Source organism: Podarcis pityusensis (assembly GCF_964106645.2).
Source record: "Podarcis pityusensis genome assembly, chromosome: 9".
Lineage (NCBI taxonomy): Eukaryota > Metazoa > Chordata > Lepidosauria > Squamata > Lacertidae > Podarcis > Podarcis pityusensis.
In genome coordinates, this window is record NC_138034.1 from 7,117,593 (window position 1) to 7,261,771 (window position 144,179).

Below are 144,179 nucleotides of genomic sequence, written 5' to 3' on the forward strand. Positions count from 1 at the left end.
TTTCCCAATTGTTGGTGTTTATACTACATTTTTAAAGATTTGCCTTGAGACGGTCTTTAAACCTCTTTTGTTGACCACCAGCATTACGCTTTCCATTTTAAAGTTCGGAATAGAGTAGTTGCTTTGGAAGACGATAATCGGGCATCCGCACAACATTAAGCTACCATGGACTATTAGCTATGAATCTACCGTGGACATGTGAATGAACAGGCAGAGTATGGATTTATTAAAAGTTGGTTCATGCTTGCAGAGGTTCATAAAGCATCAAGATGGTAGAGTGAACAGGGGAACAGTAACTTTTATTGGGTTCCAACATTCACCACGAAGTTGAGTCTCATGCCTCTCATTCCTACCCAGCCTGGCTTTGGAACTCATGAAGAATCATCAAATCCACAACATTATACCCGAAAGTGTCATCTAGATATTTCACATCAATTTAACTATGATCAGTTCTGTAGTAAATTCATGTCAGCTCCAGCAGCAAGCCCTCAAGTGAGGAACATGAAAACACATTTTTCCAAAGGGAGACAGGTTGTTAACCAACCTTTAGCAAAAAAGGTAGCATTTAGTTAATTGAAAGGTATTGACCAGGATCCAAATGACCACATACAGCAGCATCACAGAGAGGTTTTCTTTGTTTATTTAGGTCTTCCTTCCACAGGCAGATTCCTGTCCTCCAAAAGCATTGTGGAATGCCATGAGATGCTGCTGCTGGAAGGAAATATCACCCCTCATTTGCGTGTACACAGTAGCACTTTGTACTTACACAGAAGGTATTCTGGATCCTAATGTTAAGTATTATGTTCCATATAACCATATTCAACACTCAGTTTCATTCCAGCAAGAGAAGCAGAGCCTTGATTTTTTTTAAACAAAGGATACAAAATTGATTTTTTATTGTCACACAAGATGCACTTATAAAATTCATACAGAATATCATTTAAGAGGGAAAAAAATCATTCCAAGCTTCCCTTGAGCAACAATTAAATAAAAATTAAATTACAACAAATTCACAAATATTCTGAATTAAATTTTAATGATCAAAATTTGTCAAAATGAACACATCTGAAACAATCATTTCTGTATATTTCTAGCTTAGTTTTAAAATTCCTATTCCCACTGGATTCTTAACTTTGGCCACTTCTTCAAGCTGAAGTGAGAAAAGAGGCTTGATAAAAGGGGTGTGGGCTGGTGAATGGCTACTTCAGAACAGCCTATATATTTCCACCTTTTTAGCATTGAAGCCTCTTTATCTGGATTTAATTTCTGTACACTGATTTTATTTTAGCAACAGTATCTGCAGCTTTGGAGGAATAAACATGTATTTTGAATTTTAAAATTTAGTATAACTTATCATTCTTTTCTGGGCCACTTTGCAATAGCTAATAAATGAACCAACAAAGATCTAATCAGCACAAAAAAAAATCTCATATTTAAAAAGTTTTAAATATTGCATTGTGTTTTGTAGACATTGCCCATCAGGTAGCAAGAAAGCACTTTGAGTGCAGCAGGCTTTCTCACTATGCTGACCTGAAATGTCTGTTATTCCAGATTCAACCCTTCTTGAATTGCTCTTTGCCTGTTTCCCAAGCCCTATGCACCCCAAGTAAAACAGCTTCATACTTCAAAGCCCAAGTACTTCTAAAGCAACATTCCTTCTACTTAAAAGTCTAAAACTAAAACCACCTATTTGAGGCTGTCTCCATTTTTGGCCATGTGCAGCTTTTCCAGCAAAGTCAAAGAAATGCTCTTAGCTGATTGACACATTACCATGTGCAAGTAACTTATTTTGTCTATTTCAATGCAAGGGCTCACAGTTGCAAGTGAAACATCTTTAAGTGCCAAGTGCAATCCCACAGGTTGATTTTGCCCTTCCTCCCCCAAGCTTGTACACTTTTAACATTTACAGACTCAAGCTTTTCATGTTTAAAACACAGTGCAAATTAAACAGAAAGGAAGAAAAAGCTGTTCTTGCCCAGTTATCGCACATTCCACTATTCCCTGTTGTTGGTCAATTTCTGGCTACAGTCTTAACATTTAGACAAAAATAGTATGCAGTAAATATTTCCTTTAAGGGCGATTTATTTGGATTAGATGAAATACATTTTGAACAATCCTCTCGTAGCAAGAATATCTTGATTATGTATTCTACTAAAAGTTTGAAAAAGTCTTTTGGCAGGTGAAGAGTTTTGAAATGTTTTGTAGTGGCTTATGAAAGCAGAAAGGGACGCTTGTTGTTAAAGACGCAAACACGTTCCCAATGTTATCCTTCTAATTAAGGGGCTTTATGAATAGTGATGCGTTCTGGAAGCACTGTTTCGTAAAAATGGATTTAAATATATTTCACACGTTATTTTTCAGGAAAGCGATGCCGTAGCTTTGCCAAGCGGAAGATCTCTCAAAACTCACATTTTCCAAAACAACCAAGTTAACCATGTGAAGCTTGATTGGTTATCAAGCCAAGTTATTCACTGTAATAGGTCTGCCATTAATAATTTAAGTTTTTAAATAAATATTTTTAAGTGCCTTGTTTGGCACCCATCCATCGTGGCAGCGCCTGCTGTCCCAACAGCTCAGTATACTAAGCACATTTTATTTACAAAAGTTTAGTCAATTCTGTTTCCACAAATTGTAAACCTGTCTATCTCCAACAAATCTTTCTTTGCAGATCTGTGTTTTGACTCGGAACTGTCCTGGCTTATATCTTTCTCATCTCCATCAGGAGTTGTCAGGAACTGATCCGAGTTGCTTGTCACAAGCTGCGGCACTGCATTTTCCTTCTGGTGTACAGGCTGACTGGTCACGGAAGCAGACAGGTTTTCATCTGTGGAAATTCATGCATGGAAAATAGAAATTAGGACTTCGCACAGTGGGAGAAGACACTGATTATAGATCTGTATGTTTATTGGCTTGTCACTGCACTGCAGGGTTAGCAAGTTAAAGATCTGTTCAACAGATATGCAAGGCAACTTGGGGTATCAGGTGCATAAAATCCTGCCACAGAATTTCTCTCTTTTGTTGACAGTAGTGTTACATACTCCTGTTTAAGCCATGTCAGTAACCTTCTAACTTTTGCATTTCTAATGTAAAATAACCTTTTTGATACCTTCAGGTTGTTAAAGATAAAACCATACCAGCCCTCTCTGACAACTCCAGTAAGTAAGGGAGCTCAGTTATGGCAGAAGTTGCTAGTGATTACAAAGAAATGCTAAACAAAAGCAGGGAAGGATGAATGGCTCGCTGACACATGATTTACACCAACTCTACACTTTACTGTCCTTCAAAAGCACAAATGGAGATAGTGATTTACCAGAGATCAGTTTTTATTTCACTTTAATTTGCTACACTGGGTGGAATGTTCTTTATTTTCTTTTGCCCAATTCTCTTTCACCTTTGAGCTTGCCCAACCCTTGGAAGGTTGGTTGTTGGGCCAAAAGAGGTTTCCCAGCCCTGCTCTGCTGAAATCAGATGTATAATAATAATGTTATTATTTATACCCTAGCCACTGGGTTGGGTGGCCTCAACCATGCCACATCAGATACTGAAATTTAAAACTTTATGGAATTAATCAGGCTACATAGTAAATAAGTAATAACTCAAAAACCATTCTATCGCATTTTCTTAAAAGCTTAGTTTATTGGAAGCCAAGTCTGTTGTAAAGGAAGGTAAAGGTAAAGGACCCCTGACAGTTAAGTCCAGTCGCAGATGACTCTGGGGTTGCAGCGCCCATCTTGCTTTACTGGTCGAGGGAGCCGGCGTTTGTCCGCTGACAGTTTTTCCAGGTCATGTGGCCAGCATGACTAAGCCGCTTCTGGTGAAACCAGAGCAGTGCACAGAAACGCCGTTTACCTTCTTGCCGGAGCGGTACCTATTTATCTACTTGCACTTTTTGGCGTGCTTTCGAACTGCTAGGTTGGCAGGAGCTGGGACCGAGCAACGGGAGCTCACTCCGTCACGGGGATTTGAACCGCCAACCTTCTGATCGGCAAGTCCAAGAGGCTCAGTGGTTTAGACCACAACGCCACCCAAATCCCTAAGCCTGTTGTTAGGAGCAATGAAAACAAAGGTGAATCTTTTAAGAAATAAAATGATCAAATTCAATATAATTTTTGGAATTGCCCTGTTCAAAGTGCTTATAAATAACCCAGATAAGATGAAGTAGTCTGTTAGAAGTTAGTAACTGACTGGACTAATATACTTTAATCCCAATACTGTGACTTGAGTTCCTCTGTTCTCAAATGTGGTGCTATTACTGTTCGTAGGGCATGAAGAATGGACCAGGAGTGCATGATGTTTTAACATTACTGAAACTAATGGAGTGTAGGCTTAGTAAGCTGCTTAACTGAAAAAATGCTGGGAGCGCCTTGTAAGACTAGGATAAAACAAAAACCAAATGCTGTGCTTTGAAAAAAAATATAGAAATGGAAAAGACCTTAACTTCCTGTGGGCTCACATACTCCGCTTTCCCCTCTCATCTCTGCAAGCATGGCTGCAAGAAGTTCAGAGGTTTTGCTTTAGATTTCAATTCAGCCTTAATTGTGAACCCCAAGCTGTGGTTAATTTTAACAATGGATGGTTGAAACCAGCCAGCTTCATTAACTTTGCCCTGATCCCACAATAAGGCCTCTTATTCTTCCTGGAGAAATTAAAAATTCAGGTCTGTTCTAATTCAGAACAGTGAATATTTGGCATTTTCCCCAAAGTGCCAGATATTTTTAAGTGATCAAAAACACGAAGATGTCTTTTGTTGGGTCAATACTGGAGGTAATACTTTGAGTTATATGGACCCCTGCGGTTTCCTAACACTTTAGTTGGTGCTTCCAAGGACAAAGCGACGCTGCACAGTAGACGAGAGATATGACAGAAGTCCAGAAGTAATAGGTTCCGCTCACCTTGAGTGGGCTTGTACTTGCTTTGTGATTTGCCTAGTGGTTTGCCTGGGGTGCTAGCAGGAGGAGGGTTGAACAACTTCTCTTCCATGTTTGCTTCTTTGACGTACTGGCATGACTTTCCCAAGAGCACAATGCTATTAAGTACTTTGAGTGATATCAACCTGCAAGCAACAAGTATGTATGAAGTGATTCCAAAAACAGGAAGTGGATATGTCAGAATCGCCACTTCTTCCCTCTCTGTCTCTTCCATCCCTGCCTGATTCAAATTTCTGCCATTCTTCTAAGCCACCACTTTCCCCCTCTGAGTGTTTCCACCTTCTCACTCCCATGCCATGGCCATGCTATTGTGCAACCTGCTTTCGTTTTGCTCCCCTACCCCATCCTGACTTCATGCAAATACAGGATACTGATGTAGCACTACAAATCCTGCAATGGGGGCTGCACATTATTATATATAAAGAAAAGCATTTTATGCTTGTGAAGTATGGCAAAGCCATCCAGTTGCTTGCATTTGTCATGACCCCCCACAACTGCCAAAAAGATGCCAAGGAAGAAAACCAAAATGAGTCAAGAGCAGAAGCATTTTGACAATTTGGGTCCCTGGACCACATAAATTGTCATTCAGATCCATAGGTGTGTGTAGTATGGGTTGCTATAAAGAAGGTGCAAGTACATAATCAAGTGCTTTACATTATTACCTAATACATAAAGAACACTTTCCCATGGCTCACTTCTGTCTGTCAAAAGTGACTTTATCCAACTACAGTGCTACCTCCGGTTGCGGACAGGATCCGTTCCGGAGCTCTGAGGTTTCTGCAACCAGAGGAACTGCTTCTGCGCATGCGCACGATGAGGTAGTGCGCTTCTGCGCATGCAGCAAAACACTTCCGGGTTTGCCGCTTTCTCAACCCGAAGTTTATGTTACCTGAGGGTAACGTAAGCCAGGGTACTACTGTATACTGCTTACATCAATTCTTCCAATTAAAGTCTCCTAAATGAAACATTTTTACAAATTGTTTGATCTGTACTTACCCACAGTAGAAGAGAACAACACAAGCATAAGCCAAGACTCCTTGAACTTTTACTGAACTTGTAACAACTCTGATGAGCTAGAGGAAGAAATGAGTTAACACAGTTAAGCATTTTTAAAATAAAAGAACGATAACAAATCTGGGCATTGAAAAATGAAAATAGTTCTAATAATTATGTAACAGAATTTCAGATATTTTCTATCTTTCTACACATCATCCTTTTTAAGAAACCTTGCGTCTTTTGAAACACATAGAGTAATAATTTCAGTAGCGTGACTTTATCTTAACTACTCTTCAAAGCTGGCTGTGGGATCTCTCCTCCCCTTTCATATTGTCTTTTCATTCAGCTGTCCAAGGTAGTGGTGGAAGTACTGCTTTGTAGTGGTTCTAGTTCTACTTAGCCAATTCCAACAGGTGAAAGGTGAGTGCTGCTCAGACCCCTAAGGTTGTCAAGGTGGGGCTCTGCAGGAAGGTATTGTCATCAATATGTTGACCACACAGCTCTATTTATTCCTTTCATCACAAGCAGTTGTGGTGGCTGATGTGGTGAACCAGTACTGACAAAGGTAATGGACTCGACGAGGGTCAGTAATTTGAAGCTCAGTCCAGACAAGACAAATATATTGTTGGTGAGTGGTTCCTCTGACAATGTAAGTATGTACCGTATTTTTTGCTCTATAAGACTCACTTTTTCCCTCCTAAAAAGTAAGGGGAAATGTGTGTGCGTCTTATGGAGCGAATGCAGGCTGCGCAGCTATCCCAGAAGCCAGAACAGCAAGAGGGATTGCTGCTTTCACTGCGTAGTGATCCCTCTTGCTGTTCTGGCTTCTGAGATTCAGAATACCTTTTTTCTTGTTTTCCTCCTCCAAAAACTAGGTGCGTCTTGTGGTCTGGTGCATCTTATAGAGCGAAAAATACGGTAAGTGATAATGATAAACCAATCTGGAATGGGATTATGCTTCCCTTGAAGGACCAGGTTTGTAGCTTGAGGGATACTTCTGGAACCAATACTGTCCAAGCAGCTCAGAGTGCCTTCTACCAGCTTTGGCTGGTGGTCCAGCAATGTAGGTGTGGATAATCTAGCATCTAGTCAAGGCATAGGCAAACCCGGCCCTCCAGATGTTTTGAGACTACAACTCCCATCATCCCTGACCACTGGTCCTGTTAGCTAGGGATGATGGGAGTTGTAGGCCAAAACATCTGGAGGGCCGAGTTTGCCTATGCCTGATCTAGTCTCTGCTCTGGTAACGTCAAGGTTAGATTGCTGCAATGTGTGGCACCTGAGGCTGCCTTTGAAGATTGGCTGGAAACTACAGGTGGTGCATAACTTAGTTATTGAACATATGTACTGGCTTCCAATAAATTTCTGGAGCAAATTTTAAGTGCTGGTTTAGACCTATGAAGCCTTACATGGCTTGGGACTCCAATACCTTATAGAACACTTTTCCAGCAGTAGACTCCTTGTTATTAAAGGCCTTCCTCTGAGTGTCCCCTTCAGCAAAGATGTGGAGGCTGGTAACAAGTGGACCTCCATTTGTGGAGTATTCTCCTCAAGAAAGTTTACCTGCCACCAACATCATCTTCTTTCCAGTGCAAGGCTACAAGCCGTTTCTTCTCCCAGGCATTTGTTAATTTTGCTCTCTCTCTGCTGCTGGGGCTTTCTGCTAGTTGCTTTTTATAGAGAATATTTTTTCCCCTTTCGGACATTTTTGCAGGATCATTTTAGGTTTCGTTTACTACGTTTTTAACTTGGAAGTCTGTATCACCAAAACCCAAGCTCTCACAGTAAAGTCTAAAGAGACATTTTAATTTTAAAAGCTAGCTACATAAGAATATATATCATTTTCAGCCAAGCTTTAACCTCACAGTACTTGAGGAAACTATGTTCTGGGGCTACATCACATAATACCCCTCTTCAAAAATAGCAATTCAAGGGTTTTGGAATATATTTCATCCCTTGGTAAAATTTTCACCACTTACCAAGGGAGTTTGCAAAATGACAACGAAGACATGACTTACTAGAACAGCCAATGGGAGAGGAATAAAGCCCATTCTCCTGGAAACGGAGTCACTGTAATCTGTGTATGCCTAGGAGAAAAGAATTGAACCTGAGTTTTTAAATTAAGGGTAGAAAACAAAAATAACAGAGCTAGTTCCACTGGGACTGGCTACACATTTTCGATGGCATCAACCTTCCCTGAAGCATCCATTTGAAAAAGAACAAAATCACATTTTAAACTGTTGAAACTTGCCTCATAAAATGGCAAATATATTTGTGTGTGTGAATCCAATTAAAATTAATGCAATTTAAATTCACTGACCTATAAAGAAGGATCAAGCCATCACACATTGTATCAGCAGATTACAAAGACATTTAATGGCATACTACGGCTGCGTTATCTAAAGGAAGGACTTGAATGTCATAAACATTAAGGAAAATATGAAATGTGACAGCCATCACCATGCAGTTACAGATACTGCCTTTAAAATTAGGGTAGCTACCTCATCTATTTATCTCTTCCCCAGTCCCCATCTCAGCTCTACCATCTACATACCAACACTGAAACCCACCTTCAACACTCGAACAATGCGACTGTTGCTGCTCTTTCCCTCACAGGTATCTCATTCTCCCACAAATCGTGTCCAGAAGGTTGTGGGGGCCAGATGACTACCCTCCTTCCAGATTTGTCAGTCCCACCCATTGCCCACTTCCCTACTCCACTTTTTCTCTACCTTTGAAATTAATTGTGTTGAATTCTGCTCCCTTTGCATCTCTGCATTACACTTCTTTAGCACCCTATTCCATGACTCAATCTTCATTACAGGCTGAGGCCGGGCTTGCCTTTCTTCCTCTCTGACAAAACTCCGAACTTGGTCCTTAGCAATTTCAACTTTTATGCTGACTTGCCCTCTGTCCTCTCTTCCTTACCTCCTCTTGATCCCGTCTTCACCAACAACTGCTTTGTTTCTGCTCTCTCTTCTGTGAAATTCTTACTGTTTGATCATTACATTCAACAGTGCACACAACTCAACCTCCCCACATCCAGTTTCTGCTGCTTCTTCAGCCTCCAGACCATTCAGTCATTTGCCAGGCTTTTTCTGCTTGCTTCTTCGACACTGCACTTTCTGTTTTCAATTATCACTGACTTCACCTCTCACATGCGGGACATGGGTGGCGCTGTGGGTTAAACCACAGAGCCTAGGGCTTGCCGATAAGAAGGTCGGCGGTTCTAATCCTTGCAACAGGGTGAGCTCCCGTTGCTCGGTCCCAGCTCCTGCCAACCTAGCAGTTCGAAAGCACATCAAAGTGCAAGTAGATAAATAGGTACCACTCCAGCGGGAAGGTAAACGGGGTTTCTGTGCGCTGCTCTGGTTCGCCAGAAACAGCTTAGTCATGCTGGCCACATGACCCGGAAGCTGTACATACGCTCCCTCGGCCAATAAAGCGAGATGAGCGCCGCAACCCCAGAGTCGGCCACGACTAGACCTAATGGTCAGGGGTCCCTCTACCTTTACCTCAACTCTCACATATTTGCTCCATTCTTCAGTGAACTATACACATCCCTTTGATCGCCAGCCCTGACTCACATTTATGTTCTCATCCAGCCTCTCCCGCGTCTCACTTGCCATTGAGCTGAACAAACGACACTGCTACATCTGAACATGAGAACATGCTCTGCTGATGTGTTTGTGAAGTTTGCTCAGCTTCACATAGAGACAGGAACACAGCATAGTTAGGTACTAGCATCCTATTTAGTTTGAATGCTGAAGATTGTGAATAACAATATTTTAAAATAGAATGGCAAAAAAGAAAACAGACTAATATAAAACTAAATGTCAAGTGAATCACATTAAACTTGTACACATCATTTTAATTCCCTGTGCAAAGAGTGAAGTAAGCTTTTTCTAACACTTGGGAGACCAACACAATTTCTGATTAACTGATGGATTCCATTTTCTGGAATAAAACCAGGCACGTCCTTTAGTGTAAGGAACAGGCATTTTTCATTCTGCTACTTACATTTTTCTGTCGACTGCTAACAAGGTCAAATGCAAGACTGGCTCTGTATTCACTGTAGACCTGAAAACAGAGCAACACAAGTCCTTTCATTCTGATCAAAGTAAATACCAGCAATAAAATGAGTACTGTAATTATTAAAAATAAATTTAGGATTAGCACACTTAGCATTGCCGTACTGTTTCTCAGATACGCATTTATCATTGAAGAGTAAGCTTAACAATAGGATTCCTATGATATAGGATAGGAAAAAGCAGATTCTGTTGGATCAGTCCAGTGCTGTGTGGATATTCTTATGTACACAGGGTTCTGCTCAACCCATATGCAGTATCAAGCAGAGAAAACGATGCAGGTACTAAGATGAAACATCTATTAAAGTTTATCCATGCAAGAGCTCCATAAGCATTTAAGAGCCCATATCCAACAGTGTGCTGTAGATATGGCTGATAGTTAAGTGCTTTGTTCCAGAAAAGCTCAGTATGAATAGAGAAAACATTGAGTCTATAAACCATTATACATCACTGACCTCCTTTGCTGCAATCACTTAAGCATGTTTCTCTCATAAAAACTAGTATTTATAGGCTTGCTTGTTTATAAGTTAATCTTACATCCAAGCATATAGCTGGAGTAAGGTGCAACTCTTGTTTTCTGATATTATTCCAAAGAACATTAAAACTCGACAAGTGGGTGGAAAGCTGAACATCCACTTGGACACTAGCTGAATAAGCTTTTTTTAAAAAAGGTATGTGTCTACTTTCAGGCTACTAAGCCTAATTCTGATTCAGCATTTGCAATGGCCATTCCCTTCAAATGGGGTGTGTGTGAAATCGGGTACTTCGTAGTATCAGTATTATTTATTAATAAAATCTATGTGTTAATAAGAAACCTCACAGGTCTGGGTACCATAATAAATCTAGTAGGCTAGAGCTATCATTTCCATTTTTCACTGCATTATTTCTGCACTCATTATACAAAAGTAGGCCATGTATAACTGCCTTTGGCACAATATAACTTATTAAGTGCATTTATTAAATGTGCTTCCACACTATACTGCTGCTACTTTGCAAATCCAGCCACACTGTCTATATCTGACCTCGCTTCCTAAATGAACATATGTGCACACGAATGCAATGAAGGGAAAATATTTGCCTCTATTCTTATTCTTTATAATGTCCTTGAAACTAAAACACAATTTTAATGGCTAATATGAGATGGACAAGGCTTGTGGCGTTAGCAGACAACACATTTTCATCTTGTAATTTTGGGTTTGTTCCTTTTTTACTAAAACCCCAAGATCAACCAAGCAGAGCTAGGAGCAGAAGATATACACTTTGAATTAAAGAATTCTAAAGCCCAGGAACTTGTTTTGTGTATCAGATCTGTACTGAGCTCACATTCCTTCCGCACTAAAAAGCTCCAGACATTGGAACCCTTTTTCATAGGGAAGTCACTCCAATCTCATTATCATTTCCCCCCCTTTTACTCTTTTCAGCACCTTTTACAGGCCTTCAACACCCATTTTGAGGTGAAGCAACGCAGCACTCCAAGTAATTGAGCGTAATGACATTATTATACTGGTAGCATATCTATGAAATTTGCATCATTTTACAGTTGCTTACAAGTGAAGCATATTTGCCATTTCAATGCCTACTTAACCAATATGGAGGGCTCCTTTGCACCTCCTCACAATTCTTGATTTACCACCCTGAATAGAAAAGAGGTGTTTAATGAGCCCTACACGAGCCTTCTTCATATAGATACTGCATCCATGCTAAGACCGCATCATACCCAATTTCAAATTGAAATGTACAGTGGTTCAACAATATACTTACATCAGCTGTGATGTCATTGAATTTTGTTATAAAAGCATGTTTTACAATATCTACTGCAATTTCTGATGCAATCACCATACAAACATCTGGAAACAATACCCAGAGATGATCTGAAAAGACAGGGTGAATGTCAGATGTACAAATGTGTCACAAAAAACCAATGGCAGAAAAAGGTAAGTACATACTGTTTGGCCCAACAGTCAGAACCTGAAGCTGCAAATGTCTACGTGTTAGAAACCTCAGGAAATGCCAAGGTAATAATTGCAGAAGTTTCTGCACCACACAAGCTACAATATCACACACTTGGCCATAATCCACACCAATGTAACTCTTCTGAAGTGTTGTACATACAAATTAAGAAATTCTCATGTGATTAATTTCTGTTCTTCTCATAGATAAGAGTCTCATTCATGACTGGGGGTAGGTTCCACTTCCTAGTAACAGAAGGCCTAAATTATGATCTGGATAGCTAGAATCTATGGGAATAACAGGTGTTCACCAAGTAAGATGTTTCTTCTTCTTCTCTCAACAGGGTCCTGCAGAATTTAATGAACATGGGGATAGCCAAAAGCAGTGTATCTTAGTGAAAGCATGAATACTCCTGTGCCAAAATAACAGGGCCTAAACATCCAGTGCTCTTTGGGAGGGCTTTGTGATCAAAGGCAGCCACAGGAAGAGAAAGGAATCAATGATGCATTGTGAATTAAGACATGTGCTTTGGCTCTGCAAATCTTTTCAGTGAGGCTCTCTTAAAAAAATACTTGCAGACATCCTTCTAACAGAATGTGCCAGATATCATCCAGGAGAAGCTGGTGGAGGAATGAGTTAGGCCTATATTAACAGCCATCCAGAGAGTAGCAGTAGAAACATTTTTCTTTCTTTCTGAAAGACCTGGTGAGTATCAACCGCTTTCAATTTTAACCTGAGGATTGTCATCTGTCCAGTTTTAACTTTAATTTTAATTTATTTGAATTAATTTCGGGATGCATTTTAATCGATCGATCCTTTGTTTTTATGCATGTTGTATTATTTATATGATGTTAGCCGCTCTGAGCCCGGCTCCGGCCAGGGAGGGCGGGGTACAAATAAAAATTTATTATTAATTATTATTATTATTTATAGAATATAAGGTCCCTGCAGACGTCCAGCAAATGCCACTCCTTCTTAGGCATGACAGGGTATATACAAAAGAATGAGCTCTGGAGTGCTAACTTTTGGTGTGAATGAGGCAGGAAGATAACACTATTTTGTTGAAAAATTAGAAAACTTCAGCCCACAGAAAACCCTCTATAGTCTCATTAGCACGTAACACTATAGTGTTCATGGCTCACTGTGAAAGAACCAGTGTGCTCATGCACAGAGAGGAAATTGCAACACTTTGTTCCTCTCCTGCTCTGTTACCAAGAGCATTATGCATTATGTTTTAACCTGAATTAAAGCACTTGGATAAATCATTAATACAGCGTACACACATGATAATAAGATCCAGTGACAATACACAGATAACATACTGAAGAATTAATCAAGTCAACCACTTTTGCATTAAAATAGGTACAGCCAAATTATGTTTATGCTGCTGGCAGTCAATACAACTAAAATGTCTCCAAATTTTTATTCTATATTTCTTGTCTGGAAATATACTTTACCTGGATTCCATGAAAACTGTTCCATGTTTCTTAGACAAACTATCAGTAACAGCACATAGTTGGTGAATCTCTCCTTTATATCTAAAAAGAATAATAAACTTTTAAGGCTACAAAAATAGCAATTTGCATCACCATTCTGCAGAAGAGTTCTTATACAGAGGCTAAATTTAGCAGTGGATTAATATTACTTATAAAAAGCTGCACTCTATGCAAGAGCATGGAACAAGTTCGCAACTGATGTATGGATTCATCAAATCCAACCTAACAATCCGAATGTGGAAAATAAGTTGCCTTTATTGTTCATTTGTTCTATGCACATCTGGAATAATATACAACTGTATTCTTCCTCAGGGAACGGCAAAAGTGATGCTCTACAATACTGGATCATAAGTTGGCTTGATTTAATAATTACTGCTATATGTAACATCTGAAAAAAAATGAAAAATCATTGCTAATCACACGGTGCAATCCTATGCATATTTACTCAGAAAGTGAGTCCCACAGCATTCAGTGGGTCTTCCGCACAGGCCTCTAGTTTAAGGAGGCAGGAATGAACTTAAGTTTAAGTGTTTGAAACATGTAAAAGGTAAAGGGACCCCTGATCATTAGGTCCAGTCGTGAAGGACTCTGGGGTTGCGGCGCTCATCTCACTTTATTGGCCGAGGGAGCCGGCGTACAGCTTCCGGGTCATGTGGCCAGAATGACTAAGCCAGTTCTGGCGAACCAGAGCAGCTCACAGAAACGCCGTTTACCTTCCTGCTGGAGCGGTACCTATTTATCTACTTGCTTTGATGTGCTTTCAAACTGCTAGGTTGGCAGGAGCAGGGACCGAGCAACGGGAGCTCACCCCGTCGTGGGGATTCGAACCGCTGACCTTCTGATCTGCAAGTCCTGGGCTCTGTGGTTTAACCCACAGCACCACCCACATCCCTTGAAACATGTAGAGAGTGACAAAAGATTTTTGGTATTTTTAACAGTGTTATGAATTTAACACATAATAAAATCTGAATATAGTATAGCTGCACCACACCTGGGGGTTCCGCTCCAGAGGCAAAGCATATAAGCAACACTGAATATAGTCAAAATTTACCTGGCTGCTAGCAAAGGGGGGTGTCTCTTAACTGCCTTCCCTTCCTTTCTCTCTCCCCAATGCAAAGGAAGGCGGCTGCCAGAGCCAAGTGAGTTTAATTGAATTCATGCAAGTGATGCGCCTACACTGCACAGAATTAGAAGACAGCAGTGGGGTACATGGACTGAAGACTGGATTTCATCTCAAAACCAAGTAAGGTGGACAAACCTTGGTCACAATGTATAACTTGTCTGCACAGAGTTAAAGCACGAGTCTGGTTGGGATGACATGCTAAACCAAACCATGGCTTAGGTCAGCGCAGGAGCAGACACAGCTTCTTCACCAGGAGCTCATACATTTGCATTAGGCTACAGTTTGGCTTAATTTTATATGTGAACCAGACCAAAATACATACATATCTATAAAAGAACTGCTACTTCATTAGGGTGGGAGCCAAAGAACGTTACTCATGAGTGGGTTTCATGAAAGTCAGTATGAAACAATAGTCAACACGACTAACTTCATTATTCTGCTCTGTGGGACTTGATTACAACTTAGTCTGGTTCCAACTTATCTTTATTAGCCTGATTAAAAATAGGGAAACCTCAAAACAGGATTAAAATTGTACACCACTTCATAACTCACCCATGGTTTTATTTTCAGTACTGCTGTTCAAGAGTAAAACATATCCCAACCCGGATCGGGGTGGTGAACAAGCCCCTTGCCATACTTGAAGAGGAACACCACAAATTATGATCACGCAGGATTTTATGAAATACCACCACCACTGATTTCACACATGCTACATCATATATAATGTATTAGAAGCACACACTCCTGAATTAGCAGCTCACATATATGTACATACCACTGTTTGACATCTGAAACAGATTATTCTTTTCAAACTTCTTGAAAACGCTTCCTTTAATTTCAACAAACTGCGATTTAAAGAAAGTAACACTCTTATACTTCTATTTTTTTTTTAAAAAAAACATTTTCTACAAAATATGTTGACTGAGAACATATAAATCATTTAACAGAAGTACTGTCACACATCATAGTTGCCAAAGCCAGTGAGGCAAATGTATCTATAAAACACTTACATTGTTAGACATCATGATAGTAAGAAGTGACTTGTTGTGCGAGTTGAAGGCTACATTGAGTGTCGTTGCTTGGACCATTATAAGGATAGCATGCAAGACTGTAGTCATATATGTTAAGGTAAATGCTTTTTAGAAGAAAATATTAAATTGCAATATATACAGTCATACCTCGGGTTGAAGTAGCTTCAGGGTAAGTATTTTCGGGCTGTGCACTGCGGCGACCCGAAAGTAACGGAGCACGTTACTTCCGGGTTTTGCTGCTCGCGCATGAGCAGACGGTCAAAATGATGTCACGCGCATGCGTGGAAGCGGCGAATCGCGACACACGCGGATGCGGGTTGCGTTCGCTTCTGGATGCGAATGGGGCTCCGGAACGGATCGCGTTCACATCCAGAGGTACCACTGTATTACACTAAGTTTTAAGATACCAAAGCAGACTTTTAAGTATCATTGTGCTATACCAGGCATAGTTAAACTTGGCCCTCCAGATGTTTTGGGACTACAACTCCCATCATCCCTGACCACTGGTCCTGTTAGCTAGGGATGATGGGAGTTGTAGTTCCAAAACAGCTGGAGGGCCGAGTTTGCCTATGCCTGTGCTATACTATGGAGTAGCTTGCTGATAAACATGCAGTTATATTAACCATGTCCATTGCATGATTTTAAGCATTCCAAGAGAAGGTTCCACAATTACTTGTACTGCTTTGCTACCACTATCCCTGAGAGACGTGGGTGTGCATGCCCTACAAATATTTGTTATCCATTTGGTAATGTAGTGAACCACTTTGGTTTTTCTTCTCCAGACAAAATACAACTCTGGGTTTAGGTTTAACAATAAACACAACCATGGCTCAGCTCTAGGTAGCATAGCAGCGGCAGGGCCAGGGAAGGAAATAAGTAGCTGCCATTTTCCCTCCCAGCACCTGCACGCTGGCTCCTTGGTTTAGCCATGGTTTAGCGAAGAGTTAATGCAAGCCAGGCCAGGGGCAAGCATTAAAAGCAAGGTTAGCAGGAAAAACATGAAATGTGGACAAGGCAGGATATCAACAAGGTTTGTTCTTGGCTATAGTTTGTGTTAAATGGACAGCTTAAGTACAAGTCCTGCATGGCTGGACTGAGGAGTTCTCCTTAGTTAATTCTTGCCCAATAGAAGGTTTTTAATTTACTTTTTTTAAAAAAAAAATCCAGTTTTAGTTCTTACATTAATTAAGATGAAGATTCTGACACAGAACTTTGAATAGGTTTGTAGATAAAACATAATGGTCCTCAAATCCATGCATTTTAAATACTATTTTAGCATTCATAGAGATGAAAATGAACTGCAATTCTGACACAAAAGGATACAGACATACAGCACCGCCATGAAAAAATGGGGAATCACACCTATGTGTGCCCTTTTTCTCTCTTTTGGTTCTGTAGCTGTCCAGTAAAGAGCATCCAAAATATCTTGACCAAAAGATGAAAACAAACGATCAGCTACCTAGAAAGAGAGAGAGAGAGAGAGAAAATACACCAAGGAAGTATAAATCAAGATAGTTTAATTTTGTCAGCTATGTTCCTCTTAAACAAAGGCAACAGAGTTTATTTTTCCATTAATTACTGCATACTCTTAACATGTCAGTGTCCAACACGAAATACAAATAGGATATTCAAAACCAAGTTAGTTTTTTGTTTTCAAAGTTTCTACTTCCAAGTAGCTTTCCCTTCAACATCTGCAAAGTATCCTTGCTGCTGACTGGCCATGGAATGCCTGTGTGTTATAGAAGTTTTACAATTCTGCTTCAAGCACAAAGGCCCCTTATGTGGAGCATTGGCCAGACCTATCAGATTCCACCATTAACCTGTGTGAACAAAACAGTGCAACCCAGAACCTTTGGGGTTCTACAGTGCAGGGAACAATTGGTAATGGTCAATAAATGTCATTCAGAGATTATTTTTTCCCCTGAGAAGTCCCTGATAGTCTTCTAAGAAACTAGAGTCCCATGGAATGCTGTTTGAAGCCACATCATTAAAAGGATGCAGAAGTATTTGTGTGCCCTGCAATTAATGTTTTTAAATTCAACTTGAAGAGCTAAATTGTGGAGCAGAAAATGCCATATACAGTGGTACCTCGGGTTACATACGCTTCAGGTTACAGGCGCTTCAGGTTACAGACTCCGCTAACCCAGAAATAGTGCTTCAGGTTAAGAACTTTGCTTCAGGATGAGAACAGAAATTGTGCTCCGGCGGCGCAGCAGCAGCAGCAGGAGGCCCCATTAGCTAAAATGGTGCTTCAGGTTAAGAACAGTTTCAGGTTAAGTACGGACCTCTGGAACGAATTAAGTACTTAACCCGAGGTACCACTGTATTGATAATATAAACTGACTGCACATGTTAGTTCCCCCAATAGGGCAAGAGCAAAACTGCTGGAATGTCACGTCACTGCAGCTGTGGAAATAGAACTATGAATGTCTGGTCAGAGGGCTGATACAGTGCAGTTGCTGAAAATACAGTGCAGAAAATACTCTCAAGAAAAAAGAAGATGCCAAAGAACCCCAAGAGCAGTCATGGGGAGAAAAGGAGGCACCCTAAGAAAGAAATCTGGAGTGAGCCCTGAAATGCAAAATGGGGCCTGGGGGAAGATGAACAAGAGGCAGCAGATGGATGGGAAGGAAAGACGTGTAGGACTCTGCACTGCCCACACCCATCCCAAGCAGGAGGAGGAGAATAAGTTTGGATCATCTTCCCAGATAGGAAGCGAAGACACTGTGCCATGTGCCTGGCCTGTCAGAATTCAGCCTGGCGCTGTACGATTTGTCTGCTTGTTTGTACCTGCAGTGCTTTTGCAAGAGAGTCTCTACCGAGACGGACCAGCCAGGCCTGACTCAGCAGTTTCCAGCCATCAGACACTCGTCACCCGATTTCAACAGCTTTCTGGTGGCGGGAGCTTAACAGGACCACTGGGGCGCAGTTTTAAGAGCTCTTTCGGGAAGAAAATGGGCAAGAGCACCACTACCACTACCATGCTTTTCAACATCTATATGCAGCCGCTGGGAGAGATCATCAGGGAGTTTGGGCTGGGTGTCCATCAATATGCAGATGATACCCAGCTCTACCTCTCTTTTAAATCGCCCTGACCTAGCCACTGTGATCCATGCGACGGTCACCTCCAGACTGGATTATTGTAACTCGCTCTACGTGGGGCTGCCCTTGAGACTGACCCAGAAACTCCAGCGGGTGCAGAATGCTGCGGCGAGACTCCTTATGGGGTCTTCGCTGCGAGATCACATTCATCCGGTACTATACCAGCTGCACTGGCTCCCGGTGGAGTACAGGATCAGGTTTAAGGTGCTGGTTTTAACCTTTAAAGCCCTATACGGCCTAGGACCCTCGTACCTACGGGACCGCCTCTCCTGGTATGCCCCACAGAGAAACCTACGGTCTGCAAATAATAACATCCTCAAGGTCCCAGGCCTCAGAGAGGTTAGGCTGGCCTCAACTAGAGCCAGGGCCTTCTCGGCTGCGGCTCCAATCTGGTGGAATGCTCTGTCACAAGAGACTAGGGCCCTGCGGGATTTGACATCTTTCCGCAGGGCCTGCAAGACAGAGTTGTTCCGCCAGGCCTTTGATCAGGGCGCAGCCTGACTCCCTCCTCTGGCAACCTGCACAGAACTTTGCTTAATTGGTTGCCATCAATTTGATTTAATTAATTTTTATAATGAAATATTTTTAGATTGTGTGATTATTTGATTTTTTGATTATTTGATTGTTGTTAGCCGCCCTGAGCCCGGCTTCGGCTGGGGAGGGCGGGATATAAATAAAATTTATTATTATTATTATTATTATTATTAAATCAGAACCGGTGAAGGCGGTGAAGGTCCTGTGTGAGTGTCTGGAGGCGGTTGGAGGATGGATGGTGGCTAACAGATTGAGGTTGAATCCTGACAAGACAGAACTACTGTTTTTGGGGGACAGTAGGTGGGCGGATGTGGAGGACTCCCTGGTTCTGAATGGGGTAACTGTGCCCCTGAAGGACCAGGTGCACAGCCTGGGAGTCATTTTGCACTCATAGCTGTCCATGGAGGTACAGGTCAATTCTGTGTCCAAGGCAGCTGTTTACCAGCTTCATCTGGTACGCAAGCTGAGACCCTATCTGCCCGCAGACTGCCTCGCCAGAATAGTGCATGCTCTGGTTATTTCCCGCTTGGACTACTGCAATGCGCTCTACGTGGGGCTACCTTTGAAGGTGACCCGGAAACTACATCTAACCCAGAATGGAGCAGCTAGACTGGTGACTGGGAGTGGCCGCCGAGACCACATAACACTAGTCTTGAAAGACCTACATTGGCTCCCAGTACGTTTCTGAGCACAATACAAAGTGTTGGTGCTGACCTTTAAAGCCCTAAATGGTCTTGGTCCAGTATATCTGAAGGAGCATCTCCACCCCCATCGTTCTACCCGGACACTGAGGTCCAGCTCCGAGGGCCTTCTGGCGGTTCCCTCCCTGCGAGAAGCCAAATTACAGGGAACCAGGCAGAGAGCCTTCTCGGTAGTGGCACCCGCCCTGTGGAACGCCCTCCCACCAGATGTCAAAGAGATAAACAACTACCAAACTTTTAGAAGACATCTGAAGGCAGCCCGGTTTAGGGAAGCTTTTAATGTTTGATGTATGACTGTATTTTAATATTTGGTTGGAAGCCGCCCAGAGTGGCTGGGGAAGCCCAGCCAGATGGGCGGGGTATAATTATTATTATTATTATTATTATTATCCTTTCAATTTTGCTTGATGTGTGTGTGTGTGTGTGTGTGCGCGCGCGCACATGAGTTTGTTTGGCTCCTTGCTGATCTTCTACACCCTCACTGATGTGAGAAATATTCATTAAGTATGAACATTTCCTAAATGATCAAAATCTAGAAGGCAAATATAATGGGTGATATCCACCTACATCATACTCAGAGTAGACTCACTAAAATCTATTAGTTCATATTTCACATTAACCTTTAATTATTTTAAGGTCCAATTCTGATTTTTTAACATTTCTAATTAGCAATTCTAGGGCTCTTTGTCACTTCAGCTAGCTGGAAGCCCCACCTGATGAAGGGGCTCCCATGGTTTCCAGTATGCACAAGGTGCAGAGTTAAGGCATACATCATCAAATGCGAACAAAGAGCTTCCCTACTGCAAAAAGTGTGAACCATCCTCTCTAGATCCAGGTACAAAAATTCACAGGGTTGCAGGTAGGCTTTGAACCATGCAGGGATCAAATGGAGACCCTGGTTATATGAACTGGCACCTCAAACTGAAGGGCGGATCCACTGTGCTTTATACAACTGTGAGTTCTCCCACCAATGTTCAAGCACTATTTGGGCTTGACAGAATATTATCCTGGCTTAAAGTTACGAAAAATAGTGAAAAAACCAACTTTTGCTTTTGCACTGTGATATAAGAATTAGTGAACCCAGGTGTATATTTTTATTATTTTAATAATGTTTCAATGTTTCACTTTAATTGCATTTAACCTTTTAGAATGTATCCGGCTTGATTTTTTTGTGTTCTGCATTTGTGAGTTTCTCCTTCCTACACTGCATTCCATCTCTCCTTATCTACTCATGAAAGTGGTAAAAACGGCAAGATATTTTAACAGCAGAGTGTTAATCAGCTATCCATGAAGCTATCTGAGAACCCAGGATTTTATGATGCTCCTCCCTCCCACTGATGGTTAGGTTGCTAGGGTAATGCCAGACATCCAAGACCGAAAATGGTCAAATGGCCTCACCACTGCAAGGTGATTGTGGGGGTGAACGTACCAGTATGGAGCCATGCATGCTTTGCTTTTCATGACCTGTAACCTTTCCTGATGTACATGAAGATGTTTTATGACTTGTTTGATTTTTGAACAACTATATAAGCCTTTGTTCTGAAGTGCCTCGGGACAGACCTTCTCATGTCAACTGGCATGTTGAATTGAGTGAGCTCTGTCCCGTTGCAATAGCTATAATGAACGTTGGGGGCTTCCTGGTTGCTGGACTCAAATTAGTCTCCTTGGTTCTGTGGTTTATTCAAAAGATGGTTGTTCCTCACCTTGGTAACGAACAAGGTTGTATAGATGTGAATTCTTACCACAACTGGAAAATACAGAAGTGACAAAATGAAAGAACAGCTTGGTCCAGTGAGAAACGTCCTCCGTGTACAAATTATGTACGTTATGTACAAACAGTAAATTATTCAATGCCTTCCAGTTTCATATATTTGTAAGTGTGCCTTTCTGCATACAAAAGCATATTTTAAGTGTTATCCTCCCCTCTATACTCTATTGGTATTGCCTATGATTTAGGTTGGCTCAATGAAACTCTCAACAAAAGTAATTTCCCCCCCTAAACAACAAAGTAAGTTCAATCTCTTCCAGCTCGTTCTTTCTCTTTTTTTGGGAAAAACCAAATTTAGTATAATAGCCCTAAAGTATATTGTGTGGTTTTTTAAAAATAGTCTCTAAAAAAATTAATTTTAATAGGACTCTAAATGCTTAGATGCCACACAATACCGCCCCTCTCTTTAAACTGGACTTACCTAAACCCTACATTCCGGCTCCAGACTCCAGAAGAATTCCATGATGGGGCTATGTCACTAGCATTATGTACATTGGGAGTTCATAAAGGAGCAGGAGCCGGGAGACATGAATCTAAAAACAAAAACAAAATGTCATTTGTGGGCATTCAGCAAATGCCTACATTACTGGAAAGATCTGGAAAGAGCTCACTCAAAAAATCTGTTTTTTTTTTTTAAAGAAGTGGTTTTTTTGAGGGGGGAATCTTTGGGTGTTCAGTTTGCGTGGATGGAAGAATGAAGCCGCACTTTTCTATTTATGGGGCAAATATAACAAATACATAATCGGCCCAGTGTGCACCTCTTGGTAAAGGTAAAGGGACCCCTGACCATTAGGTCCAGTCGTGACCAACTCTGGGGTTGCGGTGCTCATCTCGCTTTATTGGCCGAGGGAGCCAGCGTACAGCTTCCGGGCCATGTGGCCAGCATACTAAGCCGCTTCTGGCAGACCAGAGCAGCACACGGAAACACCGTTTACCTTCCCGCTGGAGCGGTACCCATTTATCTCCTTGCACTCTGAAGTGCTTTTGAACTGCTAAGTGGGCAGGAGTTGGGACCAAGCAACAGGAGCTCACTCCATCGCGGGGATTCGAACTGCCGACCTTCTGATCAGCAAGTCCTAGGCTCTGTGATTTAACCCACAGCACCACCCGCGTCCCAGCACCTCTTGGTAAGTGACAGTTAATGATTTACCATGAATGTGGAGATTGCTCCCACTTTGCTCCTTCCCTCGTCAGTGGAAGCAACAAACCATGATCTACAGAATAGTGTCACATCTATCCCAATTACTGTATTTTCACCCAAAGAAACCATGATTGGTAAGCGATGAACAAACCATTGCTTAACATGACAGTTTCAGAGCCTCCAAGTGTCCCTACCTTGCAGGGACAGTCCCGAATTTACAAAAGCCATCCCGGTTTCTGATTTGATCCCAGAATGTCCCACTTTTCCTTAGAATGTCCCTATTTTCATTGGAGAAATGCAGGAGGGGACATTTCTATTTTCATTGGAGGAATGTTGGAGGGTATGCAGTTTGAAGAAAAATAAATCACAAGCTCCAGTTCAGATATAAACCTAAGCCAGGCAACCATCATCTGTTGCTCTTGCTGGTTAGAGAAGTGGAGTGAAATGGGAGCCAAGTGACTGGCAGGAACTCTCCAGGATTTCAGAGAGGAGTCTTTCCCAGCACTACCTGGAGATGTCAAATTGTATCTGGGACCTTCCGCATGCAAAGCAAATGCTGGCATGGCTTCGGCAAAGGCTAAGTCCTGTCTGACAAACCTTTCAGAGTGTCAACATACATATAGTGTTGATCCCGTTAACATTGCCAAAAGCTTTTTGACAATCAAAGTGCCCAAAGTACCTCACCAAAAATTCCTGAGTACGCTTAGCAGTCATAGAAGAGAGGTTCTCCTGTGGATTATTAGTAACTGGTAAAGAAACAGAAGGCAAAGGGTAGGGGGAAAATGGAGTTTTCCCAATGGCGGGATGTAGAAACTGGAGTTCCCCCAAGAATTGGAACTTGGACCTGTGCTTTTTTAAATAGCCCATTAATGATTTAGTGTTGGAATGAGCAGTGAGTTAGCCATGTTTGCTGATGATACCAAATTGTTTTGGGTGGTGAGAACAACAGGGATTGAGGTGAGCTTCAAAAATATCTCTTCTAACTGGCTGAAAGGGATCATTATTTGGGATCATGAAGAAAGGGATTAAAAATGGAAATGCCAGTATCATAATGCTGTCGCAAGAATCTATGGCAAGACTACACTTGGAATACTGTGTTGCCACATCTCAAGAAGGTAACCGAAGAATCAAGGGGTTGGAGCAACTCCCCTACAAGGGACTTTTTAGTTTAGAAATAAGCCAAGTAAATGGAGACGTGATAGAGATGCATAATATCATGCATGACGTAGAGAAAGTAGACAGGAAGAAGTTTTTGTCCCTCTCTCGTACTAAAAATGTTGGAAAACTGGGCCGATATGAATTTCAATAGGGACAAATGTAAGGTTCTACACTTAGGAAGGAATAATCCGTTGCACAAATATAAGATGGGGACACCTGGCTTGACAGTAGTATATGTGAAAACGATCTAGGGGTCTTAGCAGACCATAAGCTTAAATGAATCAACAGTGTGATGCAGCAGCAAAAAGGCTAATGCTACTCTAGGCTGCATCAAAAGAAGTATAGTGTCCAGATCAAGGAAAGTAATAGTACCACTCTATTCTGCTTTGGTCAGACCACACCTGAAGTACTGTGTCCAGTTCTGGGTGCCACAATTTAAGGAGGATATTGACAAGCCGGAACATGTGGAGAGGAGCGCGAGCAAGATGATCCAGGGTCTTAATGTTTAGCCTGGAGAAGAGAACACTGAGAGAAGATACGATAGCCATCTTCAAACAGAAAGCTGCAAAGTCGAGGGACTTTGAAAAGCAGCTTGCTTTTTCACATGTAGGTCTACTATTCATAGAAAACAAAGTCTAAGTTTCTTCAAACATGTCCAACTTCTGAGACACATGTGAAGTAATTCTTGAGATACCTACCATTTTTTTTATAAAACTCCTAAAATTGGTTGGGACTGTATCTATTACTATGCTTATTACTGTGTTAAATATACACCATACTTTTGTGAGAGTTGCTCTTTTAAAACCCATTACAAACTTAGCTGCTTACAAATACTAAAAAAAACTATAGAATCCACAATACGACTTATTGCTTATCATTGTTGAAGAAAAATGGATCTTTGTCCCATAACAGGGCAGAAAATATATTACAGAATTACCATAATTCTTTTACCAACTTTGAAATTGTTGCATCTGGAATATTCAGGAAGGAAGCATGTTTTGACATTTCTAATGGCAATTTGCTTACCTCAAGCATATTATAGATGATGTAGAGTTTAATGACAGACTGTCCTCTGATCAGGTGGTACATCATGGAATAGTCAACATAGTGCATCATGAAGTAGCAGATTAGCAATATCACTCCTTTGAAAATATCACACACCTGAGCGGGCTGCAGCAAGCGTCTATCACTGAAATATAGAAAGTACACAAAACAAATAGCACAATTGTAAACAATAGCCACATATTAAATATGTTTTTCAAAAGTACATAATAAAAGCACCAGAGCCATTCAACACAAAGCATTTGTACTGAATGGTATGTTTTCTATTGTAACAACAAATGCTTAAATTGTAGCTGGTTTCCCCCCGCCCCCAGTCAATCTAGAACTAATGATTCACACCTAACTCCTTGGGTGAGGGTCACTCAGGACTTAAAAACGATACTGAAAGTAATTTGCAAGAGGAGAGCAGGCAACCTGTTTTGCTGGAAGCAGAATACCTCCTTTCTGAGTTCAAAAAGATCATCATTCCAAGAAGTAACCCATAATAGTCTATTACTATTAATTAAATTAATTAATTGGCAAACCAGTGAAGCTAGGCCAGGCTTGGTGTAATCTGCCCAAACCGTCTTGCCCCCATGAGCAACCTGGCCGCTAAATTCTGTACTGGATGAACTGTCCGAACTGTCTTCAGAGGCAGTCCCACCTTGCAACCTTTAATCTAACCTTACAGGTTAGATAACTTAGATACAGGTGGCACAGAATCCCACCAATCACTGCCCACTTCCCCCTGGATCCTCTTCCCCACCTGCCTGCTCTGCTCACTCAGACTCCTGTCTGTTCCTAACAGTAATTTATTCTGGATTTTAAAACAAAAATGTAGGTTTATTTCGTGAGATGGAAATGTGAACAGCAAACAGAAATTTGTTTATGGCATTTTTATGGCTTTGTGTTTGGAACGCTCAAAGAAATGTAGGGACATTTGTAGGCAAAAAGCTTTGGAAATTAATTGTTTTAAGGAGAAACATGAAGTAATGCAGAGATTTTTTTAAAATCTGCACATGTTGCTGTTTGTCTCCTACAAATTAAACCAAATTAAATTAATGTGATTTGGTTTGTGGTTTCCTAATTTTTAAAACTTCTTGCTCCATTTATTTTGGGAAACTGTAAAAGTTGAACTCTTGAGGAAAACCATGTGGCTTCAACAGAGGGACTGTGGTTACCGATTAAGTAACAAGCCAGAATTTTAAACCAGCTACAAAACCATGAGTCAAGATCCAAGATTGCTTTGAAGGTGGAACAAGGTTTGGTTGAAATGGGAAATGAAGTTCATTTGGTTTAACAGCCAAACAACATATGATTGCTTCATTACTTGAGAGCATCTTACATTGCAATCAGGCATGCTGCAAACGGTGTAGAAAGGGGGATATATGCACAGGCAAAATGACAATTCATATCTCGCTTTATCGAACTTGAGGTACAATTGTCTGAATGTGGCCATCATGTGCTTTAAATTGCCTGAACTATAGAAGAAAATGGATCATACTGATAACAGGGCAGCTACACAATCTATCAAAAGTATATTGTACTGTCAGCATTAACTCAGAAGATGTGTGAATACATTTTGATGAAGAATAATTAAACCCTGAAATCTGACTCTGGTTACATATTGGTAAAAAAATGTTTTGTAAAGCCAAGATTTACTGAAATAGTAATTTTACAAAATATTCAGAGGCATAAACATGTGATTAATTATTTTTTCTCTAAATGCTCAAGATTACTCCAATGCAAGATTAGCCTGTAGCACACAAGAATTGCTATAATCTCAGATCCTCATACAGAATAATTCTTGTTTCAGTCCAAACTCAAATAAATTACAGAAAATGTTTTCAAGCTTCAGGACCTTTTCTTGACAATTTAGAAGTTTTTGTTAGTGTTCTGAATGACAGTGGGTAACTATACCAGTGCTCCCAGGTTCACCCTGGCTTCCTATTTTCTCCAGAGCATTTTCAGGTTACAAGCATATCAAAAAGTCAAGCTCTTCTAAGAGTTAAACTAGACACAACGTAGTACAGCCCCAATCACCTAGACAAGGGTGAGTGGTCAGTCTGATTTTAACTGTACTAAACTCTTCCTTCCTTCAACCAAAAGGGGAGCAAAATTCTTTCTCCATCTTACTTTGCCACAATTACTCTCCCCAAGTGCACTTATTCTCAGCTGAGCTCCAATATTGGAAGTTAACGCAGCTAAGGCAAAATTACTTGCAGAGAAGGAGTCTGCCACACCCTTCCTGATGTCTTTTTCATTTTAAGCCCTCCAGTCTTCTCTGTGTGATTAGGGTAGATTGTGTTCTCTCACACACAAAGTTGCTACTATGACATTTAGGTGGTCTCCAACCTCTACCACAAATCTCCCAAAATTACCAAAAGTGCCACCAACTGGTTACCGATTAAGAGCAACTAGAGCATGCAAAGGAGAGTGACCAATGGATATTCAGCTCAAATTGTCCCTAGACAAAGGTGAGCCATTTCCATAAAATCTGCAAGGTCTTTTCTACCTGAGCACAACACTTTAAAAAACTGCCTGATGTTTGTCAGATTGGTACATTTCAAAGAAGCTTTGTAATGTATATCAGAATTTCCAAAGAGTAAAGATAGCATTCCAGACAGATTGCACTTAAAAGCTACCTTTATTATGCACTGTAAATTCTGAATCTGTTTCACATAATCAAAGTACTGACTCCATCTGCTGGTTAAGAAAAATACCTACATAGGCAACGATGACCAAAAACAAGATTAACACCAGCATACCTTATGCCTGTACAGTAGCACCTTGGTTTACAACCATAATCCATTCCGGAGGTCCAGTTGTAAACCAAAACAGATTGTAACCCAAGGTGCACTTTTGCCAATGCCCCCCCCCCAATGGGTTGTAATCCAAAAAAAGGGACACACACTTCCGGGTTTGACGTGGTTGTAATCCAAAATGGTTGTAATCCAAAGCGGTTGCAAACCAAGGTACCACTGTACTGAAAAAGCTTCAGGATCATACTTCACGGGATAAGCCCAGTGGTTCTCAAACTTTTCTCAGGGCCACACTTTCAGAATAAAAATTTGACTGCGCCACACTGAATTTTTTATTGATAAAAATACACTGAAAAACAGTAAGAATCAACTCCTAGCAGTACTCGATTTTATAATACTGCTTCTTATGCAGTTTATGTTCTTATGCAGCTACATAAGAACAGGAATAATTTCCAAAATATAAATGAGCCTCTTAAATATGTATGCAAACTCAATGAGAGGTGTGAGCTTGTTTTTGCCGAGTAATCTCATTTATATTATGTCTAATTTATGACAAACGCTCATCTCCCTCATGAACACAAAGAAGCCTTTCTCTTTTCTGAACTTTCATATTTGTCAGAAGAAAATCCTTGTTCACAAGAATATGTCGTAGAACAGCCAATGCTCTTGAAGAGAGGAGTGGATACTGCTTCTGTTGTTTATCCATACTACACAGAAATGTTTGATTGTCCTTGAATCTTCCTGCCACACTTGCCATCCTCTCCTGCCATACCCTTTTTGAACCACTGAATTATCCTATGTCAAACAATTATCCCATGAAGAGTTATCAAAATTCTGCAATACTGCACATCCTAAATCTACTTCTGAAACATGCCTTCCGCTGAACGTATTTAGGGTCAACAGAAGTGTTTCCTGCTTTGATTGTATGTGTCAGTAAATACTGTACACACAAAGGCTGCCTCACTTGGCAGTGCTCAAAGTATAATAGCTGGATCAGGAGTAGCCCTTCAGATGTTACTGCACTACAATTCCCATCATCCCTGATCAAGCAACATGCTGCCATGAGGCAATGGGAGTTGTAAAGGTAAAGGGACCCCTGACCATTAGGTCCAGTCGTGGCCGACTCTGGGGTTGCGGAGCTCATCTCGCTTTATTGGCCGAGGGAGCCGGCATACAGCTTCTGGGACATGTGGCCAGCATGACTAAGCCGCTTCTGGCGAACCAGAGCAGCGCACGGAAACGCCGTTTACCTTCCTGCCGGAGCCTATTTATCTACTTGCACTTTGGCGTGCTTTCGAACTGCTAGGTTGGCAGGAGCAGGGACCAAGCAATGGGAGCTCACCCTGTCGCGGGGATTCAAACCGCCGACCTTCTGATCAGCAAGTCCTAGGCTCCGTGGTTTAACCCACAGCGCCACCCGCGTCCCAATGGGAGTTGTAGTCCAATAATGTTTGTAGGGCACCACATTGGCTTCCCCTTACCCAGATGATTCACAAATTGGGTGGAATTTCACGTTACACTCTTCCAATTGTTCCTTCATTTATGCTAAAAAAAAAACCTCCTTCCCCTCATCTCTTCTCAGGGTTCTCCTGACTCTCCAGGAGCACATTTGGCGAAGTGCAAGAGGGAAGGAGAGAAGCCCTACTGCACCAGCAGGAACCCTTGCGCTGGCTTAATGGAATCCAGGCCACTGTTTTCAGTTATAACCGAAGTTTTTAAGAGCACTCCAAAAAATGTAATATGTGAATGAGACCCATTTGGAAACGCAGGCATCACTCAGATGCACTTAGAGAGCCAAGCTACTTCAAAGCATGCATTTTGTGTAAGAAGCATTATTTAAAAGAAGCTAAACTTCTGTAATGTGTTTGCTTGTAGCTTGATCAACAGCAAAAACTACATGCGCACAGATAGCACAACAGCATGCTAAGAAGAAGAAAAAATCAACACCAACCTCATCCTTAGGCCTCGGTGAGAGCTGTCTCAAAACAAACAAGGTGAAATGAGAAATGGCACGACGATTAATAAGATTTCAAAACACTTTCCCTAAAGAAATTTATCTTAAAATTGAATGGGTGAGGTACTTTTCATGAGATATTTTAGTATCTATTGTTTTCATTCATCCCTGTATCTTAGCATGCACATTACTGACTTTATGTTTGTGTACGTGAGAGAGAGGGGGAGAAAGTAAAAGTCACATCTGGGCAGGGTACTCTGCACTATTGAAGATAAGCTTTCTTTCATAAAATCCAGAAATGAATGCTCCAACCCACAAACCCTTCTTTTCATACCAGTTTTGGCATTTGATCCCTGTTTTAGATTAAGCCAGACTTCCCTCCTTTGTCCAAACCAGGGAACTCTGCCTTAATTCCTGTTTACACACCCAGATACTCCTGATCCCACCTTATTATCCTGGCTGTTAACAGCCATTAAACCAAGCTGAGACTTTATTATGCAGTAAAGCAAGGACTGCAGTATGAAGAACACTTGATATGCCCTGCACATCATTTTTTAAAATTAAAACTGCTTTAGATATGGCTTATATCTGAACTATGTCTTGAATACAGAGGTGCTCTTGTGCAAATTGCAGGCAAGATGGTCCTTCAATTACTGAGGGCTTCCTCCTTCTACAGCAGCCCCCTTTGTCATGTCCAGTACTGGTCTTAGGGGGGCAAAACCCTCATGAGTGGCTTTTCATGGACAAAGGGGACTATAGCGGGGAGAAGAGGGTAAAAAAGCCCTATTAAGTGAGCAGAGTTCCACTTGCACAATGATATTTATCTTTCATAAGTAGCTAATACGGAATATTTTGAAACAAACCCATAGCATTCACAAAGTTTACTACTCACACACAAAAATGCTATTAGTCCTCCTTCCTACAATTGTTTGTGGCTCATGTGAAAGAAAAAAAGAATCCAAAATTTTCCTGCCTGGTCTCTGGAGTTGATTTTTCACTTGCCACAGTTAACTTGACTAGTGGTCATTTACAAGCCTAGGATAACAATTCATTTGACAGCTCCTATTCATGGAAATTCAACTATTAAGATTTTCAGTGAAATAGGAAAAATTGCATGGTGTCTCTTAAAATTGACTGGACAATCTCATTTTAGATTTAATGTAAGAATGTACTCCAACTTAACAATTTATTTCATTATCCCTGGGTCTACTCTGGTCAGGAAATAGTTGAATACCACCCAGCAAAATTTATGAACAGAAGTGTGATGTTAATAATGTGATGTTGGCTTTTTAACAACATGACATACAAGTTTACAATTTATGGGAAGAAATCATTTTAGCTGATAATTTAGAAGAAAAATCAGGATATATACTCACCATGAAGGAGTCCCAAGTGACATCATATTCCATCCTATAAAGGAAGTGAAAGTGCTCTTCCCTTCAGTCTGATTTACAAGAAATAAAAGAGAAAGAGAGAGAAAGAAGGTTGTAATGTTGCTACACTAGGTACGTTGACCATCATGGAAAAGAGGGAAAGTGATTGAAAACTTTATTTTCCCTCATGTAGCACATACAGACTGAAGCAGGAAAAGAGTGTTATTCTCTTTGAGATGAATGGAATGAATCATATCTGCCTAATTAAGAATTTTGGGATAATCAAGAATTTAACTCAGCAAAAAGGAATTAGATCAAATCTGCTATTGTCAAACTTCCAATATGAGACAAAAGAAAAAGGAAACAGAGAAGAAAGCCTGTATTTCTAAAAAGCTGATATTACTATTTCGTGGAATTAAATCCATTGATGGTGTACATATTACCTACCAAAAGACTGAAAGCCCTATGGTCTCATATAAGGGGAATACAGCAGTGCATATATTTATTTGTTAGTGAACACAAATTGATCCACAAAATGAGTTACATGAATTTATGCCTTTGGGATCACACTGCAAACTTGGCAGAACATGTAGTCACAAATTACTTAAAATGTGGTAAGTTTGAAACAACAGGGAGGGAAATCTTAATGGAGGAGAAAGTATGTATTTCTCCAAAAGAAATAAAAGATATGGCAGTGGAAATCCACTATTTTCTGGTTACCAACGAAGGCTCAATTTGTGGCAAAAGCTATTGGTGTATTTAGCAGAATGTGCCCTGGACAGCGATAAATTTACCTTTGACAAAACTGCCGTAATCTGTGCTGAGCCCATCACATAGGGCACAACATAAATATTTAAGTTACGAACAAAGCTTTGCTTAAAAGATCACCTTCTAGGAGGAAGGCTACCCCAAGTTTGATTTAATGCTGCAGACCTACATCAGCTGTGGGAGTGATGCAATAACACCTAACTTGGCTTTTCTTCCATGACTGCTGTTCTTTTGGGCAATGTTCCAAGTGCTACCTCGGGCCCCAGGCTTTGCTAGACCCAGATCTGCTATCTGGACCAGCAATGAGTGACATAGTCTCATTTGGCTTGCAGAAGTTGGGTGTACTGAGGCAGCACGACTGACATTCTGAAACTGTTCACCTGGAAATACTCCGGCATCAGAAGATACCAGTAAGTGTCCATTGCATGATTACAGAAGTACAAATTTTAATACAATTATTATTATTTTTTAAGTAATTAACCCTGTTAGCTAAACATCTTGCTCAAACAATCCAAAATTAACCTGGCAGTCTTGAAAGAACCCGCCCCCCTAAGATGCACAAGTACAAAAGAACAGGAAATAATCTTAGCTATGAAGAAATCGCCTTATTCTGTTTTTATCTAGTCCAAGAGTCTGGATGCAGAAACACAGCTATATGCAATATTTGCACTTTACATGAATCATGAGAACATGGATGAGGATTAACCTCACAAAAGAAAAGGACTGCTATACTTTCAGAGCAATAAAGAATGGGAGAATAGAATCCCGTTTAAATAATTTCGAAGAGACTAGAATAAATGGAGTGTAAACAAAGGCTGGAGATATAGGATATTTAGTCTTTCTGCTGAGATCTTGAAAAAAAAAAACCAGAATGAAGGGAGGAGCACTTTTTGTTTTTACATAGAATGGAATATGATGTTGTCTATAGTCCTTAAAAACAGCTCAAACACACCAATGCCCACATAATACTGGAATATGATCTTAAATCTAATTATTTCAGTACTTTATTCCTCAGAATGTCATTTGTTAACAGGCCTACATATATTTTTCTACAGCAATATTTTCACTGTTAAAAACATGCAATAATCAAGAAACTTGAAAACAGCCATTTTTTAACCATGGAAGACAAAATTTATAGTGCATTGTGGAATTAGGTGCTGAAGAAAATGACCCAATTAAAGGATTTATTAAACAAGTTGCAAATTATACAGCATCAAAAATGTATTTGCAGCACAGTTCAAAAGGGACATTTCATTCTAAAAAAAGGAGCACATAACCTGATTCTTTGCACTGACAAGCTCAATGGGGAACTGATACCAATTTTGATGTTTCTGGATTGTACTCAAGCCTTTCAAAGAAGCTGGATATGCTGAAGTCTTAGCTTCTGACTTCAGTACCAGGTTTTTTCCAGTCCCCTACAACTGGTCTTAACAACAACAGCAACAATAAAACTAACAACTGAGTACAAGCACGCCAGACATGGGATACATGGTACATTCCCAATTGTATCATGAAGAATGTGAATGTTTATCGGCAAGACGATTAATTTATTAAGTGGGCAATACATGGTATGGTCTTTCTACAGACAGGACAGTTAATAAGATGGCCAGCACATCTCACAATGTTTTCAAGTTGGCTTGTTTCGAAGAAACTATAGTTAAAATTAACTACCATTTGATCATGTCTGGATGAGTTGACAAAGTTGTTGTTAAGCAGAAACTATTACTACTTACCTTGTCAGAGGTGGTGTGATTATATGAGCCTGAGGCTTATAACAACTAACTCACATCACTCTACATTATGATTTAACCTGATGCTAAATAAAGATTGCTACCAGTATTTAGAGGTATTTGAATGGGTTTATTTTATAATCCTATTATTCTACATTATCAGAGATGCTAAATGATCCTTGGAACTAAGAGGACTATCCTGTAGCCTTCTCCTGAATGGTTTTTGACAAAATTACCCTGCAGGAATTTAAATAATGGAGTAAAATTCAAAAGCTTTAACACTTGCATTTAAATAAAGGGTATATTCCAGAGTAACATCCTGAGGTCCAGCACCGAGGGCCTTCTGACGGTTCCCTCACTGCGAGAAGCCAAGTTGCAGGGAACCAGGCAGAGGGCCTTCTTGGTAGTGACGCCCGCCCTGTGGAACGCCCTGCCACCAGATGTCAAAGAGAAAAACAACTACCAGACTTTTAGAAGACATCTGAAGGGAGCCCTGTTTAGAGAAGCTTTTAATGTTTGACGGACTATTGTATTTTAGTATTTTGTTGAAAGCCGCCCAGAGCGGCTAGAGAAGCCCAGCCAGATGGGTGGGGTATAAATAAATTGTTGTTGTTGTTGTTGTTGTTGTTGTTGTTGTTGTTGTTATCCACCTGCAAGCTACAAATTCGGTAGCTAAAAAAAAGACATGGTCAGTATTCAACAAAGTACCGTATTTTTCGCTCTATAAGACGCACCAGACCACAAGACGCACCTAGTTTTTGGAGGAGGAAAACAAGAAAAAAAATATTCTGAATCTTAGAAGCCAGAACAGCAAGAGGGACCCCTGCACAGTTCTGTTCTTGCTGTTCTGGCTTCTGGGATAGCTGCGCAGCCTGCATTCGCGCCATAAGACGCACACACATTTCCCCTTACTTTTTAGGAGGGAAAAAGTGAGCCTTATAGAGCAAAAAATACGGTAGTTCAATTAGCACAAGGATTTCTGTTAGTGCACTGAAACTTCCCCTTCCTCTCTGATCTCCATGTGCCCCTGTGCCCTCCGCAGATCTGCTTCAGAGGGTTGGGAGAACCCACAGAACAGATTTGGAGGGTGTGCAGTGAGCATGAGGAGAGAGAGGGAGGGAGAGAGTTGTGTTGTGCAGCAAAGAGTTCTTGCACTAACAGAACTACTTTTTTATGTATTTTGGTCCTTTTAGGAAAATCATTATAACTTAGTAAAACAAAACCTAGAAAATAAGGTTCCTGGCACGCCCTTAACAACAAATTCTGGGAGAGGACGTAGAATTTTTGAGCTAACTGCTATTCAAAACCACAACTGGGTGAGGCTCAAAAATGAATATCAAGTGTTAGGATTATTTTTTGTTTGCTTTTCAGCATGAAACTGTTTGCAATTTCAAACCAGCTCAAGCCTTAAGACTGACAAAGTTAAATAGGCCAATTAAAGTATATTTAGATCAACTAAGTAAGAGAAATAAAGGAACTTACCGCAAGCCATAACAAGGTAATGTGATGAACCTGAACACTGCCAGAAAAACTCTCAATGGGAGGAGTGTGAACACATAGAGAAAAGCATCCAGGCACAAAAAAATCCCAAAAATCATCAACTAGAGAGTAAAAGGAAAGAGAAATCAGAGTAAAAACAGTTACTTTAAAGATTTCCATGCTGATCAGCATCACAATTCTAAGTCTATAAAATCACCCTTACTTTTACACAAAAGTAATACACAGAAAGCACTTACACACCAAAGACCTTATTAGAACTGCCACAAATACAGAATGCAGAAATCCTCACAAAACCAACATCAGCCAACAAAAGAATAACCTAAATCTTTCTAAAGGTTTGGAAGAACAACTATTTTTTCACAATTTCCCTAAACCTAAATGTGTGACACCATGCCAGTAAAGTAGTGGCCATGATGTTATGAGATTGAAGCACTATTTGTTTAGTCTGGGAAACTTTATGGAACAATACACTGTGCACTTGGAAAGTGTTCAAGAAAATGTCTGCACTGTAAGAATCAGTCAAAGTTTGCAAACGTTCATGGCTCAATGAGTCCAATCTTTCCTCAATAGATGACCTATTCCTGGACGCAATTTTAGATAATCAGCCCTGACCTTCCTTTCACATCATGGTGACTACAGTCTATCTGAAGTAGAGACAGGCAGCTTTTGCAGAAGTTATTTTAATTTTGAAAGTTGCCCCTCACATGGAACACTCTATGAAAAAATGTTCAGCTCTGCATACACCAGTATTTTTCAGTTTGTGAATTAGGGAATCCTGGGATTTCTCAATGAGAAATATAAGAAATCAAATACAGCTTTTCCGCTGTTGACATCCCATACAAGCCATCCATATAGTAGGCACCTTCCTAGGTTGATACACCTTCTTAGTTGATGCAGAGTAACTATGAGGTCTAATGGGCCTGGCCAATGTCCCATGTGAACTGAAGGTGTTTTTCAGCCTGGAACATATGGCAAAACCATTTGTATTAAATAGATGTGGAAAACATTTCCTGAAGATAAGGAGGGTGAAAATAATTAGTTTATGGTTCACGTGTTATATGTTAATTATATAGTATGGAATTGTGTACAGTACTGTTAAATCATCTTTAAAATGACTTCTGAGTCATCACTTTAAAAGGTTTTTTAGAAACCCAGTAAAGGTAAAGGGACCCCTGACCATTAGGTCCAGGAGTGGCCGACTCTGGGGTTGCAGAGCTCATCTCGCTTTATTGGCCGAGGGAGCTGGCGTACAGCTTCCAGGTCATGTGGCCAGCATGACTAAGCCGCTTCTGGTGAACCAGAGCAGCGCACGGAAACACCGTTTACCTTCCCGCCGGAGCAGTACCTATTTATCTACTTGCACTTTGATGTGCTTTCAAACTGCTAGGTTGGGAGGAGCAGGGACCGAGCAACGGGAGCTCACCCCATCGCGGGGATTTGAACCGCCGACCATCTGATCGGCAAGTACTAGGCTCTGTGGTTTGACCCACAGCGCCACCCGCGTCCCTCTAGAAACCCAGTAAGATTGATTAAATTAGATAAACATACTAATATCTAATTCCAATGTGTAAAAGTTATATTTAAAAAAAGAATCCCACCAACATATTCCTATTTTATTCCCACCAGCCAATATTAAGTTCAAGTCCCACTGTTTCAGTGAGAGAACTAAGTAGATTCTTATGGGGCATTTCGTAGTCTGCTTTGGGAGTCTTCAAAGAAGCTCACCACACTGAAAAGATATAATAGTTCAGGGAGCTCAGCTTGTCAGATAAAACTATCTGCCCCCCAATGTACTTTCTGGGGAGTCTCTCAAGTGTTTGGGGGAGATGCAGGGGGAAGGGGGGGGAGCCCTGTTGGGCGAATGGAACTCCTTATTCAGGCTTATGCTAGTGGGACTCCTTACCTGAATCCTGCCAACCGTTAACAACTTTACAGTTTAATAATAATAATAATAATAATAATAATAAATTTATACCCCACCCTTCCCAGCCAAGACCGGGCTCAGGGTGGCTAACACCAGATATAAAACAATTGATTGAAATACAACTTAAAAAACAAGATTAAAATACAACATTAAAATGCAGCCTCATTTCAGCAGAAACTCAAAATAAAGCACACACGAAAAACCCCCACAAACTTCTTGAAGCAGGAAAATAGGAAGGTGCCTTAAACAGAGTCAGACTGTTGGTCCATCTTGCTCAGCATCTAACTCTAGCATTTCAGAAAGGATGATGCAGGATGTAAGTGCTGTCATTTTACTCGGCATCTTTTAGAATAGAAATGATGTTTATAGCACCTACATAAGGTTTACCCATGGAAATAAGTAGACATAAACCATTTACGAATGGGTTCCCATTAGTGTGTCTCGTAGCCTGAAACACGATCCACTCATAATGACTGGCATCTGTGGCTTTTTTTGCCAGGGGCAAGCCACTTTTAAAATTGAGCTACTGCTTTTCTCTTTGGCAGTGGAACTGCTGCAGAGAAAACAACAAGTGAAGCTCTGGCTGCACATGCTGTTCTCTTCAGTCCACACACCCTTTGGACACAAGCCTACACATTCAATTATGGTATCACCATACAAAAGACAAAGTGATGCTTTTGGACTCCATACATAAGACACAGCCCTCAGACAGTGTACAGGGAAAAAGTAATTTTTAAAATTATTTTTTGTAATTTAAAACCTATTCAGTTATGTTTTTAATAAAACCAGAATTTGAATTTATCAGCCCAAGTAGAACGCTGAGAAAGTAGTTTACCTTTTCCAGCTCTCTTGGTATTCGCATGCACGTGTACACTCGTTCCCTCCTTTCTGTGTACTTCGCTTCATTATGTTCCAGGAAGTAACCCCTTGTAAGCTCTGCATTGATGAACCTCAATAGCGAAAGATCTGCAACAGAAGAAAATTTGTTTTAAAGCAAGTTGTACTTAAAAAAAAAAAAACACTTTATTTTTTTCTAGGCTAAAATATTTGTTTTCCATCTTCAAAACATGTATTCCAAGAGTGGATGGGTTTAAATTAAGGTGGTTTAAATCAACATATTACCTATGACCACATAGTATCTTTTCAATGTTGTTGCTTTCCACTTCACACCTGCTCCTTTTTCTCTCATGCTTGAGCCCAAAATCCTGCTCAAAGCCCAGACGCAGAGTAAGCCAGCAATCAAAATGTTTGCTCATTGCAGCCCATGCGGTTAGAGAAAACTAGGGACGGAGATTTTACAGAACTGATCAGCTGTCAGCTATGGTTTGGTGGTCAACTGCAAATGCCTCAGATGTAACGACAGACTATGGTTTGCCCAAATCAGGAAGTCAGAGAGGAAATTTGGACATGTGAAGAGATGCAAGAGGGAAAGGAGAGAACACCAGCATGATGATGGCCGAACCTTGGTTCAGAATTACAGTACAGTCCATACATAATACCAAACCATGGTTGTTCTCAATTTGTTATTCAATTTTAAGACATGATTAAATGTAGCTTTAACATTCTTGCATTTAGATTTAACTTTAATTACTTTCCATCCACCCACTTCAAACATCTACCCATATGAGCAACTTTTAAAGTGATTTTAGCTTTATTTTTTCATACAGATAGAATCAGAGAATAAAAAAAAATTGTAGAAATGGAAGGGACCCCAAGGTCCAAAACTCTGCAATGCAAGACTAGACGATGCATCCTGCAATCTCTTTTGGAAATGGGAGTTCTAGTGTTTACACAGAACTCTTTAAACAAGAACGGCATCCACATTTAATTCAGTGGATAAAAATTACCCATTTATGTTTTTCTTGACATGTTCATGAAGAAAATACTCCAAAGCCTCACATGAACTCCAGAACAAATTTAGAGTTCCAAATCCAGCTACTCATTCCGCATAAAACAATGGCCTAATGCCAAGTTAATGTGTAGCTGAAATGCAGACTTTGCAATTCATATTACACTCACTACACCTTACCACCCTATAGAGAGGAGTGGCAGTTTTAGCATTCTGCAAAACGCTACTCCCAGTTTGAAAGTTTATATATATATAAACGTGTGTGTATGTGCGTATATACACACACACACACCTGATAGATCAGCTCAGATTTGTTTATTTCTATCTAGTCATCAGACTAATAATAATAATAATAATTTATACCCCGCCCATCTGGCTGGGTTTCCCCAGCCACTCTGGGCGCCTTCCAATAGAATATTAAAAACAATAGAGTCAGATATTAAAAACTTCATCAAAAACGAAACTTTTAACAGTACAAAAGGAGCCAATTAAAAGCTATAAAAATCTGTTCTCGCTTAGATACCAGAATTTGTCTTCTGGTCCACTTATGTTATTTTGAGGAATGGGTTTACTGTACCCCTAAGATACTATTAGAAAAACTACAGTGTATCATGTCATTATCTCTACAGAAAGAGGCCTCGTGAATAGAAAGTGGTAAGGATGACATAGGCCAACTGAGGCAGGGCTTATGTCACCCTCCCAAACACTGGAGATGACAATGCGATCATTCCATACCTCCTTCCATCGACTTTGCACCATTTCCTTGTGCATGCACCCCAGTCTTACATGTCCCTGCTATGTCAGCTTGCCCTTACTATTGCTTGTTGTCTGCTCCAAAGGCACCCCTGAGATCACCTGGACAGTACCTCTGCCTTTCTGTCACATGTCTTTTGGCTCCTGTACCTTATCCACTTCATGCCAATGACTTGGGCTTCCCTCCTGTGACCACTCACATCTGAAATGATGGGCAAGAGCTGCCTATCACCTAACAGTCAATGTTAGCATCGAAAGCAGCTCAGCTATTTCAAAGTTTGCACTGTTTTACTAGAATTTGTAAGGCTTCAGAGACCACCTCTCTGGCATTGTCACTATGCCAATTTTGATAAACTCACACAGAAATTCAGGGCAATCGCCACACAAAGTGAAAACTGCTGCAGCTACATTCATGTTTATTGCCCCAATAAAGGCATTCATGTTTATTGCCCCAAGGCTGCAGAATGATATCTCCTCTAAGGTGCATTATTTGCCCACTCTGTTTCCCAGAAGAAGGCAAAGCACATCTATTTCAGCTTGTCTTTTGCTTGACTGGTTATTCTTTTGGGGGTTTTAGACTGTTTGTTGTTTTTAATCCACTGCAGGTTTTGTATTCTGCTGAACCCTGGAAAAGTGGCTAGTAATTGTGCTTAATAAATATAATAGAACCACCAGAATCTTGAACTCTTTGTTTCAGAAGATACAGGGAAAAGTTGCACCAGTGCACCCGTTTTTATGTTTATTAAAAATATAAACTACCAACTAGTAATTGCACTAATGCTTTATCCTCTTTGGTGGAAAAATATATGAAAAGTTCTCAAGATGACAGGCTCAAATCTCATTAAACTGTATTTACCTGATCCCAGAGAGCTCAGCAACTGTTGGCTCAATCCATTATAGACTATTTATTACTCCCTAGCTCAATTTCTGCTGCATGAGCCAAGAGCCATGCTCAGGAAACACAGATCATGCCATGTCATCTGCCTAGTAAACAAAATCGCTGCTGTTCTGAACCTAATTTTTAAAAAAAAGATTTAAAGAACAGAACTAACCTTTACAACCAAAAGCCACTGAAGTTCATCTGTGAAATCATTAGGTCAAGCACAAGTCAGGTAACCACAAACATACAAAAAATATTGGAGTGGGAAATCACTTTCTCTACTGTTAACTCTACAATGGGAACGAAACTGTTATTTGCAGAGAATGAACCTACTATCTGACAAGTAAGGAACTTAAATGCATATCCAAAATCTCTGAATACAGTATAAAGGTTCCAATTTTGGTTAAGTAACTTGTGTATTCTGGAACGTTTACAAAGTACAGCCAGCTTCAAATATTTGCACATGTATATGAACTGCAGCTTTTCCAAACAAAAGAAACAGGTATGATGCAATAAAAAAGGTTGGCTGCACAGGGGCATTTGTAACAGTCGTTGCATAAAGACAATAATCTGAACCATAACTTGGTGGGTTGTAAGCCACAAATGAGATCTCATTTCCTTGAATGAAGCTCTTTATGCAGGATGAGAAGGAAATGAGATCTCATTATTTCTTGTTTTGATCAAACCTTAGTTTCTTATTACATCTGAACACACTTATTACATCTGAACACACAAACTCTGGTTCGAGCTATCCCTTCAAGTCACAATCAAACCATGCTTTGCAATGCAGACTTGAAGCTCCAGAAGAGAGGAGGCAGTGTTTGAGATGACTGCTTATTTGGGATATTCCAGAGACAGAGGGAAGACGTTCATCTGAATGAAGCCTCTACTTGACTGTGACCAAATAATAGGCAACCAACTGACCAGGTCAGCATTACAAGCCCACCAAGAATTTACCCTGAAACCAGACAAGATGGGAAATGATGTTGGCAATCAAGCTGGGCTCTCTCTAAGGCTTTGCTTGTTATTGAAGTTTCTCTTGTTCTATTGGACCAAACACAATGTGGGAGTGGGGGGGGGGTAGGCCTGGGTGATATACAGTGGTACCTTGGGTTAAGTACTTAATTCGTTCTGGAGGTCCATTCTTAACCTGAAACTGTTCTTAACCTGAAGCACCACTTTAGCTAATGGGGCCTCCCGCTGCCGCCAGAGCATGACTTCTGTTCTCATCCTGAAGCAAAGTTCTTAACCCAAGGCACTATTTCTGGGTTAGCGGAATCTGTAACCTGAAGCGTCTGTAACCTGAAGCGTATGTAACCCGAGGTACCACTGTATTGATATATCGCCCAGGAGTTGTATGCGGGGCAAATCGCAATGACAGCTTCACTCGGGGGTATATTGCAGGTGAAACCACCGTCTTCTGAGTCCATCTGCTACCAGCACCCGGCATGCCAATGGAGAAACAAGCTGCAGCTGGGTGCTGGAGGCAGAGGGACTCAAGAGCGGTGACAGCTTCATCAATATACCACTGAGTGAAACCACCATAGCAGTCTGCCCTCATACTGGCAGAGGGAGAAACAAGATGCACCGGCAAGGCACGATACAGCTTATTCCTCCCTCTGCTTCTTTAAACTGCTCAGCTGAGGAGCTCATGGATGCCCTTGTCTCAGCCAAGCAGTTTTACAGAGCCCCCAGCCCACCACTGGCTCACACTCCCCAGCTGAGAGAGCCCTGATCTGGCTCCTGTTTGCACGGGAGCAGTATCAGGATCACGGCTCCTCAGCTGGGGAGGTGTGGGCTCTGTCACACTTCTCCCTTGCACCCCCACAAAAGAGAAGGCTAAAGGAGACCCCACCTCGCCTCCAGGTCGTGCGAGGCAGGCTCATGCACTTGCCTCATCCGCAACAGCCTTGGCATGGGGTCTGGCAGGCTCAGCCAGGTGGTGCGAGGGCTCTCTGATGCTGCTGCATCGGCAGCCCCGCCTTGTGGACTTTGCCCGGGAGGGTGGGCTGCATCTTTCCTCCAGGGGTGAGCAACCACCCCAGGAGTAAAGAGGCAGCCACAGGTGAAGGTGGGGGCCAAGTGAGCAAGGTAGCTTGCCCACCGCCCACACTGGCGAAGCGAGCCTCAGGAAGGAACCCCAAGGTCCTTTCTGTCCCCCAGCTGAGCAGCAGGCTGGGGCCAGCTGCATTGGCCCCAGCCCATGAGGCCCTGGTGTGAAAGTGCCTCAGCTCCCATGGTGAGAGTTGAGGCAGTTTCCCCCTGTGCCTCACTGGCTGGGGCCAATGCAGCTTGCTTCAATATCGCGGTTTATCCTGGATAAAGTGTCAACCATTAAAGTGAGTGTTTTACCAAGAATGCTTTTTATTTCAATCAGCTCCGGTGATTGGCAAGGTGGAATGCTTCTTGAAATGGTAAAAGGATATTTCGATATACCGTATTTTTCGCTCTATAAGACACACCAGACCACAAGACGCACCTAGTTTTTGGAGGAGGAAAACAAGAAAAAAAAATATTCTGAATCCCAGAAGCCAGAACTGCAAGAGGGATCGCTGCGCAACCTGCAATCGCTCCATAAGACGGACACACATTTCCCCTTACTTTTTAGGAGGGAAAAAAGTGAGTCTTATAGAGAAAAAATATGGTATACCTTGGCAAGGGAAAAAACCAAGAATAAAATATAAGATACTGATAGATGCTAAAGAAAGAGGAGCTTCCCCCCTGCCAGATCTGAGAATTTATTATGAGGCATCCTGCCTATGTTGGTTAAAGGAGTGGTTGTCATTAAAGAATTCACATATTTTAGACTTAGAAGGGCATAACATTAAGTTTGGTTGGCATGCATATCTGTGGTATGAAAAGTTGAAAATACATAGAGGTTTCACAAATCACATTATTGGAGGGGGGAAATGAGTATAAGTATAAAAATTTATTGGAATGGAAAACACCACTATGGCTCTTGCCTTTAGAACCCATAGAGGTGTATAGGAAGGAAAACTGGGCAACTTATAGAAGCTTAATAACAGAGGAAGGTGGCAAGTTTAAGTTAAAAAAAGTTTGAAGAATTACCAGGAATATTAACAACTTGGTTACAATATCACCATTCAAATAAAGTGTTTAAAATGGATTAAAAGCTGGGTTTTGTGACTCAAAACCTCTCAGTTAGAGAGACACCTGCTAAATTAGTAGTATTAAAATAAAAATTGTTCATCCTTTGTTTTCCATTCTAATAGCATCTTCTACAAGTGAAATCTTCATTGATACATAGGGAAATCGACATAGGACATAATATAGAAATGTCGGCGTGGAAGCGATTGTGGAATGTAGATTTAAAATTTACTTCATGTTATGGGCTAAAGGAAATTTATTTGAAAATGATTTATAGATGGTTTAACTTGGAAATGTAGTAAAAGTATTATAAATATAAGCAACCGCAGAAAGAGGCAGAGGGAGATTGAAATAAGATATTGGAATTTGATGTTGAAAATGTTTTCTTTTCTTTCGTTTGTTTGCTGCAAAATGGAAAATTATAAATAAACTTTTAAAAAAAACATCGCGGTTTATTGCCAAACCACGATGTTTGGCTGGTGATAAATCACAATGTTGAAAATCCAACATCGCCCACCCTACTGTGGGGGAGGTCTCTACTAAAAAAAAGGAAAAAGGTGGTTGCTCTTTTCTATTAATTAGAGATTTCCCTTTAAATCTATTTGGAAGCTGCGGCTCATGCAGAACATCATGGCACTGTTGACAGCTAACAAGGAGAAGCATGCACATGTTTAACTAGTCTTCAGCCACTGCCCTGGTCCCCAGTCAGTTTCTGGGTCAAATTCAACATGTTGCTTTAAACTTTAAAGACCTGGGTGGTGTGAAGGTGTCAGATAGCACCTCTATGTTAGCCTGTCAAGATGAAGGTCCTGCTCAAGTTATCATCATTAAGGGAACTTAAGACATCAACAGGGTCAAGGCTACTCCCTTCTTAGGAGTAGCCTTAAAAATTCAAAACAAGCAAACATGAGAAGTTGTCATTTGATACTGGTCATTCACAAAGCTGTGCAAGGCCCACCTACCTAAATACAACTCTGGCAAATGAAAGCTGGTCTATTTTTTTTGCCTGTTGCACATCTAGAAGTCAAATGACATAACTACCGTATATTTTCAAATAACTCTGCAACTAAGATGACTGTTGCACTATTGTATCCAGGTTGTCCATGATTTTTGTCTTTTGCTACTGTTGAAGAAATTAATAAATAATACATTTTTTTAAAAAGAGATGTGGTTAAATATATTCTTAAAAATATTCAGGAATCTAAGAAAAGATCTGTAGGATCAGACCAAAGCCTTACCTAGCCAAACATCTTGTTCCCCACAGTAGCAAGCCAGATGCTCCTGGGAAGCAGGACAAAATGCTGTTTCCCCCCTGAAATTTATATTCAGAGACCTCCAGTCCTTGAAGTAGTATATAGCCATCATAACTAGTAGCCTCAACCTCCATGAATTTCTCTATTTCCCCTGGCTATCTCTACATCTTCTGGTAGCAAACTCCACAGTTTAACTCTGCACCATGTGAAGACGTATTTCCTTTTGTCTGTCTGAATCTCAAAAAAAAAATCAGTTTCACTGGATGGCACTAGGTTCTAGTATTAAGACAGGAAGAAAAACATATCTAGTCACTTTTTTCATACCACTCATAATTTTATAAAGCTCTATCTTTAACTAGGATTTAGTGCAGGGTCACCTCACCACTGGCCAGTTCCATGATAAATTGTTCTAGGCTTGGGCACTGTCATTTATGTTATCTAGAAATTTATTTATCTTGACTGGAACATGCACTTACTAAGTATATATGAAGGAGACTAAAGCCACAGATTACTACCATGCTTCCGCTTTTGAATGCCAATATCGACTGGAACATTTTGGTAAAGGTAAAAGGACCCCTGACCATTAGGTCCAGTCGTGACCGACTCTGGGGTTGTGGCGCTCATCTTGCTTTATTGGCTGAGGGAGCCGCTGTACAGCTTCCGGGTCATGTGGCCAGCATGACTAAGCCACTTCTGGCGAACCAGAGCCGCACACGGAAACACCGTTTACCTTCCCGCTGGAGCGGTACCTATTTATCTACTTGCACTTTGACGTGTTTTTGGAGCTCACCCCACTGCGGGGATTCGAACCGCCAACCTTCTGATCGGCAAGCCCTAGGCTCTGTGGGGGCAATAATTTGTTTCCAGTACAGTGGTACCTGTGGTTACGTACTTAATTCGTTCTGGAAGTCTGTTCTTAACCTGAAGCACCATTTTAGCTAATGGGCCCCCCCGCGTGATTTCTGTTCTCATCCTGAAGCAAAGTTCTTAACCCAAGGTACTATTTCTGGGTTAGCAGAGTCTGTAACCTGAAGGGTATGTAACCTGAAGCGTCTGTAACCCGAGGTACCACTGTACTAAATTACCGTATTTTTCGCTCTATAAGACGCACCAGACCACAAGACGCACCTACTTTTTGGAGGAGGAAAACAAGAAAAAAAATATTCTGAATCTCAGAAGCCAGAACAGCAAGAGGGATCGCTGCACAGTGAAAGCAGCAATCCCTCTTGCTGTTCTGGCTTCTGGGATAGCTGCGCAGCCTGCGTTCGCTCCATAAGACGCACACACATTTCCCCTTACTTTTTAGGAGGGAAAAAGTGAGTCTTATAAAGCAAAAAATACGGTACTTTTTGGACCCCATATTGTCACTCACAGCAATTCTGTAGAGGAGTCTGTCCTGAAATATCGCCTCCAGTATGCTTTTTCTATACAGTTTATATGCAAAGACCACCGTTATGCTCACTACAGGCAACCCCCTATTTACGTGGGGGTTACGTTCCAAGGCATTGTGCATGGCAGTGAAATCATGTATATTTGAAACACCACTGGAAAAACCTGCAAACACCCCATTCCGCCCCTTCCCTGTCACTTCTGGGTTTGGCGTGATGCACATATGCACAGTTGCACACATACTGAACACACATAAATGGGAGGTTGGTTCCTTCACAGGCAGAGACATAGGGGAAGTGTTCTAATGGCAAGTTCACTCTCTAGCTCCCTGTCATTTTTTCCCTATCATGTGCACATTAGTTGTTCCAATACTTCTGGTACTCTAATGATTGTGAGCCCATTTTCCTGAGACTGTTTTCCAACTGGACAAGGGCAACAACAGCTGTGATGGGGATAAATGGCCAGTTTATGCCATATGTATTTTTAGTTGCCAGCATCATCTTTTTAGGCACCCAGGAAAACAGGTGTCTGGGGGTTTTCCAGCCCTGTTCACTGCCATTTTAATGGGAAGTGCATTAAAGTGGCAACGCCTTTGGACTTACTGCTTTTGTGACCACAGGCAGTCAGAATATGTGTATTAAGGTATGTTAAAATGCATTAATAAAGTTACTTTTCCTATCAGAACTCAGCATCAAATTTCTACAGCTTAAGCGCATCACAGGGCCTATCCAAATGTTGTCATTTTAAGAATACACCCAAGATTTAGTGAGTACTTAAAAATGTTACAGGTTAACATTGTAAACAGATGTTTCGTAGAATTATAGAATTGTAGACCACAAGCTGTAGACCACAAGGGTCATGTACTCCAACCCCCTGCAATTCAGGAATCTTTTGCTCAATGTGGGGCTTGCTCAAACCCATAATTCTGAGATTAAGAATCTCATGCTCTACCGACTGAGCTATCCCAGCAGTTTGAAAATATACATAGTATATAAGTACCCTTATGCTGTGTAATGTGTAAAGCAAGCAATCTCTTCTTCCAAAGCCTAGAACTGAACTTCCCTTATTTTATTAATTTGAATTAAACATTCTCCTTACTGAAAGTCTGTTATCATTTCCAAATTAAGTAAACATCCCTCAGCACTACCAGTGTATAAGATGAGCCACAATTTCAAACCTAATTTTTTGGTAAAAAACCGTAGCCTTATACACAGAAAAATACGGTACTTCCAAAGAAATAAACTTATGATTTTACAGTGCATCACTAGCCTGCAAGGTTTATATGAGAATTATCTGAGATATTAACGTGTTTAAAAACTCAAAAGTAGAATTCGCAGAATTGCAAAATGGTTTCGTATTTTATTCAAAGCTGTGCAAAGTGTTTAGCATATCCTGAAAAGCAGTCTTATTATATTTGTATCCCAACCTTCATATAAGAACTCAGGGTAACATGGACACTAAGCAACATTAAATCTTGAATATGAGAATCTACAATATAGATCAAGCTATAATTATTTGCTTCCCCATCGTGCCATAACTACACTCACAACCATGTTACAACCATGATCCTCCTATTTTCTGTCTTTGACTAGAAGTGGCACACCTCTCAATACAGGCTTCAGTGAGCCAATGTGTTAGCCAGCAGGTTGGTATTTTGAGAGCCTATCCAGGGACGGCTGTGGGCAGTATTGGAGCAGGTTGGACTAGATGACCCTTGGGATCCCTTCCAACTGTACAATTCTGTGATTCTATGTTCATGTGCTACTTTCACCACTCCCGTCTCCCCCTCAATTTAATAGAACACTTTCCAATTTTATCAAATCACAGTTTGTCAGTTCAGACAGCAAACTGGTATGATCAAACCAGTAAGCATCCTACTTTTATTAAGTGAAGTGCTCAAGGGGAGGAAGTGGCAAACTAAGCGTGCCACTAAGCAAACTAGTAAAAGACAGAAGGATGTAAAGCACGTTTGTTAATTATTTCAGTTACAATTTGCTTTGCTGACCACTAAGTTCTTATTAACAGGCTTCCAAGATTATCTTCAACAAAGCTAATAAAAACCATTTTGCCATCAGATACACCTTGTATATTTATTTTAATGATGTTTGATACCATTAATCATTCGCCTGAACCAGTTTTGTGCAATGGGCACGGGGGACACTGTTTTGCAGTGGTTCCAGTCCTATCCCTGGGGTCAGTTTCAAATGACAGCATTGGATTATTATCTCAACCCCGTGTAAGCAGTGTTAGAAACTGGGATCGAAAAGCTATTCGCCACATGGTTCCTGGTTCCTTGGCACAAAAACAGAATGGCTAGTCAGCTCCCCACCCCAAATGCAGCAGCACTTTCTATTTATTTTTTTCAAAATTCATGAATACACAATTCACATCAGTGACACATTGTTAATAGCAATTATTGGACACCACAAATATAAATGGGGCTCAGCCCCTGAAGTTTTGGCCAAAACAATAGTCATTTGAAAAATTTATATTTATGAATACCAGCATGTATATAAATTTTTTATGTGTATGTGTTATGTAAAGTATTGTGATAGATTCGTGAAGGGGCTGGGAGATTCGTGAAGGGGCTCTCTCAATGTTCAGAGAGCCCCCCGTGCAATGTCAGGACATCACACGGCATTGCGTGTGGGTGCCCTCAATCTTCTGACTGCGTGTGGGTGCCTCTGATGTAAAGCCATTGGAGCTGTCATTAGGAGATTTGGGGAGAAGCGTAATCAGTACATTAATGCAGTCAACTCTATTTCTCTGTAATATTTGACTCAGAAGAGGCCACATTAGCCCTGAACCAGTGCCTGGACTCTGTGATGGGCTGGAAGAATGCCAACAAACTGACACTAAATTTCAACAAGACAGAAGCACTGTGGTTGGGTAGGTCACAAGTCCAGAAAATTGGTCATTTGTCTGCTGCGGTTGCACTCCCCATGAAGGAGCACATTCCTAGTCTGGGGGTTGGATCCATCTCTGATGACTTCGTGATCTATGGGTTTCTTTACCAGCTCTGGCCATTTCTAGGCCAGGATAGCCTGAGAACTGCCACCCATGTACTGGTCCTCCAGAACCATCAAATTGTAGAGTTGGAAGGGATCTTGAGGATCATGTAGTCCAACCTTGTGCAATGCAGTATTATATAGCTGTCCCATATGGGGATCAAACCTGTGACCTTGGTTTTATCAGCATCATGTTCTAACCAACTGAACTAGCCAATGGTCACCAATGGATTACTATCATGCGTTGCTACCCTTGAGGTTGACCTAGAAAAGCTGCAGCTAGTGTAGAATGAGGCAGCTCAACTGCTCTGAGGGGCAGAATTCTGCTGTTGAAAGAAGGAGAAGAAGAGGAGGAGGAGTTTGGATTTGATATCCCACTTTATCACTACCTGAAGGAGTCTCAAAGTGGCTAACATTCTCCTTTCCCTTCCTCCCCCACAACAAACACTCTGTAAGGTGAGTGAGGCTGAGAGACTTCAGAGAAGTGTGACTAGCCCAAGGTCACCCAGCAGCTGCATGTGGAGGAGCAAAGACGCAACCCGGTTCACCAGATTACGAGTTTTCCGCTCTTAACCACTACACCATACTGCACCAATTGCAGTGGCTGCTAATTAGCTACTGGGCCAAGTTCAAGATGCACAAAGCCCTATAAAGATTGGGGCCAGGGTTCCGAAAAGATAATCAAATCCTTTACATGCCCAACCAATCATTGCACACTGCAGGAGAAGGCATCCTGTTCACAACATCTTACCAGGAGAGCTATTCCACAGCATGTTGAAATTGAGCCTTTATTATGACAGCAGCTACCTCCTTCCTGTTATGCATAAGACAGGTGACATCTCTGTGATCTCTCTGATGTCTGTTGAAGACTTTCCTCTTTCAGTAAGCCCTTTAAGTGGAGATTCCACCTCCCCACTCCACCCCGTCCCAGTTACTACCTGTACTGAATGGAAATGGTCTTTACATATGTAAATGTTTTTATATATGTAAATGTTTTATACATTTATTGCATTGTGAAATTCCTTTGAGATGCTTTATAGTGATTCACAGATGAAATAAATAATGTAAGAGCTCCCTGTTATTATAAATCTTAAATCAATGTTCATCGTAATGATAGACCTTAAAAGGTGACACGTCATGCTAGACTACAGTTGAGTAACATTAACAAGCCAGGACAAACATTGAGTTCACACTCTCCACCCTTCTCTCCTTCTCCTGTATAGCCAGGAATAAGAGTCCATATGTTTAAATCATGGTATGCAGTTTCATTCGTACCCAGTGTTTGAAACTCCCATTATTCCAGGCGCATTTTGCGACAGAGAATTTCATTAGTACAAGCAGTTTCTGAGCTCCGGCAGCTTAACACCCCTACCCACCCTGCTTATACAACAGGTAGTTATCAGTGTCCCTGTATTTAACCTGTGCAAAGAAGACATTGCAGCTGTTGCTGCATATTGATTGGTGCTTTCGGCTAATGTGGGGAAATTCTTATTATATAACATAATGATGGGTTATGTGGTACTATTGACAGGGACACTGTAAGAATAGGCACTGGTCTTGCTACTTTAATTTTTGTTTCTGCAGCTACTTTTGTGCTGCTGACATAGGTGCAATCCTTCAGAAACATTTCCAGTAGTAATATGGCCATCTTTTACAGACCACAGGATATCCCACTGAGCACTTTTTTCTATTTTATAATAATAATAATTTTATTATTTGTACCCCACCCCTCCAACCAGGCCATTCCAAGTCAAGTCAATTTGCCAGTGAGATTACACATTAGTACAGTTTCATCCACCTGAAGAGCCGCAGACTTCTGTGACATAATGCCCTAGTCCAGAATGTTATAGAATCTGCGAGTGTCATGAAGAGGAAAAACCATTGCAGCTTTGAGCAAAAAACTTAATTTTTACATAATCTAATCAGCTCCAATTCCAATAAAGAAATGTCTGAGGTATGCATGTGTTACAAAATAAGTTTCCTATCTGTCCATATTTCATGGGCACCAGCAGTGCTATTATCTATATAGAACAGATGTCTGCAATTTTAACACTATTTGTTTCCTCACGTAGCAAAGTATTTCTAGCACCTCATTTTTTCCTTTTTTGAACACGGTTTTTTTGGGAAGGATATGATAAAATTATGCCTGTTTCCATTTGAACAATACTTATAATTCTGGAATAAAGCACACTATCTATATGACATCTAGCAGCTTTGTTGTATAATTGTTCTATCACCTACTGCCGATAGTAATTATTCAGACAGCCCAAATAGTTCTTCTGCTCTTGAGTTCATTTTCCTGACAATTAACCCTAATTTAAATCTGAAATATAGACTTTTAAAATCTCTAAATCGTGTCTCCTGAACCAGAAATGGAGAATGGCAGTGTACCCAACGACTTCTAAGGTGTACTCTAGTAGTAAATATGACTTCTGACACAATTTAAAATTAAACAGGACAAACCTCAGTTTTAAACTCTGCACTCAAGTCTCTGTGTGTGCATTGACACTTTCCATCCTATAAGTCAAGGCACTAGAATTGTGAGTTGACGAAACCCACCTATACTGTCACATCCAATGCTATTTTCTCCACTCCGGACCGGAAAAAAACAATTTTACACAGATGAGTAGTTATATATGTTCAAGCAATAACCTCTTTCCACACCTAGATACACACTCAATACACTTTGATGAGCTGCAGAATCTCTAAGCATTTTTTTCCAAACCTCAGTGCCTAAAATTAGATTCCCAAAAATAACTTACTGCCTTTGCCGACATGCCTAATAAACTTCAGCGACTAACTATGTATCAGAACTGGTGCGCGCCAAAAGCCTGACCTAGCAAGACAAATGTGTAGTAGTACACAAGCTTCAGCTTAGGTGCTTGTAAAACTAAATTCCTCCAAACTTTTGACAGCACCGAATCTCAAACTTGGAAAAGGCAAGAACAGCAGAACCAATGAGAGAGCAGTTGGCAAGGCTGTCACGAGAGAGAGAGAGAGAGAGAGAGAGAAATCCTCTTAAGTACTTGACTTCAGAGGAACTCTTGTACTGTCTCAAGAGTAGAACTGCCGGATTCACTTCTTGGTGCACAAAACACGCACGCCGCAGGAATGCTATTTCTACTTCTACAGCCTCCTTGCCACCTTTAGATTTAAAAGAGCAGCAACACTTGGCTGAGAGAGGACAACTCTCCGCTTTGATTTCTGCTCGCTCACGCACTTCCTCCTGCCCCACAGCTCCAAACGCTGTCTGCCAAGTCACTCGCCACCCAAATCTCTCCATGCTCCTGAATCCACTCAGCCCTTCATTTCTAGGGAGGAAAAAAAATTACACCACTGGGGCTTATGCTTTAATAATAATAATAATAATTTTTTATTTATACCCCGCCACTCTGGGCGGCTTCCAACAAAACTAAAATACAATAATCTATTAAACATGAAAAGCTTCCCTAAACAGGGTTGCCTTCAGATGTCTTCTAAAAGTTTGGTAGTTGTTTTTCTCTTTGACATCTGGTGGGAAGGCCGCCTGGGAGGTCTTGCCCTGGCACCCTGCGCAAGACCCACCTCGCCACCTATGAACAACCACGAAACACCCCCGACTAGTGCAAGGTGCATTGATTTTCCTGGGCGCCGCCAAGACATTCCTGGAGAGAAACAGGCGTCGTAACCACAGCAGCCCCTTTCGCTCCCACCTCTTGGGAAAATCTAAGCACCTAAATTTGACTCCTGCCGCCCCCAATGCATGGGCTCGAGTGCGCGTGAGAAGAAGAAACACTCTGCACGTGCCCAGAGGCACTCCGCTTTTCTTTTCGAGCCCGCCGCGATGCACTCTGTACATGCTCGCGGGCACGCCTGCCTGTCCTTCCAGCCCCGCCCCCGCTCGCCCCCGCCTCACCTGAGGCCCCGCCGCGCTTCTGCTGCCGGCGGTGGTCGCTCTCGTAGAAGCCGAGCGTCTCGGCGGCGCGCTGCTGCTGCTGCTGCTGCTGCTGCCCGGGGCCGGGCGACGGCGGGCTGGAGGCGGGCGGCGCGGACCGAGCCGGGGACGCCTGAGGGGAGCGGCACTCGCCGCCCGTGAAGCTGCTCCGCCGCTGCTGCCCGGAGCCCGGCTGCAGCAGGGAGAGCTCCGGGGGGCCGCCGCCGCCGCCGCCGCCCCCCCGCCGCCCGCCTTCCCCGCTCCCGGCGGAGGCGGCATCGGCGACGCCCGCCATCTTCACGCGAGCGGCAGCCACAAACTCCGCTCCGCGCGGCGGAGGCGGCGGCTGCTGCTGCTGCTGAGGGAAGCCTCCGCTGGCCCGCCGGAGCACGTCATCGCCGCGCGACAAGGAGCGCACCAGACGGGCCCACCTCTCCAGCGCGCGCGAGCGGCGAGCGGTCCTGGCGGCCATCTTGACGGAGGCAGGAGGGGCGTTGCCATAGCAACCGCCCCCGCGCGCGGCCTGCTGCTTCTCCTCCTCCTAACTCTCGCTCACAGCGACGACACGGAGGGCGGGCGGGAGCGAAAGGAAGCGGGCCCAGCCTCCTCTGGCAGAGTTTCAGCCCGAATAACAACACATACACACACAGTGGAAATAAAAATAAAATAAAACAATCGCCCGACGTGCTCGTATTATATCGTTCGCCAGCCTCTGCGGAACGAAATAAAGCACCTTTAAACTCGTGCAATTGGAGGCACCGTTAGCTGAGAGCCCCAAAGCCACGAGGACTTTATTCCCTAAACGGAAAATAAGCTGGGAAAGTTTCTTCTCCTTCCTCACCCGCTACTCCTGCGCTTCTCCGGTGGGGCTGCTGCCTGGGCGCTTCCCTCTTTGAACCGCGCTTAGGATGGGGCTGCGCGCAAACGAAGCTCAGGTTTCCCATCTGGGATGCGCAGCTCGGGGCGCCCCCTGCGAATCCCACCTGAGCAGCTGCAAAGGACAAAGCTCTGAAAGTTTGCTTCGTTTTGTTTAAGAGAGCATTGAAGGAAGCAGGAATGTAGGGACTTGCATTTGAAGTTTTATTTTTTATTTTTTCCACCCTCGCGTTTCTGATAGCGCACAACTGCCTGCTCCAAGAATAAACACTCCTTGCTCTCAGCTAGTAAAGCTTAAAACTACAATCCTATAAAGGGCCCTATTAATACACTGGGATTTGTTTCCAAGTAAACAAGCAGAGGCTAGGAATGTAATTTTCTTCTAGATTTCTGGAAACGAGAGGTGAAAAACCATTAGCCATGAGTGTAGCCAGGAACCTTAGTTTGCTATATATTTTTATTGATTTTTATTGATTTGGCTATACCTATGTCTTTAGATCAGTGCTTTTGTTTAAACTTATTCTCGATTAAGCCTCTCTCCTTTTTCTTTCTCTACTCATAGAGGCCTCCTCTTTTTCATCTCTGCACCACCATGGACCAACATTAACTCCTCATCTCTATTTCTCTCTGCACTTCCATTTCTTAAGCTATGCCCTCTTTTTGAGACAGGTTTCCCTGCACTCCTCCTGAGCAGAAGCTCTGCAGGATCAGACCAAAGGTGGCAGACACACCATTTCTTCCAAAGCATTGTGAGACCTGTTGTTTCCCACTCAGAGATCTACAATTCCCACCACTCCATAACAAGCTACATTTCCTGGGAATCTCCAGGGGCGGGAATAATTTGCTTTAAAAGTAGGGTGGTTGGTAGCCAAATGTCTCTGCAATAATTCTCTCTCTGGTGATGGCCCCAGTATGCAGTGGCATAATACTGGCTTGGAATACAATACTTTTTTATATAGAACTGACAGTTAACCTGGTAGGTTCTGCTAAGCTGCTTAATAGATCCATCCTTCATGGATTTGTCCACCCCGCTCTGTAAACTAACTAGAGATGGGCAACAAGTTCAATTTAGTTCGCATTTAAAGGTGAATCTAATAAATTCGCACTTTCCATAACAGTATGCAAACTGAAACACAGCCAAACTTGGAAAGTTGCACTTATTTGAATTTTGCGGTGCAGGTTTCTAACCAATGCTTGCAAAAATACATACATTAGGGGAATGTGTGCCTAAAAAGAAATAAATTTGTGAAAGTAACAGATAAAGTGCATTATATTAGGGATATCTGCTTGCATGGATGTGTGCATTGTTCAAAACCACGTTAAGCTGTGTTTCATGAGGATCGTTTTTTAAAGGGCACATGGCTGCAGAAATGTGGAAAACTGAATTTAAGACTGGGAATATAAAAAACGGAGAGAACCAAAAGTGACAGTTCCTTCCATTTCTAGCAGTGACCATCCCTGCATCATGTGACAGTAAAGTCCTTTCATTAATTATGTGTTGTGTGCAAAGTAGTACTTTCTTTTGTCTGTCCTAAATCCTGATTATACTGCCAATCAGGTGTAGCGTGGGACTGTGATTTCTAGTATTCTCTCTATCCACTTTTCCCACACCCATGGATCGTTTTATAAACTTCTGTACGTCATCTTCATTATCATCATAACCCTCACAACCCCAGTCACCTTTTCCCCCTAAATAAAATGCTTTTGCCTTTTGTTATCTACCAAGGGTGCTCCCAAACCCTTCTTATTCTGCCTGCAGCTTTTCAGCAGCTTTTCTAATGCTGCCATGTCCTTTTTGAGATTTAACAGCTAAAACCTACACCATCTGGCTGCATCACAATATTTGCAGTTTTAGCTGCAGTCCTTTCCCTAATAATTTCCAACATGAAATTTGCCTTATTCACTGCTCCAGCATGGTAAGCCAATGCTTTCAGTAAATTATGCAATATCTACTTTAATTTCCATAGCCCAATCAGGCCCGATCTGTGAATGTGGAAACACTTTTCCATGAATCTCATTATGTCATCTTGTTATCCATTCACACAGTTTGGGGAGTTCCTTTTGGAGCTCTTCAGCCTGATTGGAGTCTTCTGCACACTTTGTTCACCTTGATTCCAGAGAAGGAATGAATAAGTCCTTTGCCATCTCTCTCTCTCTGCATTTTCTCTTTTCTCTACACAACAGGTCACAGTTACCCACTATTTTTCTTTCTGCCATTCTCTTTACAGTGCTCTATTTGCTCCATCACCACACCTCACTTTTTTTATCCTCCTATAGCAACTCACACTAAGGGAGTCAGATTTGTGGGAGGGGAGCTTGTGCAATACAGCTGGCTGCAACAAGCTGGATAAATTGGCATCAACTGGTTGCAACAAGCTGGATAAATTGGCACCAACTTTATAGCATGCCTCTGACTACAGAGAGGAGGAGCAATAGAGAACATACTGTTTGTTGTTGTTGTTTTATTATTATTATTAATTATTACTACTTCTATCACTATTACTATTTGCTTTTTAAAAGCATTCTTACCCCAGTTTTCAGTCAAAAAGGATTCCCACAGTGCCTTACAGAATGATGAAAAACAAGACAGTCTTTTCTCCCAGGTTTACAATCTATAAGAGGGAAAAGGCACACGTTTTAAAATTCAAAGTTATTTATAAAGCATCAGAAGTGTGCAAGGTGTTTTGTACAAGATGACAGGTTTGTGTACAGAAAAGTTTCCAAGTTGCAACTTAACTCCCTTCCCTATATTCCCCAGTTATCTTGATAGTGCTTCTTTACAACACTGATAGTATATATAACAATTAATTTCTTATTTAGACCATTCTTACTATAGGCTTTTTTGGGACGCGGGTGGCACTGTGGGTTAAACCACAGAGCCTAGGACTTGCCGATCAGAAGGTCGGCGGTTTGAATCCCCGCGACGGGGTGAGCTCCCATTGCTTGGTCCCTGCTCCTGCCAACCTAGCAGTTCGAAAGCATGTCAAAGTGCAAGTAGATAAATAGGTACCGCTCTGGCGGGAAGGTAAGCGGCATTTTCGTGCGCTGCTCTGGTTCGCCAGAACTCTGGTTCGCTTAGTCATGCTGGCCACATGACCCGGAAGCTGTATGCTGGCTCCCTCAGCCAATAAGGCAAGATGAGCGCCGCAACCCCAGAGCTGGCCACGACTGGATCTAATGGTCAGGGGTCCCTTTATCTTTTTTGCTATAGGCTTTGGTAACTAGAAACGTTCCAGTGCAGCCACCATCTTTTCCTTCAGGGCTTTGTTACATTGCCTCCATATTAGGTTGCGTCAAGGATAGCCAACATGGTGCCCTTCAGAAGTGTTTGGCATCCAACTTAAGAGCACTGTCTCCGATTTAGTAGCAACTCCCACCATTTATTTCTATAGAAGAATATTGCTGAAACATTGCAGCAAGTGGAACACGGAGAATGCGCGTGCAGAGCAGAGAGATTTAGGGGAGATTTTGCAATGTGTTTGGGGACATGCGACATTCTTGTGAAACTGAAGAGATGGCTATCTCTCTAGGCTTTTGCACAGGTTGATGAAGAAAAGAGATTGCTTAATGGGCGCTGTTGGTCAAGTAACATTCCTGGAACAACATGGCACGCAAGTCACATGCCTCCTGTTACGGTGACAGTTGAGACCTGCTTGCAAGTTGGGAAAAGTCAAAGCTCAGATTGCAGAGAGAGCTTCCTGACCGTCTAAGGCAGCGCAGTTCAAAATGCAGCTCTCAGGGCCTTTTTTTTTGGCAACCCTCAGCAGTATTTGACGCCCTCACACTGCCTTCCCAAAGCCAGGAAACCAAGGAGCTGGGCTTCAGGAAGGAGGTGGGACAGGGTCCTGGAATCCTCCAACCTCTTCCCAAAGCCTAGTTAGCACTTCCCCAGCTTTGGGGAGAAGGACCCTGCCAGAGCCCTGTGCCTCCATCCCAAAGCCCAGCTCCTCACTTATCTTGTAGCCTTATGAGGCTTTGCCCTCGGGTGGGAAAAGTATTGCGCCCGGGAAAGGGAGATGGGAGTCAACAGACACTCAAGGAATAGTTTTGGAGAAAAAGCTTTATTTCTACCATCCATGAATTGGTAGAAGGAGCAAGTGTGATAACTCACAAAAAGCATGCACGGGTTCACAGTCATATGCACAGAGTATATATTCCCCTTCTAGTTCCCTCCCCTTTCTCCTCCCTCAGGAGTCCTGCCCCATGAGTTCCTCTGAGCATGAACAGAAAGCTGTCTTGGGACTATTAGACTCTTGGCACCCTTCCCAGGAAAGGGGAGTGAGAGCCAAGGGGTCGAGGAGACCTGGTGCTTCAGCATGTCCAAGATGTTGCAACCGAAGGAGATAAGATTCAGTTCTCAGGCCTGCTCTGACAGAGTCTATTCATTAGCTTTTTGAAGCCTTCTCGAGCTGATAAAAGTAACGGTTTTGCCTTGCAACAGCAGAGCAAATGAGCAGATGCTTAGCTGCTGAGAAAATGATTTTGAGAAGCTTTGAGCCTGCTTTGGGGGGGGGGGGTGACTTTGGGCCTAGGTGGGGTCACCTGTCCTCACCTTCCTTCAATCTGGCTTTGGGAAGGCAGCATGGGGGGGTGGGGTGGGTGTGTCAGATTTTGGCCTGCTTCCGTCTTCACCCCCACCCAACAAGGCAATGTGAAGCCTGTGGCTTCTGTGTCGAAGTACTCTTGCAGCCCACTTGGTATGAAAAGTTGGGCCTCCCTGGTCTAGAGCAATATGGGGAAACCACAAGGCTGTGGTGCTACTGTGTGGGAGCACACAGTAAAAAGCTACCAACCCCAACCTCATTTGTTCTACACCCCCATTTTAAATAAATCGAGATCTTTCTACAGAAGCGGAGAGCATTTTTCAGCATCAGCACTGCATTACTCCATGGGCAACTTGCTGAGGACCATAAGCCACCAGTGTGCAGGTCTGGAGTAAAAAATGGGCAGAGCAATTGATAAGGGTTTTACCTTTGCACAGAAGGCTAAACTCTAACCACACAAATGTCAAGAGGTTTCTATATGGATATACATATATACATGCATCTCTCCATCCCCCATCCAAACAAGCAAGACAGTGTATAGCTAGGTGTTCCAGAACGCATTCCAGAAATACAAAAGCACTTGAGGAAAACATGGAGCACAGACAGTGAGACCAGACGGAGAGGCCATGAGGGCTTAATGTGCATCGCCTTCGTAGGTAAACATCCTTCGGAGGAGTGGAGAACATGAAACACTGATGTCCATGGTGGAATCTTGTTTCCTTGGACACAACTGTTAGTTTGCTTGAGCTAAGGTGAAGAAATTAGCAGCGCTCCTAGTAGAAATTCGACCCTTACCCCCAGCCCCTAAAAGATGAAAGAAAGCCTGCACAACATTGGACCATCATCCACAAATACACAACTGCAAGCGATCCATTTAGCATCCCATTTAGCATATGGGACCTCCTCTCCTGGTATATCCCATGGAGGACCTTATGGTCTTCAAACAAAAACATCCTGAAGGTCCCGGGCCACAGAGAGGTTAGGCTGGCCTCAACCAGAGCCAGGGCTTTTTCGGCCATGGCCCCGATCTGGTGGAATGCTATGTCACAAGAAACTAGGGCCCTGTGGGACTTGACATCTTTCTGCAGGGTCTGCAAGACAGAGCTGTTCCACCAGGCCTTTGGCCAAGGGACAGTCTGACCCCCTCCTTTGGAGATCCTCGTAGAACTCTGGCCCAGTGGTTGCTATTAATTTGATTTTGAATTGATTTTAGAATATTGATTTTAGAATGCTGTGTTACTTTTATTGTTCTTAGCCGCTCTGAGCCTGGCTTCGGCTGAGGAGGGCGGGATATAAAATTATTATTATTAATTATTATTATTATGTAGCTTGGTGTTAAGTGGAAGAGCATCCTGGAAAATAGTGGTTGGGTTCAATTTAGAATGCAGAAGTAGGTTGAATATTGTAAAAAGACTTTGGAACTTGGTATGTGGCAACTCTACAAACTCATCCGTACACCCATATTCAAGAGTTTCATTTCCTCGGGTTTAAAGAACTCAATTTCAATTGATTCAGCATTTTATCCAGAAACAGCCATTGTGGCTGATTCTCCTGAATGGGAAATCAACTCTGTGGAGATCACATCTGGAATGCGCTCTTTGCCTCAGAATAAAATGAAAGCAATGACGCATAAAATGTTTCCATGTGGGTGTATAAATTTGTAGGGAAAACACTGTCACCAATACAATGGATGGTATTTAGTAGTACCTATCTTAATTGCAGTTTGCCATGATCCCTTCTAGACCCCAGGTTTTATGTCTATATATTCCATTTACACTTATGCTCTGGGATAGCTCAGTCAGTAGAGCATCATTTCAGAATCATGGGTTCAAGCCCCACACTGGGGAAAAGATTCATGCCTCGCAGGGGGTTGAGCTAGATGACCCTCATGCTCCCTTTTAATTCTATGATTCTATTCTGTGAAAAGCAGCCGCAGCTTTTACAATCAACAAATACCAGAGCTATTTCTAACACTTTTGAAAGTAACTTAGAGGAAAGCATTTGCTTCGCAGCAATGAATAAGCAGATGTTTTGAAAGGATTACAGTGGTGATGTAAGCAGGCTAACGTTGAGTAAGAAGTGTGCATAATTATATATGAATGGCATTTTTCACGTCGGGTCTCTAGCCAGAAGAAGGAAGTGGAGAGGCCTGTTTTGAAAGTCTGTTGACTTTTAAAAAATCGGCAAAGGGCAACCCCAGTGTATGGCTAAGAAGGGTGAAAACAAAACACAGAATGAGTCACTTTGGGAACTGCTTCCCAAAAAAGATGCACACTCAAAAAAAGATGGGGGTCCAATGCCAGGGAAGTCATCTGATCTCATCATTTTCAGGCCCAAATTCAAGGTGCACACGTTGCCACCTTCCCTATAGACCATCACAGGTGCTAAGGTCAGCAGAGGCCCTCTGGGTAGCTTCAGCACCCTCAGAGGACTTTTATTGTGATTGTTATTTGTTTTGGACTAATAACAAAACCCTAAGGTGTTATCTGAACCTCCTCATCCCCCTTTCTGCCTTGACATTATCTCCTTCCTCTTCATCCTATTGCTTTCTTATTTGTGTTGGTGCAAAGAGAGACAGAAAGGGGAGAATTCTTGGATGCCAAGAGCCAAGTTTGGGGCTTTTTAACTCAAACGTATTTTGACCTGCATGAGAGAACCCCAGCAAAGATTTAAAATCACAAAACATGCAGCAAAGCATGGTAATATAGGCTAGTAGACCTTTAAAACGTGTCCCTCCAAGTGAATTCCAAAATGTCCCCTTAAAAGTTTCTTTCCAAAGTTTCCCTCTTTCCCCCGGCATAGGAAAAGACCACACGTTTGGTAAGTTTAAAACTGTTTTACTTACAAATTCTCCAAAGATCAGATTCATGAGCTTTTCCATACATCAGCCAGAAAAATTGCACAGGCAGTAAAACTCAGCTGAATTACAAAGTTGTGCAAGTTCATGAATTATTGGTGAAGGAACTCAAGAATGGCTACTGAGAGCCATGTAGCTGAGTTCAAACCCTTTTCATGCTGAGCTTCATAGGTAGACTGGGGCGGGGATAATAATAGGCTTGATTACCTATTTCCTCCCAAGGTAAAGGAAATGACATAGCTAAGCCTGGCAGGACAGCTTACTCTATAGTATTAACCCCTTCATGCATTAGACTTAAGCATGTTGGTTATATGAGGCTGGTTATCCCATACCTTGCACATTCATTATAACTGCAAATTAGATATGATGTGGAAAATTCATTGCCATAGTTCCTGATATTATTAATACTGAATAAGACTTTGGGGTTTTTTTCACCCATTCCCCATGCTTTTTTCTTCAGTTTAAATCCTGCTCTGAAGCAAATAGCCCTCCTTCGCTCCAAATCATCCCTTCTTTTGCTTTACTTTGTTTTTAAGAAAAAAAGGGCGAGAGATCTCCCTCCCTCCTCCCCTTCATGTCTTGTTTGTCCCTTTTCTCTAACAGGGATCTCAGAACAAATACTACATGCTGTTCCTTTCTTATTTAAAGTGAAACAAGATGGATGGAGTTATCTGGAAACACACCAAGCCCAGTATTTCCTAATAAAAGAGCAGAGAGAAACATTTGGTTAATTTAATAAAAGAGCTCCAATTAGTATTCACTGAAAAAGTTTGTAAATGGATGAACTACTTATTGCACTTTGTAATCCATAGAGTTCTATGCCAGGGCACAGCAGGGGTTCATGAGAAATAAATTAATTGAATTAAAGTCTCCCGCGAGCCCAAAGTACTCACTTAACACAGGAAACATCTGTTGAAGTGGACTGTACTCTACAGGAGCTTATGCCGTAATAAAAGAGTGAGTCTTTGAGGTGCCACAAGACGCTTAGAGGTTTTGTTGCAGGAGAGTAACACAGCTGCCCCTCTGGAAAATGGAAACAAATTGCTTTGGCCTTGCCCTTTGCAACAAGCCTCTAAAAAGAATGGATCCTTTGTCCCCGACTCAGAGATGTATCAGAATTACTCGTGTTCAGCGAAGACTGCATATTACATCTCCGCAGAAGTTATTGTTTTGCCAATTCCATTCACATATATGTATATTGTACAGTGGTACCTCAGGTTACATACGCTTCAGGTTACATACACTTCAGGTTACAGACTCCACTAACCCAGAAATAGTGCTTCAGGTTAAGAACTTTGCTTCAGGATGAGGACAGAAATTGTGCTCTGGCGGCGCAGTGGCAGCGGGAGGCCCCATTAGCTAAAGTGGTGCTTCAGGTTAAGAACAGTTTCAGGTTAAGTATGGACCTCCAGAACGAATTAAGTACATAACCCGAGGTACCACTGTACTGGGTTTGAGGGGGCAAGGATCCCCTAAAATCCCCTGGTGCCAGGTTCCCCCCAGTTTCTGAAATTAGTAAATGTGGGGTTTGGACTGTATAAGGGAGTCATTGGAGCACCCCACAATTGCCTAATCGTGTCTCCCATAGTTTCAGGTCGGGGGTCACAAGCAAGAGACTGCAGCTAGGAGATAGAAGCTAAACAGCGGCTTGTGGGTCTGATCTTTATTGTTGCAACAAGACTTCCCACTTCCACAAAGAACGAAGCAGCCAGAAGCCCTGAACAATGGTTACAACATTATTTTAAAGTTTCCCAAAGTTTAATACATTTTCAGAGGCATCATCAAGACATCATAGAGATGTCACAGAAAAGGTGTGGTCTCAGGTAGAACCCGAGATCCAGGCATGCCACTGTCACTCAAATACAGTCATACCTCGGGTTGAAGTAGCTTCGGGATAAGTATTTTCGGGTTGCGCTCCGTGGTGACCCGAAAGTAACGGAGCGCGTTACTTCCGGGTTTCGCCGCTCGCGCATGCACAGACAGTCAAAATGACGTCATGTGCAGAAGCGGTGAATTGCGACCTGCACACACGCAGATCTGCGGTTGCACTCACTTCAGGATGCGAACGGGGCTCTGGAACGGATCCCGTTCGCATCCAGAGGTACCACTGTGTAGTCTTTCACACATACTCCATCACAGTACAAAGGAAAGCATTTGCAGTTCCCTGGTCCCTGAGTCAAGCCAAATACAGTCACACCTTGGATCCCAAACACCCTGGAACTCGGTCGTTTTGGCTTCCGAGTGCCGCAACCCCAGAAGTGATTGTTCCGGTTTGCAAACGTTCTTTTGGAACCCGAACGTCTGGCGGGGCTTCTGTGGCTTCTGATTGGCTGCAGGAGCTTCCAATCAGAAGCTGCAATTTGGTTTTCGAATGTTTTGGAAGTCGGACGACTGTACACCTCTTTGTCTCGCCCAGGCTTCATCCCACCATGGGATGGGTAGGCATTGTGATTGAGATGGCTATCTGTCTGACACTCTTGGGGCAGGATATCACCGGTCACGACTCCTTGCAAAGTCCCTGTGGATGTGACTGTACAACTTGGGGATTTTGGTGGGTTCACTCACCCCTCCCCTTACGCCTCACTTCCCTGGGTCCTAAATGCCATTGGAACTGAGAAGACTGATACAAGGATGTGATTTCTTATGAATTTCCTTAGGAGCTTGGCTTAGTTTAGAGGTCCCGGGCCCTAAGGAAGCCAAACTATCCTCCACCAGGGCCAGGGCCTTTTCAGTGATGGCTCCGACCTGGTGGAATGCTCTGTCTCATGAGACTAGGGCCCTTCAGGATTTAACCTCCTTCCGCAGGGGCTGTAAGACAGAGCTATTCCGCCTGGCCTTTAATTTGAATTCAGCCCGATCTTTTATTTCTCTTCTCTTCTCTTCCTTCCCCCTCCCCTTTTATGAAGATCACCTGCTCTGAGACCCCACAGCTAATTCTCCCCTGGCCTCCTCGCTGGCCCAAGTAGGACCAATCCAGGCAGCTAGCCCTGGGGATTATCTAATGCTTATTTCTCTTAAATTGATTTCTGAATTTTGAATTTTATTGTTATTCATGTATTTTATGCTGATTTTACAATTAAGCGTTTTAAATTTGTTGTTAGCTACCCTGAGCCCAGTTTTTGAACCAGGAAGGGCAGAGTATCAATAAAAATGTATTATTATTATTATTATTATTATTATTATTATTATTATTATTAGAGGTGCCATCCAGGAACAAAGACCAGAGATGGCAGCATCAATACCCCGGCAAAAGGTGAGATATTCAGCATCAGGCAAGGAGAGGGTGGGGTAACTTGTGTTAGTTAGCAAAAGACAATTGAAGAATTGAGAGGGGAAGGTTGCCAGGGTCACAGGGGTGTGTGATGTCACCACAGGAAGAAAAGTGTCCTTTTAAAAACTGAGGTTTGGGGGAAGGAGAAAGGAAGGGCAGACCGCCATGTGAAGCTGGCTGAAGGAGGCTGCACTGAGAGACTTGGGACCGCGGCTGCCCACTGCTTTGGACCCAAGCTGGCTGAAGCTTTGAGAGGAACGACGAGAGACACTCTTGGGGGGTGTAATACTCAGCACTCACTCAAAGCTCAGGTGTCAATCTGTGTAAAATTGAAATTGAAATACTTTATTGTCACTTTTACAACTTGTATACAGCAAGATTACATGAGCACACACCCCCAGCTCTCTTAGTCTTAATTCCCCCCGTTTACTGACGCACACCCACCAAACCCGAAAGTCAGTTGCCCTGTTGTTATCTTTTCATTCAGCAGCCTAACAGCCCACGGACGGAAGCTGTTTTTTACCCTGTTGGTGCAACTAATCATGCTTCTATATCTTCTGCCTGAGGGCAGGAGATCAAGAAAGTGCCAGCCAAGGTGTGAATCACCCCTGAGGATTTTCCTCACTCTCCTGAGGCAACGTTCTTCCGCTATTTCATCCAGCGGATTCATGGCACAGCCCATAATATCTTGTGCTGTATTCATCACACTCTGTAGGCATTTCCTATCAGATTATGTCAAACCAGCGTACCACACCGTGATGCAGTATGAAAGGACACTTTCTATTGTTGACCCATAGAAGGAGATCATAAAAGGTTGATTGACATCATTCTTCCGCAATACTCTGAAACCATGTTTCTTATTCTTGTCTCTGCTGTGCCTCATTCCCAAGCAACATAAACCCTGGTTAAAGTGCCAAGACCCCTTGAATCTCTTGCCACCACTCAGCAGAGATTGGTGTGTGTGTGTGTGTAACACTATAAAGTCAGGGAAGGGGTCCACTATTAATAACAAAGGCATGTAAAGCTCAACATCCCCTCCGCCACATTGCCTCCATGTTCTTACTCAAGCACTTTTGTCTCAGCTTAAGTCTGACACCAAAAGTAGATAAAGTTGGGAAGAAAGGCAGAAGAATGAGCAGTGGTAAGTTTGGGAAGGTCCCCTTTCCCTTCGCATTTTGGTGTAAAAATTATGGGGCAGTCTCACAAATAACAAACACGGCAGCCTCACTTTGGCCCTACATTGATATTGTTAAGTTGTGGGTGAACATATCAGACGACACAGCAATTCTTCAAACAGCTTTTGTTTATTCACAGGCCAGAATAGAACTGAACTGAAGGGTTCAGCCAGCCTGCTTATACAGAGCTCCACTAGAACGCAACAGTAACCATTTTCTGTAACTATCCAATCACTGAACGTCACTTTCAATCCCTTATTTGCATATGTGGACCTGAGTGAAAACTATCTACAGTAACCCCCTGCTGGCCCAGGGTGAGAACTTCAGTACATAACAGATATAGTGTAAAGCAGGGGTCAGCAACCTAAGGCCCATGGGCCACAAGTGGCCCACGGGGGTCATTTAACTGGCCCCCGAACCGAGCTGCCAGCTTGGCGAATCCCCGCGCGCTGCGCTAAACCGGTGCAGCACGGCACGGGGACTTGCTTCCATGGCACCGGAAATCGCGTTTACGCAGGCGCAGATGCTGGAAATCGCGGGGGGCACGCGTGATCCAGTCCACTGAGGGATCTCCGCTGGAGTGAACCAGCCCAGGTGACCCCTGCCGACCCCTGGTGTAAAGGCTCTTTGTAGTTCTCATTGGTCACCAGGCCACAGTTCAAAAAGTGCTTCCTCTTCCATAGAGAATTTGCCACCCTACCTGGTTCCGTCACTTTAATAGTTTTGCAGAAACACAAATTTTGGCGAGGACAGCTTGTGATATCATACCTGAAGTTCAAAAAAGGTAGCCATGGGGAAAAAAACCTGCAGCTATTGGAAGTACAATGATCTTTATTGCATTTGCTAAACCTGCGTGCTGCTGTGTCACAAGACCGCGTGATAACAATGTTTTCTTTGCTCTCTTTCCTTGCCAGGTTGGTTGCAAAAGCAGACCTTAGGCTAATTTCCACGAAGCTGCTTTCACAAGCACTGGGCACGATTTCTTTATATAATCATGATCTTAAAGGCTATAGCAATTTATTAATTAAAATGCAATCAGGTTTATATTGCAGTCCTTTATTTGGTAGAAAGGTGGGGTGCTAAAATTTAAATAAATATATAATGAACATCAAATCCAATTTTAAAAGCACAAATTAAAAAAATGTACGGTAAGGAGCGGAACCTGTTCCATTCGTTGTTTTGGCCGTGGATGTGAAGGCCATAGTCATAATTAGAAAGCATGTTGCTGAACTACAGCTCCCTTCAGTCCTGGAAAGCATGGCCAGGGATGTTGGGAACTGTAATTCAGTGGCATCTGGAAGGCCAAAGATTCCCCATATCTGATGCAGAAAGTGACTGAACTATTCTCCCCCCCCCCCATAATTCTTTCCAGAAAAATTAAACACAATTCATTGACAGTGGGGTTACTATTTTTAGAACTTTATTAACTTTTTCACATACCTGTTTGTTGAAAAGTGGCATGTAAACTTGATATTTAAGCATCAAGAAACATATTTGCTCTTTTAAATGTTCTGAAGCACCAAACAGAATACAGTGGTGCCTCGCAAGACGAAATTAATTCGTTCCGCGAGTTTTTTCGTCTAGCGAATTTTTCGTCTTGCGAAGCACGGTGTCGGAAAAGTTTTGGGAAAGCTTCAAAAATCACCAAAAACCTCAAAAAAAGGCTACCACACCGCGTTCTATGAGTTGCTCCTCGAAGTCAAGTCGCAACTGTATTAACGGTGTTAAGAAAAAGGAAACAAACTTGCAAAAAACGCAAGACGTTTTCGTCTTGCGAAGCAAGCCCATAGGGAAATTCGTCTTGCGAAGCAGCTCAAAAACCGCAAAACCCTTTCGTCTAGCGAGTTTTTCGTCTTGTGAGGCATTCATCTTGCGGGGCACCACTGTACATGGACTCATATAGAATATTGGTTGGCATCCGTCAGTCTGGGGAAACAGCGGAGGAGTATGCCTTCGAGGTTGAAATCAAACCGTTGGAGAGTTGCAGCGCCTGCTGTGGCTGTAGAGAGACATATGGGAGAGACATGCTTTGTTGCAGCTGAGTTAGATGAAGGTGTTTGGTTGTGCTCCTGCAGATGCACCATGGCATTTCTTCTCTCTGCACTCCTCCCAGAGGTCATTCCTTCCTTTGCTCACTGCAATGGTTGTGCTGTGGGTTAAACCACAGAACCTAGGAATTGCCGATCAGAAGGTTGGCGGTTCGAATCCCCCAACGGGGTGAGCTCCTGTTGCTCGGTTTCTGCTCCTGCCAACCTAGCAGTTCGAAAGCACATCAAAGTGCAAGTAGATAAATAGGTACCGCTCCAGCGGGAAGGTAAATGGTGTTTCCGTGCGCTGCTCTGGTTCGCCAGAAGTGGCTTAGTCATGCTGGCCACATGACCCGGAAGCTGTACGCCGGCTCCCTCGGCCAATAAAGCGAGATGAACGCCACAACCCCAGAGTCGTCCGCGACTGGACCTAATGGTCAGGGGTCCCTTTACCGTTTACCTTTATGGTTGCCCAACCTGACTGATTTGTCTCCAGGTGCTGCAGTTGCCTTCAAGGGCTTCCCACACAGTGGGGTTGATGTTGTCAGCCTTCGTGCCTCATTTGCCGATGTCTTTGTAACGCAGAGTCAGTGTGCCAGCCAGTGACAGACTTTGGGATCTCAAATTTCAGAGGTGCCCTGTTTGACGCTAACATTTGGTCCCCCTCACATGCTTCTCATGCTCTGCAGTATCGCTGTGGCACCCCCTGAAGTGCGGTGCCCAACACACGCTACCCTAAAAACCGTCTCTGTGCCAACAGGTCAGGTGCCTGAAGTCAGTTCCCCATAGAGCACATCCTTTGGAATACATAAACACTAAGCCAAACCATGGCTAAGCAAAATATCAGAGGGGTAAAGCTGGAATACATGTTTCTCAAACTCCACAAAAATGTTTTGTTTTGTTTGCTGTAAACTTCTGAGGAAGGGATTTCAGAAGGCAGAGCTGGATAATAAAAAAAATATATTTATTTTACGAAATAAAGAATAAATCAAAATATCATTTTGATATTTTGATTTTTTCTTTAACAACAAAACATTTTCTCTCTTCTCCTTAGATTTGTACTTTAATATGGCCAGTTTTATTCTGCCAATTTTATTCTGTACATTAGCAGAAATCTAGGGACATTTCTGCTGATGAGTTCTGATGTAGTAGAATGTATCTGCTGCTGTCCTGTCATCTGGCAGGCCACGCAAGAAGCACTTAGGCTGAGTGTTTGGTATTTGTAAGCACTAACTCTTGTTGCCCTACCTTTGTGTCAAATACGATGGCAAGGCCTTGAAAGCTTCCCAGTTCCATTTTCAGATTGCCAAACCTTGTCACAATGGTTGTTTCCATCATCTACAATCAATTACGCAACCCCCAAATCAGATTAAAAATAAGGAAAATATACAAAGAGCATTCAATTCAGCGAGAAGGTGATCTGTATTGGCTTCTCATTGAGCCTGGGTACCACAACAAGTATATTTAAGGAAATAGTATTTATTTAATGAGAATGGACAAAAGCTTGGACACAGCCACAGAACCTGGGGCTCAGTTGTGATAGAAAGGACTTGGGGCTCAGCCACAGTGATGGAGTTTAGCTAAAAACTTAGCTAAAAGCAGCAACGCCAAGAGTTTTGAAAGCGGGTGCTGTAGTTGGTTCTTACAATGACAGGGCTATGCTTGGCTGGGCGTTGAATCATCCGTGGTGTGTAAGGGCATAAAACCCCCCAAAATGAGCAAATAAAGTATAGGTAATATTAGAAGCAGAGAGAGCCAGGAAGGACATAATGAAGCGAAAGTGAACAGGCTGCAGCGATCAAGTAAGGAGAAACGAGTTGTGAAATCTGCAAACCCCTTTCTCTTACTTAGCCACATCTGGGCATCCTCTAGAACAAGCACCCCCAACCTTCGGCCCTCCAGATGTTTTGGACTACAATTCCCATCATCCCTGACTACTGGTCCTGTTAGCTAGGGATCGTGGGAGTTGTAGGCAAAAACATCTGGAGGGCCGCAGGTTGGGGATGCCTGCCCTAGAGTCTTTTTTAAAAAATCATGGCTAAGAAGGGCAATCACAAAAGGTAGAAGTTCTGTCCCACTGCCACCCTGCAATGACAGGTCATATGCCAAATGACAGGTCATATTAAGGTAACCAAATTTTCCCCCCAATGAATCCGGGGACACTTTTCAACTTCCTACTACAGTGGTACCTCGTGTTACGTACCGTTCCCCTTACGAATGTTGCGGGTTACGTGCTCCGCTAACCCAGTAGTAGATGCCCCTTGTTGAGACCTTTGCGCCGGGATGCGAGTGGAAGTTGCACTCTGGCGGCGCGGCAGCAGCGGGAGGTGCCATTAGAGAAAGTGCGCCTCATGTTACGAGCCGTTTCCTGTTATGAACGGACCTCCGGAACGGATGAAGTACGTAACACGAGGTACCACTGTAAACAGATGGATTGAACTGATGAATGAAGAAGTGAAAGAAACTATGGTCAAATGGGCGCAAGATGTCACACACACAATATACTTAGAGCAATGGGAGAAATTCCGGCGAGAAGATATACGATTTATCGCCTCCTATACGATCAAAGAAAATTTTGTTAAAATGTTCTACAGGTGGTATTTAACACCGGTTAAGCTGGCCAAGAACTACAAATTGAAACCCAACCTCTGTTGGAAATTTGGTAAAGAAGCAGGAACAACAATACACATATGGTGGGGTTGAGAGGAGATTAAAATTTGGGGGGGAATAATACACGAGGAATTAAAGAAAATGTTGAAAATCCCAATTGTTAAAAAACCAGAGGCATTTCTCCTAGGCTTTATAGGGAAATATATACCACAGGTGAAAAAAAGAATCTCTCTACAGTGGTGCCTCAGGTTACATACGCTTCAGGTTACAGATTCTGCTAACCAACCCAGAAATAGTGCTTCAGGTTAAGAACTTTGCTTCAGGATGAGAACAGGAATCATGCTCCGGAGGCGCGGCAGCAGCAGGAGGCCCCATTAGCTAAAGTGGTTCTTCAGGTTAAGAACAGTTTCAGGTTAAGTACGGACCTCCGGAACGAATTAAGTCCTTAACCTGAGGTACCACTGTATATGCAACTACAGCAGCCAGAGTAGTGATTGCTTCTAAATGGAAATATCAGACCTTGCCCTCAAAAGAGGAGTGGATATGCAAATTAAATGAATATTTAGAACTGGCAAAGCTAACATCAATTATAAGATATCAGTCAAATCAAAAATTAAAAAAGGAATGGAAATGTTTCGAAGATTATATTGTTCTAAGAAAGATATGCTAATATGCTTAGAATAAAAATGTAAACTGGGTGGGACAGCCTGTTTTTTTCACATGAAATCACAGTGGCTATTTTGGGTGCCGTGTTCTCACACCACAGTCTCACCCTGAAAAAAGTGGGGTTTTTTCCTGGGCCACATTTTTGGGCATCATTCAAGATCGTGCCTCCAAAAGTGCTTTTTTTTCAGAGCGTTGGGTCATTTGTGGTAATCTGTTCTTCCCATCCTTTCAAATACTTTGCTTATAGGTTCTGGGTACACTTCAAAGCGCAGCCCTTACGGGCTCCCAGCCACCTACCTTATTAATCTACTGGATTTCAGTCCTGAGTCCTTTAAGGACCTGGCAGTGCCCCTGCTTAGAGTGATCAAGTCACTTAATAACCACACTGATTTAGTCAGGCACACAATTTGCCTTGTAGGGTCTAGCTCAGGAGAAAGCAGTTCTGTGAGTTTTCAGAAGAAGGCAGAGTTCTGCTATACAGAGTACTGACTGGTCAACCTGTCTCACATCATGAAGGCATTCTCTCTCCAAAGCAGTTTTTGAGTTTAAAAATACAATTGTGTTTTATTTTTTAAATACAGTGCCAAACAAGTGTTGACCAGATAAACTTACCGGGTGCTAAGGAAAAACTTGTTGAGTAGCACGAGAAGGGGCAGAGAGGAAGAGGAAGCCAGCTTTGGATAAAGAGGCAGGTATGTTTGTAAAGGGACAAGGGTGGCTCTGTGAGTTAAGCCACAGAGCCTAGGACCTGCTGATCAGAAGGTCGGTGGTTCGAATCCCCGTGATGAGGTGAGCTCCCGTTGCTCGGTCCCTGCTCCTGCCAACCTAGCAGTTCGAAAGCACGTCAAAGTGCAAGTAGATTAATAGGTACTGCTCCGGTGGGAAGGTAAACGGCATTTCCGTGCGCTGCTCTGGTTTGCCAGAAGCGGCTTAGTCATGCTGGCCACATGACCCGGAAGCTGTACGCCGGCTCCCTCGGCCAATAAAGCGAGATGAGCGCCGCAACCCCAGAGTCGGTCACGGCTGGACCAAATGGTCAGGGGTCCCTTTACCTTTACCTTTATGTTTGTAAAAAACAAAGTGGGGTGGATAAGTGTGGAACAGAGCTTATTGTACAGAAGGGGACGGGGAATCACTCTGCATCCTTTATATTATTATTTACTAGATCTCAACCCTACTGTTCCCTTTTAGAAGCCTTCAACGTTGCTCACAACAATACAAACAATAAGAGAGAAGTTTTTTCTCCTTCTTTCACGAGAGCCAGGGAAACCGAATATTGAAAGATTCAGGACAAAGGGAAGCACTTCTTCAAGACAGCACATTGTTTAAATTATGGAATTCGCACCAGAAGTTGTAGTGATGATGGACACCAACTTGTGGGCTCTGCCCTCTGCTGGCATGAAGTCCCCAGAAGACTACCCCACAGAGAGAATCCAGTCTTTGGCAGAATCATAGAATCGATGAGTTGGAAGGGACCATGAGAGGTGTCTAGCTCAAATCCTTGCAATGCAGGAATCTTCTTTCCAACATGGGGCTCCAAGCCATGGCTTTGAGATTCCCTCCCCTCCCCCACACCAAACTTGGTATAAACCAACACAAAATGTGTAGATTTCATACCTTAAGATATCTTTCTCTGAATCTTACTAACTTCGTGCCTTTTCTGCGAGAAATGGATTGCCAGACCTCATACCACCCAAAACTACCAAGGCAAACTGCAGTGAAGAATGGTGGAGACCATCCTATGAAGAACTGATTGAAAGACCACCATGAAAGAAATGGTGCAACAGAGTATCAGGAGATATTGCTCAAGTTCAGGTATAAAAAAAATCTGCCAGAATCTCAAGAAGTATTGGAAACAGTAGACTACTCATTTAAAAGAGTAGTTTTAAATCATGTTCTTCTGGCACAACCTTTTCTCCTATTTGTGCTACAATTTCTTAAACCAAGGCCAGTTGGCCAGGGGTCTTTCTTGGCCAGGAAGTATGGGATAAATTGAATCTCTAAATTGAAGCAATGAGTAATAATCTGCAGATGGGGTGATCACATCATCTATTTGTATGCTGATGTCGTACTAGTGGTTTTTGAGCTGTGCTCTGTTGAACCCTGGGGCTCCTTGAGAGCTTCTGAGCACCTCTAGAGTGAGAAGATCAGGAACGGGAGACAAGTTCTTGGAAACAGAGTTCAGCCACCAAACTTGCTATTCAATGTGTTTTGGGGCACATTTTCTTCATGTGGGCCAATGCCAAGGTTAATTATCTGTGAGCTCAACATGTCTCATGTGAATGGAGTGTGTTCATTCTTCTGAGTCCTCCTAGGGCTTAGTAGTATATATGGGGAATTCCTCAGCAGAGCAGCCCATATGGAAAAGGTGGGAAGAAATGTGAAAATTGCTTGTTTACACTGAGCACTTTTGGTGCAATATTGTTCTTTCCATGGCTGCTGTTCACATAAGAGCATTGAGAAAACACCTGCCATAACTAGGAGTCATTCGGAGAACAAGGAAGAGGACACCATCAAGTGCTCACAAGCTGATAAAGATCACTTTGATGAACGAGCAAGGAAGGATTGGCGATTAAAGCACACAAAAATGAGGAGATGAGGTTGCCAAGCTGAAGGACACAAGAAGTTACCTTATATTGCACCAGAACATTAGCTCTCTCGAGTCCTGTACTGACCATTCTGAGGGGCACCACTTCCTTTTTCACCTGTCTAAAACAAAGCAAACACAAACTGAAGTGTAGGTGGTTTCCCATGAGGCAAGACACAGTGATAACAGCAAGAACCTTTATTGAACTACATAACTGGGAAACAGGAGCAAAGCTACTGCTTATATACATTCCCGAAAGCCTGGGCCACTCCCACACCCAACGTGATTGGCTGTCAAAACTTCTCAGCTGCGAATCACAACTCAGAGTTCAAGGGCCAATGGTAGAGGCCCAAATCCTAAAAAGTTCTGTGATTGAACATCATATATTGAATCAGAACACACAGGAGCTCAGAATCCTTAGTCCAGACTCAAGCTCAGGCAAACACAGGTCACTGAATACAACTATTTTACTTTTAAAAGACAACTGAAGGTGGTCCTGTTTAGGGAAGTTTTTGATGTCTGATGCTGTATTGTTTTTAATATTCAGTTGGAAGCCGCCCAGAGTGGCTGGGGAAACCCAGCCAGATGGGCGGGGTATAAACAATAAATAATCATTATTATTACTTCTATTGGAATCTAATATATGTGGTACAATTACTGCCTGCCTAGCCGACTATTCACGTGGGCCTTAAAGAGGTCAGTTATTGTGTTACACAAAAGCAAGGCAGACTCTCAAGTAACTCTTCTGTTCACGTTTCCTAGGCTACACCAAAAAGAGGAGCTTGTGCATCATTCTCTCTTCCAGTGCTACACTTGTTTATTTCATACAATTCATTTACTGTTTAATACTAAAGAAAGAAACCCTCAGAGTGGTTTACAAAAAGAATAATACAATAAAATTAGCAGTAAAAACAGTTAAGAACAACTACTAAAATAATTCAAAAAAGAAATTAAATTAAGTGATAAACCAAAAACAAATTAAAACACAACTCAACATATCTGGGTAAGATGCAAACTACAGGAGATCAAGAGTTCCAAAAAGAATAGACTAATAGCAGCACCTAGAACCTGGCCTGGTAGCAAGTCAGGAATCAGTTCAGATCTCAAAGCACAGACATTATATGCGGGCAAATTTTCATTCTCGTTTGCAATCATGCTGCAGCATTTTGCACTAACTGCAGTTTCTGAATCAAGTGCAAGGGACCAATCATACAAATCAGGCACTTCTAGCCACAGAGGCTACCTGGGCCTCCAGTGACAAACAGACAGACTCCTTCAGCTGGAGTGCAACTCCATCCAAGGTAGGCAACTGACCAGTTTGGGAGCTTGCTAAGATTGAAGTTCAGCTTCCTTTTCCTCATCCATTTCACCACTCCACCCAAGCACAGCTTTTCCTGAGTCTGATGTTATGGATAACTCCTAAAGGCTGCTCTCAGCAGCTTCGCATAGATATTAAATAGAATTGAGGACAAGATGGTGCCCTGTGGCACCTCATAAAGTAGCTGCCAGGGGGCCAAAAGGCACTCTCCCAATGCTACTCTCAGTCCCAAAGGAAAGGTTGGAACCACTGTAATTCAGTGTGTACACACACACACACACACACACACACACACACCCATTTCCATTTCGCACTGCTGGTCCAGGAAGATACCATAGTCAATGGTATCAAAAGCCAACGAGAGATCAAGAATCCAGTTCAGAGCCGTGATATGCTATGGGGTCACCATAGTTGATTACCTGCATCAATATGGCGACCTATCCTCTTCAGAAAAAGGCAGGGGTGTGGCAGATACATCTCAAGCCTAAAAGTGAAGTTTCATTGAAATGACTAGATGATTGGCAGGGCTCCCTGTGAGCCAGGGATAGCAATTCATTTTAATTTGTGTAAATTACCTGGATGCATAATATCCAATTACGCTAAAAGCAACAAGTCAGCTGATATGGTGAATTAATTAGCTAGATGAGGAAATGGTATTAAAGAGAGCAAATGACTGGATTCGTCGTCTGCCAATCTGCGATTTATTGAATGCTGAGTAGTGCCGGACATTGGGGGAAAAGATACTTTGTTTTTAGCAAGCAGCCATCTCAGCAAGTCGAACAGGACGCCACTGCTCACAAGATGGGCCAGACGTGATCACAGGCTCAACAGGAATTATTGGCTTCGTTGTTAAAACACAGGGAACAAGGAAAGCTGGCTTCTCTTCCTGAAGGGAGAACTTCACATTACAGTAGTCTTTTTGTGCTTCAGTTTCTGTGTCTGTACAATGGGTACAACTGCTAACCACCCCCTTTCCACTTAAGGATTGCCGGACTGACTTTGTTATGACCTGTAAAGAACAGGGAAACCCTTAAACGAAAAGTGCTGCAACATTTTGTAAATTATGAGTATATTAAATGTATTGTATACAAAGTATCACAATATAACATGTACTAATACTCCAATTGGTATGAGCTTAAACAATATATGCATATATATAGTATATAGTCCTGTTGTTGTTTAGTCATTTAGTCGTGTCCAACTCTTCGTGACCCCATGGACCAGAGCATGCCAGGCACTCCTGTCTTCCACTGCCTCCCGCAGTTTGGTCAAACTCATGGTGGTAGCTTCGAGAACACTGTCCAACCATCTCATCCTCTGTTGTCCCCTTCTCCTTGTGCCCTCAATGTTTCCCAACATCAGGGTCTTTTCCGGGGAATCTTCTCTTCTCATGAGGTGGCCAAAGTATTGGAGCCTCAGCTTCAGGATCTGTCCTTCCAGTGAGCACCAGGGCTGATTTCCTTCAGAATGGATAGGTTTGATCTTCTTGCAGTCCATGGGACTCTCAAGAGTCTCCTCCAGCACCATAATTCAAAAGTGTACAGTCCTACAAATCACTATTCAATGTCTCCATTGAATAGTATAACTATATTGTACTGAAGTCCAGAGTGTTGGTTCTCTGTGTTCTAGTTGAAAAACTTGGAGGATTCTGACGACGAGACATATGGGTAAAATCTCTGTTTCATCAGGTCGGTCCCAGTACATTGCTAAATGATACATGCCATGCTGTTGATGACTAATATAATACAATCCAATATGCAAAAAGCCACATATTCAAGTATTACACTTACATATACAGTCAAGCCTTGGTTCCTGGACGGCTTACTTGCCGAACAAATCGGCTCCCAAACACTGCAAACCCAGAAGTAAGTGTTCTGGTTTGAGAACGTTTCTCAGAAGCCGAACATCCTGCGCGGCTGCTGCTTGAGTGTAAGAAGCTCCTGCAGCCAATCGGAAGGCGCGCCTTGGATTTCAAATGGTTTTGGGAGTCGAATGGACTCCCGGAATGGATTAAGTTCGAGAACCAAGGTTCCACTTTATAGGCAACTAAACGCTCAACAATTAGGCCAGCTCCTGCCTTGCGAGGGTGCTCAGCTCCTGGTGAAATGCTGACTCAGATACTAATTCTGTGCTACAAGGGTGCTGTTAAGTTGTGGGTGAACATATCAGACGACACAGCGATTCTTCAAACAGCTCTTTATTCAGAGGCCACAACAGAACTGAACTGAAGGGCTCAGTCAGCCTGCTTATATAGAGCTCCAGTACAACGTTACTGTAGCAACTTTCTAAAACTATCCAATCACTGAACGTCACTTTCGATCCTTCATTTGCATAACTATCTACAGTATCCATCCAATCACTGAATGTCACTTTCGATCCTTCATTTGCATAACTATCTACAGTATCCCCCTGCTGGCCCAGGGTGAGAACTTCAGTACATAACAGGTGCCATCTCTCCCACAGGATTGTGGGTGCCCGCCGCTGCAATGTTCCTGTGGCGTTTGCCCTCCTATGTGTGTGACATCATATTGGGTTCATAGGGAAAGGTTTAACTAATTGTAAAATGACTAACCAATGGGAACCCAGGGGGCAGAGTTAACTGTGTATAAGGTTTAAGCACAAAGGTTTTTTAGTGAGTTAGAGTTGTTGAGAAAACAGTCTGGAGTTAGAAGAGACAGATAAGATAAGTCTGTGGGTTGGGCTAGTCTGGTGGGAGAGAGTGAGAGAATGTGCTGGTCCCGGGGGTAAGGTACCTTGGGTGTAGCAGAGTCCACACGAAGAGGGGCAAGGTCCGAGGCAGAGAGCCGGGCGGGGAACAGGAACGCTGGAACAGGAGGCTGTGCAGGGAACAGGAACACCGGATGGTCGGGAACAGGAGGCCGAGCAGGGAACAGGAGTACCGGATAGTCAGGAACAGGAAGCCGAGCAGGGAACAGGAGTACCGGATAGTCAGGAACAGGAGGCCGAGCAGGGATCAGGAACACAGGAAGGTCCGAAGCCAACAACGACGTTGCTCCCGCAACCTGGGGCCGGGCTGACTGGGCTTTTATCCTCTTCTAAGGCCAGGGGCGGTCCCGGTCCCCAGGAGCCCCGCCTCCTCTGGCCTTAAGGCGAGCACTCCTCCTGGGGGCAACCAGTTCCCTTCGCCTCTCTGCCCTAAGCCTCTGCAGATCAGGAGAGGCCGAAGGGTTACTGGGCCCTGGAGGAGGCTCACCTGTGGCCACTGAGTCATCAAGCCCCTCTGGGGCCAGAAGGGCTTCACCTGGGGCCAGCTCCTGATGCACTGCCACAGGTGCAGGCTCTTCAGCATCTAGGCCTTGCCCCAGTTCAGCCGGCCCTGGAGGTGGGGACTCCTGTGCAGGCTGGGATTCCTCTGTTTCATCCTCCGAATCGGAATCCCAGGCCATCACACCATCCCCCCTCCCAGGCCCCCCCCTCAACCGAGGGTCCGGACCCAGCTTGCCGGGGTACGTCGCGTGGAACTCTCGGAGGCAGGCAGGTGCGTGGACATTGGCCGCTGGTTCCCAGGAACGGTCCTCCGGTCCGTACCCCTTCCAGTCAATGAGATACTGCAGCTTTCCCCTGCGGTATCGGGAGTCCAGGATGCGTTCCACCTCGTACTCAGGCTCTCCCCGAACCAACACTGGCTGCGGTCGGGGACGGTTCGGGTGGAACTCGTCGGGTGGGGCCACCGGACTCAAAAGGGACCTGTGGAAGACCGGGTGAACCTTCAGGGTTGCGGGTAACCGGAGACGGAATGCCACAGGAGAGATTTGGTCTACGATAGGGAACGGGCCGGTGAAGCGGGCGTCCAACTTCCGCGAAGGTCGAGAGGGGTGGAGGTGGCGAGTGGAGAGCCAAACCAGGTCACCGACGCGAAGTTCCGGCCCCACCTGGCGGTGGCGGTCGGCCTGGGCTTTGTACGCTTCCTTGGCCTGGTGCAGTTGCTCCACCAAAAGCTGTTGCTGGGACTGGAGCTCTTGAAGCCACTCCGTCACCGCCGGGACCGCGGATGCCGGCAGCACCTCTGGAAACAGCCGTGGATGATAACCATAACTGGCCTGGAACGGGGTCTGCTGGGTGGACGCATTCACCGCGTTGTTATAGGCGAACTCCGCCAATGCCAGGTGGTCGACCCAGTCATCCTGCTGGTAGCTGCAGTAACACCGGAGGTACTGCTCCAGCACCGCGTTCGCCCGTTCCGTCTGGCCATCGGTCTGTGGGTGGTAAGCTGACGAGAGGCAGACCTCTGTCCCGAGGGTCTGGTGTAATGCTCGCCAGAACCGGGATGTGAACTGAACGCCCCGGTCGGACACCACGCGCTCAGGTAGTCCATGCAGGCGGAAGACATGCTGAAGGTACAGCTGAGCAGTTTCCTTGGCTGTGGGTACAGATGGACAGGGAGCGCAGTGCACCATCTTGGTGAAATGGTCGGAGAAAACCAGAAGGCAGGTACAGCCACGAGACGAGGGTAAGTCCACTACAAAGTCCAACGAAACTGTGTGCCAAGGGCGCGGTGGAACTGGCAATGGCTGAAGTAGGCCGGGGGGTCGCCCGGTAGGTCCCTTGGCGCGCCGGCAGACATCACAACCAGCAACGTAGCGAGCCACGTCAGCCTTCAGGCGGGGCCACCAAAACTCACGACTGACCAGATGGGTGGTCCGATACCGTCCAAAGTGCCCCGCTGCTGGGGCATCATGGGCCATCCGGAGAACCTCCAGCCGCAGTGGCCCTGGCGGGATGTACAGACGACCGTGGTGCAGCAGGAGGCCCTGATGCAGGACCAGCCCCGGATACTGTGGGCTGGACCCTTCAGCCAGCTCCCGGAGTCGTTCCTGGGCCCAAGCGTCGACCCGCTGCTGTTCCCGCACCCGAACCTGCAGTGGCTGCGCCTCCTGGGTGGCCAGGAATGCAGCCGGAGGTAGGATCGTGGTGGGTTCTGCTTGCTGTACCGTGTCTGTGTTGTCTTCAGGTTTCCGGGACAGGGCATCCGCCTTCTGATTCTGAGAGCTAGGGATGTAGCGGATCCGGAACTGGAACCGGGAAAAGAACAACGCCCACCGGATCTGTCTTTGGTTCAGCTTGCGGGTGGTCTGGAGGTACTCCAGGTTCCGGTGGTCGGTTCTCACCTCCACCGGATGTCGTGCCCCCTCAAGATGGTGGCGCCAGACCTCAAAGGCTACCTTGATGGCCAGTAGTTCCCGCTCCCACACAGTATAGTTACGCTCCGCTGGTAGGAGCTGGCGAGAATAGAAGGCACAGGGTAAGAGTGGCGCTTCAGGACCAATCTGTTGAGACAAGACGGCACCGAGAGCCGTACTGGAAGCGTCGGTCTCCACCACAAAGGGTCGAGAGGGGTCAGGATGTTGTAAGATTGGTGCCCTCTGGAAACAGGCCTTCAACCCCTGAAACGCCTCCTCTGCCTCCTTGTCCCAGGAAAACGGCGTCTTTGGGCGCAGTAGCCGGGTCAACGGGGTGGTGCGATGAGCATAATCAGCGATGAAGGTCCGGTAGTAATTGGCGAACCCCAGGAAACGCTGCAGGTCCTTGCGGTTCCGGGGTGCCGCCCATTCTTGAACCGCTGTCACCTTCCCCGGGTCCATTTGCACCCCATCTGGAGAGAGCCGGTGACCAAGGAAGTCCACAGTCCGCTGATGGAACTCGCACTTGCTGAGCTTTGCGTACAAACGGTGCTCACGCAAGCGCTGCAGCACGGTCCGGACATGTCCCTCATGGCAAGCCGGGTCACGGGAGTAAATCAGTATGTCATCCAAATACACCACCACGTACTTGTCTAACAAGTCCTGAAACACGTGGTTGATGTAGCGTTGGAACACAGCAGGCGCGTTGCACAAACCGAAAGGCATAACCAAATATTCGAACTGCCCGTACCGGGTCCCAAACGCTGTCTTCCACTCATCCCCGGCTCGGATCCGAATCAAGTTGTAGGCCCCCCGGAGGTCCAGCTTGGTGAACACCTGTGCCCCTTGCACCCGCTCCAGCAGCTCCGAGATAAGGGGCAAGGGGTATCGGTCTGGGACGGTAATTTTGTTCAGGGCTCGGTAATCATGGCAAGGGCGGAGTTCCCCACATTTCTTCTTAACGAAAAGCACTGGTGCCGCGGTAGGCGAGGTGGAAGGCCTAATGAACCCACGCTCCAGGTTCTTGCGCAAGAAGTCCTGCAAAGCCTCGCGCTCTGGCTCTGTTAGGGAATATAAGCGACTCACTGGTAAAGGCGCTCCGGGTTGGAGGTCTATGCCGCAGTCAAAAGGCCGATGCGGCGGCAGCTGGTCTGCCCCCCGTTCCTCGAACACGTCCTGGTAGTCCTGGTACACGGCTGGGAGCGTGGGTGCTGCCTCCTCTGAGGGCGCGGCCGCCAGCGTTCCGGATTGAGCATGGGAACATGGGTCTGGGAAGTGCACGGTCCGTTGGACCCAGTCAATCTGAACGTTGTGGGCTTCCAGCCAGTCCATCCCGAGCACCAGGGGGAAGCGGGGCATAGAGGCAATGTCCAAAGTTCGCAACTCCCGGTGCTGCTGGAGACACAGGACCAGGGGCTGGGTCTCCTGAGTAACGGCACCTGAACGCAGAAGTCGTCCGTCAATCGCTTCCACCTGGACCGGTACTGGCTTGTTCCGAAGTGGCACCTGATGATGGGCGGCAAAAGCAGCGTCCATATAGGAGCGGGTTGCCCCTGAATCTACCAAAGCATGGGTGAGGATCCAGGGCCCACCTGGAGGGTATAAACGTACCGAAACCATAAGATGTTGCAAGTCCATTGGTGCGGGCCCATTCTGTACGGTTTGGGACCCCCGGTAGCTAGGGCCATCAGCTACTGGGGTTGGCGGTTTCCCTGCAGCTGGCGTTTCTCAGGGCAGGACAGAGCGAAGTGTCCACTTCCGCCACAGTAAAGACAGAGATTTCCCTCCCGACGCCGCGCCTTCTCTGCGGGGGAAAGGCGTGGCCGCACTGCCCCGAGCTGCATAGGCTCCTCCGTTAAATCAGTTGTGACCGTGGGGCTGCCGGAAAAAGCTGGTGCCGTGAACTGGAAGTGTCGGCGACCCCGGGCCTGACGACGATCCTCCAACCGGTCGTCTATTTGTAGACTCCGTTGAATGAGAGTGTCCAGCGTGGTGGGGCGTTCCATTGTGGCCAACTGGTCCAGTACCTCGTCCGAAAGCCCTTCGAGATACTGGTCCCGCAGTGCCGAGTCATTCCAGGTCAAGTCCTGTGCCAACAGCCGAAACTCCGTGGTATATGTGGCCACCGTGGACTTGCCCTGTTTCAAACGCCGAATCGCCCGGTTGGCTTGACTCTCTTTCTGGGGGTTGCCGAACGCGGCCTCCAAACGATTGCAAAACCCCGTATAGTCTGCCAGCAAGGGGGAGTCTTGCCTGAGTAGCGGCAACGCCCACTTGGCCGCCTGGTCCTTTAACAAACTAATCAAAAAGTGCACCTTGGTGCGGTCGTCAGGAAAGTTCCGGGCTCGCCCCTGAATATACAGCTTGGCCTGGGCCAGGAACATGGGAAAGCTGGCCGGGGCTCCATCAAATTTCTCAGGCAAAGCCACTGGGTACTTGCCAGGAGCCGGGGCGTCGGCCCCAGGAGCCGGTAGGGCTTCCAAGCGTTGCTGAAGTGCCACAACCGCGTCGCTGAGCTGCTGCACGGTGTGAGTCAAGGCCTGGTTCTCCTGGGCCAAAGCCACCAGTGCAGCCGCCTGTTCAGCCATGGCCTCTGGCTCTTCCCGAACGCACCCCTACGAAGGGGAAGTGCGGGTGTGGCGGGAGCAAACTGTGCTGGTCCCGGGGGTAAGGTACCTTGGGTGTAGCAGAGTCCACACGAAGAGGGGCAAGGTCCGAGGCAGAGAGCCGGGCGGGGAACAGGAACGCTGGAACAGGAGGCTGTGCAGGGAACAGGAACACCGGATGGTCGGGAACAGGAGGCCGAGCAGGGAACAGGAGTACCGGATAGTCAGGAACAGGAAGCCGAGCAGGGAACAGGAGTACCGGATAGTCAGGAACAGGAGGCCGAGCAGGGATCAGGAACACAGGAAGGTCCGAAGCCAACAACGACGTTGCTCCCGCAACCTGGGGCCGGGCTGACTGGGCTTTTATCCTCTTCTAAGGCCAGGGGCGGTCCCGGTCCCCAGGAGCCCCGCCTCCTCTGGCCTTAAGGCGAGCACTCCTCCTGGGGGCAACCAGTTCCCTTCGCCTCTCTGCCCTAAGCCTCTGCAGATCAGGAGAGGCCGAAGGGTTACTGGGCCCTGGAGGAGGCTCACCTGTGGCCACTGAGTCGTCAAGCCCCTCTGGGGCCAGAAGGGCTTCACCTGGGGCCAGCTCCTGATGCACTGCCACAGGTGCAGGCTCTTCAGCATCTAGGCCTTGCCCCAGTTCAGCCGGCCCTGGAGGCGGGGACTCCTGTGCAGGCTGGGATTCCTCTGTTTCATCCTCCGAATCGGAATCCCAGGCCATCACAGAGAATTTGTTAAGAGGAGTCAGTCAAACAGTTGAGATAATCAGTCAGATGGTATTAGGAAGGTATAGGCCGGTAAAGAAACTAAAGTTAAGATACTGACAGGAATATTATCTGAGAAACCTGTTAAGTTGTGGGTGAACGTATCAGACGACACAGCGATTCTTCAGACAGCTCTTGTTTATTCACAGGCCAGAACAGAACTGGGCTGAAGGGTTCAGCCAACCTGCTTATATAGAGCTCAACTACAACGCAACAGTATCAACTTTCTGTAACTATCGAATCACTGAACATCACTTTCAATTCCCCATTTGCATACGGGGACCTGAGTGAAAACTATCTACAGTATCCCCCTGCTGGCCCAGGGTGAGAACTTCAGTACATAACAAAACCATAAACTTGTTAACGTTTGTAAAATAAACTTGTGGTTTTTTTGGTTCACTTTTAACAACTGACTGGACTCAGTGTTTTACCAGAGAGTAACTGGTTGGTGGCGGCGGGGAAGCGAGCACAGTGGTGGCACAGGGATCAATAGACCGTTAAACGTCCGGGGACCCTGTGTGATCGCCACAGGAGACATGCGATGTTACACCTGCAGGCAGGTTTTTGTTGTGGCAGCTCCTCATCCTCCTCCTCTCCGCAGCCAGAGAGGCACCCTTTTCCGTGGGGAGGGGCATGGACCCTTTGCCTCCATATCCGAGGTGCCCCTTCCCAGAAAAGGGTGCCTCGCTTGCTGCCTAAGGAGGGTGGAGCTGAACTGCTCTCTCTTAGAGCAGCGCTGCTGCTGCCTGCTGGCTTTTCTCACTGACTTTGTGGGTGCCCAACCCGCACAACTATATACAGTTGTACCTTGGAAGTCAAACAGGATTTGTTCCAGAAGTCTGTTCGACTTCCAAAACATTCGGAAAACAAAGTGCGGCTTCCGATTGACTGCAGGAAGCTCCTGCAGCCAATCGGAAGCTGCGTAAGCCGTTTCAGACGTTCGGGTTCCAATGAACATTCACAAATCAGAACAGTCGCTTCCGGGTTTGCGGCGTTTGGGAGCCAAAATGTTCGGCTTGCAAGGCGTTTGGGATCCAAGGTATGACTGTACTCTTATTTTCCATATACAGAATTGTGTTTTATGAGGTTTTTCTCTCTGTATTCCCTGGTTTGTAAAATGGCAACTTTCTACAATATGTTGACTAGCCTTCTTGAACACTAGAAAAGAGCACCTCAGTATACATTATGTCTTCCTTTAAAACTATCCTACACACTTAAAGAGGATGCGGGTGGTGCTGTGGGTTAAACCACAGAGCCTAGGACTGGCTGATCAGAAGGTTGGTGGTTCGAATCCCCGTGACGGGGTGAGCTCCCGTTGCTTGGTCCTTGCTCCTTCCAACCTAGCAGTTCAAAAGCACGTCAAAGTGCAAGTAGATAAATAGGTACCGCTCTGGCAGGAAGGTAAACGGCGTTTCTGTGCGCTGCTCTGGTTCGCCAGAAGCGGCTTAGTCATGCTGGCCACATGACCTGGAAGCTGTACGCCAGCTCCCTCGGCCAATAAAGCGAGATGAGCGCTGCAACCCCAGAGTCGGTCACAACTGGACCTAATGGTCAGGGGTCCCTTTACCTTTACCTTTTTACACACTTAAGAAAAAAACAAAGCAAAATTTTCTTTTCCCAGATGGAGGAAAAAAGGACTACCATTATCCTATAGAGCCACATGCCGTTTTAGATACAAGTAATGAAAAATGGAGGATCAATGCCCTGGGGATAATAAATCTTTGGAGCAAAGCTATTTTATGCTTGATTTGCTCTGAACGTGTCGTTCCCATTTAGCATCAGCTCTTCAAAGCAGATGCCAAAATGGGGGCACTGGCTGGAACAGGAGCTGTATTGAAAGAGTCCTTGCTTCCTCAACTACAGCTTCACTCATGAGTCTGCTGATCAAGCAGTATATTGAGTCTTGTATAAATGGAAGAACTCTACTTCAGGAGATGGCAACTGGCACAGGGTGCCATTCAAAGAAGTAATCCATTAAAAGGCAGGGCTGTCAAAACTTTCGATCTTCACTTCCTGATGGGGCCACTGCAAGAGGCGTGAAGCTGCAGCAGATGGAGCGATTGTACTTGACCCACCATGGCTGCTCTTAAGCCTGTGTGCAACTTGAGCAAAAACATAAATTCATGCTAAAGGACTGTTACAAGCAAGATAAAACATGGTAGCTCTGCGTCTAAAGAAAGTGCATAGATTTTAGTACGTGACCCATGCACTGAGGGCACTTGGCCAATAAGAAGTTGTTGTTCTGAAAGAAAAGGAGTGGAGACAAATATAGTGGAGACTCTAGCGGAGGAGAAAAGCAGAAGAAATAAGCAACTGGGGGAGTGGTTTTATAGGACTCAGGATCAATATTTCCATTTCCCCCAGGAAAACCTGCTGTTTACCGCTGAATCAGAACAAGTGGCAATTGGGTTTTCTGAGAATTGCCATTCTGGTTCAGCAGTGAAAAGTGTGTTTTTCAGGGAAAAGCTATGGGGCAAATGTAAAACCGTTTGGCCCTGTGCTTTCTAGGCACAGGGCAAGCGGAAGCATGGACAAGCCTTAAGTGCCACCCACTATCATTTCACAGTGGGGCCTGAGCCCCCTGGAAGCGGGTGGGCAAGTGGGTGGCAGGGCCCTTCCTTGGGCTTATTCCTTGCTCTCCCAGCCTTTACTTCTGGGCCCCACCTTCTAGGGCAATGGTTTTCAAAAGGTGTGGTGCGTCACACTGGCGTGCCAGGAGAGGATGGCAATTGTGGCAGGGAGATTCAAGGACAAACAAAGGAACATGTAAACATTTCAGTATGGTGTATTATAATATCTATCTCTATCTCTATCTCTATCTCTATCTCTATCTCTATCTCTATCTCTATCTCTATCTCTATCTCTATCTCTATCATCTATCTATCTATCTATCTAATCATCTATCTATCTATCTATCTATCTATCATCTATCTATCTATCAATCATCTATCTATCTATCTACCCATCTATCTATCTATCTATGGAGATAGATACCGCAGATAGATGATAGATAGGTGATAGATAGAGAGATAGATGATAGATAGATGATATCTATCTATCATCTATCTATCTATCTATCTATCTATCTATCATCTATCTATCTATCATCTATCTATCTATCTATCTATCTATCTATCTATCATCTATCTATCTATCATCTATATCTATCTATCTATCTATCTATCTATCTATCTATCTATCTATCATCTATCATCATCTATCTATCATCATCTATCTATCTATCTATCATCTATGATCTATCTATTTACCTATCTCCATAGATAGATAGATAGATAGATAGACAGATAGATGATTAGATAGGTAGATAGACAGATAAATGATATCTATCTATCATCTATCTATATCTAATTATCTATCGTCTATCTATCTATCTATCTATCTATCATCTAATCATCTATCTATCTATCTATCTATCTATCTATCTATCTATGGAGATGATAGATAGATAAAGATATAGATATAGATATAGATATAGATATAGATATAGATATAGATATAGATATAGGTGATATAGATATACAACCAGAAACAGTATTGACGCCTCTCTTCAAGAGCATTGGCTATTCTTCTACAGTTCTCCATGACATATTGTTGTGAACAGGGATTTTCAACTCTGACAAATATGAAAGCTCAGAAGAGAGAAAGGCTTCTTTCTGTTGATGAGGAGACGAGACTTTGTCTCAAATTAGACCTAATATGAGCCTACCCAGCAAAAGCAAACTCACACCTCTCATGACTTTGCATACATACTTAAGGAACATGTGTAAGAGGCTCGTTTATAAATTATATTTTGGGGATGATTTATGTTCTTATGCAGCTGCAGTGTCTTGTACTTTCTGGACATCCCATGATCATATTATAAAGCAGTTGTGCTCTGTGTTATAGATCAAGCACTGCTTGGATTTGTTTCTTTTTTGTTTTCCAATGTACCGTATTTCCTACCAATAAAAAAAATGTCGTGTGGCATGAACAAATTTTTATTCTGAAAGTGTGGCCCAGAGAAAAACCTTTGAGAAAAGTGAAATAACACCAACGATAACAGAATGGTAGACACTTATGATAGAATATTTCCAACTAGCAAAGTTGACGGGAAAAGTCAGGGGAGTTTTAAATCAGAAAACATATGGAGAATGGAAAATATTTAAGGAATATATAAGATTATATTGTAAAAATAATACATTTTAGCGGAACTTGAATGATACTTGTGAACAAGAATGAATGAAACAAATACTTTATGTAATAAATGTAGGGGTTGCTCGTAGAATCATAGAATCATAGAATCATAGAGTTGGAAGAGACCACAAGGGCCATCGAGTCCAACCCCCTGCCAAGCAGGAAACACCATCAGAGCACTCCTGACATATGGTTGTCAAGCCTCTGCTTAAAGACCTCCAAAGAAGGAGACTCCACCACACTCCTTGGCAGCAAATTCCACTGTCGAACAGCTCTTACTGTCAGGAAGTTCTTCCTAATGTTTAGGTGGAATCTTCTTTCTTGTAGTTTGGATCCATTGCTCTGTGTCCGCTTCTCTGGAGCAGCAGAAAACAACCTTTCTCCCTCCTCTATGTGACATCCTTTTATATATTTGAACATGGCTATCATATCACCCCTTAACCGCCTCTTCTCCAGGCTAAACATGCCCAGCTCTCTTAGCCGTTCCTCATAAGGCATCGTTTCCAGGCCTTTGACCATTTTGGTTGCCCTCCTCTGGACACGTTCCAGTTTGTCAATGTCCTTCTTGAACTGTGGTGCCCAGAACTGGACACAGTACTCCAGGTGAGGTCTGACCAGAGCAGAATACAGTGGCACTATTACTTCCCTTGATCTAGATGCTATACTCCTATTGATGCAGCCCAGAATTGCATTGGCTTTTTTAGCTGCCGCGTCACACTGTTGGCTCATGTCAAGTTTGTGGTCAACCAAGACTCCTAGATCCTTTTCACATGTACTGCTCTCAAGCCAGGTGTCCCCCATCTTGTATTTGTGCCTCTCATTTTTTTTGCCCAAGTGCAATACTTTACATTTCTCCCTGTTAAAATTCATCTTGTTTGTTTTGGCCCAGTTCTCTAATCTGTCAAGGTCGTTTTGAAGTGTGATCCTGTCCTCTGGGGTGTTAGCCACCCCTCCCACTTTGGTGTCATCTGCAAATTTGATCAGGATGCCCTTGAGTCCATCATCCAAGTCGTTGATAAAGATGTTGAATAAGACCGGGCCCAAGACAGAACCCTGTGGCACCCCACTAGTCACTCTTCTCCAGGATGAAGAGGAACCATTGTTGAGCACCCTTTGGGTTCGGTCAGTCAGCCAGTTACAAATCCACTGAGTTGTAGCATAGTCAAGACCACATTTTACCAGCTTCTTTACAAGAATATCATGAGGCACCTTGTCAAATGCCTTGCTGAAATCAAGGTAGGCTACATCCACTGCGTTCCCTTCATCTACCAGGCTTGTAATTCTGTCAAAAAACGAGATCAGGTTAGTCTGACATGACTTATTTTTCAGAAATCCATGCTGACTATTGGTGATCACAGCATTCCGTTCTAGGTGCTCACAGACTGATTGCTTAATGATCTGCTCCAGAATCTTCCCTGGTATTGATGTCAGACTGACTGGGCGGTAATTATTTGGGTCCTCTCTTTTCCCCTTTTTGAAAATAGGGACAACATTTGCCCTCCTCCAGTCTGCCGGGACTTTGCCTGTTCTCCAGGAATTCTCAAAGATGACTGCCAGTGGTTCTGAGATCACATCTGCCAGTTCTTTTAATACTCTTGGATGCAGTTCATCTGGCCCTGGAGACTTGAATACATCTAAACTAGCCAAGTATTCTTGTACTATCTCCTTAGTTATTCTGGGCTGTGTTTCCTTTGCTGAATCATTTGCTCCAAATTCTTCAGGTCGGGCATTGTTTTCTTTATCGGAGAAGACTGAGGCAAAGAAGGCATTGAGGAGTTCAGCCCTTTCTGTGTCCCCTGTTTGCATTTCACCATCTTCTCCTCTGAGTGACCCCACTGTTTCTTTATTCTTCCTTTTGCTACGAACATACCCATAAAAGCCTTTTTTGTTGCTTTTAACCTCTCTAGCAAGCCTGAGTTCATTCTGTGCTTTAGCTTTTCTGACTTTATGTCTACACGTGCTGGCTATTTGTTTGAATTCCTCTTTGGTGGTTTCCCCCCTTTTCCATTGTTTTTACACATCCTTTTTTAATCTTAACTCAGTTAAAAGTTCTTTAGATAGCCACACTGGCTTCTTTAGGCACCTTCCATGTTTCCGTCTCATTGGTATTGCCTGAAGTTGTGCTTTTACTATCTCCCTCTTAACAAACTCCCAGCCATCATGAACTCCCTTTCCTTTTAGTATTACTGTCCATGGGATCTCACCCAGCACTTCCCTAAGTTTTATGAAGTCAGCTTTCGTGCGCAAGTTGGTGCCACTCCTGGCTAGGTTGCCTTGTTAAACCTTTTCTGTCTGGACAGCCCTGCACTTCGTGGCTGTTCAGTCGCTAGCAGAATCCGTCAGTGGGCGTTTCTTAAACCTTTTCCAGCATAAAAGTTGTTTGACTCCAAGTCTCCTCCTACTCTCCCTGCGCGGAAGCCTTCTGCACAGGGAAGGTGTGGGTAGCGGAGGACCCGTGCTCTCCTCGCTGATCTCCGGCGAGGAGTCCTGGAGCCCCCTCGCCGATTCCCCCATCTGCCCCCCTTTATCCCTGGTGTTACGCTGATTTCTTTCCCCAGCTGGTGAGCCGCCTCTCCCCCTGCTGGGCCCTTCTCCAGCATCGCTTGAGAGCCTAGCCTCCGCCTCTGGCTCCGATGTCAGTTCCCTGACACTTTAGTGGAATGTATGAAAAAGAAAATAAAGTAAAGCTGCGCGATAAAACCATGACAATAGAAACAGTAAAATGAGAACGATTGGAAGTTTTATGCAGAAATTTTTATTTGAGGGATATGATTTTGTACAAAGTTTTGAATCTTTTTCTTTTTCTTTTCCCCCTTTTCTTAATACTACTAATAATAATTTATTATTTATACCCCGCCCATCTGGCTGAGTTTCCCCAGCCACTCTGGGCGGCTTCCAATCAAGTGTTAAAAACAATACAGCATTTACCATTGTCTTTTTAAAAAAAATTCTTACTTTTATGTCTTGATGTTATCTTTTTTTGTATGTAACTTTTCTATACTTACCTTCGTTGTACGTTTGTATTTTAAACCAATAAAGATTTACCATGGAAAAAAGGGGGGGGGGAGAGAACTTCTGTTCTGGTGGGCCATTGTGACTCATGAGCAAAAGCAGTTCGCTTCTCCTCCTCAGTGCAGTGCTGGGTTCGCCTGCTTTGCCTGATAGTGGCAGCAGCCGTGGCAAATGAAGGTGATTCTTTCAAGGGAGGGAAAGGAGTAAGTTTCAGGCCGGCCAGCCAGCATGCCTGCCAGTGCAACAAGGAGGAGGTGGACCAACAGTGAGTGGCTGTGGACCAGGGCGAAGAGGGTCCCCCTGCAGGATTTTGTGAACACCTCAGAGAAGATCCTTGTAATTACCCAGTACAGTGGTACCTTGGGTTACAGACACTTCAGGTTACACACTCCACTAAGCCAGAAATAGTGCTTCAGGTTAAGAACTTTGCTTCAGGATGAGAACAGAAATCGTGCTTCGGCGGCACGGCAGCAGCAGGAGGCCCCATTAGCTAAAGTGGTGCTTCAGGTTAACAACAGTTTCAGGTTAAGAACGGACCTCCGGAACGAATTAAGTTCTTAACCTGAGGTACCACTGTACTGTTATGAGCATTATAAGGTCTAAGATATAAAATAAATGTACCAAGCAAACACATACATAAATATATAAATCACATGTCTGAAACAGTGGAGGAAAAACGTCCTGAAACCATTTTGTCTCTCCCAAATTGACCTCAAATGTTTCTCTGCAAGGAGAAATGGGAAAAACCTCCCCAAGGTCTCTTTGTTCACAAGTCCTGCCTTAAGGGCACATTTAATATATGAATAGGGTGAGCATGTGACCTGGACTCAGGAATTAAGTATTTAGCATCACAAAAGAATGGGCAGGCTGTCCAGGTAAACCCATTAACAGGTTTCCTGCCAGACAGGATTCTGTTGTAGACTGCCCCTTCTGTGATGTATGTATGAGGTTTTCGGGGTTGGTCTTGGGCTACAAGGTGGGCAATTTCAAAAGTCTATATAAGGGCTTGTGCACCAGTGTTCGGGGTTCCTCCTCCCTCCTGCGTGTGGTGAGTGGGGACCCTGTTGCAACAGTTTAATAAAGATCAGGCTTACTAGCTGCTTTGCTTCTCAATATTCTCTAGTTTGCCTCTGTTATTTTCTACCGATAGAGAACCTACATAAGGACTCTATATGGGTTCTTGGGTATCCCATAAGGGAAAAGGAGCAGTTTTTTTCTTATAACAATACGTAGCCTAGGTTCCACCCCTCCTGCCAATACTGAGAGCCAATACAGTAAGAGCAAATTTTATGATTACCAGATCTTGGTCCTCTTTCTTCTGTTACAGCGATATGGTGGTATTTTATGGTCCCATGATGTAACATTTGGCAGAAGCTGATACAAGTGCCCCTTATTAACATTCAGCTTCTTAAGCGAGCATGACTTGCCCTCCTTGAGTTAGAGTTCACTCTGTCCTATAGTGCTATTGTCCAATCATGCCTGTCTGAAATGATTTATCTATGTTACTTACACTTCTTTTTAAATTTGGAAAGAATTATAGTCACAGGGCCGGAACAGATACAAAGGTCAATTTCAGTAGATGATCCTTGACAAAAAAATGTTTTTTTAAAGGGCCTACCAAGAAAATTTATTTATGACATTTACGCGTAGCTTTTAACTTACCCGAAGTGCCTCTATGCAACATATGAGAAATGGTGGTGTTGTTTTTAAAGCAGTAAACAACCCACACAAATAAAAACAGCCGAACAGTGCAGGCCAATTTAAGTTGTCACCCACAGCAAATAGCATAAGGTAAAGGGACCCCTGACCATTAGGTCTAGTCGTGGCTGACTCTGGGGTTGCGGCGCTCATCTCGCTTTATTGGCCGAGGGAGCCGGCGTACAGCTTCCGGGTCGTGTGGCCAGCATGACTAAGCTGCTTCTGGCGAACCAGAGCAGCGCCAGAGCACCGTTTACCTTCCCGCCAGAGTGGTACCTATTTATCTACTTGTACTTTGTGCCTTCGAACTGCTAGGTTGGCAGGAGCAGGGACCGAGCAACGGGAGCTCACCCCGTCGCAGGGATTCGAACCACTGATCTTCTGATCGGCAAGTCTTAGGCTCTGTGGTTTAACCCACAGCGCCACCCAAGTCCCTTAGCAAATAACATATTGGAGGGCAAATATATTTTCAGCTGGAAATTAAACAAGACCTATCAGACCTTCCTTGGCAGGAAGTTGCAAGTGGGGGGCCTATAGCTGAAAAGGCCTTATTGTGCCCCATTTGAATTCTTATCACCATTGTCGTTGTTGTTGTTGTTTAGTTGTTTAGTCGTGTCCAACTCTTTGTGACCCCATGGACCAGAGCACGCCAGGCACTCCTGTCTTCCACTGCCTCCCACAGTTTGGTCAAACTCATGCTGGTAGCTTCGAGAACACTGTCTAAACATCTCATCCTCTGTCGTCCCCTTCTCCTTGTGCCCTCCATCTTTCCCAACATCAGGGTCTTTTCCAGGGAGTCTTCTCTTCTCACGAGGTGGCCAAAGTATTGGAGCCTCAGCTTCAGGATCTGTTCTTCCAGTGAGCACTCAGGGCTGATTTCCTTCAGAATGGATACGTTTGATCTTCTTGCAGTCCATGGGACTCCCAAGAGTCTCCTCCAGCACCATAATTCAAAAGCATCCATTCTTTGGCGATCACCCTTCTTTATGGTCCAGCTCTCACTTCCATACATCACTACTGGGAAAACAATATTACAGTGGTACCTCGGGTTAAGTACTTAATTCGTTCCGGAGGTCCATACTTAACCTGAAACTGTTCTTAACCTGAAGCACCACTTTAGCTAATGGGGCCTCCTGCTGCTGCCGCGCCGCCGGAGCACAATTTCTGTTCTCATCCTGAAGCAAAGTTCTTAACCTGAAGCACTATTTCTGGGTTAGTGGAGTCTGTAACCTGAAGTGTATGTAACCTGAAGCACCACTTTAGCTAATGGGGCCTCCTGCTGCTGCCGCGCCGCCGGAGCACGATTTCTGTTCTCATCCTGAAGCAAAGTTCTTAACCTGAAGCACTATTTTTAGGTTAGCGTAACCTGAAGTGTATGTAACCTGAAGCGTATGTAACCCGAGGTACCACTGTAGTGGGTATCATTTAGGTAGCATTCACTATATGTTGGATTAGCCTTAACACCTGCTGCCATCTTGTGTATAAAAATGTGTACTGCAGTTCTGTGGATGGTTTCTTATCTATCATCTATATCTATCTATCATCTATCTACAGTATATCTATCTATCTATCTATCTATGTAACAAATTTTATAAAAGGGTACATTGAGAATCTTTCTTAATCGGTTACTCAAGTAATCTATTACTAGAAATAGAAAAGACATTTTAATTTTCTTTGGCATTTTTTAAAAAAGAAACATTGCTGGTTTAATATCAGAGCTAAAGCTATCTCATATTGTCTCAAGTTCTACAAACCTGGGAAATGTCATGTGCCAACCCTCGCCCTGCCTGCTGCTGTCAGTAAAAAATTGACCTCATTTTATCCTATCACCGTTATACAGTCTGCTTATTTTGCTGTTCTCCAGACCCTCCAAGTGTCCTTATTTTCCAGGGACTTCCCTGATTTAGAGAAGCCGTTCCGGTTTCTGATTTGACCCAGGAATGTCCTGCTTTTCCTTAGGACGTCCCTGTTTTCATTAGAGAAATGTCAGAGGGTATGGAGTTATCTGACTACCGAACCATCTGAAGGAAATCCTGTATAATAATAATAATAATAATAATAATAATAATAATAATAATAATTTATTATTTATACCCCGCCCATCTGGCTGGGCCTCCCCAGCCACTCTGGGCGGCTTCCATAGAAACCAAAAACACAGTAAAATATCACACGTTAAAAACTTCCCTGAACAGGGCTGCCTTAAGATGTCTTCTGAATGTCAGGTAGTTGTTTATCGCTTTGACATCTGCTGGAAGGGCGTTCCACAGGGCGGGCGCCACTACCGAGAAGGCCCTCTGCCTGGTTCCCTGTAGCTTTGCTTCTCGCAATGAGGGAACCGCCAGAAGGCCCTCGGCGCTGGACCTCAGCATCCGGGCAGAGCGATGGGGGTGGAGACGCTCCTTCAGGTATAGGGAAGGGTTGTTTTTAAAAAAATCTTTAATGTTTTATTATGGTATTTGTATATGTTGGAAACCTCCCAGAGTGGCTGGGGTGACCAAGTAAGATGCGTGGGGTATAAATAGAAAATACAGTATTTATCAAACATAGTAGCCTTTAGCACAGGGGTCACCAACTTTGTGACCACATTTGGAAATAGGATAAACTTGTGGGTGCCACCACAAAATAGCTGAGTACAAGACTGGGGCCATCTTTGTTTTTTTTGTGTTTTTTTTAAATGATATTTATTAAAGTTTCAGATAAAAAGAGACACATCTATAAAAAAGAATTTAACAATAAAAAGAAAAATACACAATACAAGATACAAAAAGAAAAAGAAAAAAGAAAAAACAGTTAAAAACAATTCTATCTTTTCATCACTACTTTTAAATTTTTTTTTTCATGCATAATTTTTTATTGATTTACATAATAAAAAATACAAAAATTCAACATCTTATTTTCACAGAATTTTTGGTTTGACTTCCTTCAGCCGTTCCACAAATCTTTCGTACCAATCTTTTGTATAGTTTCGCATTTCCTTTTTTGTATTGCCATTAATCACCACAGTTCTTTCAGTTTTCCTAGACAATACCCTTTCCCTTTTACAGAGCCCCTTTAAATCCCACTAGTGTTGTCTGTCCTTCACTTAAATTTTCCAGATATTTCGTAAAGCTTTCCCAGTCCTTAATGAACCTCTGATCTTTTAAATATCTAATTCTCCCTGTCATCTTATCCAACTCCGCGTAGTCTAACAATTTAAGTCTCCATTCCTCAATTGTCGGCAGGCCTTCTTGTTTCCAATTTTGGGCTAGTAGAACTCTTGCTGCCGTTGTTGCATACTGGAACAGTTTGTGGTCTTTCTTCTTTACCTCCCTTCCTACTAGTCCTAACAGGAAAGCCTCGGGTTTTTTAACAAAGGTATAACTTAAGATTTTTTTAATTTCATTATATACATTCTCCCAGAAACTTTTTACTTTTTGGCATTCCCACCACATGTGGTAGAAAGACCCCTCCCTTTCCTTGCATTTCCAGCATTTATTACAAGTTCCATACATTTTAGCCAACTTTGCAGGAGTCATATACCATCGGTAGAACATCTTCATTAGGTTCTCCTTTAGCGTTATACAGGCTGTGAATTTAAGATGCTCTTTCCAAAGTTTTTCCCACTCTTCTAGATATATATTGTGGCCGATGTCTCTGGCCCAGTGTATCATCACTGACTTTACTTCCTCATCTATTAGGTTCCACTCTAATAACTGATTATACATTTTAGATAGGGTTTTCTTATCATTATTCAATATCTCTGTCTGGAATCTTGAGTCTTTATCAGCATATCCTATATCTTTTATGTCTTTCCTAAACATTTCGTTTATTTGGAAATAGTGGAACCAATCATAAACTTTCTCTTTAACCTGATCGTACGGTCTCATTTTCCATTTCCCCTCTTCTTTAATTAACAGTTGTTCATAAGTAGCCCAATTATCTCTCATATTTGTCCTCTTAACACTCATCGCTTCTAGTGGAGATAACCAGTGGGGGACTTTGGGTTCTAGCATATATTTGTTTCTTTCCCATACCTCAATCAGCGGGCCTCTGAAGATGTGACTTTCAAAACCCTTGTGTACTTTCCTCTTTTCACGCCACAGATAAGCGTGCCACCCAAATCTGTTGTCAAATCCCTCCAGGTCTAACACTTCCTTATTTTCCAATTTTATCCATGTTTTAACCCAGCATAGGCACGATGCCTCATAATATAATTTCAGATCTGGCAGGGCAAAGCCCCCCCTTTCCTTCGCGTCTGTCAAGAGTTTAAACTTTATTCTTGGTTTTCTGCCCTGCCAGATATATTTTGAGATCACTTTCTGCCAATCTTTAAATGTCTTCGTACCTTTAATTACTGGAATATTCTGGAATAAAAACAACATTTTTGGGAGCACGCTCATCTTGATTGTGGCTATTCTACCCCAGAATGACATTTTCAACTTCCCCCACGTCTCGAGATCTTTCTTAATTCCTTTCCATACTGTCTCATAGTTATTTTTGAACAAATCTATGTTTTTTGGAGTTACCCATATTCCTAGATATTTCACCTTTTTGGCCACCTCTATCTCCATTTGTTGTTGTAGCTCTTCAATTTCCTCTGTATCCATATTTTTTACCATGATTTTTGTTTTCCTTTTATTTAATTTGAAACCGGCCACTTTTCCAAATTGCTCAAATTCTTCAAGTACCTCTTTTGCTGAACCCATCGGGTCCTCCAATGTTACAACCAGGTCATCTGCGAATGCCTTGACTTTGTATTCGTTCTGTCCGACTGTTACTCCTTTTATCTCCTTATTTTGTCTTATTGAGTTTAAGAGGACTTCTAACACCATTATAAATAACAGCGGGGACAGTGGGCATCCCTGTCTTGTTCCTTTCGCTATTCTTATTTCCTCTGTCTCTACATTGTTTATTATCAGTTTCGCCTTTTGTTCCGTATAGATTGCCTTTACTCCGTTAAAGAATTCTGTGCCAACCTCCATATATTCTAGTTGTTTCAACAGGAAATCCCAAATTATGTTATCGAATGCTTTCTCTGCATCTACGAACATCATCATAGCTTGCTTATCACACCTGGCAGATAAATATTCTATAATATTTATTATATTTCTTGTATTATCCTTTAGTTGCCTGCCAGGCAGAAAGCCCGCTTGGTCTTTATGTATGATTTCTGTTAATATATTTTTTAGTCTCCTTGCCAGAATTCCCGCAAAGATCTTGTAGTCTATGTTCAATAGGGAGATTGGCCTGTAATTCTTAACCTGTAGCAAATCTGAGTCTTGTTTAGGAATTAATGTAATTAATGCATCCTTCCATGTCTCTGGTATTTCTCTTTCTTTAAGGATACTATTCATTACTTCTTGTAGTGGGGTCAACAAAACAGGTTCCATTTCTTTGTAGTAACTAACAGTGAATCCGTCTGGACCCGGAGCTTTCCCTTTTTTTAATTCTTTTATTACCTCTTTTATTTCTTCTATCCCAATTGGGATATTCAATTTCTCTTTTTCTACTGTTGGGATCTTCTGTATGTTTTTTCTTTTTAGAAACCTCTCTATTTTCCTCAAATTATTTCTTTCGCTATTTTTATAGAGTCCTCTGTAAAAATCCAAAAAGCCTTTCCTTATTTCCTTTGGGTTATTTGTCTCTTCTCCCTCCACCACAATTTTATTTATTGTATTTTGTTCCTTCCTTTTTTTTATCTGCCATGCCAATAACTTTCCAGATTTGTTAGCAAATTCAAAGCTTTTTTGTCTTAATTTCTTAACCTTCCATTCCACTTCCCTGTTTATTAGCATTGCAAACTGGGATTGCAGAACTTTAATATTTTCTTTTATTCTCTTATTACTACTTTTAAATTTACTTATTTTCTGGACCTCCTCATACCTCCCTCTTTTGTATTCCAATTCAGTTTATTTGTCCAGCAATTCCTTTCCCTCTTTTTTAATCCCATTATAACATTAAATTTTTATCTATTAATAGCCAATTTTCCATTCTTTTAACCTTTTTATTCCTAATCCTTAATCTTAATCTATATATAACTTTAAAACCTGTGCAGCTAGAAGCCATTTAATTTCAATCCAACATCACTCTAACATTCATTAATTTTGCAATATTTCTGTAAATAATCTTTGAATTTTTTCCAATCTTCTTCCACCAGCTCTTCTCCCTGGTCACGGATTCTGCCAGTCATTTCCGCCAGTTCCATATAGTCCATCAGTTTCATCTGCCATTCTTCCAGTGTGGGTAGGTCTTGTGTCTTCCAATACTTTGCGATGAGTATTCTTGCTGCTGTTGTTGCGTACATAAAGAAAGTTCTGTCCTTTTTTAACACCGTTTGGCCGACTATGCCCAGGAGAAAGGCCTCTGGTTTCTTCAGGAAGGTATATTTAAATACCTTTTTTAATTCATTATATATCATTTCGACTGGGGCCATCTTTGAGGCCCTAATACCAAATCATAGGAAGAGAGCTAAAAAACCTTCGAATTTACATATATAACCAATACTTAAGGGTGCAACTAAAAACCAACCGTCTAACTAAAACATGCAGTTTATAATAAGCCTAGCTGCAAATGAAACACCTTTAAATTAAAATATTTTAGGATTTCTTACTTAGCATTTGTGAAAACTTGACACACTGTTTAGCACTTACCGTATTTTTTGCTCTATAAGACTCACTTTTTCCCTCCTAAAAAGTAAGGGGAAATGTGTGTGCGTCTTATGGAGCGAATGCAGGCTGCGCAGCTATCCCAGAAGCCAGAACAGCAAGAGGGATCGCTGCTTTCGCTGCGCAGCGATCCCTCTTGTTCTTCTGGCTTCTGAGATTCAGATTTATTTATTTCCTTATTTCCCTCCTCCAAAAACTAGGTGCGTCTTATGGTCTGGTGCGTCTTATAGAACGAAAAATACGGTAATAAATGGCAGAGGTCGCACAACCTGCATTGTGTGTGTTCTGTACATGATACAAAATTTTAAATCATTTCATGGTTTTTTTAGAGCAAAGTCATTGATGATGTCAAATGATAAGCTACCAAAATTATAAATTTTGATGTACATAAGGCTAGGCACAGACCTCTTCTTGCAACATTGTGGTCTGTAGTTCATTCTCGATCTTTTCAGCCCTGAAAATGACTTTTCTCCTGAGCAGTTTGTTGCTATTAGACTCAAAAGGAGCTGCAATTTTGCTTCCACCAAAAGCCAACTGAATCTTATCTTTGATGCAGTCTTGCTAAAGTTCCTGGTGGCATAAATGTTTTTGATCTGACTAATTTTGTTTGATGTAAGCATAGAAATGCTGTATTTCCCCAAAGAGGTTAATAGCAACACTGTCAGGATAGCCTTTCATCAGAAGCTTTAAAACTTCACACAACAACTTTTATGAGGAGTCTGAATCAACCAGAATGGGGTGGAAATTGTGCAACATTTTCATTTACGAGTGCTCTTTTTTCAAGTTGGTTTCAAGCACATTCATCATAGGAATAAAGGATTTCACTCAAAACATGTCTCTTAGAGAAAGTTTTTTTAAAAAATATTTCTATTGGTTTTTAACATACAAAATTATAAAACATAGCACACAATTTATCACAAATACATTCTTATTGGACTTCCATCAGCACCTCTGATAATCCTCCGTCTTAATCACTTCTTACGCCTTTCCTAACTTAATATTGCCTTTACATCTCTAACATATCACGTCTCCTTCTCCATTTTTGCAATATTTCTAATATTATTCCTCACAGAACTTCTTGCAAACCTACAAACGTTGTTGAGAAAGTCTTTCATTATTAGCATCTGGTACATCGCTATAATTTTTTCTCATTAATTTTCTTTTATCCACACACCTGTAGTCTACATCAGGGCAGGTATTCTCTTGCACCAAGTTAAAGATTTCTCTGGTTTCTCTGAAGAAGTATGAGAGAGAAGTGCAAAGCTCTACAGAGTACCAAGGGCTTTCTGTGGAACATGTAGGTCTTTGCTGGTTTGGGGGAACTAAACTAACTAATTATAGGAACATAGGGACATCGGGTGGCGCTGTGGGTTAAACCACAGAGCCTAGGACTTGCCGATCAGAAGGTTGGGGGTTCGAATCCCCGCGACGGGGTTAGCTCCCGTTGCTCGGTCCCTGCTCCTGCCAACCTAGCAGTTCGAAAGCACATCAAAGTGCAAGTAGATAAATAGGTACTGTTCTGGCGGGAAGGTAAACGGCGTTTCCGTCGCTGCTCTGGTTCGCCAGAAGCGGCTTCGTCATGCTGGCCACATGACCCGGAATCTGTATGCTGGCTCCCTTGGCCAGTAAAGCGAGATGAGTGCCGCAACCCCAGAGCCGTCTGCAACTGGACCTAATGGTCAGGAGTCCCTTTACCTTTAGGGATATCTAGTCTTACATCCTGTTTTCATAGTGGCCAAACAGATGACCAGAGGAAACCTGCAAGTGGGATCCAGACATAAGAGCACTCTTACCTCCTGAGGTTTCTGCTCTAAGTACAGTGGTACCTTGGTTCTCAAACGCCATGGTACTCAAAAAACTTGGAACCTAAACACTGCAGACCAGGAAGAGAATGTTCCAGTTTGCAAACTTTTTTCAGAAGCCGAACATGCTCTGAGTGCCACACTTCCGTTTTGAGTGTTAAGCTGAGGTCTGTCTGTTTTTGCTATTTTGTGTTTTTTGCGGCTCTTTTTTTGTTTTGTTTTTGTGACTGTGTGGAACCCAGTTCAGCTACTGATTGATTGATTGATTGCGTGACTGCAGTACATTGTTTCTTGCTTTCAATTTACGGATCAGTGGTCTCGTTAGAGAGTAAAATTCATCTTAAATTGCTGTTTTAGGGGTTGTTTTTAAAAGTCTGGAATGGACTAATCCATTTTGCATTACTTTCTATGGGAAAGTGCGCCTTGGTTTTGGAACGCTTTGTTTTTGGAATGGATTTCCGGAACGGATTAAGTTTGAGAACCAAGGTACCACTGTACTGCCCAGCAGTACTTTGTAGAGGCACAAAAGAATGTACACACACAAAAAAAACCCCTGCTTCTAGGCAGCAGTCAACTGCAACGCAGCCCAGTGGTGTACGGACAGTTGCCCTGGGCGCAAAATTCTTAGGTGCACCAAATTTCTAAAAAGATCAAGAAAAGAAAGAAAGTAGTAATAATAAATAAATAAATTGCACACCCTCCCTCTCGCATAAAAAAACCTCCCAGTGCTCATTTGGGCGGACTGGGAAGTGAATTTGGGCGAATCCCCCATCCGGCTTGTCTACTCAGAGGCAGATCTAGGGGAGCGCGACTGGTTGGGCCAGATGTGGAGCCTTGGGGGTGCCACAACTATGAAATAAAATGGAAGGCGAGATGTGGTGGAGGTGCCAAATTTTGGTGTCGCTCAGGGTGCCAAAGGTTACCGTGGGAGTACAGTTGCCACCAACTGGTATCCAGTAGCACCCTGGCTTCAACAGTGGAGATCGAAGACAGCCAGCATGGTTGCAGCCACTAGCCTGGTCATCCTTTATACTATTTGTTATGTACTGAAGTTCTCACCCTGGGGCAGCAGGGGGATACTGTAGATAGTTTTCACTCAGGTCCACATATGCAAACAAGGAATTGAAAGTGACGTTCAGTGATTGGATAGTTACAGAAAGTGGTTACTGTTGCATTGTAGTGGAGCTCTATATAATCAGGCTGGTTGAACCCTTCAGTTCTGTTCTGTTCTGGCCTGTGAATAAACAAGAGCTGTCTGAAGAATCGCTGTGTTGTCTGATATGTTCACCCACAACATAACACTATTTGCCCCTTAAAAAGCAAGATAAAGGTAAAGGTACCCCTAACCGTTAGGTCCAGTCACTGACGACTCTGGGGATGCGTGCTCATCTCACTCTATAGGCCGAGGGAGCCGGCGTTTGTCCTCAGACAGCTTCTGAGCCATTTACCTTCCTGCCGGAGCGGTACCTATTTATCTACTTGCTCTTGACGTGCTTTCGAATAGCTAGGTGGGCAGGAGCTATTGGTGTTTTGCAACTTTGACCTGTTGCAGGACCTTAGCCAGACCTTAGCCAGAGTTCCAGAAAGCAATCAGTTGCAGGCAGGATGGACGAAGCAGGAACCAGAACGCTGCTACTAGTAACTTGGTTACTTTGAGGTGTTTATTATTTACAGCAGACTCAACAAGTTACTATATACAAGATGTCTTTAAGTTAACATCTTACATTAAAAACCTAACAGTACCAAACTATCAAAGGCTTTTCACCAAAGCCAGACTAAATGTCTTTCCTTCGGCAGTGTTGGATGGCAGGTTGAGAGGAGTTCCCTAGCAGGACAGACTTTGCTCGTGTGCTCAAGACATCGATTCCATAAAACATATTTTGTTGCATTGTGCAAAATATGAGCAGGCCAGGGCTGAACTGATACTACGCTTGCTGGTACCTTTCCCGGGAAAATCAGAGGCTCACTATCTCAGGTTCCTACTGGAAGACCGGACAAATGCTAGAACATTAGCAGTGGCAAAGTTTTTATCAGTGGTTGCAAGAACAAATGATCCCTATATTCTAAACAAAATGCTTGTTTAACCTGGAGGTAGGCTGTATGAATTGTGTATTGCTTTGTAATGATTTGTTGGGTCTCTGGACCGTAATAAAGATTGATGATGATATACAAGAACATAAATGGATCTTAACTAGCTCTCTCTTAACAAACTCCTAACGACTCTCAGAACACCACACTGACCAACAAACTATCCAGTCAGTAAGGTCATAAGTCATCATGCCTGTGTGAGACCTCAACCAATAGTAGTGCTGTATTCAATGTCCCATATCTCCAGGCAGAATTACTCCTTTCTGCTCAGTCATCTTGGCCTTTGGACAATGCTTAATTGACTCTGTGTGAAGCTGCACAGAATGGCACATAGTCAAAAACCCAACAGGAGCTGGGACTGAACAACGGGAGCTCACCCTGTCGCAGGGATTCGAACCACCGACCATCCGATCGGCAAGCCCTAGGCTTTGTGGTTTAGACGACAGTGCCACCCGCGTCCCGATAAAAAGCAAGATAAAATGCCCAAATAAGCATCATTCCTGTTCATTGCAACCACACGTATGAACCACTCACCCCACACTGTATAGAACCACAGAGGTGTAGAGTTGGAGGGGAGCACAGGGGTCATCTAGTCCAACCGCCTGCAATGCAGGAATATTTTGCCCAACATGGGCTCGAACCTGAGATCCAAAGTCTCGTGCTCTGCTGACTGAGCTATCCCACTTGTACGTTCTGCCTGTTATGTACTGAAGTTCTCACCCTGGGCCAGCAGGGGGATGCTGTAGATAGTTTTCACTCAGGTCCACACACGCAAATAAGGAACTGAAAGTGACGTTCAGTGATTGGATAGTTACAGAAAGTGGTTACTGTTGCATTGTAGTGGAGCTCTATATAAGCAGGTTGGCTGAACCCTTCAGCCCAGTTCTGTTCTGGGCCTGTGAATAAACAAGAGCTGTTTGAAGAATCACTGTGTCATCTGATATGTTCACCCACAACTTAACACTGCCTTTTTTGTTTTATTGAAAAAAATAAGATAAAAGCAGCTTACATAACCAACAAGCATTAAACACTTCAGCGAAAGCAGCACAGAGCCAGCAGACGATGCAACAAGCCTCATCCACAAAGGCTTCTGATTCATTTTAATATGATCATATCCTAAATGGCATTGAGACCAAACCAGAGCCTCCCAAAGAGCAGCTATGCATCTTCATACCCCTGGCCTGGCCTGGCCTTATTATTTTCTTTATCTCTCCTATGCACCCAGCAAAGGTGTCTCACTGAACAGGAACTGCAGCCGTCAAGTCACAGCGTAAGCAAGCAAATGAAACTTGCACACCAGTCTCCCACAAGATGGCACTGTGGGCCCAGACCCTCAGAAAAGCTGCTTGGAAACAGCAGAATATTATTGTGCCAGGCAGGCAGAGGTGGGTGGATGGGCAGTTTCGTGTGCATTCGCTCATCCACTTTTTAAAAAATGTACCCTTGTCTAATACAAAGCAGCTTGATCTTATATAAAATTCATGGCGCACAGAGCTCACGTTTGAAATATCGCCATTCGTTTTATTGATTTAGATGTGTTTTAATTATTGTTGTTGAAATATTATGGTGATGGAGTGCGGTCCATGAGAAAACACCCATTTGGTTTCCATTTGGAATAGAGAATGTTGCCCAAACCTTGGACGTGAACTCTTGTTTACAGAGACTACGGATATTTACTGCTGGCATTTATGGCTCCTGTGAGAGTTAGAAAGAGGTCGAAAGGGGAGAGAGAGAGAGAGAGAGAGAGAGAGAAGGCAAAGCTGTAATTTTGACCACTACCACCAACCAAAAGCATATGTTGGAGTCAGGGGTTGCATTCAGACGTAGTCATGCGCACAGCAGACCCATTGGAATCACCATTTATTTTACCGAGTCTGCTTTGCCCAGTAAAATACCCAACCTATAAACAAAATAATCTACGGGCTGAAGAACTGGTATTAATGCTTGGTGAGCTGCCCTGAAATACTGGCTTAAGATCTCAGTATTTGGCCTGGGGAAGGGGTTAGTTGTACATCTAACCAATGAGGAGTTTATCAGCCCATGAAAACTATGGCCAGAAAAGCCACCTCGATTGGACTGTCACCATCCCTTTTGTATCAGCTGGGCTACAGTACCGCCCTTGTATCCCTGAGGCAAAGTCTTTGGGACATCACACACAGCGACCTACAATCCAGATCTTATGTAATCTGTGGCCCGATTGCAGCTGGAATCCAATACGGGCACGACTTTCAGTTAGCCTCATTTTAGGAATTTGACTGTACCCACCTATTGGCATTTATTTACCAAAGCTAGATTAAATGTATTTCCATTGGAAGTTCTTAATGGTAGACTGAGAGGCATCCCCTACCAGAATAGGCTTTGTTTATGTTCTCAGGACATCAATTGCATGAAGCATATCCTATTGCATTGTGGGCAGTATGAGCAAGCAAGAGATCAACTGATCCCTTGCTAGCAAATTTGCAGGGGGAAATCTGAAGCCTCCCATATTAAATAACTTCTGGAGGATAGGTCAAATGATGTTACACTGACCGTGGCAAAGTTTCTTTCGGTGGTCACAAGAAACAAAGACCATAACAAGATGACCTCAGTCTCTTTTGCCTGTTTTGTTTTAACTATATCTTGTTTTGAAACTCTTTTTGTGGGTCTATGGACCGCAAGAAAGATATTTGATTTTGATTTGATTTGGTGTTGATGCACACTTCCTACATTATAAGTGATGTCATTATCCTGGAGATTTAAAGAGCACAACCTACAACACAGTGTTGAGGCAAAAATATACTACTGGAAGCTGAAAGTTGCTGTTGTTGTTTAGTCGTTTAGTCATGTCCGACTCTTCGTGACCCCATGGACCAGAGCACGCCAGGCACTCCTGTCTTCCACTGCCTCCCGCAGTTTGGTCAAACTCATGCTGGTAGCTTCGAGAACACTGTCCAACCATCTCGTCCTCTGTCGTCCCCTTCTCCTTGTGCCCTCCATCTTTCCCAACAGCAGGGTCTTTTCCAGGGAGTCTTCCCTTCTCATGAGGTGGCCAAAGTATTGGAGCCTCAGCTTCAGGATCTGTCCTTCCAGTGAGCACTCAGGGCTGATTTCCCTAAGAATGGAGAGGTTTGATCTTCTTGCAGTCCATGGGACTCTCAAGAGTCTCCTCCAGCACCATAATCCAAAAGGAAACTGAAAGTACACAATAGCATTCAGGGCTAAGGCTCAGTGATGCCATCTATCAGATCAGGAACAATTCCAGCAAGAGATCGTCTCTTTTTTCTGTAAGTTAATTTGAGAGAAAGGCTCAAACAGCAATGAGAAAGGCCAAAGATTTGACTGGCCCAGGTCTCAAATTTTACACCTTCCATTCATCAAAATGCTTCTCGAAAACAGGAATTAGGTGGCCATTGGTTTTCATCAGCTTCTATTTCCAGATGTAAGAAAGTTCCAGACTCCCTTCGCAGTGTTTCAGAAGCTTTCTATTTTAAAAATTGCAGTAGCTTAATCTACATAACAAAGAAGCTCACGGCACCTTACTGCCATTTCAGATGCAATAGCTGAAGAAACAATACACTATCTGGAGTCTGCAAGTTAGGGATTGTCGTGTGTGTATATTAGTCTTCTTACTTTTCTTTCTGACAGTTTTGGTTTCTCTCAGTTTTTCATTTTCCATTCGGAAGTTCATTTCCACATGAGTTTGTGGCTTGCTTGGTTTTCCAAGTCCTCTCAAAAATCCAGCAGCATTTTCATGCAAATTCACATTTTTGCAAAGCATTTTTTCTAACCCTAATGTTATAACGCCTTTTTGTATGTTATTTCCCCTAATACAAGCATCCCTGCACACACTTTATCCTGGCATAGGCACATACATTTTTGTACACATTACACAGCTGGAGAAATGTATTGCAACACTCAGAGAAGGATGGCTGTGTTTTGGTTCATGAATTGCTTCAGAAAGTGTGAATCAGAGAGGTTGAACTGTGAGCTGTCTGGCAGGCAGGTAAATAAGTTGAACCGCGTGAGTCAGTGTGCAATGTTTACTGCTGCAAATTTTACAAACGACGTAGACAGGACACTAGTGTGTGCGATAAAGGAGCCTTACAGAGTCATAAAACTGTGCCAGCAACATTATTAAATGGCTGCTGCTCTAAATTTCTATTCCTTCCTTGGTGTTTCCACACAAATTCTTCCCCTCTGTACAGTCACTTGCAGAACACCTTGGCTCCTATTCTGAGCTGCCATCATTACACAATATGTTACATCATTTCTGGAAGAGATACCTGGAATCAGCACCCGCCTCCACACTTAAAATGCAGAGACAGCTGCAGCCCAGTTCTCTTTCTCTTCTGCACGACATTCCCATGCGAATCAAGCAATAAAGGAAGAAGCCACACTCCAACAGTTCCCACAATACCAGCATAATATAGTATAAGAAAGATGCCAGGGACTGCCTAGGCCATACAGTTCTGAATAATACTACAAGACATAACTTGGGCCCTTAGTATCTTCCTGTGACAGTTGTAGGATTTTATATTAAAATGCTGTTTAAATCAGTTTACTATTAGTATGTGTCGTTTGAACATATTAGTACAGTGGTACCTTGGTTAGGGACGTGGGTGGCGCTGTGGGTTAAACCACAGAGCCTAGGACTTGCCGATCAGAAGGTCGGCGTTCGAATCCCCGCGACGGGGTGAGCTCCCATTGCTCAGTCCCTGCTCCTGCCAACCTAGCAGTTCGAAAGCACGTCAAAGTGCAAGTAGATAAATAGGTACTGCTCCGGCGGGAAGGTAAACGGTGTTTCCGTGTGCTGCTCTGGTTTGCCAGAAGTGGCTTAGTCATGCTGGCCACATGACCCGGAAGCTGTACGCCGGCTCCCTTGACCAATAAAGCGAGATGAGCGCTGCAACCCCAGAGTCGGCCACAACTGGACCTAATGGTCAGGGGTCCCTTTACCTTTACCTTGGTTTAAGAACAGATTAGTTTACGAACAACTTGGATTAAGAATGCTGAAGACCCGGAAGTAGGTGTTTTGGTTTGTGAACTTTGCCTTGGAAGCAGAACATGTCGAGTGTGTTCCATTTGTAAATTGAGTCCCCCGCTGCTATGGGAAAGCATGCCTTGGTTTAAGAACGCTTTGGTTTAAGAACAAACTTCCGGAACTGATTAAGTTCGTATACCAAGGTACCACTGTACTGACACAGCCCGAGCCTAACCATATTTTCTGGAAGGAAGAACCATTCCCTCATGACAATGGGATTTATTTCCAATAAGTCTGCCGTCTCGTACGATCCCCCCTCCCCTCTCCTGTCCTAGTTTCCTCTGCCACGCTCTGTGGACTCAGCTACATTAGTAAAGAAACAGCGTTTTGAATGCGTTATAAACATGCAACACCAGATGGCGCTGGAGAGTAAAAAAAAACCCTAATGCAGTTTTCTATAGTGTTTCCCCCCCCCTTTTGTTATAATGTTTTAATTTCTTACTTATTTATAGTAGCTCCACCCTGTATTTCTCTAATCACAGTTTTCTGTGACACACAGTTTGAAATGGGTCTGCAAACTAGGGGTTGTGGACAAAGCACTAACCGTTGTTTGCTAATCTGGACATTATGGCAAACAATGGCTGGTGAAAAATAGGAGGAGGAAGCTCAAACTGTGTTTGACATTACAGTGGTACCTTGCTAGATGAATGCCTCGCAAGACGAAAAACGCGCAAGACGAAAGAGTTTTCCGTTTTTTGAGTTGTTCCGCAAGACGAATTTCCCTATGGGCTTGCTTCGCAAGACGAAACGTCTTGCGAGCTCTTGCAAGTTTGTTTCCTTTTTCTTAAAGCCGCTAAGCCATTAATAGCCGCTAAGCCACTAAGCCACTAATAGCCGCTAAGCCGCTAATAGCCGTGCTTCGCAAGACGAAAAAACCGCAAGACGAAGAGACTCGCGGAACGGATTAATTTCGTCTTGCGAGGCACCACTGTACATCTCAATTGTGCCAGTAGGTACAAGGGATTCTTCTACCCACTGTGAATGATGACAATGATGATAATCTGATGCATTAAGCTTTTCAAAGTGAAGAAATCTTTATTCTATTTATCCCACCCTCTCTGCTGGATTTGTAATTCTAGAAGAGTCTTCGTGCTGCTATTACATTTACAATGTAAACATTTTCTTTTCAAGGTCAACATTTTCAAAGCGCCCAACAGCCAGTGAAACTGCAGGGGTGGCACCTAAGCAATTCCTCTGCTTTTCTTCCCAAAAGAGAGAGGAAAAAATGAGTTTTCTCTGAAAACTGCAGGATACATTTGGAAATAAAATATCTCCACATTTCCCCCCTTTTCCTTGCCACTTGAATCCTCTTCTGGACAAAGGTGCCGCTATTGCAAAAAAGAGAAAGCGAAAGAAATATGTTTAGAATCAACACTCTGGGATTCCTGCAATTTTGCTCAGTTTAACAGTGTTGGTGGTGAGCCATTCTTTTCACGAGAGTTGATTCTCGAGTACATTAGCATGCAGTCTGAAAACCCCAAAGGGACAGAATGCTAAAAATAAACCCACAGTATTGAGAATGCCAACTTGGTTCAATTCTACCATGCTTCAGTGCTACTATCTCAATGTCATAGCTGAAAGCTGAATTGCTATAATTTCTATTCATGTATAGAATGAACGCAACGTAAACATGGGACTCAGCTATACAGCTGCAAATATAATGTTTTAAGTGCGTTTTAAGTGCATTGTACAAATGTTTCACTAGATGGCGATGGTGACCTAATGGCAAATTCAATATAATTCAATATAATAGTGCCACTGTATTCTGCTCTGGTCAGACCTCACCTGGAGTACTGTGTCCAGTTCTGGGCACCACAGTTCAAGAAGGACACTGACAAACTGGAACGTGTCCAGAGGAGGGCAACCAAAATGGTCAAAGGCCTGGAAACGATGCCTTATGAGGAACGGCTAAGGGAGCTGGGCATGTTTAGCCTGGAGAAGAGGAGGTTAAGGGGTGATATGATAGCCATGTTCCAATATATAAAAGGATGTCACATAGAGGAGGGAGAAAGGTTGTTTTCTGCTGCTCCAGAGAAGCGGACACGGAGCAATGGATCCAAACTACAAGAAAGAAGATTCCACCTCAACATTAGGAAGAACTTCCTGACAGTAAGAGCTGTTCGACAGTGGAATTTGCTGCCAAGGAGTGTGGTGGAGTCTCCTTCTTTGGAGGTCTTTAAGCAGAGGCTTGACAACCATATGTCAGGAGTGCTCTGATGGTGTTTCCTGCTTGGCAGGGGGTTGGACTCGATGGCCCTTGTGGTCTCTTCCAACTCTATGATTCTATGATTCTATATTACAAAACATTTTTAAAGCATTTTCACAGCATATATATATATATATATATATATATATATATATGTCTAGATTCAGTCATGTTCTCCCATCATTTATTATAACTTGGGGAGAAGACATGTATGGCTGAATCTGTTTCAGGAGGGGTTTTTTGAGGATGGGGGAAAGTCATCCATTGAACCTGCTTTTCCATTTTATTGCTGATGGCGTCCACCATTTCATTTATTTATGCAGATCATTTATTAGTGTTAAAAGTACTTGTATAGAACCCCACTTCTCTACATTATGAGGACTGACTTCTTATTCCTATTATCTCTTTCTTGTTCTTTAAGCATTTATTAATGCACAAAATGAGAAATTTCTAACCGCAGCCGTGCTGTACAGATTATAATCCCATAAAGGACTATACAAATTATAGTCCCATAACATTTACCAGTGGTTCTCAACCTGTGGGTCCCCAGATGTTGTGGGACTACAACTCCCATCATCCCTGAGCTCTGGCCTTGCTAGCTAGGGGTGATGGGAGTTGTAGTTCAACAACATCTGGGGACCCACAGGTAGAGAAGGGCTGATTTAGACCACGGGAAGGCAAACTAAGGCCCAGGGGCCAGATCCGGCACAATCACATTCTCAATCCGGCCCACAGACGGTCTAGGAATCAGCGCGTTTTTACATTAGAATGTGTCCTTTTATTTAAAATGCATCTCTGGGTTATTTGTGGGGCATAGGAATTCATTCATTAGCCCCCCAAAAAATATAGTCGGCCCCCCCCCCCACAAGGTCTGAGATTCAGTGGACCGGCCCCCTGCTGAAAAAGTTTGCTGACCCCTGATTTAGACTCAAGACTAGCATGGATGGATGCCTGACCCCCATATCAACAGCTCCAATCACATTTGGATAATTTTTTAAAAGTTAAATTTCATATTTGGAACTGCTTTTAGATTCAGGTTTTGAATTCATGTAATAAAATTTGTAAGAGCGCTGTTATAGGGTATTTTATTTTTAAAATGCAAGATTAAAGGCTCTGGATTGTCTAAAAAATCTCAAATGTTTGAATAGAATTATGAAGAGGAAGAAATACCGAAGAATATATTAGGTGACATGACTGTCTTATAGGAACTAAAGATAAATTAGGAATCAAAACTACAATTCTCTACAATTCAAAATTATGGAAGGCTACTGTTGTACACCCACCATCTTGAAAATGAATCAAAAGTATTTTCTGTGAAGTATTTTCAGGTTACAGACTCCACTAACCCAGAAATAGTGCTTCAGGTTAAGAACTTTGCTTCAGGGTGAGAAGAGAAATTGTGCTCTAGCGGCGCGGCGGCAGCAGGAGGCCCCATTAGCTAAAGTGGTGCTTCAGGTTAAGAACAGTTTCAGGTTAAGTATGGACCTCCGGAACGAATTAAGTACTCGACCCGAGGTACCACTGTACAGTGGACCCTTGGGCTACGTTACGGGTAGCGTAACTTTTGAACGCGGCAAACCTGGAAGTGTATATTTCCGGGTTTCGCCATGCATGCATGCATGCGCAGAAGTGCTGTATCACGCAGCACGTTTGCACAGAAATGGCGCCTCTAGATGCGAACTTTTTGGGGTATGTACGGACCCCTGGAACTGATTAAGTTCATATCCGGAGGGTCCACTGCATTAGAAAGTTCTACCAGATCTCTCTCTCTCTCTCTCTCTCTCTCTCTCTCTCTCTCCTCTCTCTCTCTCTCTCTCTCTGTCTCTCTGTCTCACACACACATTCCCAGTGTGGTAGAACGAGTGCAGGCAGCTTTCCTCTTCAAGATTTTTACCGTCCCACGCTGTGTACCCTATGCAGCCTTGTGTCTAGAGGGAGGTCAACACAAGGTAGAGACTGTCGCCTGGGCGAGATTTCTTCTATGGTGGTTAAACATCTGCCTTACATCTGATAAAGATCCTCTCCTCAGTGAAGTTTTGTTAGACCCCTTTCTTTCCCCAGGGCTACAACAGTTTAACAAGAAGGTACAGCAACTTGCGCTGTCAGCGGAACTATTGCGATCGATGTCCCTACCATCTGCCAAGGCTATAACAAAACTAGGTTGTGGGATATTGACCGCCAAGAACTAACAGTAGCAGCAGAGAAAACATGTCCCCCTCTTTATTTTCAACTTGCTTGGGCACATGAAACTAACCACAATTACCTTGAATTTCTGCTTAACCCTCAAGAAAGAAGGGCATTTTCTCTGGCCAGGTTTAATTCAAATCCATCAAACCTCCTTTGGGGAAGGTTCTCAGGCAGTATGGAAGGAGAAAGGACTTGCCCATGCGAAGACCACCTGGTGGAAACCCTTACACATATGGTTCTTAATTGTAAACTACTGTGTCCCCCCCCCCCCGCTCTATAAGATGCACCAGACCACAAGACGCACCTAGTTTTTGGAGGAGGAAAACAAGAAAAAAAAATATTCTGAATCTCAGAAGCCAGAACAGCAAGAAAGCAGTGATCCCTCTTGCTGTTCTGGCTTCTGGGATAGCTGCGCAGCCTGCATTCGCTCCATAAGATGCACACACATTTCCCCTTACTTTTTAGGAGGGAAAAAGTGAGTCTTATAGAGCAAAAGATACGGTATATGCTGATCTCCGTCAGCAATTTCTAGATCAACTCTGTATTCCGCAAATGGAAGCCAGAGTTGGAGGTCATACATTTTCTATGACTGGGAAATTATCAGGAGCTCACCAAGTTAGTGGCTAAATATCTCTATTTGGTTTTTTGTCGTCAAAACACAGTCATACCTTATGTTACGTTTGCTTCAGGTTGCGCATTTTCAGGTTGCGTCCCGCGGCGACCCGGAAGTACCGGAAAGGGTTACTTCCGGGTTTCGCTGCTTGCACATGTGCAGACACGCAAAATGACATCATGCGCATGCGCACAGGCGGCAAATCACGAACTGCACGTGTGCAGACACGGGTTGCATTCTTTTTAGGTTGCGAACGGGCCTCTGGAACCAACGATACCACAAATGTTTTGTGCCACTGGGAAGTGGTAATTCTGTATTGATTTGTTTTGGATGTTTGTACGTGATGCTAATAAAAGGTTTGATGATGATGATGATGATGATGATGATGATTTCATTCCCAGTGGTGTCATGTGATTTTAGTATTATATTGATGCCTGTAAAATCTTGAGGCTCATAAAAAGGAATTGTATCCATTGCCTTTGGTTAAAATAAGGCATGTTGGACTATTAGGCCCAGGAGCATTTTGCGGTATTCATGCTCAGTGGGCCATGGAAAACCCAGATGATTCCTCAAAGCATACATGCCAATAAGAGTCCCCGGGGCATCCCTGGGAACTCTGTCCATGTGAACGCTTTCAGGATTGCAGTGAAACCCATTAAACTCAATAATGCCGCAAGAACATGAAAGAAAAGAGTTCCTACAGGAAGCTAGTAGTAAATCTTTCACCTTAATGGATCAGGTTTCTTAAGTGCTGTAAGGAAACTTTATTAAGTACTATATAAACAGAAGAGGTCCTCAGAGATCATAAGCAGTGGTGCAAATGGATGAAGCACATCATGTTTGGGGTGTTATCAGAAACAACAGGATTGTCCGAGAAAAGCCTGGCTTTGCTTTCAGTTCTCTCCTCCATAATGTGCAATTCCATTTGCTGCCTATATGCACAGAGTGTTTCTCTGTCTCTGCCCTGCTACATTGGCTATCCCTGAAACGGTTGTGGTCATTTGAACTGTACAAAACGAAGTCAGATAAGTGGTAAGTTGGGGAGGGCAAATTGTATGAAAGGCTGCTATATGTAAAGTTATCAAAAAGGCCCGGAAAATCACATATAAAGACTTGAGGACCATGTTGAAAATGATTTTTGTTAACAAATGATATTGGAAGGTACAGGATATAATGGTCTTACAGGGCGAAAGACTTTGTTCCTGTATCAGAGTGTGGATGCCAGGCCAAGATCAGCCCATCCCTACAGAAGGAAGAAGCCACCGTCAAAGAATCATAGAATCATAGAATCATAGAGTTGGAAGAGACCACAAGGGCCATCGAGTCCAACCCCCTGCCAAGCAGGAAACACCATCAGAGCACTCCTGACATATGGTTGTCAAGCCTCTGCTTAAAGACCTCCAAAGAAGGAGACTCCACCACACTCCTTGGCAGCAAATTCCACTGTCGAACAGCTCTTACTGTCAGGAAGTTCTTCCTAACGTTTAGGTGGAATCTTCTTTCTTGTAGTTTGGATCCATTGCTCCGTGTCCGCTTCTCTGGAGCAGCAGAAAACAACCTTTCTCCCTCCTCTATGTGACATCCTTTTATATATTTGAACATGGCTATCATATCACCCCTTAACCTCCTCTTCTACATAAAACATGCCCAGCTCCCTAAGCCGTTCCTTATAAGGCATCGTTTCCAGGCCTTTGACCATTTTGGTTGCCCTCCTCTGGACACGTTCCAGTTTGTCAGTGTCCTTCTTGAACTGCGGTGCCCAGAACTGGACACAGTACTCCAGGTGAGGTCTGACCAGAGCAGAATACAAAAGAGAGAGAAGATTGGAAAAACAAATTCGTGAACTATGCAGGACATATTAGATAATTTGAAACCCAAGAAAGAAAGAGGACGATGATTTTTTTTTAAAAAAGGGAAATGTTTAATGCATTATTTTAAACTGTTGCGTATAGACTTCTACATTAGCAGAACTTTTAAAAGTCACTTGTATTAAGATGAATAAGGTTTTAAAATTGTATTGTTAAGAATATAAGGCTTTAATGGACGCGCATGAATATGCATAAAACAATGGAACCAAGAGGGGGAGTGGAGGGAAGTCAATTGAGTTATGATTTGAATTTTTGTTTGTGATGGATTTTTTTGGGTCATTTTTTTCATTTCTTTAAAAAGAAAAAGAAGAAAGAGGTAAGTTGGGCTGCATGCCACAGAGAGGATGGAAGAACTCAAATTTTCTGATCGCAGCTCCATACTTACAATTAATTAACAGGTACCAATTTTCACGAGTAGCAGAAAATTTTGTCAGTGGGACTGAGAGTAACAGTGAATGTGCTTATATTTTCCAACTTATTTGACTCTGCTTTGTATTCTTGACCGAGAATGACAAATAAAAATATTTAAAATTGTATTTTCTGTCAGTAATGTATGGTGCTATATTATACCTGGTTCAGCTCTGCCTTAAAAGGATATCTATATTGAGTTCAGGTAACATTTTCTCCCCAAATTCAGTGATCCATCTACAAAAGCCACAATCCTGTAACCACTTACCTGGGAATAAACCCCATTGAACTTAATGAGATTTACTTCTGAGTAGGCATGATTAGGATAGCACTGTGAGTTTACAATCCTAATTACTCCAAATGATCATAAATGCTGAGGAAACACGTTTGGGAATTGTACTGCAAAAACAAATAATTATCTGATGGCTATTGAAATATACATAAGGGGCCCAGTAGCTTTTCATGACAAGAGGTGATCCTATTGGATACTCCCTATGTGATTCCTCTTGGCCTGGTTGCTCCAGCCCTATGAGAAGTGAGCCTTCATCCTTTTATTTTCTTGTTATTTTTCTTATTTTGTCACTGCAAGCTAGCAAAATGAATTTCAATAGGGACAACTGTAAGGTTCTGCATTAGGCAGGAAGAGCCAGATGCACAAATATAGGACAGGAGACACCTGGCTTACTAGCAGCACATGTGAAAAGGATCCAGGGGTCTTGGTGGACCACAAGCTGAACATGAGTCAACAGTGTGATGCAGCAGCAAAAAAAGGTAATGCTATTCTAGGCTGCATCAACAGAAGTCTAGTCTCCAGATCAAGGGAAGTAAAAGTAGCGCTCTCTTGTGCCTTAGTCAGACCACACTTGGAATACTGTGTCCTATTCTGGGCACCACAATTTAAGAAGGATGTTGACAAGCTGGAACGTGTGCAGAGGAGGGCCACCAAGATGATCGAGGGTCTGGAAACTAAGCCTGATGAGCAGGGGTCAGCAAACTAACCGCGCCTCGGGCCGGTATCTCCAGCGCCAATCGCGTGGCAGACCGGAGGGCGGGGGAGCACATGCCCATACGTATGCACACACGCTATTTCTGACACACTTCTGGGTTGGAGGAGCACCAGAAATAGCTTGTGCGCATGTGCACAGGCCTCCTCTGACCCGGATGTGCACTGGAAATAATGCTTGCGCATGCGCAAATAACCCTTGCGCATGCACGCAAGCTATTTCCGGTGCTCCTCCGACCCGGAAGTGGGCAGCCGCGCCGGTAAGAGCGGGCAGCGGCAGTGGGCAGCAGGGGTCGTCGCAGGCTGGATAAACGAGTCCCTCGGGCCTTATCCAGCCCGCGGGCCTTAGTTTGGGGACCCCTGCTTATGAGGGACGGTTGAAGAAGCTGGGTATGTTTAGCCTGGAAAAGAGGAGACGGAGAGGAGATATGACAGCCATCTTTAAATACCTTAAGGGCTGTCATGTGGGAGAGGGAGCATGCTTGCTTCCTCCTGTTCTGGAGGGTAGGATTCGAACCAATGGCTTCAAGTTACAAGAAAGGAGACTCTGAAAAAACATTCGAAAAAACTTTCTGACAGCAAGAGCTGTTCGGAAATGGAACGGACTCCCACAAGAGGTGGTGGACTGTCCTTCCTTGGAGGTTTTTAAGCAGAGGTTGGTCATGGCATCTGTCATGGATGCTTTAGCTGAGATTCTGGCATTACAGGGGGTTGGACTAGATGACCCACGGGGTCCCTTCCAGCTCTATGATTCTATGATTCTTCATTTACTTGCACAGTGGTCCAGCATGGCTGCCATCTTCATTGCTCCAGAACGTCTCATAGGCCCAGAGCACTGGGCTGATAGTCGCCAGTTCAACATCCAAATAATAAAAAAATGTTCCTGTGGCGTTTGCCCTCCTATGTGTGTGACATCATACCGGGTTCATAGGGAAAGGGTTAGCTAATTGTAAAATGACTAACCAATGGGTTAACCCAGAGGGCACAGATAACTGTGTCTAAGGTTTAAGCAGAGAGGTTTTTTAGACAGTTAGAGTTGTTGAGAAGACAGTCTGGAGTTAGAAGAGACAGAGAAGAAAAGTCTGTGGGTTGGGCTAGTCTGGTGGGAGAGAGTGAGAGAATTTGTTAAGAGGAGTCAGTCAAACAGTTGAGATAATCAGTCAGAAGGTATTAGGAAGGTAAAAAGGTAAAGGGACCTCTGACCATTAGGTCCAGTCGCGGATGACTCTGGGGTTGCGGCGCTCATCTCGCTTTATTGGCCGAGGGAGCCAGCATACAGCTTCCGGGTCATGTGGCCAGCATGATGAAGCCGCTTCTGGCAAACCAGAGCAGTGCACGGAAACGCCGTTTACCTTCCCGCTGGAGTGGTACCTATTTATCTACTTGCACTTTGACGTGCTTTCAAACTGCTAGGTTGGCAGGAGCAGGGACCGAGTAACGGGAGCTCACCCCGTCACGGGGATTCGAACCACCGACCTTCTGATCGGCAAGTCCTAGACTCTGTGGTTTAGAGCCAGTAAAGAAACTAAAGTTAAGATACTGACAGGAATATTATCTGAGAAACCATAAACTTGTTAATGTTTTTAAAATAAACTTGTTTTTTTGGTTCACTTTTAACAACTGACTGGACTCAGTGTTTTACCAGAGAGTAATTGGTTGGTGGCAGCAGGGAAGCGAGCACAGAGGTGGCACAGGGATCAATAGACTGTTAAACGTCTGGGGACTCTGTGTGATCGCCACAGTTCCGAAAAAGAAGGAAGAAAAATGAGTGCCCACTCTGCAGCTGCCCGCCACCACAATTTGAAGCCGGGAAAAGCCCAAAGGGTGCCCTCAAAGCTGGCATACCTACGTTGATCCCCTTATGTTTTATCCTTCCCAAACTCTTGCAAGTGAGTGCAGGTTTAAGATTACTATCAACCTAGAATCTTATGCAGTTCCTTTTCTAAGCAATCCATTTTCTCAGCTCCTTTGAGTCTGACTCTACATGATAATCTCTACCTGGGTTTGTGGAAAGTGAGGAGGGGGCAGAGAGGGGGGGGTCAACAGTGAAACTCTGAGTGACATTTTTAGTGCTAAAACATATTTTATTTACCTCTCCATGAATCAAGAAAACCTCTTATTCTTATCACTTTTGAAAAATTGCCAAGCTGTCGCTAAATTGTACACTGCCTGTTGCTGACAGTTTGTTCTCACCTTTGTGTCAGCCACGGTAGAATTCATTGCTGTAATCAATGTAAATGCCTTGTTTGCTTACATTTCCTTCCGAGGATTTTTCAGCCCTTCACATCAAGGTTCCTGTCCTCTGAGATGAAAAGAAAAATAGATAAGGAAGATCAGCTCTTTTCTTCAGTGTTTCAAAAATGGATTGTGGAAGGTGTGTGTAATCATCTGAGTGTTATACATGAGGAAAACATCCTCTTGGTTATTTAATTTATTTACAGCTAGACATGGTGTACTTTACCAAAGAGCTATGTAAGAACAGATCTACAGAGAAAAATATAATTTCAGGCCAGGCAGAGAACATCTGAGTAGCGATCCTTTCATACACTAGCCTACGGGATGCTCTCCAGGCATTGCACATCTTCAAATCTTGCCTTATGACTGTTTCATCAGAGGATTGGGGCACACGAGAAGTTGCATGAAAGGGCAGGCCTGGAAATCTCACCCCACTTGCATCTCCAAAGTAGCCTGCTGGAATCCTCATTGGCACAGGCACCAGCGATGGATTTGGGATGGTGCAGGTGATTCCAAAGGGATGTAAAATTGAGAAGATCCGTAACTGAGAGGATACATTTGGGCTTGCACAGGGCACCATATCATGAAAGATTACAAAAATCTTCCCCTGACTTGCTACACACTTGTCTCTGTGCTGATCTGATGGGGTGGATGGTTCTCCTCAGACATGGACCACTTATAAACGCCACCTCCAACTCCTCGAAAGGTTCCATCAACGGTGTCTCTGAAAATTGTTACACATCACTTGGGAAGACAGGCGAACTAATGCCAGTGTACTGGAAGAAGCAAAGATCACCAGTGTGGAAGCAATTATTCTTCAATATCAACTTTGTTGGACTGGTCATGTTGTGCGGATGCCTGATTATCGTCTTCCAAAGCAACTCCTCTATTCTGAACTTAAAAAATGGAAATGCTGGTGGTCAACAAAAGAGGTTCAAAGACTCTCAAGGCAAATCTAAAAAAATGTAGTATAAACACTGACAACTGGGAAACACTGGCCTGTGAGCTCTCCAATTGGACAACAGCTTTTACCAAAGGTGTCATAAGGCTTTGAAGACGCTCAAACGCAGGATGAAAGAGAGAAACGTCCTAAGAAGAAGGCACGCTTGGCAAACCCTCACTGTGATCAACTCCTGCCCAGAAACCTATGTCCCCACTGTGGAAGGACAGGTGGATCCAGAATTGGCCTCCACAGTCACTTACAGACTCACTGTTAAGACTGTGTTCATGGGAGACCATCTTCCTCGGCTACGAGTGATTGCCAAAGAAGAGAAGAAGAAGACTCCTCAGACAGCCAGATTGGGCTCTACGATATCAGCTTTTACCTGTGGCTCCTAGAAGGTGTTCCATCACATCTAGTTTGACTCTCAGAGTCTCCTCAGAATGAAACCCAACAATCCTATTTATTACAGGCCCAGGTCCATAGAATCTCCACCTGTACCTTAAAAAGCAGTCATTTTGCCATTGCTTGTATGTATGCATGTATTATTTCATTGTGCTTTAAAAAGGGAACTTATTTCAATTAGCCTTCATGTGGACCACAAAAGCACATAGCTAAATATTTTATGTTCTATTCTAGATTAATCACTAAAGCAGAGTGTACAATTTCAGTGAATAATTTATTTGAAGAATATTATTGTCCTCCATTTTCCTGGAAGCATTTCTGAAGTTTCTTCAGTTCCTTTATTTGAAATTATACTCTAATTGATGCTTGTTCTCTACACGTTTAACACTCCCATGACCTAATACTGTGTGCCTACATATGACCAGATTTAGAGAGACAGAAATTTGCCTACAGGTTGAGTCTTCTTTCCAAACGGCAAGCTAATATAATATCTGTTTTATCTCTCTCGTCCTATTTGAGAGGCTCAGAGAAGCTTACAGTCTGAAAACAAAAGCCAGGAGACAGAGGAAAAGATACAACACTTCCAGAGGTTCACATTTGTATCAAGGCCAAAATTCCTCACAGAACTGTGCGGCAATAACCGCCATCCTTCCAAAATGAATGTTATTTATCTCAGTTTGATGCCAACAGACAAGACAGAGCTCACCCACACAGCCAGCTGCCTGATACTCCAGCTTGTCCAATCTTTCTAGCTTCAGTTAAGCCTTTCCACACCAACCACACCAGTGACTTACTGCAACAACTTCATGGTGAGCTGCAACACCTATTTTTCTTGGGGAAAAGCACGGCTCACAGCCCCTCTCGTTAGGGGCATGACTTCAGATTTGTACGACCTGCAGGCAGCTCCTTAGCTCTCATCGGAGGCAGACTATAAATTGAAATGAAATGAGCTCCAATGAAACGGTTAACAGAAACTGGACTTGTGAGATTCTTTGCAGAGGAACCAGGCAGAAGGCCTTCTCGGTAGTGGCACCCGCCCTGTGGAATGCCCTCCCATCAGATGTCAAGGAAATAAACAACTACAGTGGTACCTCGGGTTACAGACGCTTCAGGTTACAGACTCTGCTAACCCAGAAATAGTACCTTGGGTTAAGAACTTTGCTTCAGGATGAGAACAGAAATCATGCTCCGGCAGCATGGTGGCAGTGGGAGGCCTCATTAACTAAAGTGGTGCTTCAGGTTAAGAACAGTTTCAGTTTAAGAACAGACCTCTGGAATGAATTAAGTTCTTAATCCGAGGTACCACTGTATCTGACATCTGAAAGCAACCCCGCAACGGGATTTTTTTTTAATGTCTAATGTTTTACAATCTTTTATGTGCTGTAAGCTGCCCAGAGCAGCTGGGGAAACTCAGCCAGATGTGCAGGGTATAAATAATGAAATAATAATAATAAATTGGCAAGTGATATCTGAGCAGCCACTACACTGCAGCCCTCCCATTAGTTCAGCCATCCACCGTTTCAGAATACCAAACATCCAAGTATCTACCTTTTTAATACTCTGAGGGTGCTTTCACACCTGCCTACAATTCTGCCGATTTGAGAACTGCTGACTTGTTTAATATGTTTTAGTTTGTTATGAGCTGTTTTGGATTTAGTCATAAAGAGAAGTAGGATATAACATGCTAAAATCAATATATTATTGCACACCACCCCAGTTTCCAAGGGGTGCAAGATTTTGTGGGTTCCAGGTGCTTACCCACGTTAGGGTTTCCTCAGAATGAGTGACAGTGGAGACTGTGGTGTCTTTTGGATATATACTTTGTTTGCACATATATACAACCGGAGCCCATGATGGAGGGGTTCACAGGGTTAACACCTTAAGAAGGCCTTTCTTCTCCCATGGCCACAGCCTTTGATCCCAGCACAAATGGGCCACCCCATTTGTAGTCTGGCACAGAGACACTTCCTTTGTTACCTTAATGGCCCATATTTAGAGGGCCATTGCCAAGAAACTTGTCTGGCTTTTTCAACAATTTGAATCCTTGCTTATATTTTAGCACTTGCTGGATCTAGGAACTAGAGGGGTCTTAAGCAGACAGCCTACCCCCACCACCACCACAGTCCCCAAACGCTTAACAATATCTATCTGTCAGACTTTCTGTCTCCTTCGGCTCCAAATAAACTCAAGTATAAAAAAAAAAGTTCTGTTTTGAATCAATGGGACTAAATTTATGAAAGCTTCACACACACACACACACACCCCACTCATTAGTTGATTTTTATTATTATTATTATTATTACTATATTTCACTTTCACATTGCTGGTGTGGTTCAATAAATTTTCTTATTGACAGAAAAGCGATGTTCTAATCAGGCATGTTTCTCACACAGAAAGGACAGGAGAGTTAACATGCATATAGTGTTTGCAGAAGATGAAGTCAAGCATTTCTGAATCCTCAGTAATAAAACTTTCTGACTCGTCAGCCTACTATAAAACATAGAGTTTTCCTCCAGAGGTCCCAGTCAAATGGATCAAATCATTTGGAAAATATATCTTTGACATTTAGAGGAAGGCAATATGGAAAGGTTGTCTTCACTGCAGGAAAGGATTTGCGTTGGTATAATAAAGTACCACCCCTTATGCAAGAGTTTGGCTCCAGGGATCCATGCCAGGGTCAAAACTAGACTTTCTGTCACCCGGGGCAAAGATCCAGTCTCTCTCTCTCTTTCTCTCTCTGATGAGGCCCTAAGCTACTGAAGGTAATGGGGCCCTTTATATGTCCAGCTGTCCTTTGTCAACAACAAATTGCGGCTGTTTTTTTTGTGTTGAATATATGCTATATGGTAATTTATGGACCTAATAGGTATCTAAAGCCATTTGCACACAACAAAATATGCATTTTATCGAAGTAATTGTTGAACTTATATTTTGGAAATGTATATCCAGTTTTTTTCTTTAATTTTTTTGGGGGCCCCCCAAAAGAGTGGGGCCCTAAGCTATAGCTTGTTTAGCTTATACGTAAATCCAGCCCTGGTCCTGATTGACTTAGTGGATATGGTAAACCTGCTGACGACTGTTAGCGACTGCAATTAGTCCTACAGGAAAAAGCAAGGGATAGTATGCAGATGATTAGCATATGTAATGAGAAAGAGAAGTTGCTGAATTACAACTTATCACTAAACTGAAAACTATGGAGAGACCTGGTCTTAATAAAGATATTGGATTCCTGTCTCATCACATATGCTAATCATCAGCATATCAGGAACAAAGTTGGTCTCTAAGGTGCTACTGGACAATTCTTTTATTTTTATATATATTTCATCGTCATCGTCATCATCATCAATACTTGTCTAGATGGAACAATGGTCTGACTCAGTATGTCTGTGTACTGTCAGTGAGGTGTACTGGTTAAGAGCGGTAGAGTCATAATCTGGTGAACCGGGTTTGCGTCTCCGCTCCTCCACATGCAGCTGCTGGGTGACCTTGGGCCAGTCACACTTCTCTGAAGTCTCTCAGCCCCACTCACCTCACAGAGTGTTTGTTGTGGGGGAGGAAGGGAAAGGAGAATGTTAGCCGCTTTGAGACTCCTTCGGATAGTGATAAAGCGGGATATCAAATCCAAACTCTTCTTCCTCCTCCTCTGTTCTTTCTCTTTCTTTTTTTTTTTTTTGCATTAGTTGCCACAACCAGGCAACATAACCAGATTATGAGTCTACTGCTCTTAACCACTACACCACAGTGGCAGTACACTGACATATTGAGTCAGACCATTGGTCCATCTAGACAAGTATTGATGATGATGATGATAAAATATATAAAAAAATACAAAAATTGTCCAGTAGCACCTTAGAGACCAACTAAGTTTGTGCTCTCCAGCTGAGGCTACTCAACATCAGTGGCAGGAGCTGGAAATGTCAGCCAGAAAAGCATTAAGAATATAGGGCCTGGCCTGGCCAATCCAGGCAATTCACACTGCCTGCCAATTGCAAGGTTCAGCGTTGCATACCCCAGCCTGCTTCCATTTCTGGGGGTGCTCCAAATCTTGAGCACACCAGCAACTTGCCAGACTAGGTTTCAGCCTGAGGCTGCCAGTTCCAGATCTGAGGACTGCATAAGCATAAATATGAATGGCAGTGGACTGTGATTTTTCTGGGAAAGGTGCCTGGCATTTACATGACAACTTTAGTTTATTGTTTTGCATGTTCCATGGCTGAGACCAGATATTGAAAACAGGTTTTGGGGCTCACTGAAGGTAACTTCTGATTTATGTTGGTATAAATAAGTAAAGTGCTGTGTGAGGGTCTTCACAATCAATGGCAGATGGTGAACAGCTTTCCTTAAGTAGATCCCCTTCCCATTGATTAAATTCAGAGTTATATATGTTGAAGGGGGACAGGATCATAATAATTTAAAATTATACTTTGTTAACCAGCACAGGGGAGAGAGGAACCGAACAGGAGGAGGTCAGTCCAATTCAACACACCCTGTGAGTGATGTCTAGGGAAGTTTGGGGCTAACACAACTTCCAGCATTAAAGCCTAAATCTTTTCTTTTGGAGCCTAGGAAAGCTGGCGCCCTGCCTAGTAACAGGATCATTATATCTTGTACTGCAGCTTCATGCATCTCAGTGAAAACATTCCCCGGGAGCTCCCTTGATCAGTTAAAGATGTGTTTCCTGAAGCTCCTTCGAATGAAAGTGAGGCTCCAGCATTTCCTGTCTTTTACTGCCCCGTGCATTCCAAACAATTAATGGCAAATATGTGATTATTATTTTTATTTGGTCTGTTAGTAAAGGTAAAGGGACCCCTGACATTAGGTCCAGTTGTGGCCAACTCTGGGGTTGCAGCGCTCATCTCGCTTTATTGGCCGAGGGAGCTGGTGTACAGCTTCCAGATCATGTGGCGAGCATTACTAAGCCGCTTCTGGCGAACCAGAGCAGCGCACGGAAACGGCGTTTAACTTCCCACTGGAATTTATCTACTTGCACTTTGAGGTGCTTTCGAACTGCTAGGTGGGCAGGAGCTGGGACCGAGCAACGGGAGCTCACCCCATCACGAGTATTCGAACCATAGACCTTCTGATCGGCAAGTCCTAGGCTCTGTGGTTTAACCCACAGCGCCATATATAAAATTCCTCCTGATGAAAATAAATGAGAAATCGATGCCATTTATTCACTTTTCATGAGTTTCAATACACCCTGTCTGGAAAGTCGTGCACAGGCAATATTGCCAGGAGAGCTAGGACTAGAGTCAGGGTGCCCCACAATACTTTGCTAAATTTTAAGGTTCCTAAGTAAAGGCTGGAACACTCTGAAACATACATCTTCCAGAATAGCTCCAGCAGTACAGGCAGCAGCCCATTGTGACTCCCTGCTTTGCCTTCCATTGACCTGGCTAGAAGAGTTTCTGCAGAAATCCACACTGGATTTGTCAGTGTGCCTACCCATGCGATGTGTTTTGCAGGCTGTGTTGCAGATATTAGTATTGTGCAGTCTGAAGCGACTAGATGCATGCAAACTGATTCCTTTTAGAAACGAAGCATTGTCCAGACCCATGAAAATATTGTTCAAATTTTCCTAGCAGAACTCTTCAAAATAAAACAGAATACATCAAACGATACATTCAGAATATCCACGCAATGTCTTGTGCCTCTCTCCCATTCTAGACTGCCCCAGGCAACTGCAGCTCTTGAAGAGCCTTTTCCGTACATTGTTCTCCCTGTGGTGTTCAGGGAGACTGAAACAGCCAACTCCCTTCAAAATGGAGATTTGCAACTCAATACCTTCACCACATGATCTAAGGTTACAACACTCACCAGAGAAACATCAATCAGTTCATCATTAACTAAGCAAGAGCTCCAAGTGCTTAGAAAAGCAATGTTTGCCTGATGTCATGACTGCCAGCCACTCCACAGCCAGAGAACAGTATGGAAAAGGAACCATGTCATCCAGTTGTCCATGAGATTCTGGAGCTGCACTGTAGCCATTCTTAGTCCAGGATGTATAGACCTATCAACACAACACTCTGTTTGTCATAACAATGGACATTTGGCTAACACAATATTCATGATGACCAGTGCCCCCTTTTCTTTTTCCTTAGAAAAAAAGGTGCCAGTATTCACCATGAAGTTGTTACAGTAAGTGCTACACTTTTAACATTTCAGGGGCGGGGGAAGGTGCCAGTACTGCATACACTTGAGTATCCCCCAGGAAAAAAAAAGCACTGGTAAATACCTTATTGTTATTACCTGCGGCCTTGCAGGACATCTTTGGGAGGCGAAAAGGCTAAGGAGTAAACCATACACAAATCCAGGGTGTAGTCCCCAAGACAGTTGAATGCTGCCTTGTATGCCTGCTTCTGGCAACTCCTGCAGCCAAGCTGGTGCCAAATGTATTGCTCTGCTTTCCTTTGGACCGCATCAGCAAGGCCTTGTTGTCTGGGCAGTCCAGGAGCTCCAGACACACAGCCTAGGCTTGAGCCCTGGAGAGGTCACTTCAGTGCTACTGACACAGCAAAAACAATGTGGGAGGCAGCAGCTACAAGTTACCGGTCTCTGCAGCCGCTTTGGTTCTCCAGCAGTTTGAATTCACCCCTACAGGTGCACTCCATTTGTTTCTCTGGGCAACAACAACAACCTTCTTGCATTTCTCTAGCGAAGTTCAACTTGTATCAAGGAAAGGGCAAATAGATAATGCCTTTTCTAGGGGGTTCCCACAGACCAAAGCTTATCTGCATATGGAATCATTTCACATATTGCCATGATACAGCCTGGAAATTGCTATGCTGAAATCTGGTTACTGGCAACAGAGGCAGCAACTCTTTTAGGCAATATTTTAAAGAGGAAAAGTTAGAGTATGTGAGCCAAACAAAGTGCCAGGGGAGGTGTAAACAGTCAGAATTTAATTATCCATCTTGGAATTTAGCCTGGACAGCAGAGCAGGGCTCACACACTTTCCCACATGCCACCAGAGCTTTAGTATTAAAAGTGGACATGGATTCTGTATCTGTACCAAAACAACAAAACTCTCCCTGCTGGTACGGTATAGTCCATGGGTCGGCAAACTAAGGCCCGTGGGCTGGATCAGGCCCAATTGCCTTCTCAATCCGGCCCACGGACTACTAGCATGCTACTAGCAATTTATTAGGTGATGTTTCTGGCTGGTGAAATATAAGTGGAATGTGGATGCCTGATTACTCCTTGATGGTGATTACTACTCGATGCATAATCAAGATATTTAATATGGCGATGAGGAGAAATTCAGCACCACTGAGGTGAAGAGAACATCAGAATAAAATCCCCCACCTATTTGTAATCAAAATGTTTAATGCTGAACTATTATTTAATTATGCATGTGTTGGAGGGACTTGGTAGAGTCTTCCGCTCACTGCTGTCAGCCGGACAGTCTTTGATCGTCAGAGTTGGTTAAATGGCTGCCTTTGATCATCCAGAGAACAGCTCATAAAAGAAACAGTCCTTTTGTTCGGCTTTCCCCTAACTTTATGGGTAAATAAGAAGATGGTTCTGAACAGAGTGGGCGGTTTTTAATAAACACTTTCTTTGAAGTAGACATAGCCAAATTAGCATAGAGATGAGGGGAGTTGCTGTGTCAAGGCTCGGAGACAGGGACGAAGGAGGAGAATTTGCCAAAGAACTTAGTTAAGAGTAAATACAATATTTTGGCCATTTCCGAAAAGGGACGAGACAAGTAAGCAGGCTTGTTTCAAAAGCATTGGTTGGCATTGGCATTTGTATATTTTGCCCATTGCTCTCTCACTGTGCTTGTTGCTGTGACCTCTGAAAATTAGTATTTGAAAGCTACAATACACTGAAGCATTTCAGGCTTTTAATTTAGAAAAAAACCCAACAAAGGAGGAAGATGGAAGAGGTTTGCACAATTAGGAATAGAGTTGATAGCAGGGAGAAATGCTCTCTTAACTCTCCCCAGGTCAGAACACTAGAATTCAGGGGTACCCTATGAAAGAGATGGGCAGCAAAGACAGGTTGAAAGCATTCCTTCACACTGCACTTGGGATTCACTACCACATGATGTGGAATCACAGAATTGTAGAGCAGAGACATCACCTTACCAACAAAGGTCCGTATAGTTAAAGCTATGGTTTTCCCAGTAGTGATGCATGGAAGTGAGAGCTGGACCATAAAGAAGCCTGATCTCCAAAGAATTGATGCTTTTGAATTATGGTGCTGGAGGAGACTCTTGAGAGTCCCATGGACTGCAAGAAGATCAAACCTCTCCATTCTGAAGGAAATCAGCCCTGAGTGCTCACTGGAAGGACAGATCCTGAAGCTGAGGCTCCAGTACTTTGGCCACCTCATGAGAAGAGAAGACTCCCTGGAAAAGACCCTGATGTTGGGAAAGATGGAGGGCACAAGGAGAAGGGGACGACAGAGGACGAGATGGTTGGACAGTGTTCTCGAAGCTACCAGCATGAGTTTGGCCAAACTGCGGGAGGCAGTGGAAGACAGGAGTGCCTGGCGTGCTCTGGTCCAGGGGGTCATGAAGAGGCGGACACAACTAAACGACTAAACAACAACAACAATGCAGGAAACTCAACTAGATCACACCTGACAGAGGCCATCCAACCTCTGCTGGATGGAGAGAGTCTGGTCCGCCCCCTTCTTGTGGGTGTCTGTCCCAAAACATATTAGAAAAAATTACCAGAGTTCATCCCAGTACTTGGAAATTAAAGAAACTGAACTTTATTTCAGGCCAAAGTCTCTGCTTGGCACCCAAAATGAGATTGTGTACTGCAATCTCTGACCCCCCCACCCAAAACACATTCAGAGTTGCCACCACCTCGAAAGATGGAATGGGCTGGGAAAAAAACAAAAACACTAAAACACATCCAATATTCCATATCTTTACCTTTCATTTACTTGTTTCATCGACCTCCTCACACCTCCCTTTTTTGTATTCTAGTTCAATTCACTATTCCAGCAAATTCTTTCCATCTTTCTCAATTTTTGTTCTATAATTTATCTTGATGGTCTAACCTTAATTTTTTATTTTATTTTAGCCCATTATCAACCAGCTTTTACTTAATTCTTTATTACATTTCTGCTAAAACCATATAGCTTCATTCCAACATCCTTCTAACATTCATTGATTTTGCAATGTTTTTGTAAATATACTTTAAATTTTTTCCAATCTTCTTCCACCAACTCTTCTTCCTGGTCTCGTATTCTGCCAGTCATTTCCGCCAGTTCCATGTAGTCCATCAGCTTCATCTGCCATTCTTCCCTGGTAGGTAGATCTTGTGTCTTCCAATTTATTTTTTTTGCTGCATTGTTGTATTGTTTTTTTATGTCCCTCTTTTTATCTATTGTAATGTATGTTCTGTTAAATTTCTTATTATTTTCCTCTTCTTTTTTTCCTGTAATCTTTAAACCTCTAATAAATATCATTTAAAAAAAAGAAAGAAAGATGGACTGGGCTGGGAGTAGTAGTAATAATAATAATAATAATAATAGTAATAATAATTTTTATTTATACCCCGCCCTCCCCAGCCAAGACTGTGCTCAGGGCAGCTGACAACCAATAATAAAAACAAGTTGATTGAAATACAACTTAAAAAACAAGGTGAAATACAACATTAAAACATTAAAATGCAGCCTCATCACAGGAGGAGAAAGGAAAAAAAGAAAGCTCTCCTTGTCAAATTTTCAAAGCAGCCAAGGGATTGCATGACAGAGGGGCATTTTACAACTTGGCCCAGAGAATTTATGTTTGTGCTCACTCACCCATTCTGGACTGCTATCTTTCTTTGGGTCAAATGTAGCAGGTGAAATCATAGACTTAAATTGCAAGCAAGAATTGTCCATTTGTAACCAAAGCTCAAGCCACTACATTCCTGCAAATAACAACCAAATGGCTTGGAACTTGGGCAACCGTTTATATGGGGTAATCTTGCCATAAAAATGAAGAATAAAGGACTTTGCCCAATGACTAATACTTGAGCAATTGCTCCCTCATGGGACATTTATATATTTTCTTCTGCTTCAGTCAGAGTGCATGTTGGATAAGCCACAGCTGTGGCAACATGTACAATGGTGGAATGCGATATTGCAAACAAATGGTTCTGAGTTGGCACATCGCCACCCAATGAGTTGATATAGCTGGAAAATATTGCCACCAGAGGTCCATAAATTGCAAGCATGACCAAAATGTTACATAATTGTGTATACTCAAATGCTAGCCAGGACAGAGATAATGAAGCTCTGCTTGCCGGAAAAAGCTCTTGCGGTCAAAATCTGAACTCTTTGCTTGACATTTCTCAGTTATCCTTTGTGTGTCGGCATGTCGGGGGGAAAGGAAAAGAAACCTTGCGTTAAAGAAGTGCCATCAGGCAGCACAAAAATATCATTGCAGGAAATACACAAAATAAATTGAGTAGGCTGTGTTCTACCTCTACGCTAGGGAGCAGCTTGCCTTGGAAATACCAAAATTAAGGGTAACTTCCTTGCTGCACAAGGTTACTTCCCACATTTTACACCCATATTTTCCCATGGCGCTCAGGATCCTCCATGACTACAGGAGCACCACCCCCCACTTCACAACTTTGCCCTGCAGGTGGAGGAGGTTACACGAATGGGGTGTGGCGACAGCACGTTCACCCACACAACTCTGATACTCCATGCCTGAAGACAGCCTCCTACCTCCCTCCTTCCTATATGCATAGCCCTCAACTGCTGGGACATCCCATTTTTTGGCCTGAAAGCACAGCACCAAAACACTTGTTTAGGGGCGCCACAATCTCACCCTGAAAAAGTGCTTTAGGGCGGGGGCTGAAATCTTGCATGGCACCCCCAAAGCATGGATTTTAGGGCACCACTAGCGCGTGCCCCGCAAATGTGTGTGTTTGGGGCCACAATCTCGGGCACATCACAAGACTCATGTGAGAGTGCAGCATTTTGGAGGGTATCCTAAAATGAGGGCTTGTGCCAGCAGCTCACTGTTCAGAATGTGGTTCGTGACATTCAGCTCTGCTTCTGATTGGCTCCACAGCAAGCCTCACATGACCTGGACAACACCATTGACTCAGTCAAGCATTATTTACAATATAACCTCAATTTCCCCCCTTCACAATAGAGGGTTTGAAGCTCAGGTGTGGGCTCCCTAGACCAGAATGAGGCATCTCCTTTACCCCATCCACGCTAAGGACAGCTGTTTATCAGCGCCATCTGGTATGCAGGCTGAGACCCTACCTGCCCACAGACTGTCTCACCAGAGTGGTGCATGCTCTGGTTATCTCTCGCTTGGACTACTGCAATGCGCTCTACATGGAGCTACCTTTGAAGGTGACCTGGAAACTACAATTAATCCAGAATGTGGCAGCTAGACTGGTGACTGGGAGTTGCCGCCGAGACCATATAACACCGGTCTTGAAAGACCTACATTGGCTCCCAGTACATTTCTGAGCACAATTCAGTGTTGGTGCCGACCTTTAAAGCCCTAAATGGCCTCAGCCCAGTATACCTGAAGGAGCGTCTCCACCTCCATCGTTCTGCCTGGACACTGAGGTCCAGCGCTGAGGGCCTTCTGGCAGTTCCCTCACTGCAAGAAGCCAAGTCACAGGGAACCAGGCAGAGGGCCTTCTCGGTAGTGGCGCCCGCCCTGTGGAACGCCCTCCCACCAGATGTCAAAGAGAAAAATAACTACCAGACTTTTAGAAGACATCTGAAGGCAGCCCTGTTTAGGGAAGCTTTTAATGTTTAATAGGTTATTGTATTTTAGTGTTTTGTTGGAAGCCGCCCAGAGTGGCTGGGGGGACCCAGCCACATGGGCAGGGTATAAATAAATTATTATTATTATTATTATTATTATTATTATTATTATTATTATTATTATTATTATTATTATTATTATTAGGCCCTGAGTGCACCTATAGCTGCTGCTGTGCTTCCTCCAACTGCATCATAAAAGGTGTCCAGCACTTCTGCAGGAACTCAAGTGCAAGGTCTTTCTGAGCTGTGCTGCTGTTAGTTGGGATCTTGTTAGCTGGAGATATTAAGAACTAAAACTGGAATCTTTTGCTCCCAGTGCAGGTATTCCACGACTGGGCTATTCCACTCTGCTCCTGCATATTCCTCAGTCTGGTTTTTGACCTGCTGTGTCTGTGCAGAAGTTCAGAACAATGATTCGTAAGGGTGAGGTTGCTAATTCAGTTTCTACCCCCAAAGGGGGTTTGTCTTGGGCACCTAAATTTAAGTTGACATCTAAATACGTCGGTCCCTAATCCCTGATATATTATGGAAGGATGGCAGAGTCTTCTTACAGGTTGATTAAAAGTGCGCATTTCGAAAAGTTGCTATGTTTCCACATTTTCAGCCTCCCTGAAATGTAAGTGCAGCGGCAACATTGCATTTTAAATCTTTTTAAAAATTCAAAAGGTGTCGTCAGTCATCATAATGCATAATAAAAGACGGCTTCCTAAATGTGTGCACATGCAGATTATTAGCCTTTGAAAAGATTATAATAATTGGAACGTTTTCATGGCTGCCCTGTTAATGGTGAGCCATTAATGGGCTTGGGCTGGGACTTAATAATTTATTGGGGTGGGAGTGGAGGTTAGAATAGCTGATAAAGTCATTTTCACTCCCCTCCCCCAACTATTACAGACATTTAGCTCCATTCTTGTGAATGGGTTCAAATATGATTGTTTTTTTAAAAAATGTTACACTACACTTAATGCGGCCTACAGGGTTTAGGCTTGAAGAATACTTATTCTTTATGGATTCAATTACAACAATTTCTACAACAAAAGTACTGAATACAAAGGCAAGGGAGCTCTGTTCTTCTTGATTTCTACATGCAGATTTGTTTGTGATGGTGCTGTTCTTATTGTTGGGACTATTTTTTTTTTAACTTTCCACCTGAATTTTGAAGTGATGCAAATCCAGAATTCTCACGTCTTTTCGACCCACTGCAATCTACATAATGTGCAGCTCTTACAAATTAGATGAAGAAGAGTTTGGATTTGATATCCCGCTTTATCACTACCCTAAGGAGTCTCAAAGCAGCTAACATTCTCCTTTCCCTTCCTCCCCCACAACAAACACTCTGTGAGGTCAGTGGGGCTGAGAGACTTCAAAGAAGTGTGACTGGCTCAAGGTCACCCAGCAGCTGCATGTGGAGGAGCGGAGACGCGAACCCGGTTCACCAGATTATGAGACTACCGCTCTTAACCACTACACCACACTGGCTCCCTCTGGAATGAAATGACTGGCTCCCTCTGGAATGAAAGCACCTCTGGAACACACAGAACAGAAATACCCTGCAAACGGTTTTGTTTAGAATCAAGACGTACCCAAACCTTGCCTCTATCTCTAGAAAACATGAGGAATGTGGCAAACTCAACTTTCTGCGAATCTCAACTTGTCTTGATTGCTTTAAATCAATATGCTATCCTTTGTGTTTGCAAATAAGCCTGGAAATGTATGGGCAATGAATGTCTGATGAAAACTTAGAAGCCAGGAAAGATTCCCAGTAGGGCACAGCTTCAGAATCTGCATAGTGCTTTAGACCTCTCAATGAGCAGAATAAGTTTTACAAATGTAAGATAGGATAAATATATAGATTTGCTTAACTTGCATTATTCATACAGATCTCAGAAGTCAGCTTTTTGTGCCATAAGGCATGGAATTACTTTTGTGGAATTTTAAAGTTTTGTTTTTTAAGCTTAGAGGATGCAGGAAGTCATAGGGGCATGGCCAATGAGGTCACGGGGACGTGAATAGTTCTGGTTTTCTTCCTTGCAAAGATCCCGTAGTCACTTAAGCACTGCAGTTGTACAAAAATGTAGCACGTAACTAAACTGAAAAGTGGATTACTTAACATTGGTTCAGCAGAAGTGTCTGCTGTCACACTTGCTTCTCTGCTGGGAGGAAAGTTTTGTGGTCTCCACCTGTTCTCATTGTCTCGCTCTCCCCCTCCTTTGCAAAGAAACATTGGACACTTAAACGTTCCAGTTAACACCTAACTAAGCATCTTACCTGGTCTCAGAATTGCTGCCACAATTTCTAGTGCAGGTCCATGCTCCCAAAGCTATACATTACTCATGTGAAAGGCTCATTGGAGTCCACAGGTATTGCTTCCAGGTAAGGATGTACAGTGGTGCCCCGCAAGACGAATGCCCCGCAAGACGGAAAACTCGCTAGACGAAAGGGTTTTGCGTTTTTTGAACTGCTTCGCAAGACGAATTTCCCTATGGGCTTGCTTTGCAAGACGAAAACGTCTTGCAAGTTTGTTTCCTTTTTCTTAACACCATTAATACAGTTGTGACTTGACTTCGAGGAGCAACTCATAGAACGCGGTGTGGTAGCCTTTTTTGAGGTTTTTGAAGACTTTCGTGATTTTTGAAGCTTTTCCAAAACTTCTTTTGCAGCCATTTGGCAAGTTAAACTTTTAAAACTTTTTTTTGGGGTTTTTGGATTTTGGGTTGGGGTGTTTGGAATTCAAGGACTTGGTGTTGGGGAGGGGTTTGCAAGAATCTGGAAGCTTGTGTGTGTTTTTTTCTGCATTTTTATGATTTTCTGTGACCATTGGGCCACTCTGCTGTTTTTTTTAAAAAAATTCTGGATTTGAATTTCTGTGTGGTGGGTGGCTGGGGGAACAGTTGAGGAGGGGTTTGCAAGAATCTGGAAGCTCGTGTGGTTTTTTTTCTGCATTTTTATGATTTTCTGTGACCATTGGGCCACTCTGCTGTTTTTTTAAAAAAATTCTGGATTTGAATTTCTGTGTGGTGGGTGGCTGGGGGAACAGTTGAGGAGGGGGTTCTTCAGCAAGAAGCAAAGAGTGGAAGAGGAACCTTCTTCGAGTTGTCCCCCAGAGTCTTAGAAAATGTACTGTACACTTTGTTGATTTTTAAATGTTTTTCTGTCATGTTTAGAAACTTAATTTATTGTTCCTTCAATTTTTGAAATGCTCTTTACAGTATGTGTGACTTTAAAGAGCACTTAATAAACTCTTGTTGTACCAAATTTGGCTTTGTTTGGACTTTTTTTGACCATAGGAACGCATTAATTGAATTTCAATGCATTCCTATGGGATTTCGTGCTTCGCAAGACGAAAATTCGCTAGACAAAAAAAACTCGCGGAACGAATTAATTTTGTCTTGCAAGGCACCACTGTACAGAATTGCAGCCAGAAATAGTTAATCGTAAAGGTGCAACACAAGATTCTTAGCAAGGGCCTCCACAAATGCCCAAACCTATGGGAAAAGATTATTCTCCTCCTTGCAGCTTATTTGCTTGTGCATCTTCTTTCCAGAACAGGGAATGAGGTGGAAGGTTGCTAAGTTGACTAGGACCTACGATATCAGGGTTAAAGTCACCAGTCAGCCATGAAATCTTGAGACAGTCACCGTCTCTCAGCCCAGCCAACCTCACAAAGTTGTCGCGCAGATAACATATGGAAAATGAGAATGGATAATAATAATAATAATAATAATAATAATAATAATAATAATTTATTATTTATACTCCTCCCATCTGGCTGGGTTTCCCCAGCCACTGTGGGCGGCTTCCAACAGAACACTATAATACAATAACCTATTAAACATTAAAAGCTTCCCTAAACAGGGCTGCCTTCAGATGTATTCTAAAAGTTTGGTAGTTATTTTTCTCTTTGACATCTGGCGGGAGGGCGTTTCACAGGGCGGGTGCCACTACTGAGAAGGCCCTCTGCCTGGTTCCCTGTAACTCAATACAATGCAATGCAATACAATACAATACAATGTATTGCAATTCAATGCAAACTCAATACTGCCCCATTATGGATAACCATTAATGCCTCGTTCCAGTCCCTGCTTTTGACCAGGGGATGTGTGAGATTGCCCAAGCTTGGAATCAACCTAAAAAGCAAGCTAAAAATCGAAGGAAAAATAAACTGGGCTACAACCAGGATATACTGAGACCTATAAACATTGGACTTCACATGTAAGTCCTTTGCAAATCCACTGTGTGGCTTCAATTCATGATCCTTTTATTACATATAAGTTATGCTGTCAGTTTGCATTTCTTTTGATCTGATGTGTAGAGATCTTTCCTATTCTACTTAATTCAAGAGGGTTCTGGAAGCTTTTCTGTATGAAAGAAACAAGCAGAAAGTTCATGATGTTTGGGATATTCCTTCAGAGAAGCTGAGTACAGCTGGCTTAAACTGGTTCGCTCATCTCTTTTGCAAAGGTCTTGCAGACTATAATAGTAAGGCCAGAAGGAGCCTGAGTTTCACTTTCTCTTTCTATCTCTTTTCCTTCGGGTGTGGTGTTCTGTACGTGGTACGCTTAGTGTTAAGGTTTAGACTTACAATAAGTTATTTTAAGTTAAAGTTAAGTCTGCTGCAAATGGATTTCTTATGGACAGTGCCAGTCCTGAACGTATTGGATTTGTGACCATTATACTCATTTGCCTTCAGCAGCAGTAAAGCTCTGCTGGATTAAATACAATTGCCTCTGGTCTATTTTTTGGGAATCCTGGAACGTGTTTACTCTGCTAACTATACATTGGAATCTACTGTGGATCAATATTGAGTAGAATTCAAATGACAAATGCATGACGAATTCTCATCTGAATTCTCCTCTGCAGCATCCTCCTTTTTGTAATACTGTTAAATCCACATTTTAATGGTTGATTCTCTTCCATAAGTTCATAAAAGTCATTAGAAGAAACATGTGCTATACAAAAATGAAAATGGGTGGCTCAAATGTTTCACCCTGGTAAAATAACGTGTGTGTATTCTGTTGATAAGGAAGCACACTAAGCCCTTCTGTTAACACAGTTTATTGGCACACATATTGGCAAAGCATACATAAAATACAGTTGTATCGTATAACACACTGACTCGCTGTATTATTTTTTTTACATGATGAATTGAACATATTAATATGTAAATGGAAAAAAATTAGTTTATTTTATAAAGTTTCACATAAATATACTGGAATCAAAAATTAGTCTGGAGGGCTTTACAAAAGTATTATACAAGAAATATCGCATGAAAGAACAACAAAATAAACTTAAGATATAATAAAAACACAAAAAATAGTCTTTGTTTAAACTGCTCACAAAATTAATGGATTACATGGCTTTCAAAATTCAGTTCCACAGCAATTTTACAAAGCATAAACTCTCATATAGAATGGGTGTCTTTCTCCACACAATTCCCCCCCCCCCCGGTCTTTGATGAAACAAAACTACATTTTTAGCTGTCTTGGTGCTTTTGTAATCATTTGCAAATGTAAAGCAGTGGGCTTTTAAAATTGCTAGAATAAAAAATGGAGGGCAGCACCAACGAGGGGAAGAAACAAGGGCAGAGAGAGCCTCAATTTGTGCCAGGAAACAATTAAGAAGTTAATTCTCCAGGGACCACTAAAGCAGCGCAGGCCCCAATCTGGGTAAGAGCAATTCTCCATTATATCCCTAGCTGCCTCCTCTTCCCCATCCAGCAGCCAGATTTTCATGCACGTAGCCCACGACAGAAATCTGAAATCTTACCCGTTATCTTTGTCTAAAGGACGCTGTTTGCTGAACAGCTCCTCCGTGGGATTTCAATTTTCTTTGGATCAGAACCAAGTCTGGATCAGATTTCAATTTCCTTCTAACCAGTCAATATTGCCGGCCTTATAATTTTTAATTTCACGAATTGTACTTTGTAACAAGCAATGTGTGGGCGATTGGATTTGTAACACTGATACTCCAGGAAGCTCATATCTGTACATTTTATGGGACGTATTTTTAAGAGGCAGAATCACTGTTCTCACGGACATGGTCTCATGGACACTGTTCTCGTGGTCTTAAACACAAAACCTATTAGGGCACAGCTTTTCTTCTTAACGAAATTCCATCCTATCTTGTTTCCTCCCTTTAAAATGGCTAACCTGGGAAGGAAACTGCATGTAAACACACACACACACACACACACGAGTCCTACCTTGGTTCTCAAACAGAATGCGTTCCGGGAGGTACATGCGACTCCCGGAACCGTTCAATAACCAAGGCGCAATTTCTGATTGGCTGCAGGTGTGTACTGCAGCCAATCAGAAGCCGTGGGAACCTGCGCCGGATGTTTGGCTTCCAAAAATCATTTGAAAACCGGAACACTCCCGGGTTTCAATTGTTCGGGAGCTGATTTGTTCGAGAGCCAAGGCGTTTTGAGATCCAAGGTATGACTGTGTGTGTACACACACACACCCCTCCTCAGGAGCAAGTTGGAGAAGAGGATGTATTTTGTTCACCATGTTTTTAAAAGGGCCAATAGATCCTGATCACTAATGGTCTTCTGTTAGATATGGCCTTTAAAGGATAAAGTGGGGGTGGGGGGTCATAGTTGGGAAGAATCTTCCACTGAAATGTGAGTCTTAATCAATGTTCATGAGGTGCTACTTACATATTCAGTTCTTTTCACCGAGGTCAGTGTCAGTATCATGTCATGTGCAAGAGCTTCCAAGGTACCTATCTGGAAGCTTATAAATTATTTTCCTAACTTAAAAAAAAGAGAGAGAGAGCTGTACACATTTAGAAATAGGTTCTATATCTGTTGAAAACTGGGAGTTATTGTCGTCATAAAGGATGCTGCGATATAGTAATGGTGACTTGCTTCAGGAAACTTACTGGGAAGCCTGAGGTGTTGGGTTCTCAGGCTTGGTTTCTTGGTTTGCAGGAGGTTTACTGCTCCACGGGCTGTTATTCCCCAACGCAGGTGAATTGTTGAAATCTTCGTCATCGTCCATGCCATTTGCTGCGTCATACTGCGTGTTCTCTAGCCTTGTGATGAGTCGCTCGTCTTCGTCGCCAAATTCTCCCCCCATTAGCGTTGGCTCCCCGACTACCATCACATCCTGTGAAAAACACCCAACACTTGTTATATAAAGATGTCTGGAAAAAAGCCCACGCCTAACATAGTCATTGGTCTATCAGTGACCCATTTCATAGAAGTATCCCTGAATGCAAGCCCCATTGATATAGTGCACTGATACAGCGCCCTTCATAATAGTAAGGCTCAAAAATGGAACAAAGTGAAATAAAGGATCAAGATCAGAACCGTTGGAATTGGGTTAAGCAAGATTATGGAAGCACAAATAAATGAGAACTTTGTACCCTGAAACCCAGCACACGGGAAGTCACCCAAAATTATTTAATTTGGTTGGGATAATGGGCTCTTTCGATTGTATTTTGATTCGGTATTGTGTTAATGCGGCAACTGTCGGATTATTGTAATTAAAATGGACTAAAATTATTATACAAAAAAATGGGAATAAAGTGTTCTTCCTATGCATGTAGAAACTTGTGGTAGGATTCTACTCTGTTGTTAACGCTCAGATCTCTTGTCTGTTGTTAACTCTCAAGTTCAAAATACAGACAATAGCAGGTAACAGGTGGAAAAAATGTGCATTAAAAAAAATATCTTTCACTGAAAGGATTTAAACAGTTGCTTAAAATGATTTCAGCGACCCTTTTCCAATTCAGTAAATTATTTCTATTTCAGGTTTTGTGGTTTTCAAGCAACAAAGGAGTGAAGTGTCAACACTTAGACGTTCAAATTAAAGGCACACTTTATCTGTAAGTTTCCCTCACACAAAATACCCTTGAAATGAAGAGGAGCCGTTGCTGTCCTCATGTATACTCCCATTCATTTCAAGGGGGCTTGTGGAGGAGAACTTCCAGATGGATTATGCTAGAGGTTCTCTGCTTTATTTCTCTAGCCATTGACTACGGCAGCTAAAATGAAGCTCACAAATGCTACTCTGAATGCACCAGCCATTGGAAGACAAAACTCAGCACCTCTTATCCCTAAGCAACCCACTTGACATCTCACCACTTAATTATGGTAATTAATTTAGGTAGAGCTTTTTTAAAAAAACCCCCACAAAAACAATGTTCACACTGATTTGACAATTTGCATTACTAATTAAGTAATTAGCAAAAAGGAAAAAGAAACCCTGATTGCCAACAAGCCCTGGATCTGCCATCTGCTATTTTGTGGTGTGTTTGTCACCTCTCTGTGTGTAGGCAATGCTACTGCCAATCTGTGCGACGAGAGGACCAATCTGTCCAGCTGGTACCATGAAAAGGAAGACAGGAACGCTAATTATAATTACACCGATGAAGCTACCAGTTGTCAAAAGCCGGAAAGGGCAAGAAGAAAAGGATCTGTCCCATTGCTGCTGTGAGTGCAAACAGTCCTTTCACATAACCACAAGTACAACTGCACATCGATGGTTTTCCGCTGATCTTTAGCTAGCATGGAGTACTAAGACAGAGTGCCAGACAGGAACTAGAGGGATTTCTGGAGCTCACGGCTTAAAGGAGATTCTCTAACCACAGCATTCAGTGGAAAGAACCTATCTATGGGGCACATCTTTTGGCGCAGCGTCACTGGCAAGCCTCTTGTGATTCAGCCCTCGCTGAAGTTCATATTTGTACACAGACATTTTAACAAACCCTGCAAGGGACTGAATGGTGAAAATAATTCAGTTGTAAATGCTGTGTTAAAAGCAAGGGAAGGTGTAATAGTGTCTGGACCTCTCACCAATACTGTCAGCCCCAATTGCCTCAGAACATCTTAGTATTATCTATAACAACTCTACCTATTGTCCCCGCTTGCCCTTTTATGTCCTGAACTCCCTCTCAGTCAGTACATCTTTGAGGTGCCACCTCTAGGCCTAAAACCCCACAGATATCTCAAACTAGTCTTAAGAGTTGTTGGACTCTAAAGTTAAAAACTTGTCTAAAATGTTTAATCTATTGTTGGAGTGGCATACAAAAGAGGAACAAGTTAAATCTGTAATGATAGATTGGGCAAGAGATGTGGGACATAACATAATGTTTGAAGATTGGGAAAGGTTGTGGAGGAAGGGGGTCAAGTTCACTGCATGTACGGTGTTAAAGGAAAACATTATGAAAATGATGTATAGATGGTACTTAACTCCTGTAAAATTAGCAAAGATATATCATAATAGTGATGATCTATGCTGGAAATGTAAAGAAAAAGAAGGTACCTTTTATCATATGTGGTGGACCTGCCCCAAGGTAAAAACTTCTAGGAGAAGATTTATAATGAATTGGAAAAAATGTTGAAATATACATTTATTAAGAAACCAGAGGCCTTTCTTCTTGGAATAACAGGTTTGGAATTGCCCAAGAAAGATGTTAGATTGTTTTTCTATGCCACAGCTAGAATTTTGTTAGCTAAGAATTGGAAAACACAAGAAGTCCCAACAGTGGAGGAATGGCAGATGAAGATGATGGACTTTTCGGAGCTAGACAACCAGACTGGAGGAGTCCGCGACCAGAAGGAGGAGGAATACCAGGAGGAATGGATGAAATTCAAAGAGTATTTAGTCAAATATGTTAAGATAACTTAATTACAAAAACTTGCAAATGCCAGATAGGCTTAGGATTTAAATATGCAACGTTAGAGAATAACATGTTTAAATTTAAAATGAAAGGAAAGAAATAAGTTAAGTGATTAAGTTAATTTTATGAGAAAATTAGTTTTGGAAAACTGCTGCAATGATATACAGTGAAATTCAGCTAGGGGGATTTGAGGAAGTCACGTAACAAGGTTACTAAGATTGGATTAAGTATAATTAAGATTTATGTTTGTTTTAAAATTTTGGAAAATCAGTAAAAAAAAAAAATGAAAAAGAAGAAGAAGAAAGTTTCTCTCTGCTTGGTGATATTAACTGTGCTTCCGCCAACCCCTCTGTTGACATTTAGACTGTGGGTGTCTTGGGACAGAGGCAGAAAGTCCCACCGGGGGTGAGTGGGTATTTTCTTTTGTATGTTATAAAATGTCTTCAAGGTAAATAAAGTATTTTTTATTTTATTTTACCAAAACTATTTTCAACAACAAAACCCTAAACAACTAATTAAACAGGGGGCGTGGTTAATTAAAGTACAGTCTTGCCACCAGTTTGCAACAGTTTGTAGAGAGATTCAATGCAGAGAGAAGAGAAAATTCTGTGCAAGGACCAAACCAGCATCACAAAGGAGTGATTCTGAGTTGCTTTCGTGGTCTTCTTTTCTCTGGAAACTACTGCAAGGTGGCGGTGGCTTACTTCTAAAATTCAGGATATCTAGAATTAATTACAATATTTGCATATGTGATTTCAAGATTGAAGGTTCGTAAATAGTTTAAAAACAAAACAAAAACCCAGAGTGGAAACATTTTCTTTTGCGGCGTGAGGGTAGGAAATCAGAGGGAGGCATGAAAATTAATTAACAAACCTAGAAGGACCGATAGATGGAGCAATATTTAAAAACACATGGTTTGTTGGTTTAAAATGATGATGATGATTATTTTTTTGCTGGCCCTTCATCAGAAGGACTGGGGGGTGGTGGTTACCGTATATATAAAGACAGTGAAAAGGAATTGTGAGCCAAACAAAAGTGAGAGGGGCATGTGTTTAAAGGCAGATGACTCAGGTCTTCTACAATCCTTCCCTCTCAAAAAAGGAGAGAGGGTAGTACTGTGTGAATCAGGACTTCCTTGCACATAGGACTTTATAAGAAGAGCCTTGCTGGAGTCCAGTATCCTGTTTCAAACAGTAGCTGTCCTCGCAAACAAAGTTTGAAGACAATTGCCTTCTCCTGCTATTGCCCGGGAAACTGGTATTTGATGGTGCCTTGCCTGGGAGCTGAAGAGAGGCTTCATGTTGATTTTGTGGTTCATAGCTCTGTGGCTCCATCAATTTGCCTAATCCCCACAGTGCCATTCTAAGGCTGGAGCTGAATTATTTAGTGGAGCGCTGAATTGCCCTTGTAGGCAAGTGTAATAATGCATTGAGTTTTCCTTATGCTGAGAATTTTTGTCATTGCCTGAAGTTTGCATTGAATGAGGTTCTTATACACATGTTATATATACTGTAATCTAGAGTTCCTTTTCGGGCCAACCAGAAGATTCACAAAACAGAGATCGAAATCTTAGTATCTCGTTCTCAGAGTTCCATTGGGATCACACCAGCACAAGTATCCATATAGATAGTTGTTCTCATGGACTTATTTCAGGAATATTTTGACTGTTTGTCTTTGAGATACTGAGTTGCGCATGTCATTATTATTTGGACATTGTACATATTATTAAGATTTCATATATTAGAAGGTGTCGAAATGTCGTACATTTGTTAGTGAATTTTTGTAAACCACATACAGAGTCGTTCAGTCTGTGATTTATCTCTCTGTATTCCTTGGGCATGGTATTAATCTCCATTTGAAGGCAGCTAGGCCCTTGAGCATCACCACCAGTTTAGTCCGTACAGAACACCCGGTGGAAGGAAGGGCACACATCTCCTCACTTATCTAGCAGAAATTGTTGCCACTCATGTCTCATTTTGTGGGTTTCTGGAGTGGGGCAGGTTGTGGGTACTGAGGCTGGAGAGCAGCTGGAGCTGTGCCCGCTCAGGAGGCCCTTTCAAGAACTTATGAGGGAAAACATGGAATTATTTATCCACAGCGATACATGAATGCAGTGGTTCTTTCGAACTTCCGGGAATCCTTTCTGCCTTGACTAGACTGCCCAGGAAGTTCTGAAGCACACACAGTTCATGTGCAGCCCTGGCAGTCTAACTAGGCCCCTTGCAAGCAACTGTGAGTGTGTCAGAGAGGTCACACCAACACTCTCCTGTGGTTACACATTGCAGGGGAAGATGGATGGGCAAGTTCCTTCAGAGACACACGTCTGTCATTACTGCTCTTCTGGAGAACACAGCTCAAAAACCACAGCATTTATGCACCGCCAAGGTCCATAATCAAAACCAAGGGAGCGGGTGGCACTGTGGTCTAAACCACGGAGGCTCATGGGCTTGCTGTTCAGAAGGTCAGCAGTTCGAGTCCACGTGATGGGATGAGCTCCTGTTGCTCTGTCTCAGCTTCTGCCAACCTAGCAGTCCAAAAGCATGCCAGTGCAAGTAGATAAATAGGTACCGCTCTGGCGGGAAGGTAAACAGTGTTTCTGTGCGCTCTGGAACTCATCACGGTCCTCTGTGCACCAGCAGCGGTTTAGTCATGCTGGCCCCATGACCCGGAAAAGTTGTCTGTGGTCAAACGCCAGCTCCCTTGGCTTGAAAGCAGATATGAGAGCCACACTCCATAGTCAAATTCAACTGGACTTAACCACCCAGGGGCCCTTTACCTTTTTACCTTACAATCAAAAGTTTTGAGGGATGCTTGAATG

The 144,179-nt window shown here is 43.1% G+C and overlaps 2 protein-coding genes across 9 annotated transcripts in view; both read right to left on the bottom strand.

Moving 5' to 3' along the window:
- Positions 1-1,009: 1,009 nt before the first annotated feature.
- Positions 1,010-62,422, bottom strand: TAPT1 (transmembrane anterior posterior transformation 1). 3 transcript variants are annotated; one of them, XM_081019973.1, is made up of 15 exons: positions 62,392-62,422; positions 37,904-38,034; positions 35,127-35,245; positions 29,771-29,794; positions 25,043-25,205; positions 16,936-17,071; positions 15,592-15,689; positions 15,357-15,426; positions 13,420-13,500; positions 11,774-11,883; positions 9,945-10,004; positions 7,943-8,011; positions 5,925-6,001; positions 4,893-5,053; positions 1,010-2,824 (listed from the first exon to the last, which is right to left on the bottom strand). In XM_081019973.1, exons 1-15 carry the CDS (start codon positions 62,405-62,407, stop codon positions 2,607-2,609), a joined length of 1,533 nt encoding a protein of 510 aa, XP_080876099.1. In that variant the 5' UTR covers positions 62,408-62,422; the 3' UTR covers positions 1,010-2,606. The 3 variants fall into 3 exon arrangements, with proteins under 3 accessions (XP_080876099.1, XP_080876097.1, XP_080876098.1); XM_081019971.1 differs by lacking the exon at positions 62,392-62,422 and adding an exon at positions 53,204-53,614; XM_081019972.1 differs by lacking the exons at positions 29,771-29,794; positions 62,392-62,422 and adding an exon at positions 53,204-53,614.
- A 74,351-nt stretch (positions 62,423-136,773) lies between these two features.
- Positions 136,774-144,179, bottom strand: part of LDB2 (LIM domain binding 2) — a 233,241-nt gene continuing 225,835 nt past the window's right edge. For 4 of the 6 annotated variants that reach the window (XM_081020134.1, XM_081020133.1, XM_081020136.1 and 1 more), the window contains exon 8: positions 136,774-138,843. In XM_081020134.1, coding sequence (XP_080876260.1) covers positions 138,613-138,843 — 231 coding nt within the window. In that variant the 3' untranslated portion in view covers positions 136,774-138,612. The remainder of the gene's footprint in view (positions 138,844-144,179) is intronic. The other 2 variants (XM_081020138.1, XM_081020135.1) reach the window with 1 other exon arrangement.

Coding starts and splice junctions, on each gene's coding strand:
- TAPT1 (XM_081019971.1), bottom strand. CDS start 53,516: ATGGCGGGCGTCGCCGATGCCGCCTCCGCCGGGAGCGGGGAAGGCGGG. Junction 15,690..16,935: donor CATGGCGGTGCTGTATGTCT/GTATCCTTTTGT, acceptor ATATGACTACAG/TCTTGCATGCTATCCTTATA. Junction 11,884..13,419: donor ACAGTTTTCATGGAATCCAG/GTAAAGTATATT, acceptor CTGTCTTTTCAG/ATCATCTCTGGGTATTGTTT.